Here is a 129907-nt window from a genome sequence, read left to right as displayed (position 1 = left end):
GGCAGACGAATACAACATAGAGACATAAGTCAGATCCATGTTCAGTAGAAGGATACACTAGAGATAGATCAGCCAAATGTAGATCAATCCAAAATCAGTTGAGAGCCTCATGCAAAGCAAGGATTATTGGCCGAAGGCTTAGGAGGGTTGCTGGTTGTTGGTGGTAGATGCGGTGGAGATCCATGGCGATTCGTGGACGACGGGGCTAGGTCAAGCGTGGATGGAGGGGCGTGCAGGGAGGAGGGCGGCGGCGGGGGTCGGTCGGTGGTAGAGCTGGGTTGAACCTGGTCGAAGCGGGTGAGGACGTTCATTGATACGACTTGTGGGAAGTTAGTCTGCGCACATCGCAACAAGAGACAAATGTAGTCACTTACCTTCATGATACTCATGTGTACATGTAGCGTGTAGAGAGGTTGGGGGTGCGGAGGACTGAGTAGCGTGGGCTGACCGGCGCTCATGAGTGTGAACGGTGAGTGTGGTGAAGACAGTGCACTGAGGTCGAAAGTGACAATGGTCGCGTAGGGTCTCGTGGGGTTCTGCCCGCTGGTTGAGTAGTTGACGAGGCCTGGGCGTCGAGTTGATACTTTTGCTTGCGTTGACTGGTGGGAGAGTGTATGGGAGATGGAGGTGGAGGGGGCGGGGGACTATATATACAGCTGCTGAGCTTGGGCCCCTCGTAGCTGCAAGACGCGTCGGTGAGAGGGAGTGGTGAAATGGGGTGGTGAGCGTTAGGACACGTCAGCTCCCGAAGGAGAACGCGGTTGCCTGATGGCGTGGTGACGTGAGCAGACTGTCACATGTCCAAGAAGGCAGCATGGGTACAATGGAGTCGTCGAAGACATGACCTGACAGAAGCGCGGGCGAAGACACTTGCTCGGGAAAACGTCTCTTCCTCTTTGTCTCGTGTTGGGTGGACTGCGTCGGTGGTCTTGATGGTGATGTTGCGTGAATGCCGTGTCGATGTAATGCTGACTGTACGTTCTGCTCGCTCTGCTGCGGAGTTCATGCTCTTTGCGCTCGAGGCGGACCAGAGCCCAGTGAGAAGTGCGTCGGTTTGGGTATCGGTCGTGGTAGTGCGGTTTGGAAAGCTGACGGTCGGGTCTCTGCGTGAAGAGACTGCTTCGTACCCTTCGATGGTGGGCACATGACAAGACGGCGGTTACCTCTTTCGATGATTTGGTCGTAGTACCCGGTCTCGCTATGTGACGGGAGGAGGGGAGGAAGTGAGGGTTGCGGGAGGATGGAGGGGCGACTGCGAAACGTGCGGGTGTTCAGGTGCGAGCTAGTGACAGGACGCGTCTTGGATAGATCGGTGTGGCACCGTCTAGCGGCTGGTGGCGATATGTCACGTCGTCTGTTCCGAGCAGGGTGGACGGATTCTGCGAGTGTGACTCACTGTTGGAGGCCGCCGCATGGGGACGTGTCGGTTTTATCAGCTGCATTGCGCGTTGTAGTGTGCAAGAGTCGTTCTGGAAAGCAGTGACTGTTGGCAGACATGCACATGGGTGGGGCGTAGTGTTGGACAGAAGCTCTAGCGACGATGTTGGTGGTGAGCTTTATTCGGGGTTCTGGTGACTTATGGTTGTTGAGGGCGGCATAAGCCGCATCAGAGACGTGAGTATGCTACGCTTCATGGTGTACCATCGCGACCGGGGTAACCACTTGACCGTGATGTTGAGGATATCGCGCGAGACGGGAGGGTTGCGATGGTGGGCGTCTCCGATACCATTGTGTTACGCTGGGCTAAGACAATGTCGAGGCGCGCCAGGACGATAGACGTATGTGGACTCTGTGGAACTGGTAGGGGTGTACTCTAATTCTTGTGTGTCTGGTGCTGTTCTCTCGATCGGAGATATGTGTTGTTCAATCTCATGTCGTGCGAATCGCCATGTGGGTACGGCATTACCGAGGTCTTATGCTCGAGGACAGGTGTTACAGGCGACCCACTTCGTAATGGCAGAAAAAGCTGGCTCTTCTTTAGTTAGGTCTGCTAAAATATGCGGGGATAGTAGTCACTGGGTAGAGGGTGGCTCACTTTTGGGCGTGAATTGAGTCGCATGCATGAGCGTTTGCGTGGCAGTAAGGATGCGACGCTGCGCTCTCATTGACACTCTTCACACTATCCTTCAGAGGTATAACATCTGGCGAAGAGGAACCATGTACAGGTGATCAGGTTTGTGGCCTTGGTCCAAATTATCATCTGATGGTGTCTGGTCGTGGAGCGCGTGGCTTGCCTCGGTCGAAACCTAACGCGCGAGGTTGCTGTTCGTGGATTGAACGATGTGTGGGTCGGCGTGATCGTGACGTATGCGGGGCGTTTGATGATGTCTACGCGGTATTCTGACTGGTATGGATGTCGCAGGCTCTTTGTATCGGTGTGGTTATCGGTCGGCGGGGTTGTAGGGCATGCGGGTACACCAGGGTATGTTCCATGTCGTTCTGTATTGCGGTGGCGCGGTGCCGTGACAAATGAAGTCTCGTTCGGTACTGGTGTGGGAATCGTGCGGACGGCGCGTCGACTGCAATTTGGCGTTGTCGCTGTGTTGCTGATGGTGTCGAGCGTTGCTGATGATGTCGAGCGTTGCACGTTGTGGGTTTTGTCTGATCTCGGGGGGCGAACTTCCTTGTGGTGCGCTACCTAGGTAGTGTTGTGTCACCGCTATCCATAGCAGGAGCGGCAGATCGGTGTTTGTGGGGAGTCTTTGTACGGTCCGCTTGTCGTTTCCAATATCAGCTGGAAATGCCTTGCTATATGGGTGCGTTGGGTGTGCATGGTTGTGTGTATGCAATGATTTAATGGTTGTATCGAAGTTTCGCGCTTGCAGGTACTTGCTTGGGCCGTTGTGGTGGTTTGGAATCTCGTTTCGTGTGTCTATACGTGTGGGGCGCATCCGTCGTCTGGATAATACTGGGTGGTCCCTCGGGACAGTTTTGGTCGGATTGGCTGTCTGTGTTGTGTTGTGTGGAGTAGCGGGTACAAGAGGCTAGGTCGTATTGGGGCTAGCTAGGGGTTCATTGGCATATAAAGACGGGTCGTTCTTCTGCCTTCTATGCGCTTCATCTTGAGCGTGCTCTCACTTCGTTTTCGTAACAACCCCTCTCGTTCGTCGTTGTCGGCCTTTGGGTACATCTGCACGTGTAGCTACCTGTCACCCTACTTTTGGTTATGGAACCCAATGCGCTTCTGGCTTACTATATGACAACATATATGACGAAGGAAGAGCGTCCCATGCCCTCGGACGGCAATGCAGTTCCACTAGAAGCACGAAGATCTGCCACGCTTCGTCGGAACGGTTCGTTCTGCCTTAAATCGAAACTTTAATGGTAAGATTCTTCCTGTCCCGCGCTGATTCCGACCTGACTTGTTATTCATATAGTGCCTAGGTGTACCTTTCGCGTCTTGGTACTTGGTCTATGGGACCCCGCGGTATCATCTTGTGTTCGTCTCGGTCTTCGTGTTGGTACGCTCGAGTCATGGTTTCTGGGCATGGTGTCCTTCTTTGGGTTGTGGCGCATGACATAGGAGGTCACGCGACTTGTTTCTTGGTTATGTCCGGTCGTACAAGGGCTACGTTTGGTGTTGACACGTTATCGATGTGGTACTAGCAGCGTCGCGGCTGTTGGGCTGCTACTTCTACATCGGTTCTTTTGCATCGAGTATGTGGCTTTTGTTGTGTTCTGTCGTTCAAGGCTCTGTCGCTCTTTATTGTAAACATGTATCTGGTCTGGGTGCAATCACGTGTGGCGGTCGTGCGTGCTATCGTCAGGTCGTGTGCTGGAGCGCTGTGTGCTGGGACGTAGTGTGGCGCGAGCGTCCGAGTGCGAGCTGCCAGTTGGTGTGGGGCTGTCTATCTTTTTTTTATTACAGTATGCGCGTCGCGAAATAATCCCGACTCTTCTTGTTGACATTCGTCATCTCGCCGCTGCGCCTACGGCGACCTTGTATCTATGGCTTCCCTCAGTGCTCATCTTGTTGATGGGTGTCTCCAGTCTTTACGATATGTCATTCCCATCGCTCGTTGCGGTTTGATGGGACTTCCTGATGGTATGAGGATCTGCGCGACGCGTGTTGCACATGGATATCTATACGTCGTTGTGCCGTGTTGGTGGGTCAGTCAGGCGCGCGATCCTACGGAGTAAATCGTTGGGTCGGATCTCGGTGATTGGTGTCATTGGCTACGGTACATTGCCTGAATCTGCGTCGCTTGCTCTCTGACCCATTGGGACCTGCCCTACCGGCATCTTCCCATCCTTTGGGGTTCGCTCATGGTTATGGCTGCTTGCGAACAGCGTATTCCACGACAAAAACGATAGAAAAGTGCATTGTGCAGCAAAAGATGTGGATTGTGGCGTCTCCAGTTGAGACTGTGGCCTTTTCGAACATACCGTTGGTACTTGTGAGTCAAACTGGTCGCTGCACATGTCAATATTCCGCTAATCTACGACAGCTTTGCTGGCACTTCTTGCTATAGTCAATAAGATTGAGTCCTGAAGTGCACGCTGATACCTGTGCACCCACCGAAGCCTTGTGGAACAGACTGTTGGGCCCCATGGTCTGCTTCTGTGTCGCCTACGGCGAAGTACCGCCGTGTGCCGGACGTACATAAGATAGCCTCTTCATTCCAGCAACCTCCATTGGGAACATTCGATCTCAAATTCATCAACAGACGATATTGATAACGCAAACGATTTCATTAGCTCGACCGTTTGAAAGGAGAGTGGTCGTCAACACAAGAGCTCCATTAGCTCGAGATTTTCAAACACCGTTTCTCTAACCCTCGATCCCGCTGGTCGTCAACAGTGAGATACAGCTCTGCTGTTCGACGTTCCTAGTCATTGTCTCATATGTTGGATACACCATGTTGCACTTCCGTGGTACTGCGATCCGCCTCCTCCTCTTTGGCAAACGCGCTCCATCTACGAGCGTTTTGTGGAAGCTGTGCGGTCGAAGACTGTTCCGGGAGTGGCGACATGGGAGGGCCGTGTTGGATGACGAGATGAGGTTGATGGATCAAGATGAGGCGTTTGTTGGAGGAGGGGCTGCATGCGAGGCGCTTGATGTCGGCGATACGGATGACGACGTCTGGTGATAACGTGCCTGATGGGCTAATGTGAGCTCCTGAATCCCCTCTACGAGCGCTTCTGTAGAGTTTTCGTCTTCCAATGTGCGACGCACTACTGTTGATACTCTTGCCCGAGTGTGCTGCAGTCGGCGGCGATGTCGACACGCGAACCTGCCTCGTTGCCTTGCTGCCAAGTTTGCTTTCTTGTGCGCTCCGTCTTCCATATTTGCGATTGTTAAGCAAACTTTAAAAGACTTTCTCTCGAGTCTTCTGATGGCTTGGACAACTCTCTTAATCATGGCGCGATCGTTTCCACTGACTTCGTCTTCCAAGCTTGCTGAAGAATACTGAATGTGGTGTTTGACAGTGTATATGACCGATGGGTGTTCGCAAAAGATCTGCATAGTCCGCAGTTGGACATCAGGCGGACATCGTTTCTTGATCGTGCTGGAGGCTAGACCGAGAGCGTGTAATAAAGCAAGTAGCTCGGCTCTCTCGCGTGTCTTAACGTTTTCGGTCGGGGAGTTTGCGCGCGTAATGCCGTATCTACGCTCTTCGGTAGGCAGTAGTCCTGTTATCAAGGCGCCCGTTTTTGCGCATCTGGCTTGCTGTCAGATGCAGATACCAACGCCCTGCGCTTTTGCGTGGTCCACGGCAGTATGTAGCAGCAACTCCAACTTGACCTTTTTCTGGGAATACGGAGTTCATCGTGTTGGGCTGATATCGGTGGATCCTGGTTAAATTGTTTCGTTGTGTGTGGAGTGCAGTGCGAAATTGAGCGAGACGACTTTTGCTCGGGCAAACAACACTGGACTAGCGAGACGACTGTACCGCGGTTCATATTTGCCTTATCCGCTCTCTCCGAACGAAGTGATCATCGTCATTGAACACATGCTGATTCGGCCACGTCGATTGGAAGAGTCTAACCAAAGATCGTGTGAAGCAAGAGATGTGCCTCAATCACCTTTCTTTCTCGACTCTTCATCATCCACCTTCTTCTCTCGTATCAGTCTTCTTAACAAAGGGATTCGGCGTGTTGATTGTGCCATTTCCATTGTCAGCCGCTCTATCGTGCTGAATCTCCTCCACACAACCAGCACCACCGGAGTAAGACCTATCGTAGACACAAAATATAAGTAGACCCAGTAGGATACCTTCGCGCCGCCATCGTCGGGAGAAAAGTCCCAAAATGTAGTACTGAAGATGGTTGCGACAAAGGTTCTGGAAAGGAAGATGAGAGTAATCGCCGTGATGAGTCGCATATCGGCGCCGTACCGGTGGTTAAGCTGGTTGTCTCTCTGCTGAAGATTTGCTTGAATCTGTAACCATAAGCATAGGCTTTCAACAGATGCCGCGTGAGACTTGCGTACCATTCATGCCATAGACTGGACGAGTGTATTGTCTCGTTTTGTTATGAAGCCAATATTTTCTAAGCACGCTCGTAAGTACATCCTTTGTTCATGTAGTTCGGCGGAGACACTAGTGCGATATCCACTAGGTAGGGTTTGGAGCTGAGCCTTTAAGCAGTCGAGTGCCTCGACACAAGAGGAGCAGTAGTATTGAGTGTTTGCTATACGAGCCGACAGTACGTTGAGTCGTTGAGGTATTCGTGTGAAATTTGCCGTTTGATCGAATGTAACCTCGTGATTTTCACCGTCAAAGCCCGTGGTTTCTTCTAGCTGCGAGCACTCCTCGACGACTTCGTTTTGCAGTTCCCGGATCTTATGTACGCCCGTAGATAGTAGAATGGTTGGTAATAGAAGTGGATTTGACCCAAAGCTCTGAGCGTGTTGGAGACGTCTAATGACACGAGCAACGTCGTCTTCATCCACGAGGCACAATCCGAATGTCCGTCGCATTGGGTTATTGTGCATGATCGTAGTTTTGCTGCCGGCGACATCATGCACAAACCCTGGAATTTTCGGTAAGCATAGATAAGCTACGAGCGAGACATTCGATCGGGAAGTTCGACACGTTGCGACTGGAAACCCGTCAGAACCAACTCACCTTTACAATGTTTATCATTCAGCAGAGGAGAGAAGGCCGTCGATATGTCTGGTCCACCTCCCAATGAAGGAACGTAGCTGTACGGGAGTTGCCAGTGTGCGCGCAGAGCTTGAATGGCATCCAGTGAATACGGGACCTCGCTTGGCCCAAAATCAACGTATGGACTGACAGTCATTAGGCTTCTAGTGGTTCAGTAAAACCCACAACATGGAAGTTTGTTTAGCTAACAGTTCCAGAGACCATTTCGTACCCGGAGTTGATCCAGTCGTCTCCGCACACAGCGCTGGTATAATACTGTCGCGCACCGGCGTTTCGCTGAATTTGACGCCTTCCTATGTACCCTCAGCTTCGTCAAAATAGTTCCTCTGTACATGCACTTACGCTGGTTTCACATATCGAGACGGCAACATGGTAGTCCTGCGGATTCAACTTTTCTGGGTGTCTCTTCCAGTGCTCAAACCGCCACGGGAGATGATCTACTGCCGCCATCGCAGTATAGTCAGCCGATGCGATGATGTATGTGGGCTGGGGACGCCTCGACCAACGGGCGGAAAGAGTGTGTTAAGTATGTGAGGTTAGCATGGATCAGGCTGAAGATACAAGCCCTCGGCTTCTGCGTAATATATGCGAGTGCAAGCCATCGCAGGGCGATCGGTAAAGTTTCGACGAATAAGAAGGCAGCCAACCCAGCTTCGCGTAGCGAGCACACAAGGCTGTGCGAGGCTATGATGGACACCAGTATTGGCCAGGATTGTGTCGCATATATACATTCAACTCTTGAAAAGTAAGCAGTTGCTGCAACAAGGTATACATCTACATTGATGGTATTTGGGATAATGCGACACGAATGCTGGCGCCCCTTGGTACGGGTCCAGCTATTGATTACATGAACCATGGAAGCCATGTGAATTGGAAGCCACCTATCGGCAACGCAAGATGTTGCAAAGAGCGAGGGATACGAGTTCTGCTCACTATTAATGGAATGTGGAACATGGCTGCGAAAGAGTGAGATGATTCCCGTGGCGCGCCGTGACTCCCCAAGGCTGACTGCGGCTAAAGGGTGGCAGTCGAAATGCAGTCATTAATATCATTCATGGGGCCGAACGACGCCAAGTGTCATCATAGCCATGCATGAGAGACCAGGCTAGATTGTCTGATCGAAGGATGGCTTTTCAATATCTTCTGATCGTCTTCCGAGACGCGTCGCGGTCGCGAAACCTGGCAGCGTAAGAACGAGAGAACGTCATTGCTACTTCCCTTGCACTCGCGGTATCATGTCGTGGAAGAGGGTTATGTCACGGTAGAAGATGGGTCAGGTCTACCAGAGAGGCTCGGTAACAGGGGTGATACGGTTTTGATTGCCATAGCTTGGAGCGCACCTGAACCTTGGAAGGCGAGCGCGTGCGTGCCTACGTCATTGATTACTAAGACGTCAAAAGCATCTGCCCGCGCAATGTCTCGGGACACGGCCAGTCACAAATACATCACACAACGTCAATCGCGAACTCTTGTCACGCAGCGGTGGGAAGAGGTAAGAAGGGACACATGTCACGTTTTCCTCGCTAGGAGTACGTTTGGGATAAGCCGCTGGGGAACACACTCAGGATCGGTGTGCTCCTAATTCATCATCCTCATCCACTTTCCATGCAGCATGATCGACTCCATGGCAGCCACGATCTTTCCGCGACATCTTTCTCTTCAGCTCTCGTCTGCGACAACAGGCCGATCCCGCACACTCTGGAACCACTTATCCAAGTCCTCGAAATGCTTCTCCAGCTTGCTATCAATGCTCTCCGCGACCGGCGATGGCGCTGCGATCGAGTCTGAAGTACCGGAACCCGATGATAGAGTCCGAACGTTCGACGCGTCCTGCGCACGCTCTAGATCCTCTTCTGCCTCATCCACTAGTCGATCGATCTCCTCCGGCAACAAGCCCTCGCGATCGAGTATGTCCTTGATCTTCTCCGCTACTGCAATCTGGAGCCTGGCCGTGGACTGCCGCTGTTTAAGCGCGACAGCGAAGTTCTCCAGAGACTCCGTAAGAGCGTTGTTATTGTTCTTGATGCGGTTGCCGCAGTTCCTCTTCGCGCCCTTGACTTTAGGCGGCGCAGGCATCGTCTTGGCCTGCTTGGTAATGAGCTCGACGTAATCGATGAGGATCTCATAGTGATCCAAGTAGGCTTGATAGTATCTTAGCCGCATCTCATTGAATTCTTGGTGAACCATGCGGAAATCCGCCGCTTCTTCATACTTGTGTGCCAGTTCGAGCGAAAGGCTTGCCAAGTCCTTGATTTGATCGATGTATTTGTCGTACATCTTTACCACCTCTTCCAGATAGGTTGTGGCGGTGAGCTTGATGAGGAGCATGAAGATGATGGGGACGAGGAACTGGCGACCCAGGATCAAAGATACGGGCTGGATGAATGCGATATGAACTACTGTGTAGAAGATAAGTAGAACAGCCGTGCCTGGTGAAAACTGGTGTCGAGCACGTGGCGGCTCGTCGACGGATTTACGCAAGATCCGGTTGAGCTCGTCCATGTCGACAGTGCTGGGTCCCTGGCGCGTTTCATCAGATTCCGCTTCAGAAGGGAGCTTGTCCTTGTCGATGTTGGGCTCCATGGTCGCCATGTTCGGAGTTGGACGTGGGGTAGTGACAGGCTCAGCGCCGGTTTCCATCGCTGCTTTGCTTGGGATGGCTCGTGTTCTGGTAGTCTTGTCCAGGAAGGTTCTGGTCACGACGAAAGAGCTTCTCATATAGACGATTGGGTGTGGTGGATTGTACTACGTCATTTGCTATTTGCTGTGGACGTTTCCACCTAGCAATCAGGCAACCACATTACCTTACCCCTCGTAGTTTGAACTTGCGGGAAAGATAATGTCATCGCATTTCGAAAAATTGCTACTGGGCGTTCACTGACAAAAGTGTATCGAGGGAAGTCTCTTCTTGCGGATACGCGACTTCACGGAGGGCAGGTGTTGAGACAAGTGAAGTGTACGAAACGCTCGCACACATGTAACATTTTACCGCTCTCCTACCTAGCTACGTATGCACCACATCTACTCTACTCCTCTCCTTTTACCTATTCCTGCTCCTCAGCCCTATCCACCTTCCTCAAACAATTCCTAACCCTCCAATCCCCCTCACAATACCTCTCCAGCCTCTCCCTATGCCCATTCAACCTCACTTCCAACCCAGCATCGACCCTAGCAGGAGCAGCAGGGTTCTTCGCCAGATCTTCCAGATGCATCAAATACCCATCTACCACCGCCGCTTTCTCCAGATCATTTTCTGCCTCGCGAATAGAGCCATTCACCCCATCATCTTTCAACGCGCGCAAGGTTTTCGAGTAGAAGATTTTCTCGATACTCTCCGCTATGTTCAGTCGCATTTGTGTTCTTGATCGCATCATGTAGACCTTATCGAACGGGATACTTAGTGCTGGAGAGTCGGGGGTCTTGGTGTGGGTTCTGGATAGATGTTCTAGGAAACTGATGGTGCTGCTTTGGTGCTTGTGGAGGGATGTGTAATGCCTGAGACGGGCTTCGTTGATGCGATGTCGATGCCTGCTATCTGCTTCTTCTCTTCCTTGGATGCACCCAGAGAGCTCTTCTGATAACGCCTTCTTCTCGTCTTGTAATCCCTTTACCGTATCCGCATTTTCCCTTAGAGTTCTCTTCTGTGCGTCGATGCTTTTTTGCAGGTACTCAATTGTGATGGCGAGGACACAGATGAACATGTTTGGCAGAAAGAATGCAGGAGCCAACTCAGCCAAGATGAAGACATCGCTCGTGAAAAGGCCGGCGCGGAAGTGGAGCAAGCCGTAGATGGTGGGTGCCCATATTGTGAACTGCACAAACATGCTTTGAAGATACTCAAGCGTAATGTAGCCAGCGAACCGGGACTTTGGAGGCACTTCCGTGGTGGTTGGGACGTCGGTATCCGTGGCGGAGGACTCGTGTCTTGTCGTTATATCATCACCGTTCGGCTGAGTCTGATCATCCGGATCCATAGTTGCAGTTGTAGACATCAAGAAGAACACCAAATGAGACCGTTCCGTATGATGAGTTACGAACAGTCGCGGAACGACGGAGACAATATACTAACGCAGTGTTTGTGTAGAAGTAACGCACAAAGCGCTCCCCGGTTTGCGCCTCGCAATCCCGCAGTCTATTATTTCGAGAGCCAAACAAAGCCTAGAAGGTTCGCGAAACCCGGTCGCCAAAACTTGCGTACAATTCATCATCCTCTACGACACGACTATTCAACAACCTCATCAAACCCCAGCCCATCCAAATTACCCAAAAACTCCATATTCCCCTCCCCAGCCATAAGCGCATCAACATCAATACCGCCACTAGTAAGATACCTCGCACTAACCCCCGTATTAATCCTCTGACTAAGCAAATGCTTCAATTCCGCTCTAAGAGCCTGCATCTCCCCCTTCGTCATCTCACTCGCCTCCTTCTCCTTCTTCTTACGTCCACTACCCCGACCCCGCTTACCAGGCGCTTCCTTCTCAAACTCCTCGCTGTCGTAGTCTACGCCTAGGTCTTCGGCTGCGCGGCGTAGTACGTCATCTTCGCTGTGTTTCTTTTCCTTCGCGATGACGGTGTCGGCGAGGCGTTTGGAGATGGTGGCGCGGGGCTTTAGGCGGGAGACGATGCGGCGGTCGATGTCTAGAGTGCGGATGAAGAAGGCGGTTTTCTTTGATTTGGGGGCGTCGCTGGCGCGGGCGTGCACTTTGGCGACGAGGCGGCGGACGCCGCCGACTTCTTCGGGGGCGCAGATGAGGATGCTGGCTCCGGATGCGTCGGCTCGAGCGGTACGACCGGAGCGGTGGACGTAGGTGTCGGCGGCGCGGGGGAGATGGTAGTGGATGACGAGGTCTATCTTGGGTATGTCGAGACCTCTGGCGGCGACGTCTGTGGCTACTAGGATTGATCCTGGTCGTTCTTTGAATCGTTCGATGGAGCGTAAGCGGGCTTTCTGGGGCATGTTGGAGTGTAGGGGTAGAGCGGGGAGAGCCAGATTCGTCAGGAATGGCGTTATGCGGCGTACTGCCGAGATGGAGTTGGTGAAGACTAGAGCGCGCTTCTTGGTGTAGAACATGAGTAGCGAGTAGAGATAGAGATCCTTCTCGGGTCCGGCGCATTCAATGAGACCTTCCTGCAGTCTACTGGCCATCTGCGAAGTAGGGTTGGCATCGATGAACATTGGCTTCTCCTCGCGGAACTTAAGTTTCTTGAGTAGATACTCCATCGACTGTTGCTGGTTCATGAGATCGCCACCTCCATACTTCTGCTTCCCAGCAAGCTTGTGCTGCAGTTCCTTTCCGAAAGTGGCAGAGAACACAAGAGTTTGGCGCTGAGATTCAGGTGCTTCCTCAATGTCGTCTTTCTCGTTAGGCTCATCATCGGGCTCTAAGACTTTGAGAATCTCTCCCATTTCCTTGAAGTGTCCTTGGCTCAACAGCCGATCAGCCTCGTCTACAACCAGGAACTTGATTTGCTTGAACTTGGGTAGCACTCCTGAACCGCTGCTCATAACTTCCCACAGTCGTCCTGGTGTTCCGACAACAATGTCAGCCTTTTCCAGTTGCCTGCGCTGCTTTTGTACGGACAGACCACCTGTGATAGATGCGATGTACGGGGAATCGAAGTCGCCCTTTGCGCAAAGGGCGATCAAATGATCATTGATTTGATGCGCAAGTTCACGCGTTGGCGCAATGATCAGCGCGATGGGCGCCTTGTCTTCGGGTTCTTTGGGCGTCGAGCGAGCAGCAAGGTACGTCTCGACAATCGGGATACCAAAAGCGAGTGTCTTTCCTGAACCTGTCGAAGCCTTGCCGATAACATCCCGGCCAGACATGATCTCGGGTATAGTAGACGCTTGGATACTGGTAGGTTTCGAGAACTTGAGCTTCGCCAACGCACCCAGCATCTCTTCGGAGAGGTCGAGCTTAGCCCATGCGCGCACATCTGTCTCGTCGTCGTCATCGGCGTGGTTCGCCAATATATCCCAAGCGCCAGGTCCGAACGTCTCGCCGTCTTCGCGGTCCTCGATATCGGAGGGTTCGTCGTCCTCGGCATCGTCCTCCTCTTCGACCTCATCTGGCGTCGGCAGCTCTGCCTTGGCCTTTTCCTCTGCCTCCCTCTTAAGCTTCGCTTCCTTCGCCCTCTTCTTCTTCTCAGTCTTTGTCATTTTCTTTACCTCCGGCTCGCCGTTGGTAGCACTTGCGTCAGCTGTATCCTTAGCATCTGCACCCGCAGTTTGCTTCAAAATTCCCGCCGGCGCATCGTCCTCGTCGCTAAAGCCCTCCCACGCGACCTCCTCATCTGCTTCCTGCAGTTTCTTTCCTACGCTCTCGTCCTGTCCAACCACCTTCTCCTCGTCAAAAGTAATCTGCTCCAAGCGTTTTTGCTCGTCCTCCTCCCGTTGCCACGCTTCCTCGACATCCTGTGCCACCTCATCCTCCGTCTTTGTAGTCTCGAACGTAAGATTGCCAGTAACCGGATCTTTGACAATCTCAACATCTTCAATCTCTTCTAGTCCGTAGAAACCCTCTGTATCCTCCAACCGATCGGGCATCTCCACGGTCTTCCATCCCAGCTCGTTGAGTTGGACTCGGCGCTTGGGTCTCGTAGACGGAGGAAGAGGTTTCGGGAAGTCGTCGAGTTTTTGACGTTTGGGCTTGTGACCCTTATGCGACGCTTGTTTCGGGGCGGGATTGGGGCGCTTCATGGTGGGCTGTGGGTGCGATTGAGGTTTGTCGTGGTTTGGATGCGCGCGCCGTGAACTTTTTGGAAAACTTGTCGGCCTTCGGGAGTCCGCTCGCCCCACTTTTGTTCTAGCCCACTTGCGCTTTCCCACACTTCACGTGCGAATGACTCGCACTCATTAATTGACGTTTTCTGGCTCGGCAACGATGAGAGATACGCATAAGGCGTAGAAAGAGCAGGAACACGTTGACCAAAAAAATCGATTTAGACGTGGTTGGCAAATCCCGATAGAAGCCTCTCACCCTCCCATCGCCCTACCCGCAGTGCAAGAACTACACACCCCACCAAACCTACATCTAGAGACCAGAAGTTCGGCGTCAATCGACGTCAACAAGACCCATCAAGATGGGCAAATCCTCAAAAGACAAACGAGACGCCTACTACCGCCTCGCCAAAGAAGAAGGCTGGCGCGCCCGCTCCGCCTACAAACTACTTCAACTAGACGAAGAATTCAACCTCTTCGAAGGCGTAACGCGCGTCGTAGACCTCTGCGCCGCACCAGGAAGTTGGAGCCAGGTTCTCTCGCGCGTGTTGATAAAGGGGGAGAAGTTTGGAAGAGCGGGATGGCAGGATAAGCAGAAGAATATGCGGGATCATGTTTTGGGCGGTGGTGTGGAGAAGAAGGAGGTGAAGGAGAAGGAAGAGGGAAAGCAAGAGCAGGGTGTAGAGGGAGAAGGGGAAAAGAAGGTAGAAGAGACACCAAAACCCACACCGCGGGAAGGCGTCCGCATCGTAGCCATCGACCTACAACCCATGTCCCCCCTCGAAGGCGTAACAACCATGCGCGCAGACATAACCCACCCCTCCACCATCCCCCTCATGCTCAAAGCCCTCGACCCAGACACCTACGACCCCACCCTCCCAACCTCCACGCGTTCCTCCCCAGTCGACCTCGTAATCTCCGACGGCGCCCCCGACGTAACCGGCCTCCACGACCTCGACATCTACGTACAATCGCAACTCCTCTGGGCAGCCCTCAACCTCGCCCTATGCGTGCTCAAACCAGGCGGCAAATTCGTAGCCAAGATCTTCAGAGGCAAAGACGTAGATCTGCTGTTTGCACAGCTCAAGATTGTGTTTGAGCGTGTGAGAGTGGCGAAGCCGAGGAGTAGTCGGGCGAGTAGTATAGAGGCGTTTGTGGTTTGTGAGGGGTTTTGTCCACCGGAGGGGTTTATGCCGAGTTTGGAGAGGCCGTTGGGGGCGGGGACGGTGTTGCCCGAGCCTGTGAGGGAGGAGCCAACGTCTGCAGATGCGAAGAAACCGGAAAAGAAGGTTACGAGCCGGGTCAGGGAGGATGGTGCGATTGAGATTGATTTGGGCGATGAGACGGACGATGAGGATGACGTTGAGGAGGGTGGGCGGCGGTGGATAGCTCCATTTTTGGCTTGTGGCGATCTGTCGGCGTATGATTCGGATGCGACGTATCATTTGCCAAAGGATAGGGTCAGTCTGGATCCTGTACAGCCGCCTACTGCGCCGCCGTATAAGAGGGCGCTGGAGATGCGGAAGTTGGCTGGTGGAGCGTATGGGAAGACGAAGGGAAGGGCAGAGAAAGCAGCGTCATAGTATAGACTAGATACCCTTTCGAGATTATCAAACATCAGGCGGATACTTCAGCTCATGGCCCAGTATAACAAAAGAAGACTTGTTCTACGAAGACAAGATCAAGCAGTAGTCACACGAACGAAAATGTCTGAACTTGAAGCTTTATTTCTGTATACAACAGCTAAGCATATCCCCTTTTAGGCAGTCCAAGATGAGTAGTAGATGCTTCTCCCATATTGAATGAACATCGCTCCCACAAGATCACCTTAACCCCGAAATATGCCCAAAGCTTTTGATAGTAAATGACATCGCATCCCCAACATGATCATAAAAATGCCTAAGCACGCTCCCTACGACCACCGTTGCCACCCTTGGAAACAATGTCGAGAATCATCTGGCGGGCCTCCTCGCAGCCATCCTTGGTACCGACAATCTCGATAGCCTCATCCTTGGCTTGGTCGCGGGGGACCTGAATCTTTGTGCCGGTCTTCTTGCGCAGATCGTTGATTGTGGCACCACCGGGTCCGACAACGAGCCTGTGAGGTGTTAGTATGACTGCAGCATTGAAAGTGTTGAACGCTTGAGCTTACCTGTAGCTTCTTGGGTCGGGCAGGATCAGGTACCCAGTGGCGGAAGGCTTGGAAGCAGCCTCGATAGCCTGCTCAAGCCTTTGACGGGCCTTGGGAAGGCTCTCAGTGGGTCCACGCAGGATCCAGGGGATAGTGGCGGAGGTATCAGTGCCCTCTGCCACAGCGTTGTTGTCAACGATCTCCCATGAGTGCTCGTTGGAACCGGCAGTCGCATCGTCGGTGATCAAAGGAAGAGCACCGTTAGCACCCTTCCTAGCGCGTCCAGCCTCAGCTTGGGCAGGCTTCGCGGGCACCTGTTCACCGCCGTGGTCGACGGTAACCTTATGCTGGTTGCGGAGTTGCCTGAAGAACTGACCGTTGTCTGAGATGGCGTGGTGGAGGTGACGGGGGACCTGGATAGTTTCGCCCTCTTGGCCCTTGACGAGCTCAAGGATATGCTCCTTGGCCTTCTCAACGGCAGCAGGCTCACCGGTGATCTTTACCTGACTACGGGCGGCACCAGTGGTAGTCTGCTTAGGAATGTCGAGCTGGATGCTGAGCTGCGACTCGAGTTGGCGGCGTGTCTCACCTCCACGGCCGATAAGCAGACGGTGCTTGTCAGGCGAGACTTCGATGGTCTCGGTGGTCTGGTTCTCCAGCGAGGAGGCCTGTGTCTTCAAAGCAGCAACGATTTTCTCGACCACACTCTTGGGACCCTCAACACGGATAGTCGTCTCATCAGACTCGGGGCGGGGGAAGCGCACCATACGAGCCAAGTCGCGCGAGTTGTCAGGTCCGCCAGCCGAGGTGACAATGGAGCGGATGTTGGCACCGCTGCCACCAATGAGGCTCCTGTGGTGCTTCCTGTCAATATCCAGAGTCTCGACGATGGTATCATCAAACTCGCGGGCACGCTGCTGCAAGATCTTCTTGGCCTCCTCAACAGCCTTCTTAGTACCCTTGAGCTTGATCTCCGCGCGGCCGGATGGATCAGCGGCATCACGCGCGCCGGGGACGTCAATCTGGCAACCAGTCTCGAGGCGGAGGTTCTCCATCTCGCGACCGCCTGATCCAATCAGGCGAGGAATGTTGCTCTGAGCGACCGAGACAGTGTCGTTGAAGGAGTTGTCCTTGATGTACTGGAGCAGACTAAGCACCTCGTCGCGGGCCTCATCGGCACCCTTCCTGGGTCCACGGATGATGACTTCATCCTGGTTCTGACCCGAACGAACGTTCTTCTGTGACGACGCATCTGCTGCCTCCTCGTCGTTCTGTGCTCGGCGGGGGAAATTGATGCGTACACCGTAGCGGTCCTGCAGACGCTCTACCTGCTTGCCACCAGCACCGATCAGGTCGCGGTGGAACTGAGGCGCAACCTTCAAGGTGTGTGTAGCCTCGTCTTCGAGCTTCTTGGCCATGTCAAGAATGTCCTTCTTGCATTGCTGTGCCTTGGCGGAAGGTCCCTTCAGCTCGACCTTACCGTCGTTGATCTGAACATCAACGTCGTACTTCTGGCGCAGACGCTGAATGTTCTCTCCACCCTTGCCAACAAGATGGCTGGCGTACTTCTGGGGGTAGTCGAATGTAGTAACGTGGTTGCGCTCAAGCTCGTCCTTCTCAGCTTGCTCGATGAAAGCGAGAATCTTCTTGTTGAGCTCATCAACGGCGCTCGACGGTCCACGGATCGCGAAGCTGTTGTTTGAGCGGCTGTGAGGCTCCGGTCGTCGCTGACCAAACAGCGCCTGAACGGGAACCTGGTCGGGTGTAAGACCTTCTTGCTGCTCATTGACGAACTGCTCGATCTTGCGATGGAACTTGGGGTTGGAATCAAGGCCACGAGTGTCGATTTGTGGTTGGTTTTTAGTCAGACCCATGATGAATCGCTGGGCGTCTTGCAGACCTTGCTGGTATGCCTTGACCTCAGCTGGGGAGGGTCGGCCACGAGGAATGGCGTACTCGTTGTAAGGAGCGTCACCCTCGTAGACGAGAATCAGCTCTGGCGATTGCTCGGTCTCGTCAGGGAAGACAATGTGAACGCCATGGTCCTGTCGGACCTTTGGTGCGTTCTGCTGGCGCAAGAACTGGTGGTAGAAAGGATCGACGTTCATGGTCGCGAAACGACTAGGTGGGTGCGACTGGAAGACGCTCATGATGTCGCCACGAGCCTTCATGCTGTTCTTTCCGTCGCGAGCGTAGATTTCCCATCCGGTTGGGGCATCACGGTCTGTGGGTACGACGATGCTGGCCTCGTGCATGCGCTCAAGGTCAGCAAGGGCCTTGCGTTGACGCAGGTAGCGAGTCAGGTTGTGTGCATGCGCCTGTGCGTTGGGACCCTTGTGCTCACGAGCAGCATCCGCAGTAGCCATGGTCATGCTAGCAGCAAGATCCTCAAGCTTGTTGATACCCTGCTCGATCTTGTTGGGCGGGCCGACAATGTAGACTGTCTCGCTGTCGTCGGAGCTCGGGGGCATGACAATGCTGCAGCCAGTCTCCTCCAAGAAGTCATGGAGAGAGTGGCCCCGGTCACCAACGATGAACTGATGCCTGCCGCGTTCGATGGATCGCTGCTCGATGGCCAACTGCTGGCGGAGTTGCTGAGCGCGGCGCTCGAGCTCAGCTTGGATCTGCTGTGCAGCGACGCGGTCACCAGAGACCTGGATGGGGAAGTTGGCCTGGGGAGCGAACTGGATGGGCTGGCCGCGAGTAGCCTGGGGAGGTGCCTGGGACTGCCAGGTGTGGTACTGCGGGATCTGGATGTTGACGTCGCGGCCCTGGACAAGCCTGTCGGCGTGGACGTTGTTGGGGCCAGCGAGGAAAGGATAGAACTCGGCAGGGATGTCCTTCAAACGCAAGTTGACGGTCGAGGTGCGTTCGTTGACAATGGCATCAATCTCGCGACGAGCCATCTCAGCAGTCAAGGCATTGCCCTCGATGTGAACGTTAACCACGGTATCTTCATCCTCGCCCGGCTCGGCCTTGGGAACCTGGATGCGGGCACCGGTGCGCTTGCTGATTTCCTGGATCTTGGAACCTTGACGGCCGATAATGTGGGCACGAACGGAGGCAGGGACGGGGACATCGACGGATTGCTGGCAGAAGTTAGTTTGGCCAGAGTAGAATAGATGGGTGACATACCTTGGAGCCGACCTCGTTGGCGACTTCCTTGAGAGCCTGCCTGACCGCTTCAACCGGACCGGTGGCCTCGAAGATGAGAGCTCCCTGGCCCTGCTTGTAGTCGAGCTTGGCCTTGGAGCGCCTGTTGATGTCGCGGACGATCTCGTTGATGGGCTTCTTCAGCTCACCGCGGGGGGCGACCTGGTGGGCAGCGAGGGAGATGCGCTCGGTGTGTTTGCCGGGGATGTTCATGGACGGAAGGGCGGGGCCACGGCTGGGGGCAGACGGGGCAGGCGCGCTGCCATTGACGCCGTTGGAGGTGACCGAGGCAGGCTTCTTGCCCCAGGTGGGCGCGACAGGAGCCTGAGTGCGCTTGGCGGGACCGAGAGCCGGGAAGGCCTCCTCAGACGACGTGTTGAGGGCAGGCTTCTTGGAGGCAGGTTGCTTGCCAGCTGCCTTCTCGCTGAGCTCAGCAGAAGGGTGGGCAAGCTCATCCTCGTCGGGGACGTCCTCGACAGTGACATGGTGATCTTCGACGCCATGATTCTGCATGAGCCTCTGCGCCGGGGTCAGACCGTCGTCAGAGGTAGCAACTTGCTCAGATGCCATGATTGAGTATAAACCGTTTCGAGTTGACCAAAGGGTGTTCGCGTGGACGGTGGGTGGGCAGCTTAGCAGCGTGGAGCCAGCTTGACGTTGACGTGGAGATTGAGATTTCGGTGGGCGGTGTACTTCTTGTTCTGGGGGTGGAGAGTTAGTGGGTGGTTGAGAAATAAGAGCCGAAGTGTAGAAGCCTTCGCTTTCTCGCTGCAACGCTTTACCGGTAGTGCGGGTACCAAGTAATGCAACCGTGGGATGGGCCTGTTGTCACTCGGAGCTTACCAGGAAATAGCTTACAGGGTCTTGATGCCGTTACTCAACAGGCCATAACGTGACTGGACGGGCGGTGCGGGTTCAATTGGTGTGGAGACGACTGCTACGGTTGCAGGTGTCGTAGGCGATAGTGCAATGGGAGAGAGAGCACAGGTGGCCAGAAAGCTACTCGAAGGTACTCGAACTTCCCTTTGGTCGGTGTTGGACCCCTGCGAAGCCGCCCCACCCGACTAATTCCAATGGATCCATCCCGTTGAGCCTAGCCCTGGAGAGCCGCTAGCCTCCACACCTGGGCACGCCTCGACAATTGCAATCCACTCCTCGCATTCGCTCATCTGTATTGCAACTGACTGGATACTATACGCCTGCGATATGATTTTTGGTAAAAGGATATCCCAGCGCGCACTGGATGCTATCGGAATAGATATTCACGGCCTCGGTATGGTCGCCAATATCCTCTTCTCAACCACGCATGTACAAACCATTGGCTTCTGAATATAAGTCGATGATTCTGTAAATCCTTTGAGCACTATCAAAGCAACAGGAACAAACGGCCGATGGACTATATCCACCGGAAGCTACCACGTGACTCTGGTAAGCTTCGCATCTCAAAAGAGCATAACCAAGAAGAAGAATTTCCATACCGCCGCCCATATAACCAGTCATGTCAAAGTAATAACAAGAACACCCTCTCCCTCAAATTCACCCCTCTCAAATCCCCTTCTGCCCCTTCCTCGCCCGACTCTCCCAAGTAATAAACCCATCCGGTTGATTCTCCTTGGGCAAATGCTGCGTCCACTTGCCACCCAAAAACCCCACACTATCATCCTGACTCGTCCTCGCCTTCCAATAACACCAACTCCTGCCCACGCCACCCCCCTCCCCCTTCGTCAGCGCCATAAACCCGTCCAGACACTCCTGCGTAAGCGGTATCCAGCTCCATAAATGGTGTGCGAATTCGTTGTCGATGTTCACTTTGAAGATCCAGTCGATGGGTTTGTTGTCGTGGCCGGTGATGGTGTAGGTGAAGACGGTGGCGCTGTCGGAGAAGATGGGGTTACTGCCGTGGATGGAACAGAATTGGCGCATTGCTTTTTCCCATTCGGGGACGTTGGGGTAGTGTTGTTGGGCGGTGTTGCATTGGTCGCCGCGGCGGACGAGGGTGGTTGTGTTGGTGGAGTGTGGAGGGGTGGGAGGGGTGGATGGTGAAGATAGGACTGTTGCTGCGAAGGCGGCGAGGAGGAATGCCATGGGTAGATGCATGGTGTGGGCTAATCTGACTCTACCCTCCGAGTGGGCGCGGGTGTGGACGCGGACGTGGGCAAGCAAAGGTGCATAACGTGAAAGACGTGAAGTTTGTCTTATTATATCCTTCAACACCCTGCTTGTGTATTCCAGCCAACCAATGGACAAAAAGTTCTAAGGAGGCGTTGCAAGGACAAAGAGACGACTCGGATGTCCTTCCGATTATCATAAAGGAATGATGCCGATGCCATGTCACATGGAAAGCCCTATGCCTGTATCCGGCATGATCGAGAGACAGTTTCACGATGCGGCGTCGCAAAGATAAAGAAACGACCCACTCGTCCATTCAACTGAACAAAGAGATGATCGTCGTGGTGCATCATGCGTCGACGAAGTGAACACTGCCATGACATCAAAATATTCAAGGCAGGCTATATCAATAGGATCCCTGCATGACTGTGTATTCACTCCATCGAGGTGTTGCAGCACCCGTCCGGCATTCAAACAAGATCGCGGTCTCCATCCGTCGTCGCAGCAGCGGCAACAAGGGAGCCAGTTTAACTCTTCGCAGCGAGAGTGGAACTTATACAAGATTGCAAATCCCTCACGTGTGCGACTACCCCAACTGCGGCAAGCAGTTCATTCAGCGCTCCGCCCTCACGGCTCACCAACGTGTCCACACTGGCGAGAAGCTTCACATGTGCGAGCGATGTGGAAAGGTACGAAAATTCTGGGATTTTTTCCTAATAATTCTCCAGCATTCTTTCACCATTCTTCTGTCATTCTTCCGCCATCCTTCCACTGCATTCTTAAGCAATCGTATTACTTACGACATTTTCTCATTTCGGATACCACTGGTCGTTCCAACGAAGTCATGGATCCCAACCGCCGAATATGCGTACTTCCTTTAAGTCGTTATGATAGTTTTTTCGCTTTTGTAATCACAGGAGGTATTACATACATTGTTCTCGTTGCTATTCATGGCTGTGTTGTGAGGGAACGTTGGCGAAAGAGGACATCCATGGGTACCGGCTCTGCGCATGTGACACAAACTGCGAACGGTTTGCCGCTTTGCAATGAAAACCAGCGGCGACACGATTCCATTAGCATGTAATACCACTCGAATGTCCACGATGTACAGATCAATCATGTAAAGGTCCATTTCTTCATCAACTCATACAGTACAAAACAAGGAAACACAATACTAAACAATCCAATCCCTCATAGAAACGTCCTCCACAACAACAAATGCCTCGCCTATCCCAGCCCCATCGCTAGGCTAACCGGATCCCCCCACAGGAGCCAGCCCTTGCGGGCGGCTACAACTGTGAGGTTCACCTTAAGCCCAAGGGAAAGGGGAGAGGGCGGATGCGGCCACAAGAAAACCAAAAAACCAACAAAGCAACAACAGAAACAATCTCGAAAGCCAACAAAACCAAACACCTGTCCATATGCCGGGGTATCATAAGCGACCGAACTCCGAAGTACTCCAACCCTCACCGAACGCGTGGGAAAATCAAATAGTGGGAATGGCTTCCAAGACCGTCATGGCGCGTTGGCCCTCAGCCTCGAATGCCATGATTTGCCTTTCGCAGGCCATGCGCAACTTCTCCTCGCCCCGCTTAGCGTTGTAAAGGACCCATTGCTCGATGGTCATGGACTTTTCGAGGTCTGTAAGGTTGGCCATGACAGCGTCGAAGATTTGCTCGGGTGTCGAGCCCGCAGCCTCGATGTTGTCAAGACCGGCGTCGATGAGAATGTCTTGCATCAAGCCCTGAGCCTCTCCCTGGGACGCGAAGAGCATGTCCACATTGGCGGGCTCCCAACCGTTATTGTCATCTGCCTCGCTCATAGGAGGTGGGGTCCTCTTAGGTGTTCCCACCATCAGGTCGCCTGGCAGGCTGGACATGTCGAAGTCTGATGCGACGTGGTCTTGGGTATGAGTCGGAGTCTTCTTAGGGGTTCCGCCCGGCAAGTCGCTGGGGAAGCTTTCAATGCTTGATGATCGAACGCGCTTGGGTGCTGGTTGTGCGACACCTGACATCTCTGTGATGTCCATGGCATCGCTCATGCGCTTCTTGCCGCGCTTGGGTGCGGGTACAGCCTCTGAGACTTCGGTCATGTCCATAGTGTCGCTCATGCGCTTCTTGCCGCGCTTTGGAGCGGGTTGTACGACCTCTGAGACTTGGGTAATGTCCATTGTGTCGCTTGTGCGTTTCTTGCCACGTTTAGGTGCTGGTTGTGGCATCTCCGACAGCTCGCTGTCCTCCATGGTAGTGTCATCGATATGCTTCTTGCCGCGTGTGGCCTTCTTGCTCGCGGTGGATGCAGTAGACGAGCGTGCTGAGCGGCCTTTGGCTTTTGAAGCGCGCTTGCCCTTCTTTGGCGCAGGGATGGGCGGGTTGTATATGTCCGACAATGTGAAGAAGAGACAGTCGGGAGAGCGTTTACGATGCTCTTGCATTGGGTCGTCGCCAATGTCCCAGGCATCGAGTGCGCGAGCACAGTATGCACAGGTGACACCATCGGGAGTTTCGTCTGTGGGGTCGTAGAACCATCCCGCGGCGACCATCTGGTCGACTGAGGGGTAGCCAGCGTTGGGGTCGAGAGGCCACATGTCGCCGAACGTGTCGCGACGCGCCGCGACCATCGCGTCGGAGGTCGGGTCTTCTTCAGTTCTGCCTGGATCGCCAGAACGCAGGCGAATGCACGCGATGACTGCGAAGCCGCAGCTCGGCGAATGTGTCGCGTGTTCATATGCTGGGACGTCTGATTCCTCCCAGCCATCGAGCTGGCACTCGCAGGAGAAGCATTGCACGTTGTCAGGGCTGGCGGTAGTCGGCCTCCATACGAAACCCGCATACGCGAGATCTTGTGCCGCTGGTGAAGCCAATGGCCAGCCGGCTTTGGACTTTGTGCCTGCCTTTTTCGATCTGCTGCTCGTGCGTCGCGTCTTTGTGGTCGTCGCTGCTCCGCCAAAGGTCGCGAGACGCGCCTGGAATGAAGCCAGCGCGGCGTCCATGGTGTTGGCTGTTGTGGGGGTGACCGAATTTCTTTTTGGGCGTTCTTCTGTGGTTTCTGTTCAATTGAGAAGAGTAGCGCCTAAGTTACACGCAGTATTGAGAGTTGCTGGTGTGGAGTGTGGTGGGATGGGTGGGATGAGAGGAAGTCGCGTCTTTACGCGGCAGGCGGGACCAGACAACATCAAATCCACCAAGCTGGTTACGGAAGCAACCGCTTACGTCATCCACCCTCTCACTTTGCGAAACCTCAGGCATCGACTTCTGTACAAGATGTATCGACGCCAACCAGCATTCCGGATAGCGTGGTGCAGGAGGCCTCTGGTTAATGTCAATCGCCGCTTCATCTCCTCCGAAAAGACTGTACCCGCCGACAAGCCACATGCATTCCAATCGCTGCCCCCAGACTGGGAAGATGAGCCTCCCTCGCTGGACGACTTCACGCAGCTGCCACGCGACTTCGGGAAGAACCAGCTGATACAAACGAATGAGGAGTTCAAGCGATCGTTAAGGGGTATACTCCGGCAATTTCCACCGGTTACCTATGCGTTTGCCTATGGCTCCGGCGTCTTCCCTCAGTCAGCTGCGACAGCTTCACGCCCGTCGGAATCACCGCATCCGAACGCGCCCGAGGCAATTCTCAAATGGCAGAAGGGCGGTGGAAAGATGATAGACTTCATCCTGACACCTCGGTTCTCGCAGCACTTCCACTCGCTCAATCTGCGCGAGCACCGAGACCACTATTCTTTCCTGGGCTCGCTCGGCTCAGGCGTCGTCAGCCATGTGCAGGAGAAGTATGGTGCAGGCGCCTACTTTAATCCATATGTCGTAGTGAACGGAACGATGATCAAGTACGCTGTTGTCAACTACGAAACGCTCCTCCGCGACCTCACCGATTGGGACACCTTGTACTTCGCCGGTCGCTTACACAAGCCCGTCAAGATCCTCCACGAAGAGCCCAACCTCCGCGTCGCGAACCAACGTAACCTCCTCTCAGCCGTACGATGCGCGCTTCTCCTACTACCCCAGACGTTCACCGAGAAGGAACTATACTCTACAATCACTGGCCTGAGCTATCAGGGCGATCCGCGGATGCAGTATGGCAGCGAGAACCCCAAGAAGATCGACAACATCGTCACGCACCAAATACGGAACTTCAGATACCTCTACCACGACCTCATACTGTCACTACCAAACATACTCTACGCCGACGATTCCGTGGTGCGCACAAGGGGCTGGATCGAGGACCAGACGCTCGATCAGAAGATGTCACAAGATATGGATCCCGAGAGGCGCGCTACCATGATCAGGCGGTTGCCCAAGAAGTTCCGTGAGAAGGTATACTTCCAATACCGCGGCAAATTCGGCATCTCGGGTCGCGAATACCAGGAGATGCTGGATGCAAACAAGGACGAGTCTTCTGGTGGTATCTTGAAGAAGCAGGTTGCTGGCGACTTTGACAAGCGGATAGCGGGCGAGAAGGACGTCCCGCAGATGGTTACCAAGGCGATCAATCAGACGGTCAAATGGCCTTCCACTGTGCAGACTCTGAAGGGACCTTTCACAGCAGGCTTCTCCAAGACAGTGCGGTATTTGCAGGAGAAGAGGCAGAAGGCGAAGATGAAGTAAGAGGGACGTTATTAGATGTTGATGCTCGCTTCTTCAGGCATATTTCCCTTTGTACTATCACCAAAAGCGAAAAGTAAACGAGCGAGCTCTCAATATCTCGAATCGTAATTGCGTATAGCCGCCGTCGCAGCTCACGGGTCAGGCTCTCTGTATAAGCGGAAAAGCGAACATAGACCTTCAATAAACTTCAAATCAACAGTATAACTTGATCTCTTTACATTTCAAGGGAAACTCTCACCCCCAAATAAGTTTATTCTATGCTATCAAGTGCACGATCATGATTAGTCTGCGGCTATCCACCTTGTTGAGCCACCACTGCATGTAAACGAGTTTCGTCCTGACCGCCCCTCTCCACCGTCTCCACCCACAACTAATTTTGAACCAACGCCCACACCATAATTCAAGATACTAAGTCCAGTCTAATGTAGTTCCTGGTACTTCAGAACTAACTTCAACATTATATACATTCCAAATCCTCGATTAGTCATCAAACCCACCCATCCAACGGCTCAATGGTGTAAGTCCCCAACTTCACCCATTCAAGTCGAACACCCCGACTAATATCTCTACTAGCTAGTCGCATGATTCCTGCTTTGGGAAAAGCTTTCACAAACTGCAGGAGGTCCCGGGTGTATGTTGCCAGTGTTCGAATTACCAAAGTATCAACCACTAACGCGTGTTAGTCAAATCCCGGTTGAGCCCTTTATGGATCTTTCTTTTTTGCCTTTTTTGCGCAGATTATATGAAGACAGGCCATGTAAGATCTTTGTCTGTTACATACTGTCACTTCATTTTTTTAGTTACGTAGTATGTGGTCTGCGAGATAACTTTGGGTAGCAAGTTACTTTAGTAAAACATGACCCTTCAAATCTTTTTAGATCTTACAGGCAACCTTACGCAATAACATGTAACCTCACTTCAAGTATTACATATTGCATACTGGAATAAGTCTCTAATCAAAACCATGCATCAGCAATTTCGTTTACCTCATAGCAGCAAGAAGTCAAGTGAAGTTCAATCACATTCAAAAATACAAAGTAGAGGTATCTTAACACCCCCCAAACTCCAACCCCACCCATCCAAAGAGTAAGAAATAGGTATCATAACTTCATATGGGCATCCAACCCAACCCAAAACGCCAATCCCAAGCGAATCAAAACATCACCGCCTCCCCACCGGCCACTCAACCTCCAACCCCAAACTCCTATCAATAGCTCTCCCCTCCCTCTCATCCCTCCTCACACTCTCCCCCATAACAACAGTCGCGCACCTTCTAAGCACCTCCTGTCCCGTAATCCTCTCGCCAACCCTCCCCGGCGCACAATCCCCCACCTGCAACCTCCTTCGCGTAACCTCGAAATACTGCTCTTCATTCTCCAACGTAAGCAGCTGCATAAACACACTGCACATAACAACCAACTCCTCCGTCATCTCCGTTTGATAGCCCCAAGCGTGGAATATCGCGCCGACGTACGGCAGGTTTCCGTTTTGGGCGAGGAATTGGCGGAGGAGGGTGTGGTTTGTGGCTGAGAGACGGGTTGGGGGGATGGTGGAGGGGGAGAAGAGGGCGGGGTGTTTGAGGTGGGTTGTGTAGAGTTTGTCGAGGGCTTTGTAGTGGGTGCGGGTCCAGGGTTCGATTTTGGGGAGGGGGTGGAGGTGGGACAGGATTGGGTGCGGGGATGGCGGTGGTGGTCGTGTGAGGGTCGACTTTACGCGGTCGAGGAGATGTGATTGCTGGGGTGGAGATGTGGCGGGCTGGCTGCTTGCTTCTGGGCTGGCTTGCGACTCCTCGCTGATGGAACTTTCGATTGACTCGTCGACGACCTGGGGACCTTTGTAACGCGCGGGCGATTGTTGCGGTGATGATGCGGGGTCCTCTTCGGGTTGATGCGAGGCCTGAGAGAGTGGCGAGGGCTTGCGGGCAGACAACAGGTTCTGCTGGAACCTTCGCTGCATCTTTGGCGGACTTGAGGGAAGTCGACTGCGGTCAATCCTACTGGGCTCCTCAGTGACCTCAGTAAGGTCGTTCAAAGTCCGCTCTTGCGGCTCGTAGGCATCCAGATATTCATTCGCTTCCTCGCGCACGCGGACTATCGTAGAGGCTGTGTTACCCTCCATCTCTACACGGAATTGTCGTTGATCGGATGCTGCAGAGATTTTGCTATCGCCATCCACAATAGTATGGAACGGTGAGCTTTGCGCAAGTGGTAGTGTAGACTCTTCAAATTGCACCGAGCTGGTTGAGATGTCGGCGCTTTGAAGTTCTCGCCTCAAAGGACTGCTCTTCTTTGGTGAACTCATGAGCGCAGGGAAGCGAGGTGGTGTGTCAATGAACGGGTTTGTCTTTGTTGTTGGAGACGGCTTCTTTGTTGCCATGGGCGGCGGCGAAGACTCGGGAACGAAGCTCTCACCCTGGTCTAAAAGTTCAGAAAGGCTGACTTTCTCCTTCTCTTGTCTTCGTTGCCGCCGTTGTTCGAAACGGGATGGTCGCTTTTGATTGAAGACGTTGGGCATGTTCGACTGGAAAAACATGCCGGTGTCATCACTGGCCTCGCTTGCCGGACTCGACTCATCGTCAATCTGGATCGGCTTGTCTTCCTCCAGTGGAGTTACGACATCCTCATCCTGCTCGTCTTGTTCTTCTTCGTCTTGGTCTTCGTCATCTTCGGGTTGTTCTGTGACTGCAGGTTCCGCCTGAACAGGGCTCGGTTCTCGCTGTAAGTCAACTTTCTTGTTGTAAAGAGCTTCATTCGCCTTCTTACGACGCCAGGTCCTTGCAGCCGATTTGGTGGGAATGTCCTCTGTGAAGACATCGCGGAACGATTTCTCTTCTTCAACAGGGGCTTCCTTCTGTGTAGGCGCTTGCTCTTCCTCAACTGAGACCACCGAGCGACTAGCCTCTTCTTGCCAGATGTCAGCGAAGTCATCCCGTTGCGCAGGTTTGTCTGCCTGTTCTGCAGCATGATCCTGTCGGGATTCTTCCATCTCAGCATCTCTCTGCGTCAAGCCAGTCCGCTTGGCAGGAGGTGTGTCGGCCCGCCAGCTCATCTCTCCCTCGCTCCTCGCAGGGCTCACCGGTACACTCTCCTCTTCGACATCCAGGACCGGGTATTGCACCTCCTCCGCTGCGACGGTTGGCTCCACTGGTGAGACGGCATGATCCTGGTCTTCGGGAGTAAGAAGACGTGACTGACGTTTTCGATGCGTTCGGAACACACCTTGTTTGGGAGCTATCGTAGGATTGCTTTTGATGGGACTTGAAGGAGCGGGTGCACTCTCTTCATATGGCTGGCCCGCAAGCTGCTCACCAAGACGTAAGCCCGCTTGGAGCTCTTTCCGCGTGCCCTCGCTGAATCCCCGGAAAAGATCATCAAGCTCGTCACGCTTCTTGTCGAGTGCCTGTTGAGGAGGTTCGGGCGTAGACGAAAGACGAGTGGGATCCAGCAAGCCTTGTAAAGCTACGCCAGCGGTAACTACACGGCCAAGCGTCGGTGTTTGAGCTTTGGGTGGACTAGGCTCTATAGCGGGCGGCGCTGATGGGACGTCGGCATCTATAACAGGTGTCACGAAACGCGATAGCTTTGGCCGTGTATGACCCGAGGGTGCTGTGAGGGTCTGGTATGGAGGTGATGGCTCTTCGCTAGTCGATGGTCCAGCATTGTGTGCTGTAGCTGTATTTGGCTCGGAATATTCGTTCCTCAGTGATGATCCCACGGCTGGCGCTGTGGTGTTCTGCGTATCTGCTGGCTTTCGCGTACTCCGCGGTCCGTTACTAAGCAACGTATCAAGTGAAATCATGGTGAAGCTCTCGTTGCCAACTGTGTCATCTCGCATCCTCATAGTCCCCTCATCAAAAGCGGCATCTGCGGTATCTCGATCGTCGGGTTCGTCGTCTTCGAAGGCTTGAGCTTGATTATCTTCGGCATCGCTCGCATGAGCGGAGCTTTCGCTGGGTGTTGGGAGGCTGGCATGGCCGTCTTCCGAGAAATCGAGATCCTCGGGCTGTATAGGTTCTGCGTCGTCTCCACTGGTCGGCGTAAGGACATCGCTTCCCTCCTCTTCGTGCTCGTCAGACTCCATGAGTATCACCTTGTTCGCGTGTGGTGTGCCCTTGCGCGTTCGCAAATCCTGCCTCATGCTCCTCTGTATCGGTGAGCTCAAGTTGGGCAATTCCTCAGCCTCCATCAGCGCATCGCTCATGGTCTCGGTAGTGGGGCCGGGGAGATCTGCAAAATGCGCGCTCTTTTTTGAGATGCCGGACTTTGAACTCGAAGGAAGTCCAGGCGTAGTATCTTGCACCGACCCTTCCCGGGTCTCTGAATCCTCGGCCACAGCCACGACCTTCCTGGGCCGGCCTCTCCGCTTCTTTGGTGGAACATCGGTGTCGACATCGGCTGCGCTTGACTCTCCACCCTTCATATTCAACTCGCGTGATCCGGATCGTGCGCGTCTCTTAACGGGTGTTCCCTTTCGCTTTGGTTTAGGAGTGGCTCCCACGTCAGACTTTCGGGGGCGTCCGCGGGGGCGTTTGACAGGCGAGGAGGTATCGTGGTCCTTCAATGGCACCGTCGTCGTCTTCGTTCTCGTGGTTACTCGCTTCACGGATGGGGATGGGTCGACGTTGTCGCTTCCGGGTTCAGCCTGGACGGTGACCTTGATGCGCCAGGGGCTCGCGCCGCCCCCTCGTGGTGTGCTCATGATCATGGATTTGGTTGGTGACGAGAACATCATCTCCGAGGCCTCGAGCCTGCGGTTCTGCTTGGTCGGCGAGCTGCCCGCCATGGAGTCACGCGGCCTGGGCTTGCGGGCGGATGTGATGGTGTTGTCGAAGGAGAGGGCCAGCGGATCCGGGCTCGAGTCGTAGCTGCGATCGCTGTGGGCATCGTCGCCTGCCGTTGCGCTTCGGCCGCGGGGCGCCATGTCTTAGAAGGGTCGGAGGGGTGTCTTGGTTGTTAGTGCGAGAGGAATGCATGTGGGTGGGGAACAAACGTGCGGCATCCGTCAGAATGCGGGACGGGCCACGCGCTGTCGCCCTAGCAACTATCTTATCACGCGCTGCTACGCGCGACACCACCAACACGGCAGCCGGCGAGACGACCGAGTGCAGACTATGGAGGCGCGATGGGTATTCATGGGTGAGTTGGGCAGTCTCTTCTTCCGCTTTCTATACTGATTCGCGCAGTATCTACAAGGAGATCGGCCCTGGAAAGCGCGTAGCCCTGTCAAAGCTCGCCGTCGAAAAGTTCGAAGAGACCGGACGGCCACTGCGCATTGCTATCGACACATCAATATGGCTCTTCCAGATACAAGCTAGCAAAGGTAGAACTCTGGCATCACTTACATGCTTGCGCTATGCTGACTGCGAATAGGCGGCACCAACCCGGCGTTGCGCACCTTCTATTATCGCCTCCTTCGCCTCATCTCGCTCGCAATCCACCCCGTCTTCGTCTTCGATGGACCAAACAAGCCGCCCTTCAAGCGCAACAAGCGCACCGGACCCAACGTCGCATCCATCCCCGAATTTCTCGCAAAGCAGCTGTTGAAGCAATTTGGATATCCGATACATCTTGCGCCGGGTGAAGCTGAGGCAGAATGCGCGCTACTTCAGCGAGAGGGAATAGTGGATGCGGTCTTGAGTGAGGATGTAGACACACTCATGTTTGGAAGTGGCATCACAATACGCAACTGGTCACCGGAGAAGACGGGAAAGACGCCAACACACGTCAACGTATATGATGCGGTTGAAACAAAGAACGGACCGTCAGGATTGGATCGCGAGGGCATGATACTGGTCGCGCTAATGAGTGGAGGAGATTACGTCCCTGAGGGTATACCTGGATGCGGCCCGAAGACAGCATGTGAAGCTGCAAAGGCAGGTTTTGGCGCGGATTTGTGCAAGATCTCGAAGAACGACGCCAGAGCCATGTCCCAGTGGCGAGAGCGACTGCAGCACGAGCTGAAGACGAACGAGAGCAAGCACTTCAAGCGCAAGCACGGTGCACTGAAGATTCCAGACGACTTCCCGCGTTTGGACATCCTTGGATATTACACACACCCAGCCATTTCGAATCAAGCTGGATTGGATAAACTGCGCCGATCGATCAAATGGGATCAAGAGCTGGATTTCTCGGGCTTGCGCGAGTTTACACACGATGCGTTCGACTGGGTCAAGCTTGAAGGCGCAAAGCACTTCGTCCGCAGTTTAGCGCCTTCGATGGTTGTGCGCCAGCTACGTATACGCGCTGGAAACCTCGATCGACTACCTACGAACAACATCCAGGCGGTACAAGAGGACGAAGCTCTCCTCATCAAAGGCCTGCATGGCAAGCGACAACATTCAGTCACGGACAACTGCACAGAACTGCGAGTAAGCTTCACGCCTATTGAGCTTGTCAAGATCGACCTTAGTCAGGAGGATCCGGACGATGATGTGGAAGTACCACCTAGTTCTCAGCAAGCCGGGGGTGATGCGGAACTCGATGATGAAGATCTGGAAGATGAAGGCCCTAAGAAGCGCGGGCCTACAAAGTTCGACCCAGAGAAGGCTGCGAGAATCTGGGTGATGGAGACCTTTGTCAAGGTTGGTGTGCCACTCACGGTTGAAGATTGGGAAGCCGAGCGACAGACGAAACTGAAACCCAAGCGAGCAGCAACTGTGCAAGAGCCTGGCAAAGCTGCACCAAAGGCCAAGGCTGCTCCCAGGCGGACGAAGACAGCCGGCGATCAACCGCAGGCTCGCATCGAAACCTTCGCCAAGGTAACGAAACCGGGCTCAAAGCTCTCGCGAGCTCTCGCAAAGACACAGGACAAGGTTGCTGGGGTTTCTGTACCTGTCCCGCAGTCTGCACCACAACAGGACGATGTGATTGATCTACTCTCTCCCTCACCAGTAAGGATTCGGGATACTGTACAGCCGCCTCCACCTGAACGCGAGAAGTCGGTGTCTCCCCCCATTGCAGATCTGCCTCCAAGTGTGAGCAAGCGGAGAAGACGAGCCCCGATTCAACGCTCCAAAACACTTCCCGCTGATATCAATGCGGTTCCTGAACGACCATCGACGCCTCCTCTTCTGAGCACAATCGAAACATTGGACTTGGTAGATTCGCCTGCCCATCCCTCTCCCTCACAACTACCCGCGAAGAAGGCGAGGACACGAAGGACCAAGGATGGGCCGGCTACAACAGCGTCCCGAGATACTTCTGTAGCCTTATCTCCTAGCAAGTCAAAGCAGTCGACGTTGGATGCCTGGCGAGCATCAGTGACGCCCACGAAGCGACGGGGTGTGGCACCAGCTCTCAATGCAGGGCCACCACCCCAACTTCGCTCCTTATCAGAAGAAGTCGACTCGCTGGACTTGACACTTTCCTCGCCGGTACGAGAAACGCGACATCAACAAAGTGCCAGTACCAGCGCACTACCAACTGCGAACATGTCCACCACGCGTCCACCATTGACTTCGATATCGTCGAATACGTCGCATACATCCACAAATTCGGCATCATCAACAGCTTCCACATCCAACAAGAAGAAGAGTATAAGAGACGTATTTGGCCCATCTCGACCGCGACGTACTTCACCTCGTCTCAGCAAAACCATGTCCGCGCCCCCTGAAGCCGACTGCCTCGATCTCACATCACCACAGCTTGTTGCAGCAAGACCAAGATCAGAATCACCAACGGCTGATACTCTCGATCTCACATCGCCAGAACCCATCTCAACAAGACCACGATCTGCATCACCAAATGTCGAGACACTCGATCTTACTGAACTCTCGTCCCCCGTAGTCGAGCGCTCCCCAACATCGACAGCACCTGCACCAGCATCCCCTCCACCAACCTCGACCTCACCTTCCTCTCTCCGCCGATCACCACGCGATCACAAATCTACCTCACCACAGCCACCATCTCGCACCTCCCCGCCAGCAGCCTGGAAAGCGCGAGAGAGAAAGAAACGCGCGATCGTTCTGAGGAAGAGCGTAATCGGCGCATGGACCTATGTAGATGTCGATAGTCCAGAGAAGACAGCAGATAGTCAAGCGGGGCTTGTGCTTAAGGGCAAGGAGAGACGGAAATGGCGCGAGAGTGCTGTTGAGATGTTGGATCTGACATAAACCTGGCTGGTTGTGCTTTAGAATGGAAGGTCGTCGTTCGGTCCTTTTCAATGCAGGTTTTGGGGTTCGCGACACGATGGATACGAAGCGCGGAGTTTATTGAATGTACCACGTTGAATGACTATCATTTCTTTTCCACAATCCTGGAGCTGCTACACCACCTGCGTCCATGCGACATATATTACAGATTGACAACAACGGGTGCGATATCATATCGCGCACATATCCTCCGTATCCTGAGAACGTTGAGCCCCTGCAGTTAATCCTAGACCCTGCGCGCGTTCGCACCAAAACCTGCTCCCCACCCCAGCCTCACTCCCAATCCAGCCCATGACGTCATACACCCGAACCGTCACCACCAAGGCACGCGGCCATGCATACAAAAGATGCATATGTACCACGATGTGTTCCGCGGAGTTTCTTCCGTTACCAACCTCTTTCATTCCTCTTCTTAGTAAGAATCGATAAACATCATACCCCGAATCACACGTTGCGATACCCGTTAAACCTACCATAATCTCGTTAACAACTCTGGAACCTGGAGACGTTGAACAGCAGAAGTTCAGATTTCTAAGATGACACAAGCCGTATCCAAACAAGACACCTCGTCCCAACAAGTCCAACAGCAGCGTCAAGGTGCGGGAAGTAGAGAGGTGCAGGAACATCATGCTAGTGCGAATGCTTCTGTACGTAATCCATATCCATATCCACATCCCTTCCCATCCCATTTCCCTAATTCCCTATGACACGAAATCATATACAGTACTGTTCATTGTACTGCCACTGGTAGATGAGTAGATGGGTATACGCGTAGTTAAGTAGCCGGGGTGGATGTGTGCTAACAGAGCGTAACAGGCGGGTCTAAACCTCAACCTCTTCGGCGCCCTCTCCGGCGCCTTCTCTTCCAAGCAAAAGAAAACTACGCATCAGAACGCTGATGGGTCGAGTACGACTACTGAAGACAAGCACGATAAAGGTAGTCAATTACCCATTTACCCCATCCCATCCCATCCCATCCATCCCCCAATATACCCAGCGGATCCCCCACTTACCCCTTCTTTGACCACATTGTGCTTTGACTACAGTCTTACTAACCGGTTTCTGTAGGCACTGCGAGTGCGGCGGCAGGAGGTAAGGGAAGTGCATACGCAGCGGGCAACGCACAGCAGAGTAGTTTGAAAGCGAAGGAGAGTGGGATGACGCAGGAACAGAAGCAGGGGAAGAAAGTGGAAAAGGTTGATCATTTGGGGATTGAGGGATAGAGATGTTGGTACCGTTGTGAGTTGAAGGATATAATGATACTGAATGTGAAGGATATGATGATACTGAAAGTGAGAAGACTATGAAATGACTATGACTACATTAAGCTATCCAAAACGCGTTGATACTAGGCGTGACAACGTTGCGAAGACTAATACAATGGTAGATCCGTGCCTTCATAAAGAATTTCCAAAAACCAAAAACGCCACATGTCAACCGAATATCTCGAAACCCAGCCTGAACACCTTTGAACAAAAACCACAAAAGGAAAACACCTCTCAAACCGCCCCACCAATCCGACTCAACCCCTCAACCCCCCTCTTAGCAGCAACAACATGCCAAGGCACCGTCCCATTCCTCGTCCCCCTCATCCCCCTCAACTTCGCCAAAACTCCCAACGCCCTAAACTGCCCCAGCACCTCCTTCAACAACCCCTCAGCCGTCGTCCTCGTCTGCGGCGTAGGCGTCCACATAAGACTCGTCGTACTTCGCTGCGCTGGATCCTGACCAGGCCCCGGACTCTGCGGCGTACCCGGATTACTAGCGTAAGGATTAGGCAGGGTAGCGGCACCTGGACTGGGGAGGTCAGAAGAGGCGGAACTACTACCACTGCTGGTGCTGGTGCTGGAAGAGGGTGGGAAGGGGGAGGAAGCAGCGCGGGTGGAGCCTACGGCGCCGATCCAGAGGAAGTTTACGGCTATGACGATGGGGCCGGGTTCTGGGTCGGGGATGGGGTGCGAGATGCTGTTGGTTGTTTGGTGGGTTTCGCCACGTTTGACGAGGAGGCCGGAGATGAGGGCGGGGCTGAATTGCGTTGTGGAGTGGGTGTTGTGGAGGCGGTGGGCGAGGATTACGCCCCAGGTTTCGTCTGTTACGTCGACTAATCGGGCTTCTGGGTCTGCTGTTGGGTCTGTGGCGGAGGGGTCGGCCGAGGGTGTTGCAGCGGGTGTTAGACCTGGTCCTGGGTCGGATGGGGAGACGCCAGCTTGGGACGTGGAGTCCGTAGGGCTTGCGCCACCGCCGGTTGTCGTGCTTGGGGCAGCCATGGTAGGTATAAATTTGTATGGTGGATCTGCATCTACTGCTGTGAGTAATGTAACGAACACATTGATCTGTGTCGGACACGAGATCAAGTAGACCCATGTCTCCAATTCCTCTCTTTCCAGAACTCCGGCTTTGGCAATGCAAACACGCCAGTTGACTCGTCGTGATTGTAAGATCTCGATAGTCGTCTGCCAAATCTCTTTTGCGACCTCTCTGAACACGCGCGTGCCTAAGTGATACGAGACGACGGCTTGAGATTTGCCACAGCTGTCGGTCCAAGCTGCTGTCACCCAAGTGCCATCGAGACTGATTGCGTAAGCAAGATGCATATAGGTATTCTCTCGAAGTAGGTCCTGCGCTGGTTCGGGGATGAGCTTGAAGGGTATATTTCGTGGAAGCGTCTCCTCGAGATGGAAAGCAGGTGCCGCATAAATGCTGAGAGATGTCTTGTCGCTATTAGGTGCACTCGGCGGGCACCGATCGTAGACCTCTCGTGCAAGGCTGAAGTAAGTAGCCGGATCCAGGATGACGGGGGCGTCGAACGAGGCGATGTACTTGATTGGTATCACCTGAAGCACAAGGTCCGGCTTCTGGGGCTGATCTGGACGTCCTGGTGTTCCTTGACCGTATGCTTGGAAGAGCGCCCAGAATGCCGAGCACAGTTCCCACAGCGCAGACGGACCACCGAAAGGATCTATCATGTAAATGACAAAGGCATCGATCTTTGAATCCTGTTGCTCCCGTATCTTACCATGCTGTATGGCTAGAAGCTTTCCGAGCTGGACGCAGATCTCTCTGAGGAGCTTGAATGTCTCCGACGGTGTGATGGACGAGCTGGCCCTCACAGGCACAAGACCCCCTTCAAACTCGACAACCGTCTCGACGCGAGAGTGTGAACCGAGCTTGCAGCTGTCGTAAGCAAGCTGAAGGTTGAGCAGGAAGTTCTCAAGGCATGGTCGTAGAGCATCGCTATGAGGGTATACGCAGAATGTAACGACATTCTTGGGAGGACTGATGGGTGATAATCCCAAAGGCTCCCAGAACGCTACTGCTGGTGGAAGCAAATCCCAATGCGTCTCCGCACGGCGTACTCTCAAGAATGGTGCGTTGATCTGGTACATGTGGCTCCCGGTAACTGCTGGACCGTCACTCTTTCGCGCAGGTGGTCTCTGCTGCGCTTTTGCCAGGGCGGCATAGTCCTGGAAGACCTCGTGTACGCCTGCAAGTGTAGGTAGGTCACAATCCTCGGCCGCTGGGAAGAGCTCTTTGATGACAGCCTGCCAGCGCGTCTCTGCCATCTCATCATTTCCGGATTCTTTTTCGAAAGGTACATCCTCTCCCAACAGATCCAGAGTTGTAGACACAATCTGGTCTGTTACAATCTGCGTAATTGAGATGCTGTCCTTGGCACTCAAAGGCTTCTCTTCTGATACTTCGTAACTCATCTCAGGCTGAGAGGTGGGAGTGTCGGGCATCTGCGCTGGGTTTGTTTGTAGGGTAGGTAGACTGTAGCGCGCACCAGCTAAGTGTCGTTCCACTGGAGACGGGAAATGGACCAAAGACCAATCCCATAAGCTTGGCTCGAAATTGTTCAGGTTTGACTCATCAAGTTGAAGGCCATGTAAATCTTGCCAATCGCCTCCCATTGAGTCCGCGAACGACGTTACTGAGAGCGGCGTGGCGTTGCCCTCGCTCTGTAACTTCCTCTTCGCAGGCATGACTAGTCCGCCTATAGTAGCTGTGGGCGTCGCTTCCACTTCCTCATCTTCTCCAGAGTCTTCATCGGATTCGTCTGACGTCTCACTAGAGTCCGAGTCTTCGCTAGCTGCTCGAGCCAGAGATGCTATTTCTGGTATTTGATGCGTAGACGCGGCCCCTACAGTGATACGAAGCTTCGAAAGTAGAGGTATATCTCTCAGACTTTTCGTCTGGGCGACGGTGGCCCCAGCACCAGGACTAGGGCTGGAGATACTGTTACGGCCATGTTCCACAGAATGATGTGTGCTGAATCGTCCATCCTGATACTTGGCGTCAGACATGCTCATTTTGCGACTGAAAGCCACCGGGCTGAAGTGGGTATCATGCGGGGTATCCGTGGGTTGAGTCGATCGAGCATGCGATGTCTTCTTATTCGGCGGAGATGGTTGTAGTGCCTTGGAAACAGCGCTCGGGCTTAGTGGTGGAGTTGGCTCCTTGGAGAATGACACTTTTGCTCTTGGTGTTGGGACAGCAGTTTTCTCCTCAAACAGGTCGACGCTTTCGTTTGGCGGTTCTTCCACGGCCATAGGCTGTTTGCCTTTGTCTTCTTTCTTCACGTCCACGGGAGGCTCAGAAGCCGTATCCAACGCACTTTCGAGTGCAGCGAAAGGGTCAGATGTGTCTTCTTCGGTCTTGGGTTCGACAGCGACTTGAGACTCGGACTTTCGTGATGTGTTGGCAGGCGCTACACTTGTATCTGGCAGCTGAGGTGCGTCCATCATGTCAATATCGTTATCGTCCGGTCCGTCAAAGAAGTCGAAATCCGTGTCGTTGATGCGATCCCCTCCGTACCCATCTTCGTCCATATCGTCACCGAATAGATCATCGTTTCCACCGGATGCATTGAAGTTGTCTGGCGCAGGTGCGACGGGTGACGTCAAAGGCATTTGTTGATCTTCCATCTTGGTGTCGTCTTGTGGAGCGGAGAGATTGATGGCGGGGTTGCTGCCTCCGGGTGCTAGGATAACGTTGGAGACCGTGCCGGATACGCTCGGTGTGTCGCTGTGGGAGACCGCAGTTCCAGGAATAACCCCATCCGGAGGTGTGGGGTAGACACCACCTGCAGGATGCAGGTCCCCGTAGGCACCACGAGCGTTTACAGGTGATGAGGCGATCATGTTCTGTTGTTCGTCCTTGAGACGGGCAGCGTCCTCTTCGGCCTTCTTCGCTTTTCGTCTCGCTTCAAGAATCTTGTCACGATCCGGCTTTCCTAGAAACCACTCCTGTGCGGCATCAAGTGGATCCTTGAAGCCCACTGATTCTGGCGTGTCGTACCATCTCAGCATACTGTGCCCTCCAGCTGCCGCCACACCAGTCGGCTCCGCAGACTTCATCTCGTGTTCTTCTGATCCGTGAAAGAAGCACAATGCTCTGGGCCAGAGGACGTCTCGATCCTGACCTGCTAAAGCCGGGCTCGAGACTAGAGGGTTGTTAACTGAAGTCATGCGTATTCTAACCCATGAGCTTTTCTTCTCAAGGTCAGGCAAAGTGAAGCCCTTCCAGCCCAGCCAACGCTTGACACTCGACTTCCAGTTCTCAATACTCTGCTCTAAGGTGGTGAGTCTAGTGCGTTTCCTATGACGGAGGCCTATCTCCTCTACGACGGAGTCAAGCGGATCTTCAAGGCTCGTTATTGTGGCAAGCAGGCCATTCGGAGCCACGCGGATACATCTACCAACAAGGGACTGCTCTGCAGCTTGCGTGGACGCGTCGGCGACGCAACGAATATCAGTCTTTTGGTCAGTGAAAGTCGATACGAGGAGGGTGCCCGAGCTGGCCCAATGTACATTGATGCTTGTCATGCGATGCACGCAGTCTGGTGGTTCAATCTCATCTTCGCCATCGTCTATCTGCTTGTAAGCCTTGGAAACAAACGTGCGGAAGTTCAAGGCAGTCACATTGCAATCTTTGACGATGTTGAACGAGATGAGAGCAATGACGGATGATGTGAAGAGCTCATAGACTGTGAAGCAATCGGGCGGCGCAGGGGCATCAGATGCCGAAGCCTGGCTGTTGCCCTGTGACGATCTCGCACTGCCAGCAGGCAGGCCCCTTTGTGGTGCTGTTGCCGATGGGGAATTGTTCGAAGCCGCGGTGGTGTTGGGGTTGCCCGGGCGCATGGGAGGGCGCGCTAGATCGATGGCCTTGGTGCATCCTGTCTGCTCGCCTAGCACGTGTCAGTCGTAATTTTGGGAAGGTGCGAGTGCGACCTACTGTGCAGGCGATAGCCGTCGAGCTCGGGGAGGTCGACGGTCGGCTCTATCTTATCGACGGTCGTGGGCTTGAACAGCCATAGCCACGGTCGTGATGCATCTTGCGCAACAAGGTGCAGGTCCTGTCGCAGCTCGGCTTCGACTGCGCGTATGTCGTCGGAAGCATTCCAGTCTCGCGTTCTCGAGGAGGTGGGGGTGGTGGTGCGGGTGATTGAGAAGGCGTGATATGCGACAGCCTCAAGGTCTCCCTGTACATTGTCAGCATGCCATCGCGTACAAAGAGGTTCCGACGTACTATAGCTTGCGCATTCGTAGTACAGGTTTTGAGAAATTCCATTAGAGAGATGGCTCCTTGTTAAGGGACATGCAGGTGGTATGCGCGGCGTATTTTCACTCCCAAGACTGCGCTGTACACTTTTTCCATCAACTCCGCTGCGGTCCGCCCAGCGCGTCACGCGCGACAGTGTCTATCAAAGCGATGGAGGTGTGGTGTGGGCGGGGCGTCGAGGGTCGAGGGTCAGTGTATCGGCATGATCTAGACGCGTAGGAGAAGTGATCATGGCTCCGAACACGGGGAGAGAGCCGGATGCAGCTTTCGGCGCCTCCCGATTGCAACGACGTGGTACAGGGTGGGCAGTACAAGCACTTGAGGGACAGAGCGACTGGACCCGGCAGCGAAAAAGCATGTGCATGCGATGTCAGCTACGCGGAAGAGGCAGACCAGTCGACGGCGGCTGGCTCGCGGTCGCTAGCCCACACATCCATGTCGCCCGGGTGCACGCCCGGAGTTGCGCTTAGTACTAACGGCTCCACTCTTTTTTCATCGCGAACTTCCAAACGTTCTCTGCCGCCGCTCTGTCGCATTACCTCACCACGCCACCATGAAGATTTCCTCAGGCGCCGTCCCGGTATACACCATCAGTGGCAGCGAAGCGCGGCCGCTGCCCGAATGGCTTATTCGGAAAAGAAAGCGCAGTCTGAAGAACGACCCCGAATTCGCCAACCGCGTCGACCTGCTGCAAGATTTCGAGTTTGAGGAAGCCAGCCAGTGTGTCCGTGTGAGCGAGGATGGCGACTGGGTCATGAGCACAGGCACTTACAAGCCTCAAATCCACGTCCACTACCTTCCCCATCTGTCGCTGTCGTTTGCAAGACACACCAACACTCTTGTACGCTCTTTCCATTCTTACTATCCACCCGCAAGATATACTGACTTTCGCAGAACCAAACCTTCCACCTCCTCTCCTCCGATGCCAAAAAGAGCGTACATCTCCAGCAAGATCGATGCATAGAATTCCACACCGGTGGAGGCCTCCACTATGCGAGTCGCATACCACGCTACGGTCGCGATCTTATCTACGACCGGAGATCAGCAGAGTGCCTGGTACCCGCTGTTGGTGTAAACGCGGACGGCATGGGCGAGGCTTTCAGACTGAACCTGGAAGTCGGGCGCTTCATGCGGAGTTACGAGATCGACGTGGGTGGTGACGATGTGACGACAGTCGGCGGCGGCGCTCTCCAGGGTGGCATTGGTGCGGGCGCAGTGAACACTGGTGCTATCGCCGAACATTCGCATGGCCTCCTCGCCTTCGGTACCTCCATCGGCACAGTTGAGTACTGGGACTCGCGATCAAGAAACAGAGTGGGCATTCTGTCAGCGCCTCCAGATGCGTTTGAAGGAAAGTCGGAAATCACAGCGTTGACCTTCCCGTCGTCAGGTCTGGAGGTTGCTGTGGGAGACTCTAACGGCATTGTACAACTCTACGATCTCCGATCGCCCAAGCCCCTTCTGCGAAAAGACCAAGGATACGGCTACCCGATAAAGAACATCATCTACCTCGACGGCGCGCAAACTGCCGAGCCCAAGATCTTGACCGCAGACAAGAGGGTCATCAAGATCTGGGATCCAAAGGACGGCACGCCATGGACCTCCGTGGAACCATCAGTAGACCTCAACCACGTCGAATGGGTGCCAAAGACTGGTATGCTCCTGACGGCAAATGAGGGCAGGCAACAACACTCTTTCTTCATTCCACAGCTCGGTCCAGCGCCAAGATGGTGCTCCTTCTTCGACAACATTGTCGAAGAAATGGCCGAAGACCCCAACGACCCCAATGCTTTCGGCAAGGGCGCATCTGGAGATGTATACGACAACTTCAAGTTCCTGACACACGAGCAGCTGAAGCAGCTATCATTGGACCACCTTGTCGGAACCACAAGCCTACTCCGACCCTACATGCACGGATTCTTCGTCGCCCAGAAGCTGTACGAAGAAGCGCGCCTCATCTCGAACCCAGACCTCTGGCAAGAACAACGCGCCAAGAGCATCGCCGAGAAGATCAGCAAAGAGCGCGAGTCACGAATCCGCGGCAACAAAAAGGTGGCCGTCAAAGTCAACCGAAAGCTGGCAGAAAAGATGCTGGAAAAGCAAGAAGAGCAAGCGCGCCGGCAAGCCAAGCGCGTCCTCAAGCAAGGCGGCGACGACGACATGCTCGACACCAGCACCACCGTCCCCGCCGTCTCCGAACCCACCAAACCCGCCGACGGCGTCCTCAACGACCCTCGTTTCGCCAAAATGTTCGAAGACCCCGAATTCGAAATCGACGAGCAAACCCGCGAGTTCCAGCAGCTCAACCCCAGCACCAAGATCCCCAAGGGCCTTACTGCCGCCGAGCAAGAAGACCTCGAATCAAGAAAAGGCTCCTCCGACTCCGACTCTTCAGACTCTGAACAGGACGCCGTGCGTCCTGCGAAGAAGCCTCAACAAAAACAAGATAATTCTCGCATCTCATCCAGCGCCTACCGTAAAGCGGGTCACCGCTCGCAACGCAGTGGGCCCGAAATGGTCGTCTCGTCGTCGAACCAACGGAAATCGGGGTCGTCTGCGATGGCGAAGGACAAGACGTTTGGTTCGCGCGTGTCTAAGCTGAAGGACAGGAAACCGGCCAAGTCGGCGAGTAACACGACGGTCGTGGGTGAGAGGGAGATTACGTTTGCGCCGGAGAAGAAGCAGAGGAAGAGGCCCGAGCAGGAGGGGCAGAGGCATGATCGGAGGAAGGAGGGCGGGAGGAGGAATGCTAGTAACAATGTTTTTAGGAATATGTAGGGTTTGGAAAAGTAAATGGACTGGGTGGGAGGGATGGAAGATGGAGGTGGAGATGGAGATGAATACTTGGGAGTTGAATGATACCCTTATCAAAGTGTAAAATATGTATTGGAGACGTGATAAGAACGGTAAAATTGTTCATGTGCTCTTTTGATTAACAAGAACACGCATGAAGTAATTGTATCCTACAAAAACTTCTAATTCAAACCTACAACTTAGACGGAGCAGGAAACGAGAGAAACAGAGCGAGGAGATAGAAAAGTGCTGAAAATGTTCTTTTGCACATCTGTCAGGACACGTACGAGGTTTCGACTGAAGAAAGTTAAACCGATCTATTCCAATAGCTCGTCCGCAGCATAATGAGAGCTCGAAACGCAGCCTACGCCATATATAAAATATACTCCTCCATGTGATCAATACCACACGGCACCGCCTCTGTATAAATATACCCAGTCCCAATGTCTTGTCCAAGCGGGACTTCCTCTCTCGCCCATTCAGGTCCGAAAACCGCATCGATGGTATTCGTTATGCTGTATTGCCCGCTCCGCGCGAAGAATCTTACTCAGAAGACTGCTTGTTCATCATGGTGTAGGCAGCGAATGCGAGCGCACCACCAAGCAGGATGATGGCGTAGAGACCGACACCGGTGGATGCGCCGTCGGTGGTGGTAGCGGTTGTACCAGGTTGCGCGTAGCTCTTGGGCTTTGGGTCGCCCTCCTGTTTTTCACTCGTCAGTATTGTTGTTCTGTTTTGTGGATACGGAGAACGGGTTGTTTCGTTTCCGTGCATGGTGGGCGGAATCGTTCCGAAGAAGTTCCTTGACCCTCGGACCGGCATCTAAGCGCGGCATCTGGGGGCGCGGGAAAGAGATGTCTGATGTGTTGGGGGGAATTCTTTTGTCTAAAGGAAGGGAGGAAGTGGGAGTCGGGTTATATGTGCGGGATTGATGAGTGGAGGGTGTCGTACCTGACGCTTCAAGTTTCCAACAAGCAGCCCATCGAGGATCTCACGGGCTTCATCTGAGTGACCGACATCCTCAAAGGCTTCTGTTGAGTCCTGGCCTCCGACATCGAGAAGGACCTCCTCACCACCTCTGTGCATGTGTTAGCAACCGTTGCTGTGACCATTGACCCGACACATGTGAAGGCGGGGCTTTTCGCCATAACAAGTATGAGTATGCGAATGCCGAGGTGGGCATTGCAAGGCGCGGCGTGCAAGGGCGGGCAACGTACGGGTGCTCGTCTACGAAGCTCGATGCGTTGTAGACTTTGTCGTGGACGACGATGTATAGGTCCTTCTTGGTGTTGTGCTCCGAGACGTCGGAGTAAGTGAATTCCTTGTCGGCAGACATTGTGGTGGTGTAGAGTAAATTCGGGGTACGTGGTCTTAAGGCGGGAAAACCGAGGTCGTGTGCTTGCGTGCGTCGAGGCGGGGAGAGAATTGGACGGGAGACGGTTGCGTTGACGTGGAGGTGGCAGATGGGAATGAACACGGCGGATAAGAAGTTGTGCACAGTTGTAGCGGGTTGATTAGCTAGCTTCTCCCGAGGTCGGTTTAGGCGTTGCAGAGACGCTCGCGCGCAAAGTCAAATTGCTGTTCAGCCATTGGCTCAGGCTCTCACCGACCCAAGGCTTCCGAGCTCCGGCCACAACGGGTAAGAAGACCCTGTCGGCGGGGCTTGCGGTCTTTTTGAGTAGTCAATTCCGCTGGCAATGGGAATAGCACATGCAAAGAAAGAACTGAACAGGTGCTCTGCCGTCTACATTAATATACGACTTGGAACGTACACATTCTCTAAATGTATACTCCTAAGAGGTATGTATTGATTTTTTTAATTGCATGAGATAGTGAGGATGGTTGTCAGAAAAATCGCTTGCTATGCTATAATGCTATATGATACTGTCTACACCTGCTCCGCCTCCGTGATTCACCATCACGACCCCAAGACCTTGATCTTCATCCACTCGCTCGTTCCTATCCCAAGATTTAATCCGTTCAACGCCCACCATCTTCGCACGGCATCTCCCCGCGCTCCCTCAACACCATCCTCTAATGCTTCTTCGATATCACACGTCTTGTACTCCACCTTCAGGCCGCTGCGCTTCCACCATTCTAGCACGCCGGCATGGCCCATTTTGGTCGGTCCTACGAGAACCTGGTTGTCAAAGAGAATTTTCTCGCCGCGAAGGGTACGCCAGTAGTCTAGAATATGTGTGTGGCCATGGGTCGAGGCGATTTTGGCTATTGTATCTTCATGCGAAAAGGGAATGCCGGATTCAACCCAAAAGTGAATCGCGGGTAGGCAGCCTGACTGTGTTGCGTAGGTGATGGACTTGCCCACCTTGAGAGGTAAGTCGTCTTGGCGGGGTCTGCTAGGAGCTTGCTCATCTATTGGTGATGAAGGTACCGAGGGGGCCGTCCTGTAACGGCTGTGCTCCTTCCACCACTTGAGTACGTGAATGTGGCCCTGCGAGCTAGCTTGCTCGAGCGCAGCTTCTGTGTACTTCAGTGAGAGGCCAGAGTTATACCACCAGTCAAGGGCCTGGACCGAGTTGGTGCGGCTCGCATTGTCAATGGCTTCCGCGGAGTACTCCTTGGTAAGGAAGGTAGGCGACGTCCGCCAGTACTCGAGAATCTCCGTTTTGCCAAACACAGAAGCCTTGTGGGGCAAGAAGGTGTGCCCGAATGTGCCCCAGAAGAGCTCCTTGTGGAACTTTTCCAGGTGTGCAAGAACGGGCACCATGGCAAAGCGCATGATGAGTTCGATGCATACGCGGGAGATGCGAGTTGGGTTCTCGGAGTCAAACACAGCCTTGATCTCCGAATAGGGATAGGTAAGAAGCGCCCATTCTATCTTCTGCATCTGCGTCTTGGGGCCTTCGTCGCTAGCCGATTGCCGCCACTCCTTCGGCACGGGTAGGTTCGTGTGAACATTCAACGTAGTCGCCAGCTCCCAGTCCTTGGTGAATTCCAGGATGATGGACCAGAGCTCTGGCGGCAGCCGAGACCCCTTGCTTCGCGTAGGTGTCAGTGTTGGGAGATGGGCAATAGGTAGTGCGATAGTGCGATCACCAACTGCCATCAAATCGATCTGGGTTTGTATAGATTCATTGAATGCCTTGTGCCCTTCTACCCATGGGTGGTACTTGCGCCCGGAATGGTCGAAAGACCACAAGAATGGAGGGAGCACGCGGATCCAGTTCCACTTCCGCCGTATCTTGCTGATCTGCTTCCTCGACATGGGGTTCTCCCACATCAGCGTGGACATGCCCGGTATGAGCATTATCTTCTTTGACACATTCCAGCTGCGCAAGATCTTCAGGTGCAGGTTTGTTGTGAATCCATGGAGCATGCGGGCGAGATTCTCGGCGTCAAGCGGTGCGAGGACGAGCAAGTCGGCCCATGAGCAGTACTCTGCCACGTTGGTCTCTTGATAGTCCACATGTTGCCACTCGGGCGTCGTGTCGCTCTCGGGGTCATACGTGTACCAGACAGGCTCGAGCTGGGGCGGGACAGTCGTGTGCGTCGTGGTCGGGAAGTCCTTGCATGCGATGATCTTCAGAGAAACATGCTGGAGGCGATGCAGGCGCGCAACGATGGAGCAGCCAAAGCGGAAGGCCGAGGGATCAGTGAGGGCAACGAGGACGTTTAGCGTTCGCGCGGGTGTTTGCGAGGACATTGAGGGGTGGCGTGTGGGAGTCTGTAGGTTGCGGTGAGTGCCTACACAGACATCGATTCACCGTTACGTTAGACCGCGATTGGCCGCTGCCCCACGTTGCTGTCAGTCGCTGCCGCCAAGCCCAGGCAGTGTCAGGCACGAAGGGTGCATGGACGTTTGGGGGCATAAGCCATTGATGCCATACTGTCGCGAACGGTGGTGACGGCCGCATTCAAAGGCCCGACCTCGTTACATGTACGCGTCAAACATGAAGGGATTCCATGGTGCATCGTTGGTCCATGAATTCGTCAGAGCTTGGCGCGTTGATCGTCGAAACACTTTTGCACGCCACGGGCCGGAATCACGTGAGATCGGCGCATCCTGCCCCCGGGGCCGTCTGCCGTGGGCAATCCCAAAATTCTGGGGACAGGATAATTCCGCGGGAGGCAGCGTACCACTCTTGCTACGAGAGTGTCTGGAGCCCTCGGAGCCCGCTGACACCTGTCATGGATATGTTTGTGAGACCCGGGTGTCATTAGCCGACGCCTCTTATGGTGTTGAGGACAATAAACAAGCAGGTGACTGTCGCAATGATGCCGCCGCGTCTCACCAAACACACTCCACGTTCGGCGTCGAGCCAGCCGGGGCGCATCTCAGCGATGACGTAGCGCTTGTCTGCCCTAATTCCCGCGCGCGAGTGGGTCCGAGGCCGCTGATGATGGAAAACTGTCGAATATCCATGCTCCGGTCGCTAAGAACTTTCATGGCCTAACCTGCATCTCGCCCCTAACCTACCTGCTCTGAGCTTAGATCGTCGATCGCAGAGATAGAGCGACTTAACCCAAGACGTTCGCGATCGACATCTGGAGGCGCATCAAGCCATTCAAGGCAACGCATGGCAGTCATCTATCTCATCAACTAGACGGTGACGCGCTGCCGTCGTTGTGTCTGCACAAGTGCAGCTTAGGGGCCAGCCTGGTCGTTGTGCATCGTCTGCTGGGTCTCGTCCTTCTGTCGCTTTCCATCCACTCCAACGGTTGCATGCCTCGCACTTGACTGCCCTGGACGGTCCAGATTTCGTTCGCCCCTCCGCCCGCCACTACATCTCCCAGCAGCAGCAACTCTGCCAACTTCATGAGGCTGCTAGGCCCGCCCACCATCCCCCTCTGGCAAAAGAAACGAGACTCCTATTAGGGATTGTCCGTCTTTCGCCACCCTCACGCGGTCCCTGCATAACGCCAAGTGACCTTGCCTGCGGTTGAGAGCATCCTCGCAACTATCCACACCACACGTTAGCGACCACCAGACGCCCATGGACGCCTGAAGGCACAATCCCACCGTGTGCGGGTGCCTCTATTCCTACCAACAGCCAGGCCGTCGGCGCACTCTTAACCCTGCCGCCGGCGTGCTCGCCTGATCGACGACACACAGCTCCATGTCTCAATCACCCCAGCAAACCCCCAACCTTGGTCCTAATACACCAAGCGATGGCCGCTTCAACTTCTCCACCGTGTCGCCCGTGCCCGAAGAGCCAGCTACGCCCGACGCTGCACCAAAGGCCGCCGACTTCGCTCTGCCACCGAACAGCACTGCGTCTGGGGGCCCTAGTAACGAAGGCGCCATGAGCCCCTCCGCTACCGACCGTGTCTTTCCCATACGGAGCGCCATCAGCGTCGACCCTACTCCCACACCAAAGGGCGGTCATTCCCAGGGCGATTACTTCCACCCATATTCGCGAACAAACGACTCGCGCTTCACAAGCGACTCTCGCCGAGCTTCTCAGGGATCGACTACGTCACAGGCTTCACATGGCTCGCAGCGCGCTTGGGGTTTGCGTCCTGGGGGTACCAAAGCAGACACAGGCTCCGATACACAGCGCTCGTCCTTCCAATCCACTCAAAGAGCTGATGGCTCGAGAAGGGCCGCCCCTCAAATACCCCAAAACTTGTTCAACGATCTGTCGTCAACAAAGTCAGGCGGAAGCGCACAGGAAGGCAGTCGGTCACCGGGGTCCAGAGCCGAACGGGCACCGTCAATTGGGGGTGCTTCCGCCAAAAGTGGTATCAGCAGCTTGGACATGGGCGGACTGGTGACACATCGGTTCAAGCACGTCACGACTGAGGGAGGACACATGGTCATAACAGGCCGTGAGGGCGATACCCTACAGCGCTGCGAGGATGAGCCCATCCATCTGCCGGGCGCCGTGCAAGGCTTCGGTCTGCTACTGGCACTGCAAGACGATCCTGAGGGGAGCCTGCTAGTGCGCGTCGTAAGTGAAAACTCTAAACGCATATTAGGACGCACCCCGAAGGAGCTATTCGCATTAGAAAGCTTTACCGATATTCTATCTGAAGAGCAAGCCGATAACCTCTTGGACCACATCGACTTCATCAAAGACGAGGACTCCGACGTCACGTCCAATGGACCCGAAGTCTTCACCATGTCGATCAAAGTGGCAGGCTACAATCGAACTCGCAAGCTGTGGTGCGCCATCCACATCAACGATACAAATCCTGGACTTGTTATTTGCGAGTTCGAGCTTGAAGAAGATCCTCTATACCCGCTGGTGCCGCCCAACGACCTTACTCCAGAGCTGCCGGAAGATACTTTGTCCAGTCAGCCCACGGCGGAGGAACTACTCGAAAGTACAGAAATCAAGAGCAAGCCCTTGCGCGTCCTGCGCAGCGCGCGGAAAAGGAAGGGTGAAGCTGCTGCGATGGAGGTCTTCAATATCATGTCCCAGGTGCAAGAACAGCTGGCTGCGGCACCATCATTGGAAAAGTTTCTCAAGGTTCTTGTGGGCGTTGTCAAGGAACTAACTGGTTTCCATCGCGTCATGATATATCAATTCGACCAAACTTTCAACGGCCGTGTCGTTACCGAACTTGTTGACCCGCGAGCGACAAAGGATCTGTACAAGGGGCTGAACTTCCCTGCTTCCGATATTCCAAAGCAAGCTCGAGAACTATACAAGCTAAACAAGGTACGCATGCTCTACGATCGAGACCTAACAACCGCAAGGCTCGTTTGCCGTACCGCTGAGGATTTGGAAAGCCCTCTCGATCTCACGCACTCGTATCTTCGCGCCATGTCCCCAATCCATCTCAAATATCTCGCGAACATGGCCGTAAGATCGTCAATGTCCATCTCCATCAACGCATTCAATGAGCTGTGGGGTCTCATTGCCTGCCATTCGTACGGGCCTCGCGGCATGCGCGTATCTTTTCCTATTCGAAAGATGTGTCGCATGGTCGGCGATGCAGCATCGAGAAACATCGAAAGATTATCGTATGCGTCCAGACTACAGGCCAGGAAACTCATCAATACTGTACCAACACAACATAACCCCTCCGGGTACATCATCGCCTCCTCTGATGATCTCTTGAAATTGTTTGATGCCGACTTTGGTTTACTCTCGATCCGTGACGAGACAAAGATCCTTGGCGTTCTAGAAAACTCGCAAGAGGCACTTGCCATGTTGGAGTATCTCAGGATGAGGAAAATCCAATCGGTCATGACTTCTATAGATATCATCTCGGACTTCCCCGATTTGCGATACCCGCCCGGTTTCCATGTCATAGCAGGCATGCTAATCGTCCCCTTGTCGGTAGATGGCGAGGACTTTATCGTTTTCTTCAGGAAGGGACAACTGAAGGAGGTGAAATGGGCTGGCAACCCATACGAAAAGTTCATCAAAGAGGGCACCGAGGGTTACCTGGAGCCAAGAAAGAGTTTCAAAACGTGGTCCGAGACCGTCGTTGGAAAGTGCCGCGAATGGACGGAAGAAGAGATTGAGACCGCCTCAGTGCTATGTTTGGTATATGGAAAGTTCATCGAAGTTTGGAGGCAGAAAGAAGCTGCGCTGCAGAGTAGTCAGCTGACCCGGTTATTGCTGGCAAACTCGGCGCACGAAGTTCGCACGCCACTGAATGCAATTATCAACTACCTCGAAATAGCACTGGAAGGAGCCCTGGACACGGAAACCCGGGAAAACCTTTCGAGATCGCACTCGGCGTCGAAATCACTCATCTACGTAATCAACGACCTACTTGACCTGACCAAGACGGAGGAAGGCGGACCACTCATTAAGGGCGAGTCGTTCGACTTCCGGGAAACCATAAAGGATGCCACCGACATGTTCAAGAACGACGCCAAACGGAAGAACATATCTTACGAAGTTATCGAACACCCGGGGTTGCCTACTTTGTGTATTGGAGATCAACGGCGAGTCCGTCAGGCCATCTCCAATATCACTGCGAACGCCATACAGAATACCACGCAAGGAAGCGTCACCGTGGAGGTTTATGTTGCAGCAAGGCCCAGCAGAGATCACGTCGAGGTTGAGGTGGCGGTAGCCGACACGGGTAGAGGTATGAGCCAGAAGAAGCTTGATCAGCTCTTCTATGACTTGGAGCAAGTTCAGTCTGAGCCTGCATCCATGTTGGAAGATGCGCTGGTGCCTGACAAGAAGCAAATCGCCGAGCAAGGTGAGAAGTCAACGTTGGGTCTCGGTCTGGCCGTCGTTGGCCGCATCATCAGGAATATGAACGGACAATTGAGGCTTCGATCCGAAGAGGGCAAAGGCACGAGGTTCGTCGTACAATTCCCGTTCGACCTTCCAGACGCCGAGGTAGAAGCTGTGACAACTGCGGAGGCTTCGCCAGCTGGTAGTATCACACCCCAACCGGACAGCACCTTATCGAGCATCCTGCCTGGTCCTGATGAAGGCGAGCGGACTCTCATTGCCCCAAGCCTATCGCGCCACACCTCCGACAGCGAGAGGAAGAGTAGCTCGAGTGGTAGCGGTGGGGCGAGTGGTGTGGTCATTCGAAGATCTAGTGCGGAGAGTCTGACGAGCAAGACTAGTCTACGCAGCTTCAAGAGCGGGTCGAGTCAGAGGAGTGATGTGGACCGACTTATCGACGCGATACAAGAGCCGCACATGATCGGCAGAGGCGATGCAAGCCCAAGCGCACACTCTCTGAGACCGACCTTAACGAAACGCAATAGTCTCGATCCCGGCGCCGCACGCATGAGGTCTAGGAGCCTCGAATACATCAGCAGCCAGCCTATTGTACCTCCACACCAGAGAAGCATGCAGTCCGATCACGCAGGTGAAGTTACCGTACCTGGCTCGGGTGCCCCTATCACGGCCTTGAAGATGCCTGATGAAGGCGGCGATAGTCCGGTAGATCCTCGGCCCAAGCCTGGGAGTGTCCTCGGAGAGGTACAGGGCGACACACCAATTCAACCGTCTGCGGAACCCGAGAAGCTGACTTCGGATCACATGCGCGTACTTGTTGCAGAGGACGACCCGGTGAACAGTCGGATTGTCAAAAAGCGATTAGAAAAGCTCGGGCACGAGGTCCACCTCACCGTCAATGGCGAGGAATGTTCGTCGGCATACTGCGACAATTCACGAGACATTGATGTTGTCTTGATGGATATGCAGGTTAGTAGTATATTCTTCAAGACCTGCCCTGTTTACTGACATTGTTGAAGATGCCAATCGTCGACGGACTCACCTCGACCAAGATGATAAGATCGTTCGAAAAGCTACACACCGACATCTACTCAGCCCGAGCTGCCCTCTGCGGCCGCGTCCCCATCATCGCAGTCTCAGCCTCTCTGATCGAGCGCGACCGCCAACGCTACATCGACGCTGGATTCGATGCATGGATCCTAAAGCCTATCTCTTTCGATCGGCTCAACAAACTCATGGCTGCTATCGTCGACACGGATATTCGCCATGACTGCCTCTACCAACCCGGAGAATGGGAGAAGGGTGGCTGGTTCCACGGGGGCAAGCACAGTGCCGACGAGGCCAACACCAAGCCATCAGGCGAAGCGCCAATGCCCAACCCTTCGGAAGGGGTCGACGAAGCGATCATGCGATCAGAAGAACCAATGGCTGGAGAGGAGAACGAACAGGGCGATATTCCCGACGAACAAGCACGGCTCTTGCAAAATCAGGAGGAGGGAAAGACGGAGCCACCACCGGACGACGCCTCCAAAGATCCAGCATGAAGCAATTGAGACGTGTATTCTTGATCATGTGGTCTGCCATTACCCTAGTCGACTTACCTTGTCCGCGGTACCGCTGATGATGCCGCCTGTCGCGGCTGATCAGCTGTCCGTGCCCACACCGAACACCACCACAGCCTTGCTTTCTTTCAGCGCCTCATGACCTCAACCCTAGTTCACTGGTCAGCGCATACCCTTTAACCGTATACATATAAATTTTTCTCCAAGTTTCACCTCTCGATTCAGGCGGCATAGTTGGTTGTTGGCAACAGGGCCCTTGCAAGCATTGGAAAGGGGTTTTGGGTTTTTTGTTCTTTCTTATCCCAGGTCGTTGGTCCAATATTAGACGTTAGAACGTCTGCGTCGAGTTTCTTGGATGTCACGCACGTATTGATGATGAGAAGAGGAGTTGTTGTTTTTTTGGCTGGCTGTACGACAGCTGTTCATGATACGGGATTTTTGTCGTGTCCGGGGAACGGAATGAGGAAAAGGGAAAGAGGGAAAGGGGCTAGAGTAGGATAGGTGCGAAGTTCAATTGATTGACACAAAAACATGAGATGTTGCTGTGTCTGTATACGTGTGTTTGTATCTTGCGTGCGATGTGTCTTGTTCGATCAGAAGCAGATGACGCGATGGGGGTATTGGAAAGTCTCATCTCTCAATTCTTGCTGTTCTTATGTCTAGGTCATCCTTGCGAGTAAAGCCGTCTTACAGCAATATCTCATGAATGTTAAAACAGTTTTTACGAACTAAAGCTTTACTAACATTATTGCCGCAGCGAAGAGCAGAGCTATATTAGGTGTGGGAGCAACAGTCGGCTATTATCTTTAATAGAACACACAGGATCAAGTATTATCACGACACTTTCTTTTAGCTTTGAAGACTTTCTTACACGATTAGAGGCTATTATAATTCGTACATATTAACGTAAAAAACGAAAATTATGCAATTCTCTACACACAAATCTTCTCTCAAACCCGATAAATTACAGCCAACAATACGTCTTCTCAAATTAGTCCCGCTGTTAGTAGATATTAGATCTTCTCGCAATTATTTCTTTAGACGGAGCTAATGTGCATATATATCCTCGAAGCGCCCGTTGTTATCGTAAACATGAGACTGCTTGCAATAAGTAGTTATGTAATCTTAAAGCAGTATTGAAGAAGTAGGATCGAGAAGTAGGATCGAGAAGTAGAATCGAGAAGCAGGATCGAGAAGTAGTATCGATGAGTAGGATCGATGAGTAGGATTGATGAGTAGGATCGAGAAGTAATATTGGAAAGCGTTCTGAAGAAGTAGTATTAACAGGTATAATTAAGATAGGTGATAAAGATGTGTACTTAAGAAGTCTGTTTTTTTAGCCTTGTCTCCAACCCAGAACTTCCAGTTAGTAGCCTTGAGGCTTCGATGACGATAGAGAGTGAGAGTGAGACGAGTAAGTTCTTGCTCTTTCCATTTTCGTCTCGCTCTTCGAGCTTTGTCGGGTTTGTAATGCTTGGCATTTGAGTAAAGGACGCTACGGTGTTTACTGCATTCCAGGGCTCCTGCCTTACACTTACTCCTTCTACTTTCAAATCTCGTTTACCCCACTAACAAGTACAAGCATGACACACCCGAAAGTGCCGGACTGGCAGGCGCACTGGCCGAGGAACCAGCCTTACATCAGGACCTTGAGGGCCTTTGAGGATGCAGAAGCGCTCTTTCACAACGGTGACAGAGACGGTTGTGTGGAAGCAATTGGAAAAATCTTGTGGTAAGTGTTATTAGTCATATATCTGAGAATCGCAATACTAACCGCCTCAGCGACCCAACGATTCCATCATACTTCCACCTCAGGTCTTGCATACTTTTCATCACCATCGAGGATAACTGGGAGGACGCGGATTTCTGGAGACGCGAAGCCGAAAACGTTTACAAGGTCATCTTACGACGTGAATTTCAGCTCAAGGGCAAATATGCGCCCCGTTGGCTCATGGATATACGTGACGAGCTTGACCAGTGGGCTGAGCAGAGACGTCAAGATCTTATGAAGTCGGTATTTGGTGGAGGAGAGGAAGAGGACGACTTTGACTACGAGATCAAGGATGAGGATGGTGATGAAGACGACTTCGACTACGAGATCAAGGATGAGGATGGTGATGTAGACGAGGACATGAAAGACGACAGCGAAGAGATCCACGTGAAGATCGAGGGCTTCGAGCAGGGCGATCGTACCGAGGACATGGAAGAAGATGCCCGCAACACTCAGCCGCCGACCACACATCGTTCTCCGACCCGCGGCCCTAGAACTTCTACGGCAGCAGGTACACCCCTCACATTCCCCTCACGGTTCTTAGGATTCGGAGTACGTTCCACTGCGACGTCGCCTGCGCCGAGCAAAGTAGTCAACACACCCACAGGCTCTGTTCCACGAAGCAACCCGTTCGCAGTTTGCGGAAGGGGTGAGCGCAAGCTTTGGTGGTGCTCCAAGTGTCAATGCCTACACCGGGTCGTTGAGTGAGAGCAGTGCAAGATTGCTGTGCCACAGTTGCATTGACCGGGGCGATGAGGGCGGCACGGATAAGGAGTGCACGGCAAACACGAAAACTGATGAGATAAGGAATGCGCGTTGTACATGCATCCCAGGCATACAAATGAACGACTAGTCTAATAATGCCTAAGGTTGATTATTGATGATGTTCTTGACAGGTTTGTGTATAGTGTAGATTCTAACCTGATTACTATACCTCATGCTTGCGAAGTCCGTAACCCCCACGAATCCATCTATTTCGAAAAGACAGCAAGGAGTCGAGCAAGCCTCATTTCTGTCGACATGCAAGATCATGATGCTTATTCAAGAAGCAAAGTCTTCGCAGAATGCCAAGCCTGAGCGCGATGCGGGTTGAATGTGTAGAAGGCTTGTGTTTACGGTGTTGCTGCAATGCGTCTTGAACAGACGCGCCGTAAGACCGCGTCGACTACAAATACGTGTGGTGATGATGCAAAAGCGTGCCGACAACCGAACGTTGAAGCCATGACGTCGAAGAAGCAAAAATAGCACGACCAACTGCATGTTTGACGGTGATCGTCACAGCTCACGATGTGGCTGTTTCGGGCTCCTTCACAGATGAATCCAGACTCGAAGAGCGTTAGAGAGCGGACATAGATCGACAGACTCGTATCATTTCACGTGGCGTGTGTTAGCCTTGCGCAGTTTTGTGGCGGGCTGATCAAACCCCTAGATGCTCAGAGGAGCGTTGTTGTGCACGGGGGAAAGTGCCGTGGCCGGGTGCGTTAGAAGAACGGGAGATGAGCCGTTGCCGCGGCGCTCGGGGTATGCTGGCTCTTGTTGCATGACCATTACTCGTAGACTCGTAAAGCGGGAGTGAGTTGTTCGTGCAACGTTGGTTTTGGAGCGTCTAGGCGAGCCTGGTCGGAGTTGTTGAGCGATGCCGTGCTCCTTGCCTTGACATTTCATGTTCTTGCCCAGGTGGATTAGTATTTGTTGGCGCATGACTTACTGCTGTCTCGCGTGCTTTGGGCTGGCAGGTTGGATGCTGTATCACGGCGACCTGCATGTGGGAGAGGAGACGTGCGTGGCGTGTTTCATGAGGGTGAAGGTTGAGGCTATCGTGACGCTGTGCTCTGCGGCCGGAGTCGTAGCGACAGATAGCGCGATGTGGGGGGTAAGAGGCTGTCTCGGAGCTCGGGCGCTGCCTTGCATGGCATTACCAGTCGATTTACAAAACGCGTCTGCCCTGCAGTGAAGCTTCCATGGTGAGGTAATGATCGCGCGTATTGCCCGGGAGACGCGATAGGATGGGTGGTGTTTTTGGGCATCGGTGTTGGTAGCAGGTACCGAGCATGTGAAAGATGCGACGCCGGGAAGAGCCGCACGTCGACCAAGAGTGAGAGCGTCTACCAGGGAAGGCGCGATGGGATGGCAGGTATAAGAATAGACTTTACGGCGTGGCTATGGTGTTGGGTTAGTCGCGAATGGCCCTGTCGATGGGGTCTCTCAGTCCTCGATGACGGATGGGAAAATGCGCAAAGATGAATGCGAAGAGAATGGACAAGCAAATCGACTTGATATGTACTATGTAAACGTCGACGTGACATGAGCTACTGCATATCGCCACACCTTCTTTGGGCGTCAAATGCGGGCGCGCATGAGTCGGGGGGCTGCGTCGCAACGGGCAGAGGGCGGGCTTCAGTCAGCGGCGGCAGGCCGTTGAGAAATTAGAGGAAACACGTCCTGAAACAGACGTATTCGGAGTCTAGTGGAGGTATAGCTGGCCTGGTGGAGATTAGGTGGTAGAGTCGCTAGCTAGGACTTGAGCACGGCAAAACCAGCCCTGGAGAGTCGGCCAGATCCATCTGTGCTTCTGCTGCGATCACTTCTGTCTGTACCTGTTTCTGCCGTGCATCCCCTCTCCACGTATCCAGCGACGGCGAGCTTCCCACGGCGCCGCCCATCCTCTCTCTTCTCCCCTTCCGGCCTGGCCCCCCTCGGCTGCGCAGGCTCGAGGTGTGACGTTGACTAGGACACTCTGCAGGCCCGCAATGGACGACAAGTCATCGACGCGGCCCACGAGGCTGACCAAGAGAGGGCCGTCGAAAGAGCGAGGCCCGCCAATAGCCTATTTGAACAAGGGCCCGACGACGCTGAAGCGTGCGCCCAGTGCGTGGTGTTCCTGTGTTCCTACCGTGCCTGCGATACTGACCTTACTCCATAGGCGCCGCCTCTTACTTCCAGCCGAATCTTGGCGTAGCACCTGCAGCATCCTCGTCGCAGTCGCCAGCGCGAGGCCTCTCCCGCTCGCCCTCGCACACCCTGCGGCCCGTCTACGAGCCCCCCAACCCGCATGCCTATGACCTGCAACCCGTCCACGTCGGCCAGCCCTTCGACCGCATCGTCGAGGAAGCTCTGAACGCCTCGAGCCAGCCGCGGCCCGCCCTCCAGCACTCGTACACCGACCAGCCTGCCCAGAACCGCTACCTGCGCCAGTCGCGCTCCTTCACCTCCAAGATGGACACCACGACGACCCCGCCCTCGACCACGTCGAGCAAGACGAACCGCTACAGCGACGGCAGCGGCGATGCAGCCAAGAAGCGCCTCTCGGGCGGCGCAAAGAAGAAGGGCACCTTTTCCAACTTCATGAGCAGCATGCTGGGCTCGCCGCGCCGCCCGACCATCTCGACGCCCACGAACCCCATGCACGTCACCCACGTCAGCATCGACAACCACACGGGCGAGTACACGGTGGGTAGCCCCTCATTGCTGATATATGTGTGCTAACAGATCAGGGCCTCCCCAAGGAGTGGCAGCGCATGCTCCAGCAGAATGGCATCTCGCAGGAGGAGCAGAAGCAGCACCCCCAGGCCGTCATGGACGTGGTCAACTTCTACAAGGACAATGCCGAGAAGAACGAAGAAGATGCCATCTGGGACAAGATGGGCCCCACGCAGCCTCAGGGATACGCGTACCAGGCCAACATTGTGCCCCAGACTGCAAACTACGGCTCCAACCAGCCCCCGCTCAGTCCCCCGCAGAGCCCGCGATTCCCACGGAACGACCAGTCTAGCTTCGAAAACCCGCGTGCGCCTCCTCCCGTTCCGCGCAGCCTGACCTCCCCCGTCGTTAACTCTCCTCCAGTCAATGTTGCAGCTCTTGTGCCGAGCCGGCCAGCGCCCAAGCCTCCAGGTCCTCCTGCTGGTTCCGCCGCGCCCATGCCAAACAGGCCTGCCCCCGCGGCCCCAAGTCCGATCATCACCCAGCACCAGACCCCTCGCTACGAGAACGACTACCCCCAGGCTGCCTATGCCCACCCCACTCCTTCAGAGAGCCCCAATGGCTCTTCTGCAATGTCCCGCACCCGATCCAACACCACGGGAGGAACGCCGCCGCGATTTGATTCCCCAGCCAGTTCGACCCCGATCTCTCCCGCCCAGCAATACCAGCAGCAGCAGCAGCAAGCCATGGCCATGGCAACCACGCAGCAGCCAAAGGCACCTCTAGGGAGGAGCATGAGCCAAAGAGCCCCGCAACCAAACTACGCACCACCTGTAGTCCCTGCGCCGCAGCCGCAGCCGCAGATGCAGATGTCCCAGCCGACGCCCCAGCAGGTCTTTGCCCAGCAATCGGATCCCCAAAACATTCCATTACCATCGCAACAGGCTCGTGTTGGTCCAGCGCCCCGGCCACGTCAAAGGCCGAGGCAGAGTCAGGGACCGGATATCGTGGCCAAGCTCAATGCCATCTGTACCAATGCCGATCCCCGGGAGAGATACCGCAACCTCAGCAAGATCGGTCAGGGTGCTTCTGGTGGTGTCTTCATGGCCTACGAAAACAGCACCAACAAGTGTGTAGCCATCAAGCAGATGAACCTCGAGCAGCAGCCCAAGAAAGACCTGATTATCAACGAGATTTTGGTCATGAAAGACAGCAAGCACAAGAATATTGTAAATTTCATGGACAGTTTCCTGCTCAGAGGCGATCTGTGGGTGGTTATGGAGTACATGGAGGGTGGAAGTTTGACGGATGTCGTTACTTTCAACATCATGTCCGAAGGCCAAATAGCTGCTGTGTGCAGAGAGGTGAGTCTTTAGTTCCCGCTCGGAGAACCCCGCTAATTTCCCAGACCCTCCACGGCTTGCAACATCTTCACTCCAAGGGCGTCATTCATCGAGACATCAAGTCGGACAATATCCTGCTTTCCCAAGAAGGCAACATCAAGCTCAGTATGTTGAATTCGAACCCGCCACCTCCTATCAAGTCTAATACACTTCACAGCCGACTTCGGTTTCTGCGCGCAAATCAACGAAAGCCACAACAAGCGCACGACCATGGTAGGTACCCCCTACTGGATGGCTCCCGAGGTTGTCACTCGCAAGGAGTACGGCCGAAAGGTTGACATCTGGTCGTTGGGTATCATGTCCATCGAGATGATCGAGGGAGAGCCGCCGTACCTGAATGAAAGTCCACTACGTGCACTGTGGCTCATTGCGACCAACGGCACACCGACGATCAAGGAGGAACATGCCTTGTCGCCAGTGTTCCGTGACTTCTTGGGCTTCTCGCTCAAGGTCGACCCCGACAAGCGAGCTAGTGCTCACGATCTTCTGGTGGTAAGTACATTGTAATTGCTTGTCGTCGATAGTCGCTAACAAGTTGCAGCACCCCTTCATCCAGACCGCTGAACCGCTAGGCACATTAGCGCCACTGGTACAATCGGCGAGGAAAGCAAGGGCAGAAGAGAGGCGGAAGAAGGGTGGTCTGTGAAGTTTCTTATTTCATTATGAATGTCTCTTAACACCGGAACTTAGGTACGGGCAATGCGCAGACCAACGGCCGCGATTCGTCAAACACGAGCACGAATTCGTTCGCCGATTGGTATGGCAAGACGATGGAATTATAGGTGACGAAATGGCGCACAACGATGAACAGACGCACGTGGTGGAGGCTCACAAGTTCGCATATCCAGCCCTAGTGGCAGCTCGAAGCCACCCGCCCCTCATGGTCGTGTCGCGGTACCACCCCCTGCTCGGCAGTCAGTATGCAAAGGTCGAAGCCTCATACTGCTGTTCTACACAACGAGCATTGTCGAGCGAATTAGCAAGCGCGTCATATCCTGTTCAACTGCTCATATTCGCGAGCGCATTATTTATGTTGTTTCAAATACTCCGAGTGCCGATGTAGGCATACATCCCATCTCACGATCTGGCAGATTTCTTGGGTTACAGAAGGAAGCGCATCTCTTACGACTATTTCATACAATGTGTGCAATTTTAGTGTCTATACGATTCGGGGTTACAAACTTGGCCGGAGGTGGCAATCTCGGCATATAGAAAAGTCGAATATGAATATTCTTCCTGTGTACCTGCAATCGATATCGATATTCAGGGGCGTATATTGTGATGGGCGTTGACATGTCTTGCTTGGTGAATTTGCGACCCGAGCATTGTGGCTGAGTAAGGGCCGCCACATCGTCGTCATTGGGCGGGGAGCTCTAAGCCCGGTTGCATACGACTGACTGCGACACGAACGACTTTCACTCTCCCCATAACACATAACACGGCCTTTCCCCGAAACTGCCCTTAGTATCTCGCGCGCATTTACGACCTACTCGCTCGCCCTCCGCCCTTCTCAACTTACCACCTTCACCTCAACTCGCGTATCGACTCCAGGCACCCGCGCCCCCGGAGAGCTTCCCCATACCGAGTCCCAAGACACTTGGAAGCAGGCAGACGTCATGTTTCGCGCGCAATCCAACATCTTCGACGATGTCGTCGTAAAAGCCACGGACGAAAATCTTACGAGCGAAAACTGGGAATACATTCTGGTATGGTCAGCACTCGCGATGCCTTGGGCGGCGAGTTGGGCAGATGTCGCAACATCCGTCCAGCCACGACCATGCGCCTTTACGTTCCAGCATATACAACAGATGCTAACTTACCACGCAGGATGTATGCGACAAGGTTGGATCGTCCGACACGGGCGCCAAAGATGCGGTTGCCGCCATGATCAGGCGGTTAGCACACCGAAATGCGAACGTACAACTATACACCCTCGAGCTGGCCAATGCCCTGAGCCAGAACTGTGGGATTCAGATGCACAAGGAGCTTGCTTCACGAAGCTTCACAGAAGCGCTGCTGAGGCTTGCCAACGACCGCAACACACATCAGCAGGTCAAGGCCAAGATACTCGAGCGCATGCAAGAGTGGAGCGACATGTTCGCCCGCGACCCTGACCTAGGAATCATGTCTAATGCCTATATGAAGCTGAAGTCACAAAGTGAGTTAGTGATGTAGCGGTGAAATGTACAATCCTGACAGGTCTTAGACCCCAACCTCCGAGCGCCTTCCAAGCCACAGAAGACGCAGATCTCCGACGTCGAACGCCAGAAAGAGGAAGAAGAGCTACAAATGGCACTTGCCATGTCGATACGAGAGTCCAAGGGCGCAGCGCCGACGGCTGCCAAGTCCAACACGCCTCAGCAGGGCGGATCGACTCCCAGTGCTCAGCCCGAACAGCCTTCGCAACCCCTACCATCAGGCACAACCGCGGCGACCGTTTCACGTGTACGAGCCCTCTTCGATTTCCAACCATCCGAACCCGGTGAGCTGCAGTTCCGTAAGGGTGACATTATCGCCGTACTCGAATCGGTATACAAGGACTGGTGGAAGGGATCGCTGCGCGGGCAGACAGGTATCTTCCCGCTTAACTACGTGGAGAAGCTGCAAGATCCGACGCGTGAGGAGCTCGAGAGGGAGGCACAGAACGAGGCTGAGGTCTTTGCACAAATAAGGAATGTGGAGAAGCTGCTTGCGCTGCTGAGCACGAGCTCCCAGCCAGGCGCAGGCGACGCGCGAGACAATGAAGAGATCACCGAGCTCTACCACTCAACACTGGCTATTCGGCCGAAGTTGATCGAGCTCATTGGGAAGTACTCGCAGAAGAAGGGTAGGCCAATCGTAAGAAGCGTTACGACCAGCGCTAACTCTCCCAGATGACTTTACACAGCTGAACGAGAAGTTCATCAAGGCTCGTCGAGACTACGAGTCCATGCTGGAGGCATCCATGTCACAGCCCCAACAACCTGCATACGGCGGCCGTCCTGGATATGGCGGCTACAATGCACCGCCCCCCTCAAACTACCAAGGATACCCACCTGTATCATCTACCCCACACCAAGATCCGGGCCGCTACGCTTATGGTGGAGGACCCCAGCAACATGGACCTCCCTCCCAAGTACCACCCGTAGGCTCAAGCCCTGCTTTCTTCATGGTCCCCCCGAATGAACGGACACAGCAAACGCCGAAGCCAGGACCGCCATCAGACCCCTACACACTACCTCCAAACAGAGTACCAGTAGGAGGCCGACCGCAGAGCTACGCACCCCAGGAGCTAGCGACCAGTCAATACGACTCGCCAGTAGACAACCGCCATTCCTTCCACGCTCCCAGCCAGCCACCACAAGGCTATGAGGCAGGCGGCTACCCGCCACAGCAAGCCGCTCCCCAAGGCCCACCACAGGGACAGCAAAACCCATACGAGCAGCTTTCATCACCTCCACCACAGCAAGCCCCACAAGAACAGCAGCCTCTATCTGACCCTTACTCACAACAGCCTCCTCAGCAGGGCTATGGATATCCGCCGCAACAGCCTGGATACGCACCACCTGCGCCGCCTGGTAACACCTCTAGCCCGGCACCGCCTGCTCAGGGTTACCTTCCATATCGACCTGGGGGACAACAAGCACCCAGCGCGCCGCCTGTCGGTGGAGATGACGCAGCGGGCTTTTACCGTTAGAATCGGTTGTGGGGATCGATTGGCGGGTAATGGGGTGTGTAGTCGTAGTCGTGTAGTATAACAGCAGGTTTACAAATACGAGATACTACCAAGTTGCACACTGGTCCTTCACATGGTTTGCAGATGACAACGGGCCTTTTAAACACACATTTCCCCAGTCCCCCCCCACCCCCCCCCCGGGTTTCAGAATACGATGATATGGCGGCGGTCGGTTGCTGCGCCACGTTTGACCGTCTTTTTTGATACGTAAGCTGTTTTTTGGACGTGGGAAGGGGATACGGAAGGCAGATCTCCGGTCATGGCAAAATGCGTTGTGTGATCGGGGGATTTGGTGGCACTTGTGAGAAGTTGGGAAAGCGCGGACTTGGTAGAGATGGCAAGAGAGGGTGTCATGGGTCTTTGCTACTATTGAGTATATTGAGATGGTGTGGGTGTATTGAAAGACTGGTTACCTAGGTACTCTTTCTCTCCCATCGGTCTTGCGTCTTCGCGACTTTCCGTACTTTATCTCTGCATCTCTGTATCTCGATATATTAGAACGAGAAGTGGGGGACGGAGTGCCTGGGGTGGTGGTAGTTGTGCAAGAGGACGGTGGTAGTCAAGCTGGTTGTCGCGCGGTCGGGGAAGATAGGCTTGTGTTCCGCTTGACCAACACCCGAAATCCCATCTTGGGTATCCTCGGCCTCATCAGGTGCAGGTGTGGAAGTAGATGACGGAGGTGGTGGTGGTGGCGGTAGCGGGAAAAAGATGGAGCGTGGCGCTGTTCAAGAGGATAGCGAAGAGGAGGACCGGAAGGATAAGTTAAAGCTGGCTGGAAGGATAGGCGAAAAGATAGTCGAAAGAATGCGGAAAGATGCTAGGAACCTTTTGCATCATATATCAGCCAGCTGCATACAGGGGTTTGATGGTACCAACTTACAGGAGTACGATATCGATGATCGAGTTGCTGCTGCGGTTGTTGCGACGAGTAGCGTGACGAGTCTGGTGGGTGCGGCGACACGCCACGCTCCGCGCAAAGTGGTCTCGCTGGCAATGACAGAAAGAATAGAGTGCGCCTTTGACTCAGACTGCGGTCTGGTCCTAGGTTGGGCTTGGTCTTTGAGATATTGTGCTTTGGTATACGGTATGATTGCGATAGCTTTGATGTTGTTCGCTGGAGTGTCTGGTGCCGCGACGAGTCTGACGGGTGCGACGACACGCCACGCTCCGCGCAAAGTGGTCTCGCTGGCAATGACAACCTTGCAAGCCTCTTTGAAGCGCAACAGGTCGATGTCGGCCGTATACGTGTATCGGAAGAGCTCTTGCTCGCCAGCTCAACCTCAGTTCCGGCTCATACGAGTGACAGGGCGATTGGTGTTGAGGTCGTTTTCGAGGGCACGACCAAGGACTGGGGTGGTAAGACCAGTGTATGAGAGAAAGAGGTCTCGGGTCCACTGTGCGCTGTGCCTGCTTCTCTCGTCTTTCCATCATTACTGCTTCTCTTCTTACTCAGATCACCCCTCGCGACTACTAAGTCCTGGTTGCCTCCTACTTACTTCCTGGGAACACCCCTACTACATTAGCAAGAACGTCTTGCTAGAGGAAAGTTTGTTCACATACTTCAGCCAAAGCTTTCATCCGTGCACCTCCACACGCGATCCAACCCCTTCAAGTCTTCCCGGACGACGTTCAGATACCCAGTCGCCACTCAATGGTCACGCGCCTTCGCTCATCTTTATCTTACTTCTCTCATCACCTTGCTGTCATCTTCGTCGTCGACGCACTCCTGCACGGCTTCAGTGTCTTACCTTATTCATACCCAGATATTCTTCGCAGGCGGATCTTCGCTACACAGTGAGCTACCAGTCCCACGCAGCAAGAGACCTCTTCCTCTCATACCTAGGTAGAATGGAGAAAGAAGCGTAGTGCGCACTCGAATCGAGGGAAGATGTTAAAACGTAATGAGAAAGAGCAAGTCTGTCTCGCGAGCTATAAAGTGCGCAGTGCAGCTACAACGCAAGCTCCCAACATTGTAATAGATAGCAACCGTAATTACATTTAGACGTCCCCTTTCTTCTCAGTGATTGTGACCAGCGCCATGGGTATCATGCGTCCCAGTGGGTCGGACAGCGAAGGCTTTGTCGATCGAATAGTCGAACGGGTAATCGAGAGGTTGTTTGCAAGAGTGATTGAGAGAACGGGTGAATGGATTATCACACGGATCATTGAAAGGATGATTGAGAGGATAGTGGATAAGGTAACTGAGAAGATGGCTGAGAAAATGGTTGAGAGGATGCGGAAAGAAGATTGAACGGAGATCATAATGGTGGCTTGACAAGCTGATGGCAGTAAGGGTATTTCTTCGCATCAGAGATATCCAAATATAGTCAACGGCAGCTTACAATCGATAGGAGAGGATGTATTGATCGGCGCGACATGACGCGTAGTCACGTGACGACAACTTCCAGGAAACGATATGCAGTGGACGAGTGCATGATCTTCATTCCACAAACCTCCTCTGCAGGTTCTCCAGGAAGCCGCCTCTTTGCTGCTGTGGCTGCTGCTGCGGCTTCGGCACGCTGCCACTGCGAGCGTGTTTCTGCTGACCACGCTCCTTGTTCCTCTCCTTCTCCCTATCGAGCTCTCTTTGCTTATCTTCTGCCAACTTGACCAGACCCTCCACGAACTTGGTCCTCGCCTTCTCCTCTGCTGTGCCCTTCCAGACCTGCGCTAGGTCTCTCAAAGCTTGTATGCGCACCTCTGCCTTTTCCATACCGCCGTCTGGGTCGCCGGTGATGAGGTCGGCGAACTCAGTGCGCAGGGAGGCAGCGAATTCTTTGCCTTTTTGTTCACGCGAAGCGCTGTCTGTGCCGGGTTCGGGGGCGGAGACGCTGATAAGGGAGGCTCCTAGGGAGACCTCCGAGGGTGGTATGGACCAGTGCATGGCTTCCCCAAAGACTTTGATGACGGTCTCGAGGCGCGAGCGGACTGTGGTGAGGGTGCGGAGGTCGGAGATGTACTCTGGGGTGGTCTCATCGGGCACCTCCAGCGCTGGCTGTGACGGTTGCTCATCTGGCGCATCTGCGCTCTTAGCTTCGTCATCGGACGACTCCGTCTTTATCGCTATTCCGCCTGGTAGGAACTTCTGAACATCGCCCTTCAACCCATCTGTCAAGGTCTCCGTAAGCCCAATGGCCTCTCCCCGCAGCACCTCGACCTCGTACGCCAAGCGCCCGCCGCTTCGTAGTATGTCATCGGTCAACTGTGTCAGTATCGCCGATAACCGCGTCGTATGCGCATTGAGCTGTGAGAGGAGGTCTTGGGCCTGGGAGGAGAGGTCGGCTAGCGAGGCGGCATTGTTCGATTTCGGCCTGGCAGCTAGCGAGAGCGAGGGGAGCGTGGCGTTGAGGTATTCGGCGGCATCGAAGCGCGACCCCAGAAACGGGGCAAGCGCAGGGTCGGAGACGTGGGCAGACTTGGGCGTCGTCTTTTGTTCCGACACAGCCATTTGGAGGGCGAGAGCAGGGCTGAGGAAGACTGGAGCGGCGGCGGCCGTTCCTGAATCAGTTAAGCCGAACGCTCGGGACCTTTAGATGCGGGAGAGGGAAACTAGGTAATTGTGGGGGAGGGGCCGGCATCTTCCACGTCCTGGGTGCGCCGCGTACGTCGTTGTGTTTGCTATTCACCTTCTCTTTGTTTGAGATGGAATCTATGATATCAGTGGTGATTGCTGAAATGGATGGCATAGCTATCATCCCTGCGGTTGCCCGCCTGCAAGATGCGGGCTGGAGCTTGGACTGAGCCACACTACTCCGTCCCTACCCACTCTTCCCAGGCAACAGGGCCCATCCACCACCACCACCATGGACTGACTGCGTTTCACGGATTCTAGTCTGCCAAGAGCCTGTAAGGTACGGTCGCCAGTCGCTGTTCTTCCTCTCGCTCTTCTGTTTCGTCTCTTTTTCCTCGTCGTCCGTCGTTAGCTGTTCGTGGGCGCGATTACCTAGTTCCCAAGGTTAAGCCGTCCAGCGTTTGCTACCTCACGCCGAATACGGCGGTTCGACGTCACCCGTGGACCCTTACCTAGGCAGTTTCCGCCTAATCCACGATCTGGAGTGCTCAAAAGATTAAGGCCTCTCCACCAGACTTGCACTACGCCGCAGCCCACTCGCTCAACCACCGATCGCAATCCGCGCCAGCTTTCCACCTGCAAACAGCAACCTCCACTACAGTACGCAAACACTTCGCGACACCAGCAACACTTGTCAAACACGCGCACCAAAATGCCGCGGCGGCAATTCCAAGCCGACCTGCAAAAGGCAGCAGAAGGGCTGTCAATTGCGGGCATCTCCAATGTGCGCCCTGGCGGTGATGATGGCGAATTCACCTTCATGTGTCTCGCAGACGGCCAGCAGCTAGAGATCTCAGCGCTTGTTCCAGGTAAGCTACTTCCGGTATATGCACAGCTCGCGACACTAGGGATGGCTACAATTCGTGTCGCATTTTATCAAATTATCTTGAGGTAGAAGCACGCATTGGCTTAGGACGTGTCTGCTTATCAGGATTTACTATTGTGTATGCAGACACAGGCGCCTCGAATGCTAGTCGCCCTGATGGCGAGACCCCTACCGCCTGGAACTCCCAGCCTGTCTGCATTACCTCGACGAAACATAGCTAACAGACTGTACAGAAGTATCCGATTACCCTACTGGCCATACATGCATGATCTTCGGCGCCGATAACCTTTCTGCTGGCGTCGCTACTGCCCTTGACACCATCGCTGACGCTACCTACGCAAAGACCGTTTCCCAGATTCTAGAGCTCGTCTCTACCCGACTGGAGTCCACCGACCGGGATGGGGACCAGCAGATGCTCGACTCTCAGGAGTTTGAAGACTTCGACGATGAAGAGGATGAAGAAGAGGAGTACTTTCCCGGTGACGACGACATGATGCCGAAGCCGCGACTTGCCACCGACGGTGGTGCTATGTCGGGTGGAGGTTACACAGAAGCTACATCTGCTTTCCGACAGCGTGTCCGACATGACCTCTTGATTGCCAAGAGCGAAGGGTTCAAGGTTGGACATCTCGGAGGTTTGATGGATGGTCTTGGATGCTATGTTTCCCTGTCCATCCGCATTTCGAAACTCGGTATCTCAGAAGAGGCTATGCAAGCATGGCAGGTCGAGCCATCGGAATATCTTGTCGCGATCTTTCATTACCCGTCAGGCTACAAGAACATGGACGATCTGAGGTCCTACGATGCCCACCAAGCTCGACGGAACTTCGGTATCCGCATCGGTGTCTGTACGACATACAAGCCAACCATGCAAGAAGCTATATCTGCCTTCACGATCTTGAGCAAAGAGGACGAGAAGCGACGGGAAGCGTCACAACAAGGCGATTCTCAAAACGTCTCTTCAGATTTACCTAAGGGGTTCCGGAATTCGTTCATCTCAAGGCCTTTGAACGAGCTGTTGGAACAGCGCTTTCACATGCTTCTAAAGTACCGCTACGGGGGTATGCCATGGCACGGCGCTGAATCATTCTACAACGATCAAGTGCTTCATGCGTCACACTCGGATCACGATGCCTCGCACGACAAGTACTACGACGACGAGCGTGCCGGCAATACATGGCCGAAGATTGTGACCGATGATCACATTACATCTTCAAATGGTCAAGAACACTCTCTTCCTCTTGTGGGAATGCAGTTCGTGCTACGGCACTTTGTTCGATGTACCGAATTCTGTCTGATCTGTTTCAGTAGAATGCCCGACGACCTGCAAGCTATCAAGCCCTATGTCTGTGACAATCCGCTGTGTTTGTACCAGTACATGTCACTAGGCTTCGGTCCGAGTATCGAGCATGAGATCGTCTCACAACCTAAAGTCGTTGACCTCCTAATCAGCTTCTGCTACGCTAGTGCGCGCGCCAGTAGACTGAGGGACTTTCCAACCGGTCTCAGTTTGGCAGTTCCACCTCCGATAACGAATGAGAAGGATTACATACCTATCAGTACCCGCTATCATTATGCCACACAAGACCCCGCACAACAGCCTCCGCAAGCCGACAGTACACCTCCAGTAGCTGCATTGAGTGTGCGATACAACGCGGCCAATCTCGAAATGCTGTTTGAGAACGCGAGGGAAGCTTGTCCTATATCAAAAGGCCAATGGCTCGTTATGCGAACAGATGATGAGCCGACCAAAGCTCTGCATTGCCGCGTGGTAGATGCATCTCTGTATCCATCAGTCAAGGTCTCAAATCCAGTCATCCCGTCCATCGAGGGACCGACGGATGCATACGGCATGGCACAGCCAACTCCATCAAAACCGAAGGTGTCAGCCCCACGGCCAGTCCCAGAGAACGAGTTCAAGTCCGCAAGCTTCTACATCTACAACACCAACTTCGACGACTTGGCCGACGTGGAGAAGCCGCGAGTCATTGCATCACTTCTCGATCTCCTACCGCCTGTCCAAGAAATGAGGAAGTACCTTTTGCGGAAATCACAGTCTTCTCTGAGCGCTTGGGTTGACCGTCTTTCCCCTGCCGTCCTTGGAATACTGCGTTGGGTCATCGCTTCGAATCGAGCTTGCATCCTGCAGGTCGATAACGAAGAGGATGCTTCTAACGGCCGCAAATCGGAGGAGCGTCTATATGGCATGGCGGGCTGGGCGCAGTTTCGGTTCGCAATGGGTGCTCCTGATAAAGAGCGAATGTTCATCCAGGCAGTACGTGACACTACTAACCGCCTCAGCCTCAAATTCCCAACTTTGTTCGCGTGGCATGGCAGCCCTATCCACAACTGGCACACCATCATCCGAGAGGGTCTTCATTTTAAGGAGACCGCTCACGGACGCGCTTTCGGAAATGGCGTTTACCACGCTCCTGATGTCAATACTAGCTTGGGCTATTCTTCGATGTCCTACGGCGCGGCTTGGTCAATGAGCGAGCTGAAGGTTCAACAGACCTTGGCTCTAAACGAGATTGTCAACGCTCCGCAGGAATATGTGAGCCAGACTCCGCATCTGGTCGTCGCTCAGCTTGATTGGATCCAGACCCGCTACCTCTTTATCAAGACACGCGCGGATAACGTAACAGCCATAGATCCGGGTAGCAAGCCACTTCTTTGCGTTGATCAGGATCCGATCCGCACGCCTCGTGGTGTGACAGGCGACCTCGTTATTCCGATCCACGCTATTGCTGCTTCTCGGCGTCCCAAGGCGAAGTCTACTGGAGTGAGTTGTGCCCCACATGCTACTGCGCACTTGCTGACAGACACACAGGGTCACAAGCGGCAGAAGGCTTCTGGGAAGACACAGTACGATCCCATCGAGATTGACGACGATGACGACGCCGCCAGTGTCGCAACCCTTGAAGAAGATCGCATCATCTTTGACGGTGAAGATGAGCACAAGTCTTTCCAAGAGACTGACCCTCTTCCCACGCCAAACTCAATCAGCGACAAGGGTAAGTCAAAGGTGGCGGCCTCGATTGCGTCGTTTTCGTCCAAGATCTTTGGCAAGTCATCATCCAGTGAACCTCTGACCGACTACGAGCCTGGAAAGCTTGACTACGATAAGCTTCCTAAACTCCAGGAGCCTGCATGGGCGACAACCGCGGCTACCAGGCGTCTGATGAGGGATTTCAACGACCTCGTCAAGATCCAGAACAAGGAACCGATGCATGAACTAGGTTGGCACATTGATGAGGAGAAGACCGAGAACATCTACCAGTGGATCGTAGAATTGCACTCATTCGACTCCACTCTGCCACTTGCAAAAGACATGAAGTCAAAGAAAGTCAAGAGCGTCGTACTAGAGCTACGCTTTGGCAGGGACTATCCCATGAGCCCACCATTCGTCCGCGTCATCCGACCTCGCTTCCTACCCTTCACCATGGGTGGAGGAGGTCACGTCACCGGTGGTGGTGCTATGTGCATGGAGCTTCTCACCAACGATGGCTGGAGCGCTGTTTCTTCCATCGAATCTATTCTTCTCCAAGTACGCATGGCCATCTCCAGTCTAGATCCCAAACCTGCTCGTCTACAACAGGGCCCACCTGGAGACTACGGTGTCATGGAGGCGGTCGACGCGTATATACGTGCGTGCCAGGTACATGGATGGACTGTTCCCGCTGGCTTCAAGGAGACGGCTTATGGTGGTGCGGAGAACGCGTCTGCCATGTACTAGGAGATGGGGCTGAGCGCATCTCTCCGTTGACCACCTTATGCTAGGGAGAACGGGACACCGACTTACAGCGGGTAACGGATGCAAACAACCCAAAAGTCTGCATTGCGTCAAGGACCCGCCAACGTTCGTTTTTGTTGCGAATGCAGACTGCAGGGATTTGGGCTTATTCCTTTCAATGGGGCTTGATCGTCGAGCAATACATGTGGATTTCACGCGACACGGAGCGATACATGATGCTATGAGATCGCAGTGAATGGAGATTGGTTTCAGGTTCTTTAGAGGAGTTTCGGTGCATAGCATGGATCACGGAGAACGGCATACGATACCTCATGGGGTTTCCTTTTCGCGGGTTCTACGCATAGTGGAAAAGTAGCAATCGAACACTTCATCACGGTTTCTTACAGGTTGTGATGTGATGTGATATCGTGAGATGATCGGAATGACATATCTTCCAGGCTCGTCTTTGCCACGTATTGTGGAATTATTCACTGAAGTTCATGCCAACATAAACATGAGCCCGAACCGAACAATCCCATCCAGAACAAACCCTAGCGCCCAGTAGTGTGGTTCAGACCAGAAAGCTTTTGTAATGTTGGGTATCATTGACGTCAAAAAGAAAATACGGAAGACAATAAGTCTCTGCGACACTACATAGACTCGATCCAACTCCCCACAAGCCAAACACTCGCACAACCCACCAAAGCCGCAGCCCCATACGCCTGCTTCGTCCACCCTTGCTCTTCATCCACCTTCCAAGCACCCTCTGTACGCGCTCTATGCGGTACCTCTTCCACACTCACATTCCCCACACTCTGATCCTGACTCTTCACCAGCTTAACCTCCCTCCCCTTCTCCCCAACCCACCCCGTCTCATTCCTCCCCTCAACCTCCACATTCTGCACATTCCCAAAGAAATCCATAACCCTCCTCTCCCTCGCCGCCCTCTCGCCTCCCTCGAAAAGATCATACCGTATACCCGGATGACTATGTATCTTCTCCTCGTCATAAGAATCAAACAAATCGCCCATGGTAAGTTTGGACGTGGGGTCTTTGACCTGGTTTTCCAGAAACTCCAAGTTGTAGTATGTGTAGCGGTCGATGACGGCGACGCCGACGTCGTTGTCGGCGTGGTGGGAGTAGGAGGATTGGTCGATTTCGGAAGAGCCGGTGGCGAGGATGTTGGGGGTGTAGAATTTGGAGTACATGGTGTTGGCTTGGCAGGTGTCTATCATGAAGAGGATTTCGTGGTAGCTGGAGGGGGCTGTTAGTGGGGTGTTTTGTAGCAGGGAGAGCGCTGCGGTGGTGACGGTGATGGTGGAGGGGATGGGACGTACCGTTTCTTCTCCCACATCTGTCCGAACGCATCTGCGAGATCAAAAGCGCTGATTTCCTCCGCGTCTTGGAATTTGAGGAATTCGTTTCCGCCATGCCCGGTCATGTACACGAGGATGTTACTCCGCTCGTCCGTCATCAACCTCTTGCTTCGCGGCATGTCCTCGCCCACTCTGTCTGTCATCAACCTAATGAAGTTCTCGACTGTGACTTCGTAGCCCCGGTAGTCTACCTCAATGTTGTCGCCGTATAGATCTAGGGCTCGGTCTGCGTTGTTGTAGACGGTTCCGGGGAAAGCGTTGCGCGGGTTGCACGCCATGTCGTCGGGCAGCATGAGGATGATTTGCGAATCGGGGATCCCGAGACGCTTGACGGTGCGGTAGAGCGAGAGGACATTGGCGAGGTGGCGGTAGTTGAACCAGAAGCGTGATGTTGAGACGAGGACCGCCCAGTTGGATGTGTGTTCGCTGGCGACGAAGGGCGCTGCCAGTAGAGGCAGGAGGGCGGCGGAGAACTTCATCGCGAAGACTGTTTCGATTGTAGATCGGCGGGCTGTTCAGAGCGTTCTTGACGTCGTATTGCGGACCCGCGACGCGCCCCTGTCTAGCAGTTCGCGATGCCCGTTGTCGAGGCTGGCGCAATCTGACAAATCGGAGATAAGCACTTCACTCCGCCAATAACAGCCGGCTGTCACGTGTGGATCCGCGCACGCTAGCAGATCGCCTTGCATCATCGCGTGCACATGCCCAAGCACGCCATACCCTGTCAAGACTCCGTTATCTTTCCCATCAGCGTCCTTCTGACCTCTTTCCTTTCCTTCTCGCATGCGCCTTCCTCCTCTTCACGCTGGCTGAGTCGATTCAGCTCCAGGATATCGCGAGGATGGCTCCAGACCGGGGCTCATCCGCATCGCTGGAAAACGAAAGAGCAGGGCATGGTGAAGAGGTGGATGGTCATGCGCTCGGCCGCAGTACCACGGGTGCGCGCAGGTACCTGGCTGAGCAAGCAGATCAGCCGCAGAATTTCACGCTGAGGGGTGTTTTGGTGGGCTTGGCGATTGGTGTTGTGATATGTTTTTCCAACATGTACTTTGGGCTGCAGACGGGTTGGGTTTCTGGCATGGCTATGCCGTCTGCTCTGATCGGATTCGCATACTTCAAGGTCGTTGCCAGGACGCTCAAGTTGCCGTTCACGCCCGTGGAGAATGTTTTGGTTCAATCGGTCGCTGGATCGGTCGGCACCATGCCTCTCGGATGCGGATTTGTTGGCGTGATTCCTGCGCTGAACTATCTGTTGACGCCTGAAGAGAACGGACCGCTGGATATCAGTCTGTGGAAACTGATCGTGTGGTCTGTTGGTATTTGCTTCTTTGGAGTGGTGTTTGCAGTGCCTCTGCGGAAAGAGATGATCATCAGAGAGAAGCTCAAGTTCCCTAGTGGTACTGCGACTGCTCTTTTAATCAGAGTGCTACACGGGGATGAGAAATCGAAGACGATGATGGCCCGTGAAGGAGTTCAGGACGGGGACGATCGGTCCGGCGATGGAGAGACACAGGGCCTGTTGCAAGGTTCAGGCGCACAGCGAGAAGAGCATGACCTCAGGCCATCCATGGACGACAGCATGAAGGATCCAGATCAAGAGCTCGGAGAAGACGGGGACTGGAGATCGAAGATCAGATTACTGCTCATCTCTTTCGGCGGATCTGCGCTATATACTGTCGTATCGTATTTTCTCCCGCAGCTCCACGACATACCCGTCTTCGGCCTTTCTTTGGCGCAGAACTGGCTCTGGACCTTAAACCCCTCACCTGCGTACGTTGGCCAAGGTATTATCATGGGCCCTGCTACGACACTACACATGCTTTTCGGTGCGATCATAGGCTGGGGCATCCTCTCGCCTCTCGCAAAGCACAAAGAGTGGGCACCAGGGCCAGTGTCGGACTGGACCAACGGCTCAAAAGGCTGGATCGTCTGGATTTCTCTCGCCATCATGTTAGCAGACTCTCTCGTCAGCTTAGGATGGCTCCTTCTGCGCCCAGTCGTCACGATTGCCAGAGCTTACTACCCAACCGCGAAAGAGAACTTCCAGTCGCATACCTGGAAGGAAATCTTCACGCTCAACATCACGTCCAAGCCACAATATACCCAGCTCAGCGACGGCACATCCGTCAATCCCTTGGAAGCAATCAAGCAGCACCTGGCTGAAGGCAACGAGCCTGACGCGCCGCCCGAGCACCTTGTCTCAAACCGCACCACCATCATCGGCCTCATCGCATCCCTAGTCCTTTGCGTCATCGCAGTCCACGTCTCATTCCCCAACCTAATCCCCCTCCGCCTTACCCTACTATCACTCGTCCTCGCGCTCGTCCTATCCATCATGGGCGTCCGCGCCCTCGGCGAAACAGATCTCAACCCCGTCTCCGGCATCTCAAAGCTCACCCAACTCGTCTTCGCACTCGTCACCCCTACCACCGGCCCCGGCGCCAAAAACGCAGTCATCATCAACCTTGTCGCAGGCGCCATCTCCGAGTCCGCGGCACTACAAGCTGGCGATCTGTTGCAGGACCTTAAATGCGGTCATCTCCTTGGCGCGGCGCCGAATGCGCAGTTCTGGGGTCAGATGATTGGGTCTGCGGTTGGCGCGGTGTTATCTGCTGTTGTGTATAAGCTCTACACGAATGTTTACACGATCCCTGGTGGCCTGTTCGAGGTGCCGACGGGATACGTGTGGGTCTTTACTGCGCGGTTAGTGACTGGGAAGGGTCTACCACCCATGGTCAAGGAATGGGCTAGTGGGGCGGCTATCATCTTCGCCGTGGGTACGATGGTAAGGGTTTGGGGTAACAGCAGAAAGCAGAGGGGTCTAAGTGGGTGGTGGATTGACTTTGTGCCTGGTGGTATTGCTGTTGCTGTTGGTATGTTCCTCGCTCTTTTACTGGACACGTTGTGTGAACTAACTCTTCGTTTAGGCATGTACAACACGCCTTCTTTCACGTTGGCGCGCACGATTGGCGGCCTGCTCAGTCTGTGGTGGCGACGCTGGAAGGGCCGGAGTGAGACGCCTATCATTGTGCTTGCGAGTGGGTTGATTCTCGGGGAAGGTCTGTTCAGTATTGTGAACTTGTTACTGGCAAGTCTCAAGGTACCTCATTTGTAAGGCGTGTCTCGTTCAAATCGAAGCAGCTGGCGACGTTAGTGTGTACTAGAATCTTGACCTCTTAAGCTTTACATTTCCTTGGGTTCAAGTACTAGGATGCACATGATGGAGCCTGATATACTTCACCACGTTCTGCTTGGCGAAGCGAGGATGTTTTATGACCATGTCGTCGTCAATGCCCTTATGTACTACTTCTTTCTTGCTATAGCTGGCGCTAACACCCTCCTCATTCTGTTGTCCACTCACCAACACCGCCTAAGAAACTCATTTGCAGCAGCCAGAGAGGGTGGTGAAGATGAAAGCAAAGATTGGAAGCGTGTATCGCCGGATTAGAGCGCACGGTAGTTTTGAGATGGATCAGAGGGCGATTCCTTACATTAGTCCTAAACCGGACAGTAAGGCGATTGATTGTGGTCATCATCTGAAAAACTCTCTAAATCGGAATGATATAGATCCTGCACCAAATTCCTGCTGTACAGGCGTAGCGGTCGTGGCAAAGTTATTCGCACTGTTTTCATTCAAGAACTTGGTATTTACATAAGCCAGATAAATTGATACAACAAGTGATTAAGATAGCAAGACATGCCATGTGCTTGTCGTTGTATTACCCCAAAATCGCATGCAGCCTCATCACGCGAGAACTCTTTTTATCATTTTCTACGCACCTTCAATTGACCTATATGGCCTAAAGCGGGCAGTACTTTGTATCCCATGACTTACAGTAACCGCCTTGTACTACATAGTTAGTGCCTCCTTGTCCGTGAGCCTTTGTGTCCTTGGGTGGCCCTGATGGGGCGCACCAGACATTATGCCCCCGGCAATCGCCTTGTGGATCGCCAGATGTGGGGGTGCAAGCTGGCAGACAAGCCCCGACTTTGACAGGGTAAATTTGGCCGGGGCACGACAACTCCATGGAGCGACAGCGACAAGCGTTATCCGTAGGACAGGGCGATATGATTCTACCTGCTGATCTTGTATGGGCAGGGTCGCCGTCGAAAATCTCAAACGTTGCGTTGTCAGCGGATGGCGGCGGCGAGAAGTCATAGACTGCCAGTGAGGCGGCGGGTGTGGCTGATGGGGGCAGTTTGGCCGAAGTCTTATTGCGGGCCGTTGGATACCCTGTGGAATCTTGGACACAAAGCGTCGAGTCGTCCCATGCTGCACGGGCAGTGTGGCTCCAAAGTTGCGTCATATTATAGATCGTCTCAAGCGTGTAGTAGATACGACAATCGGCAGCCTGGTATTGGAACTGGAGGGGTGTGAGCTCCGTGCCGCGCACTTGGTTCCTGATTGTGAAACCGGCGTAATTGATCCACATTCCTGTGTCCGTTCGGTTGGGCAGTTGTAAAGCTACTTCGGGTTTGTCCACAGGCAAATACTGCAGTCCTTCGTCAAAATCGTAGTCGAGGGCGTCAGCAGAGTATGCGGCGGCGCCACGAGTGCCGCCGACTGCTTGCATGGGGCCGGGCTTGGGCTGACCACCAACGACGATGGTTTTGACTCCAGCTTCATAGGTCATGAACTCGACAAAGACAGCGCATGCAGAGGCGCACAAGCCATCAGTAAGAATGACTATTTGTTCAGGAGCCCAAGGTGGTGAAGTGTTGGTTATGGGGTCGCTGGGATCGTAGCCATATGGGTAGTCGCCAAATGCGGAATAGTCGAAACTCTCATCGGACAAATTGTATCGTTGACTCCCCGAGAATGTGTCACCGTTGCTAATCTCTGGACCGTAAAACTCGTCCCAAGACGTGAAAGTTTTCCCAGTAGCGGCGTTGATGCGATTAGTGACGATCCACTCGCTTGACGCCCAATTGTAGTTTTCAGCCTGGTCTTGGCCTGAGTGGTCCCACCACTCTGAATAAGCCTCACCAAGATGATCGCTCAATTCATGACTGCGTTGGCGGCTTGCTCCGTTGGGCTCAAGATTCGGAAAGAATTGCTTGAATGTATCGTACGCGAGGAACACAAGACCTCCAGAGTTTTGTTGCAGATCGATAATGACACGGGAAGCCTGACTTTGTGATCCGTTGCCGATGAAGTCGCGAATCGCCTGCCGAAAATTGGAGGTATCGATACCGTTCTGATAGAATGAGGGTATGCTAAGAATGGCGGTAGATGTCCCATCTAACATATAGCTGGACACGATACCTCCTCCTGTGACGGAAAGATCGGCTTGGATGGTCATAGGGTTATTCGGGTATGCGCCAAAGCTGTTCATGCACCAGTTTTGGCTCGACGAGGCTCCTTCATTGCAATAAGTTTCCAATGCCGCTGTGAAGTTGAAATCACCATCGCTTTGGTCGGCTGGAGGGGGAACCTCGTCTTCGATGGCTGGCCACCACTGCTCGCCTTCACTATAACTGTCTGGCAAGAAGCCAAGAACAAAATAGTTGTAGAAGTCGCCGCCAGTGGTAAGGGGTCCTGTATCCTCACAACCGATGCAGATTGCCCACCAGACGGTTTCGACGACAGTGGTATTCTGGAGTGTAAAGTTTAGCGCATCAGAGAAGACTCCATTCCCGGGGTAAAGCCTTGCCGACTGGAATGTACTCGGAATACCCTGGATATTGAGCGCAGGACTATTCATTATCGCATTCCAATCGGCATGTGGTTCCAAGAAGCCTTGCGAATTTTGGTTGGCAAAACTTTCCAGGTATTCGATCACGTCGACCCCGTTGATATGGGTCACAGGTGACGCTTCGTATTCATCAATCGCCCAAGCTTCGTATAGGTCCTGATCAAGGTAGATGTCTGGCGCTTGTTTGCCGTCAATTGACGCACTTACAAGCCCATATGAGCCGACGAAGGAGAATGCCGACAGAGCCCCGGCATTGAGGATAACGTGTGTGTCATGAAGCTGATTGACCAGGAGCTGAATCTGTGCCTCAAACTCGTATTGGTTGTTGTAGGCAGCCGCAGTCACGTTCTGCTTGATCTGCTCCAAGGCTTGGTCGACGTCGAATGGTGCTCGTTGGTAGCCTGCGGGTGGCGCTTTGAGATATCCCAGTGTGGACTGGAACTGCAAGGTCATATTGTAGTAGTCGAGGAAGCGCATTGCGACGGCTGGATTGAAAGGAATGCTCTGCAAGCACTCGTACACCCATGATGCCTGGAATAGTGTATAATCTTGGCCATTGATTAGTCAAGGCGTTCTCCCCAATCATATGACATGGTACTGACTGTTGTTTACAGCGACAATAATATCTCCACACGCAGTAGAGAAAGCTTCCGAAGAAACTGTAGGAGGCTCAACTTGTCGAGGGGCGAAAGAGCCTTTCAGAGGGTTTGCCCATCCGTATGCCAACAGGCACGATATCGCCAGGCGCTTAACGAGAGACATGACGCGCGACCAAGTCTCAGCAATCAAAGCGAGTTATCTTTTCGGTAGACAGAGTGGATCTTCTCAACTTTTGAACTTCGGTGACCACATCTTGTGTAGCTCTGTGAAGCTCACTAGTAGGGATCTGAATCGGTGGCGATGGCTTGCGCAGCCTCAACAGGAACTCCATGAAATTGAAATATTACAGGAACGGTAGGCCGCCAACGTTTGCTATCGAATGAATGAACGCTTGCTCCTACCAATGCACGAAGCCACCAATCTTCGCAGGCGCAGTGATAGGAAAGCTGCAGGGGGTAATTAGATCATGAGATAATTTAAGCCTTTCCCGGAATTGCGCTAGATGCTTGTCAGTCGATCTGTGGGTTCATGCGCGGAGTACAAAGCAGTCATCTTGCATTTCAGCCGCACTTGGCCCCTACATGGCCTTTTGGCCTATCCCACGCGGTTAAAGGAGTCGGTAGGCTGAAGAGATACACGTATCCCTGATTCGATATATCCAAGGTCGACGGGAAGCTGGCTACGAGTTTGCATAGCCCAGTCGCGAGCTGAAGGTCCAAACGGTAGATGAAAGCTGGGTGATAGAAGCCCCTCGTCCGTGCTGAAGTTCAATGAGCAAACAAAGCCCTGATTCGCACCTATAAAAATAATCGTGAGCGCAGCAGAGGCGCACGCTTAGTGTGGCGAAGGTTCGTCCAGTTGTGAGCGGAACTGTCTAGGGCAGGAGAAGGTTGAAGAAGGTAAAAGTTGGCAGTAGAGGAGAGGCAGCGAGTTCGCGAACTAGGCGGATGTTTACCTCGAACAAGAAAGTGCTATATACAGTCGACCAATGCAGCGTTACATTGTGCGACGTGCCGGCTGACATACAGGTTGTGTGGAGGTGGAGGACGCTGTGTATTTGTGGATTACGCGCCAGGCTAATTGACCGGTTGCATGACATAAGCCAAATGCACGGACATAGATGAAGTGGGGGCCGACCCACTGGAACCCGTCGTTCGTCCTAACTCCCAAAAGCAACAGCTGCAGCCTTCAAACAACAGTACCAATGGATGGCAATTTCCTTGCGAATGCACCTGCAATTACGTGGCGCCTACGACGATGTCGGACGCCGCAGCTGGAGACATTCCAGATCCTTTTGCGCCACAAACTCACGTACCACACTCAGCCTTGAGCCGAAACACGCTACATGGCAGCGGATATGATCCCACCTTATTCGACGAGTTTTTCGCGTCCCCAGCCTTCGGTGCATGGTCTTCAGGTAGTAGGTCATGGCAACTTCACTGCTATGGAGAGCCTGGGTGTGGCAAAGTAAGCTCTCAGAGATCTGACAGAGGACTTTGCTTACCGTGACAGACGACTGTAGCTGCTTTTGCTGCCAATCGTCTGCCATCTGGCATAAACGGGACCAAAACTGCTGTCGCATCTGTATCCATCACTCAATATGTGTGGTCGACATCATTGGCGTTCATCGAGGATCTTTTTCAGTTCATATACTCAGAATTCGGCAATGAACCCAACGCGGAGTACGGAGCATATCAGCGCGCGTGTCGCTCCGGTGATCCTGTAACCGAGCGCATTGGGAAACTCGTCGGAGCTTTAAAGAGCTTCGCCTCCGGTGCTTGCAAGTTCCTCATTCTCGACGGATACGATCGCATCAACGAAGCATTACAGTCGATTGTCGATACACACTTATCCGCTCTGGAACCCAGCGGCTTCAAGGTGATGATCACACGAAGGGTTCCAGCGTTCTCTATGTCCATCAATACATATTGCGACGAATGCGAGCAGGAATACCTTGAGCTCTGGTGGAAATGTTCGCATTGCAATGAGTTCGATCTGTGTTATGACTGTGAAAAGAAGAAGAGTCTGAAAGAACCTCACATATGCCCGGTAAATGGTCTCAAGGAACCCTATCAGCATGTCAGCATCAAGTTGGGTCACTTCAACATGGAGCGCTTGCTCGAAGAAAGACTTAGCGTGCACTATCGCGATATTCACTCCGAGAACACGATTCGCATTGTTGATTATATTGAGTCAAAAGCTGGTGGCAACATAACACTTGCGTTGTTATATCTGGAGGATATCTTTATCCGCGACCAGATCGCTACCTTCAGCAAAGATCGAGTTGACGACAGGCTGCCCAGGGACGTCATTGCTTATTTTGACACCGAGATGAGCTTCATCGAACGCAAAATGGAACCCGAGCGCCTGCCTCCGCTCTATGCAATTGGTGCCGCTGCAGATCATGCGCATGGGATTTCTCTGGAAGAACTTGAACAGTGTATACGCCTTGCCCAGATCACTTGTTCGAGTTTAGATTATCCCAGGTCTGTTGAAGACGTCTTTACCGCAGCCAATGGGTGGCTTACGGATCTACGCACTGGAGATCGAAAGGTGGATATATGCTGCAAACCCGCCTTCTCTCTATACGTGAAAGAGAAGTACAATGATTCGCTAGAACGGGCGAGGCACCATGTCAAATCTACGGCAGGAGAAAGGTCTGGTGCTACTCCATTACATCAGTTCCAAGAGACATCCTCATCGGACAAGACACCTGATCTCTTAGGAAGCACATTCGACACATTGGCAAGCGACAGGCCTCCCCCGACACCGCTCATGAGCCTCGAAGATGGCCTTCGTATCCGTGAGCTGGAAGGCACCTTTGGCCAGGCATCATTCCTCGACAAGGGCGAAGGGCTAGTCCAATCGCCGCCTAGGATCAACAGCGCTGAATATGTACCGCAAGCGTTTCAGGGCATATCTCCGCGCCATAAGCCTGAAGGAAAAGCCACGCAACCAAAGCCAGATCTAGCACAGTCGCCAGTGAGACTGTGCGACTTTTGCGTCAGCAATGTATTAGATTGCGATGCTTCATCCGGACAACATCGTCTCTCAATTGATGGTACAAAAAGTGCTACGTATCAATGCACAATTTGCAGCTCGCTCTACGCCAACATGGAAGACTTCATATTGAATGCCGAAAACTGGCCATTGTATCACTGGACCCTTCGAGCGCTACCGCGCGGCAGAGAGCTAAGAGAATCGATGATGTTACGGTTTTGGTCTTCTCATTCGAAACTTCCAACGAAGTCTTTCCGAATCCTACCAGAAGCCGATCTCCATGTGTCTAGAATGGAGGATTTACAAGAAACGACAGATCCAGAACTCAGTGGCGGGGTTCAAATAAAAAGATGGATGAACACTTGTATGCACGATCACCAAGACTGCAGCAAATCCTTGCACGACCAGCGATCCAAGCTTTCCTTCCTACCGACACGACTTCTGGATGTCGACACTGGAGATGACAATATCATCCGCTTAGTAGATACGAAAACAACGAAAGTCAAGGGCCCTTATTGCACGTTGAGTCACGCTTGGGGACCACGAGAGAAGCCGTTCCTCACTACCACCGTGTGGAACATGGCGAAGCATCTACTCACAGGCATTACAATGAACGAGCTTCCACGTAACTTCCAACACGCAATACATGTGACCCGCTTCTTGAAGGTGCGGTATATCTGGATCGATAGTCTTGCGATCGTTCAGGCTCCTTTCGGCGACTTTGCAAAAGAAGCCGACCTCATGCACAAGGTGTATCGGTACTCGCATTGCAATATAGTTGCAGCGGACTCAAAGGATGCACACGGCGGCCTTTTCAAGACGCGAAATCCTCACGAAATCCTTCCGGTCACATACCAGGGGACTAACGCGCGTCATCATTTGGGGAAGAAGAGTTGGACGATTGTTCCAGCGGATCTCTGGGAGCAAGAACTTCTAAGCTCCGCCATATATAGTCGTGCCTGGGTCTTCCAAGGTAAGCACAACCGACTGCCCCTTCCTACCTACCCCACCACCAGGCGATTACAACTCACCAGAAGCTAACTCCGGGTAATCAACAGAACGCATCCTCTCTCCCCGCATCCTCCACTTCACAAAGCAACAGATCTTTTGGGACTGTGGTACACTCTCAGCCTGTGAGGTATTCCCAAAAGGCCTTCCCTTCCCTCTCGACCACAAAGCGAGCACGGATCGACACTGGAGAGGACGGCTAGCCAAAAGCACCGTCTCATCCAACGCACTCATCGGCGTCAACGACAATGAAAGCTCCTACACTTTCTGGATGTCAGCGGTACAAAACTACACGGAATGCGATCTGACTAATCAATGTGACAAGACAATAGCAATCTGGAGTATCGCGAAGCTGTTACGCGATTTCATGAACGAGCAATACGCTGTGGGTATGTGGTCTGACGCGCTCGAGGAGCAACTAGCTTGGAGAGTGCGGGATACTAAGTCATGTAAGAGGATACCGGAGCTCGATGTCAATATCCCCAGCTGGTCATGGGCAAGTCTCCAAGGTGCTGTTGTGCCTCAACACCGACTGGCTATACGAGCGTACAAAGTCACGGATCATGCTGGCGCTATCATCAATTTTGCGGTCAAGGAAGAGACTAGGCAAGGCGACAAGGAGCCTGTACTAGAAAGCAAAACATTGGCTTTGAAGACACACATCAACATCGGGCGACTGGTTGAAGTGCAAGAAGATCAATACCGTCTCCAGTTCTCGAGCGAAACCTCTTGCGACATCATTGAACTAGATGTCTTCCTCGACACCCCATTAGCGACTACACGCATCGATCGAGATCACTGCGCATTCATCATCCTCGCCGCATCCGCCCCTCCAAACACGACCGACACTCCCCACTCCCCCCAATCTTCTTCCCTCCAAGCGCGCCAGACGTACTCCGGTGTAGGCCTCCTCCTCATCCCACGCCGTACCTGGTTCGCCGACCAAGAACGGCTGTATCGGGACTACAAAAGCGCACTAGCAGGCGCAGAACCGTCCCGAGAACAACAATGGCGGCTGGATGCATTTGAGAAACTCGTGTTGCAGCCGCCAGAGCGAGTCATGAAGATGGAAGGAAATATTGGAAGCGTGTATCGGCGGATGGGAGCGCTGCAGTTTCGCGATATGGATGAGCGGGCTTTCAATGAGATGACGGATGCCAGGCATCGGGAGGATATATGGTTGGAGTGAAGCGAAAATCTCGATACGAGTATGCACAAGTTTCCATTGCTTTCCACGAATTGCAAAAGAAGTGGGTATATAATACACGTATGCGCGCCTCTCCCAGCGCAGACAGTCCTCACTTTTGAGGGTGATGTAACCCAACCACGCTACCTGTACATGTCTAAGCCAAAGCCTAGATCCCATCTCCTCATCCCCTCATCCATCACAAGAGACAAGCCCCTCCACATAACCAGAGAAATCATTCCACCAAGTCATTCCAACCAAATCCTCCGGGTAAACGCGTAAAATCAAAGAGCGAAAGGACGTCCGAGGCCAGCCATGCGGGTGGGGGTATCTCGAAACCAAGCTAAAGAGCGAAAGTAGAAAACAGAACAAAGGTCGTTAAACATTTCCCTCACTCACACACGTTGAAGTGGAGGAGAGAACGTCGTGCGTATGAATGTAAGAGTTGTAAGGAAAGAATAGGGTTTGGGCGGCCTCAGGCACAAAGATGACAGATGGAGAGTAGAAGTGAACGCCGTGAGATGCATGAATGTGGAGATTCCAAACGTTGTATGAGATAAAATGAAATGAGGGAGATCAGTAGTTGTAGCTGTTGTCGTAGCCACGAGGCGCAGTGGGGGTGTAACTGCGTTGTTGCTGTTGTTGTTGGGGTCCAGAGACGGGTGTGTAGCTACGTTGGGGGCCGGGACCCTGAGGTGTGTAGCTACGGGCAGGAGGTCCCTGAGCCCAACCTGGTTGTTGAATCGGTGCTGTTGCACTTCGTTGTTGTTGTTGAGGTGGCGCTGAGCCGTTCATGCCGCGGTTGGGGAAAGGTTGCGAGGCTTCGCGACGCTGGATTGCTGATTGCAGTGATGCTGGGACACCAGCTCGGGGTGGTGCAGTGCCAGATCGTGGAGGCGCGGTACCTGAACGTGGTTGCGATGGTAGACCCATGGGTTGTGATGGGGCGGGTGAGCCAGCTCTTAACAAGCTGGGCATTTGAGGTGGCTGGTAGTCGGGCTGTCCATTTGAGTCCGAGAAGTAGTGCTGCGAGATATCTTCTGTGGGGTTGACATCGACAGGTGACAGCTCATACTCAGGGCCCATCTGAGGACCCCGGCTGTCGTAGGGGCTGAACTCTTGGTACGGTCGGTTGGGGTGAGCTTGTTGTGGTGTATTCCGCGCATCGAGGGGAGTGATGAGTTGAGGATCGTTCTCGTATCGCCCGTTGTTGTAGCTTGTATCCACAGGGGGCATGGGCCCACGTGGTGGGAGTGGGGACGCTCTGCCCTGTGACATTGGTGTGAAAGGTCGGTCGGACTGGTAAGGCAGGTTGTCTTGCTGGCCAAAGTACCCAGTGCCGTTACGGTCTAGAGGTGGCATTTGTGGTGCAGGCGACGACCTGCCCATACCTCCTGCCTGGTTCAGCATTGGCGCGTTTGAAGCGAAGCTGGCAGTCGAGAAGTTTGTGAATTGTGCGTCCCTCTCTGGCATGCCAGGTCGCTCGTCTAGCGTGGGCAAAGACGGCTTGTTCATCAAGTTTCGGCCTGAGTTCATGGTGTTGAAGGTGTTCGAGGTGTTCGATCGCTCCGGGTTTGTTCTGTATGAAGGTGTGTTTGCGAGGGTATACGGGGGTAGTGTCGCGGTGGTCTGCATCGTATCGGATCGTTGCAGCGAGAAGACAGTCGATGTATCGTCATCGTCGCCTTCGAGCTTGGGTAGCGTAGGACGGGACTTGGAAGCGTCAAATTCGCCCTTCTTGATGGCCCTCTCCTCCTCCCTCTTCAGCTGCTGGTTCTGCTTCTCGATGGCCTTCTTAATCTTCTTGCCCACAATACGCTCCAGACGGGTCTCGACCTTGCGTCGGCAGTAGTTGGTAAGACTGCCATCGGCCTTGGGGATGTAGTGCCAGAGGAAGAAGAGGTACAAGATACCGGCGATGATGAGACCCAGCGCAGCGATGACCCAGATGACGAGAGAGAACAACATGGTGAAGTAGATGACTGTTTCCTGCTTGTTGCCGGTCTCGACCATGAGCTTGATGTTCATGAAGAACTGCTCGAAGTTGGAGCGATCTTCTGACGCGTGCTCGCCGACGGGTATGAGCTGTGCTTGCATGACGGCGTATAAAGTCATGGCATTGAGGGCAATGCGAGGTCCCTGGGCGACAATGATGAGAAGAGCGCTCTTGAACTGGAAGTATACGAAGAGAGCGATGTAGTTGGCACCCTTCTTACTCTTGGTCAACTCTGCGAAGACCAAGAAGCGGCGCCAGCCCTGGCCAGTCTTTGTGATGCGCATACTCTGCAGTATAGCAGCCAATGGCTCGAGGTAGCATTCGGTTACACTTCCTGTCCGCATGACGCGCAGAGCCCGGATCCATCGGTATGCGAGAAAGACGTAGGAGACGATGATGGTGATGGCGAAGATCCATTTGGCAATGTCGAAAGGCACGGTAGGCTTAACCTGGCTCGTCCATTTGTCGAAAGCGAGGAGGTTGACGGCGGTGAAGGCATCGGCGGCGTAGACGGCGCATGAGATGACGACGAGAATCCACAGCCAGGCGTAAGAGAAAGGCGCGAGGCAAGATGTAGACTTGAAGTCGGACAAGTTCTAAGGCAGTTAGCGATGCACTTCCATATTCGCGCTCAAGTGCTTACAATGTAAGTCCACTTCTGCTCCTCCGTCACCGTAGTTCCCTTTTCGCGGTCTCCGCAGCACCCCATGTTGGCGATTCGGTATTAGTCGGTATGTACGTATGTGTGTATGTAAGTATCCGCTCAGCGGTACGGTGGCCTGCAGTCCAGCTGTTCGTCTAAGGAGTGACTTGGTCGCTAGGACATGGGTTGGTTGTTGTAGCCAAAAGGAGGAGGCAATTTCGGTTGTAAAGTGAGTATTCGCGATATGGTGGTGACAGGCCGGCTGCTCACCACTAGCGAGCGAGGGAAAGAGCGACAGGGGCGGTAGTTTTGTTAAGCAGGCGGAGGATTGCGGCGGGTGGCCGGGGACGGAGGGCTTTCCAAAAAGGTGGGTGTTCGGAATGCTACCAGAGTGCCGTGCGCATGACAAGAGACGTGTGCGCGTGGGTGGAGCGTTGCGTGTTTGAGATGCGCAAGGCTTGAACAGCGGTGACAGCGGAAGAGGCGTGTCCGATGGCCGCGTACGTATATGTATAGCAACAACAGTGGTATTGTTGTTGCTCGGGCTATTGTTGCTGGCTTTGCGCCGTGGTGAATGCGACGGCTATAGTTGTGGTGAACGAGTGGGTACGGGCGTCAGGGAGCGGCAGGCGCGAGGGGGTATCCAGCGGCAGTCGCAAGATGAACACAACACGAATGGAGTACAAGATGCTATGGCGCGAGCAAGTGAGTGAATCGCAGCGCAGGCGTCTACGTTTGTCGATGGAGCACAAAACGGCCACGAGTGGTGTCGAGGGAGCGTCAACAGGTGATACTCGGTCGCGTTCGAGGGCAGCGGCTGGCGGAGGGTTGAGGCTTGCCTGCCATTGGCCGGCGCCACATCCGTCCTTGTTTGGCCCCATGCTTCACCTTGCCCAAGATAGCAGCCCGCTAGCCTGTTCCTCTCATCATGCGCCGCAATCGCCGTGGGGTAAATTGCGATTCCATCTAACAAAGACCCTATCACCGCTTTGGCCGCCTCTACTTCGCCATATAGACAACCGCCCCACTGCGAACTTGACCTCCAGCGAGGCTTCTTGCACGATCTGTGGCTGTGGCACAGGCGGTTGCAACAAAAGCGTATCATCCTGCTCTTCGGCGTGTTATGCCACACTCCCTGTCCGAGGCATGCATGCAAAGCTTCCAAAAGGGCGTTCGGCCTTGCCGGCAAGTTCACAATATAATCTTAATTATCTTAACATTACTGTCTTAATAGATTATCTTATTTTTATCTTAGTAATTTCTATTTAATATTTATTAAGAAGTAAAAAGTTATAATAACTTAGTATAGTTATAATTCTAATATTAAAGTCTATATATACTATAGTATATATACTAAATTTAAAAAATTTAGTATTTTATAAGTAAAACGCTACTTAGTAATAAATATTATAAAATTAGAGCTTTTACTTAGCTAGAGACCTTTATTAATATATAAAAATAAATATATTTTTTTATAATCTATACCTATTTCTATAAAATAAAAATATAGCTTCTTTTTAAATATATTTATATTATAACTACTTAGTTATAGACTACTCTAGATTCTTCTAGACTTCTCTAGACTACGCTAGCTTACGTAAGTATAGGCTCTACTAGCGTAGAAACCTAGAAAAACCTCTTATAAGTAATAGCTCTACTTAGATTACTTAGTAAAGATTTACGTTTATATAATTTTATATTAATCTATTCTACTTTTATAATATAAACTTCTATCTATAACTATTAGTAATACTATAAATATAGTTTTATTATAATTACGTAGCGTAGTAGAAAACGTAGCTTTTTAGGCCTAGCTTAAGCTAGCTAATACTTTATTAGCTCTAACTACTACTAAAAAGAAATTATAAGCCTTAATACTTACTATAAAAATACTACTAGTTAAGAAGAGAATACTTATTAATAAACTAACGCTATTAACTCTTTAGTAAGAACTTAAATAAAAAAAATAGCTTTTATTAGAAGCTAAATAGTATATAAAGATTACTACTTTATATATTTAACGTAAAGCTCTTAAAGCTATACTTACTAGTAGTAACCTTTAGACTCTATTACTACTTATACTAATACTAGCCTTAGCTGCGTCTACTAAGAGTACTTTATACTAGACTAGACCTTTTAAAATTCTACTTCTAAAATCTAACTTTTTAATACGTTTTAAAAGTAAAAATAAAGTATAACTTAATAGCTAGGCTAGAGCTTATAAACGCTTCTTTAAAAGTAACTCTACTTTAACTAACTTAACTATGTAAGTTAACTTTATAATTAGATAGCTTAGAAACTACTAACTAGACTATTAGAAAAGAATAGCTAGAGCTATTATAACTAATCTAGAAGCGCTAGTTCTAACTTAGACTACTCTAAAGTTAGTTATACTAGAGTTACTTAGCTTTTTCTTTAAACGTAAGTAGATAGCTAAAAAAAAGATTAAAAATGTAAAATAGTATTATTATACCTCTACTAAGCTTTTTAACTACTTTAAGATATAATAAAAGAAGCTTAATACTTAAGCTACTTTTAATAATACTAATAAGAATTATATCTATAACTTCTACTTTACTCTTAACTTAAAGATATATAAATAACTAGATAATATTAAGTAAAAGTAGTATAGCCTTATAGTACTAAAGACTAAGGCTAACTAGTAGTATAAAGCTCTAGAATCTACACTTTAGGTTAGATAGGCTTAGATAGGTATAGATAATACTAGAAAAAACTAGTTACTCTTTAAGTAGATATAGTATAATACTAACTAGTGTAGTCTACTTAGCTAAGAGATAAGACTATACGTACTACTTAAGAGAGAATCTATAACTACTTTAGTAGCTTAAATAAGTATAAAAAATATTAGTTAAGTTAAATACTATAACTACTACTATAAAGAGTACTATAAGAGAGAGTATTCTAACTCTACTAGTACCTAAAAGAAAAAAGTATACTTTTAAGCTACCTAACTTTATAGTTTAAGAGACTTATTATATACTTTAAAAGTCTTATTACTACTATAAGTAGTAAGTGTAAGACTAGGTTAAAGATAGTAGACTTATCTCTAATTACTATAGAAAGTACTATTCTAGCTAAGTCTAAACTTATTTATATCTAGGCGCTTTTTAATAGTAGCGCTAAAACTAACTTTATTAGTTAAGCTATAGCTAGTAAAGCTAGATACGTATTATACTAAGATAGTATAACTTAGTTCTATAGTCTTAATAGCTAAGAGCTAGCTATATTAGGCTAAGTAGATATAAAGTATACTATAACTAATAGCTATAATACTACTTAAAGAGAGTAGAAAGAGTTCTATTTAGAAGACTTTAAAGAATTTAATATAATTCTAGGTATACTATAGCTAGAGTAATAGTAACCTACTCTAAACTTTGTCTTAAAATCTATAAGATTTATAAAGTAGACTAGATACTATAAGATTACTCTAGAGACCTCTAAATAATTTATAGCTATACTTCTTAATAAGAATAATAATAGCTTTTTACTAGTAGTAGGCTAGATAGGCCTAAATAATAGTACTCTACTCTATTAGTACTATAGCTTCTAGGTAAAAGTCTTTTCTAAAGAAGACGCTACTATTTTAGCTAAATATAGGCTATATAAGATAGTAATTAATCTAGAGAAGAGAAAGAATCTACTTTATAGACTACTTTATAGCCTATTAGTAATAGAAGCTAAGATACTATATAAATATATTAATAAGAACCTAGCTAAAGAATAGATTAGGTGCTCTATTTTTAAGATAAAGGTACTAATTCTATTTATTAAGAAAAAGAATAGCTTTCTCTAGTTATATATAGATTACTATAGCTTTAATATAATTACTATAAAAAACTACTACTTACTACTACTTATAGAAGAGTTTCTTAATTAACTTAGATCTATATTAATCTACACTAAACTAGACTTATAGAATACTTACTATTATATCTATATTAAGAAGAGAAATAAGTAGAAGATAGCTTTCTATACTAGGTATAGCTATTTTAAATATATAGTAATACTATTTAGTCTTACTAATGCCTTTATAGTATTCTAGAATTATATTAACTTAATTTTATTAGACCTACTAGATATCTACTATATTATATACTTTAATAACATTCTTATCTACTTCTAAAATAAAAAGAAATACGTTAGCTAGGTCTAAGAGGTATTATCTAGACTTATTTAGTATAGACTATATACTAAACTCTTTAAGTATAACTTCTATACCTAAAGAGTAAGCTACTTAGGTTTTATAGTTACTTTATAAGAAGTAGAGATAAAGACTAATTACATTAACACTATTTAATTTTAGCCTATACCTACCTTAGTTAGAAATATCTAGATCTTTCTAAACTTTACTAACTACTACTAGCGCTTTATAGAAGAGTTCTCTAAAATAGCTACTTCTCTCTACTAGATTACTTAAAGGCTACCTAAAGTAAGTAAAAGTAGCTACTAGTAATAATAAGAAGAATTACGTCTAATTAAGCTAGAACCTAATACTATTAAAGCCTTTAAGATTTTTAAAAAAAGATTTACTATAAGCTCTATTTTAGTCTACTTTAACTCTAATCTACTTTATAGAGTAGAAACTAACGCCTTAGGCTTTATAATTTCTAGAATTCTAAACTAGTCTAGACTAAGACTTAATAGTAAGAACCTATAGTATCTAATTATATACTATTTATGTAAGATAACTTTTGCTAAGCGTAATTATAATATATATAATAAAGAACTTCTTATAGTAGTAGAGGCCTTTAAACACTAGAAGTATTATCTTAAGAGTATAGTCTATAATATTACTCTTTATATAAACTACTATAATTTATAAGAGTTTATATCTACTAAGATACTATTATATAGATAGGCTAAATAGGTAGAATAGCTAGTAGCTTTCTACTTTACTATAGTCTACTACTTTAGATAAACTAACTTTACTAATAGACTATCTAGACGCCTAGATTATAAGTTAAGTAAAAACGTAGTAAGTTTAGCTAGTAGTAATAAAAAGTTACTAGTAGAGCTTTAGTGTAAGCTATAGTTAACTAATATAAATAGCTCTAAAGAGCGCGTAGTTACTTTAGAAAAAGTAAAAGAACTCTAGATTAGAGTAGTTATAGGTATAACTAGAGCTATTACTCTAGGCTAACTAATATTATCTACTAACTAGACTAGGCTACTATACTTTATATATAATACTATTAGAGAAGATATACTTAGTAATAAGTACGTAGACTTTACTAAAGAAGCACTATTAATACTAGATAATACTTAACTATATTAAGTAGACTAATAAAGTATAAAATTAGATAATATACTTTTTTATAAAAGAAAACTTTATATTTTAAAAGTAGTCTACGTTAAAGTCTTATAAGCTTACTATAATAACCTCTTAGTAAGTTACTTTAGGTTTATCTAAACTCTAGATCTTATATTAAAAGAATTCTAGTAGCTAGAAGTTTAATAGATAGTTAAGAACTACTATTAGTTTTATATAACCTACGTAAAAATAAAACTTACTAAATATACTAAGTATAGAGAACTATAGTTACTACCTATACTAGCTAATATCTAAAAGAATATTATAATAGACTTTATTACTAAGTTACCTCTAAGTACTTTAGAAGAGTAAGAGTATAATAGTATACTTATAGTTATATACTACTTCTCTAAAATAGTATACTTTATACTATCTAGAAGTAATCTAAATATACTAAAACTAGCTAAAACCTTTTATTAGAAGATTATACGCCTTTATAGTCTACTAAAGTTAGTAGTTACTAATAAAAGAGTGCTGTTTACGTTAGTGTACTAAAGTACTTTTACTTAATACTTAAAGACTAGATAACTACTATTAATAGCTTTTTACTTCTAGACTAATAGCTAGATAAAGCGCATAAATTAGATTCTAAAGTAATACCTTAGAGCCTATATAAACTATAAGTAAGATAACTAGATAACTTTACTAGCTAACACTAAGTTTGCGTATAATAACTTTAAATATAACTTAACTAGTATTACTCTATTTAAGCTAGTGTATAGCTATATAATTTTATCTACACTAAAGTTAACTAGCCTAGATCTAACTAGACTATCTAAGTACGCGCTCTAAGACTAGAAACTATATAAGAAAGTATATAAAATAGTATAATAGAATCTAGTAAGAGCTTAAGAGTACTAATAGAAGGCGTATAATAAAAGCTATAAGTCTAAAGAGTTTAAGATTAGTAATTAAGTTATACTAGATACGCGTAATATTTGTATAACTAGGCCTAAAAAGAAACTAAACTATAAGTACTAAAGCCTACTTAAAGTAATAGAATAAATTAGTAAGTAAGCCTACTAACTAGACTTTCTAGAAGATAGTAGAATTTACTTAGTCTTTTATATTAGCCTACTAAAGAATGCTTTTAATACTAGTTTAGTCTAAAGAGACTAAGATCTACTTTATTATATTACTTTATAAGTAGGTAATAATATATATAAGGTAGATAAAATACTTAAGAAGTAAAGAGTAAGAAACTCTTAGATATACTTAGTTAAGTAAATAGACTACCTAGACTTTAATAATTAATAGCTATCTTTAGAGAAGATTTCTCTTAGCGCTATAAGAGCGTTTAAAAAGTTCTAAGAGCACTTTAACTAGAGATAATTACGCTAGAGTAGGTCTAGAAAGAGCTAGATAGGTCTAGATTAGCTTAGTTTAATATTTTAATAGAGTAGGCTAGAGAATATATTAGATTAAATAAATTAATAAATTTTCTAAGTATAATAGACTCTAAAATTACTTAAATTTTAATTATAAGTATAAAAAAATTAATAATTATATTTCTAGAGCTAAAGCTAATCTATACTAATCTAGACCTATCTAGATTAAATAGTAACTAATTACTATGTAAAGAATAATAATAGGTAAATTAGAACTAGAAAGAACTCTAGAGAGCCTAACCTAGACTAATCTATACTAGAGTATCTTAGACGCTAAACTCTATAACTAGAAAACGCTAACTAAAATAAGACTACTTAAATTAACCTAGAAATAGCTCTAGATAGACCTAGGCTACGCTAAGTTAACCTAGAGTAAAGTAAAGTAATTAGCTTAAAAGCTATCTTTAGTAGCCTTAGATAGCTTACTTTTAATTAAGAATAGTAAGTTAATAAAACTCTTAACTTTAGCTTTTAGAGCTAGAATCTTCTTCTTAAAAGAATTTACGTTTTTCTTCTTCTAGACTAGGTTAGATAGGTCTAGATTAGAATAAAAAGAGATATACTTACGTACTTACTAGAAGTCTTAGAAGCTCTATTAGTGTTACTATAAGACTTAGTCTTTTAAGTAACTCTAAGAATCTTAGTATTAAACTAAACATGCTTACTAGAGTATAAGAGCGTATTTTTATTATTAATATATTAGATAGTATTTCTACCTAGATTAGTATAGATTAGTATAGATAACTCTAGATTACTTATATAGTAAAAGTAGTAGCTTAGGCCTTAATATTCTATTTTAGAAATAACTTGTCTATAGTAGAGGTGTTTAAGATATTATAGACTAGAGCGTTTAAAAGCGCCTAAGAGTATATTTTATAAATCTTTACTTATATTATAATAATACTAGAGATAGTGTACTTAAGTAGCTAGATTAGTTTAGATTAGCTTAGATTATACTAGAATAGTATTACTTACTTAAAAATAATTTTAACTAAATAAGTTATAAAGAATATAGTAAAAAAGAGTTAGAGCTTTCTTCTTACTAATAGTATAAGACGCTATTATAGTAGTTCTACTTTATAAGATCTAAGTTAGTATAAATTAGTATAAATAGCTCTAGAAAGAAGTACTAACTTATATCTTATAGTTCTTGTCTAGTAAATAGTAGTAAAGCACTAGATTAGTCTACTAGTTATTCTTAATAGTAGTATATAAAATATTACTATAGCGTATATAACTATTTAGGTTATATTTAGTTTTAGTAGTTATGTCTCTTAGTTACTAGGCTCTAAGCGCTTATATTATAACTAGATTAGTATAGATAGAACTAGATTAGAATTAAAGATAGCTAGTTATTACTAAAATACTCTAAGTAGTAGAAGATAAAGATAAATAGTATAAGATTGCGCTAGATTATAGTTAATAGTGTTAGTTAATAGGCTTCTACACTTATTAGTAAAAGAAGAGAAAAGGTAAGACTAAACTACGCTAGGCTAGCCTAGATCTACTCTAATCTAGAGTAGTCTAGACTAATCTTAATATATAGAGATTTTAGAAATACTTACTAAATAATAGATAGAAGTAAGAAGTCTAGATAAATAGCCTAAAAAGAGATTCTCTAATATTAATATATAGACTATATTTTAGCCTAGGCTTAGCGCTTATATAATCTTCTAAATTTTTTTAATTCTTTATCTTATATAGAATATACTTTTAGAGAAAAAAAAAACTTTATTATAACTACTTAGTTATAGACTACTCTAGATTTTCTTAGATCTCTCTAGACTACGCTAGCTTATATAAGTATAGGCTCTACTAGCATAAAAACTTAAAGAAACTTTTTATAAGTAATAGCTTTATCTAAATTACTTAGTAGAAGTTTATGTTTATATAATTCTGTATTAACCTATTCTACTTTTATAATTTAATACTTACTTAAGCTACTTATACTAATAAAATAGTTAATATAAAGTATACTATAATAATAAATAAAGTAGATATAGCTTTATATAACTTTTAGAAAGTTAAACTATTTATACTAAATAAAAAATAGCTAAAAAAGTAGCTTAAAAAAAACTATAAGTACTTTTTACTTTTTAACTTTATAGATAAAATTTTAATAAAAGTATAAACTATATTAATACTATTCTATAAATAAAAAAAGAATATAAAGCTTTTACTAAGCTTATTTATAAGTTTAATAATAGTAAGAAGCTTAATAAGAATAAGTAGTATTTTATAAACTAGTTAGAAGTATAAAATAGCTAAGTATTTTAAGCTATACTTAAATTTAAAGATAAGATATTATATTCTTAGATTAGCTCTACTATATATAACTAGGGTAGACATTATAGAGAGATAACAACGTTAGTTCTATTATATTATTTATTATTATTCTAGCAAGTTCCCACATAACGTCACGCGCAGAAGGACCGGTTACGTGGGAAGCATCGGGAACATCGGCTGCCTCAGCCTTGAAGCCTCAGCCATCTCGAAACGAAACACGCGTGATGCGCATCATTGGGCTTCCTGACCAGGCAGGCGCCTTCGTCATGTCTGCATTGACGTCGCCTTGCTGGGTACAGATCGACGGGCGATGGAGAGTGCCGATGCATCCGACTCCACTCGGCAGTCCAACTCTCCTTCAACGTGTATGCGAGCCCAAAACAGGAAGTCGAAGGTTCATGCACAGACAACCAGTCAGCATTGATGTAATTGCTTACTCCCCTAGCTGTCGGGAATAATATCCCAGAGTATTGCCGGTTCAAACTCCCCTACGATCCTCCTTGTATCATCTTCGGGTTTTAGTACCACATACACCAGAGCCTTTGCCCCCTCTGCTTGATCATAAGATCCTAGCCGTAGCTTCTCAGCCCTCCAAGTAAAGTTTTCGACTGATGTGTCATCAACTTTGACCCTACGCGGAAGTCCAGTGTGACATGCCGGACGCCTGGTACCCTTCAATAATGGAATGCATGAGAAAGAGGTCAGTATCTTGATATGTACCGCGTGGGAATGGGGATGCATAAAACGATCGTGGAATAAATAATCTTCGCTCACTCCCAACGCATTCATCTTGATGGAAATTCGGTCTCGATAGACGTTGTGCAGATGCTCTAGCATATTGGTGTAGTCCTCGACATTACGGGTGGGGCCGTAGAGGAATATTGAGAGTTGTTCAAGGTTTGGTAGACATTTATGGAAGACCTTGCTTGCACTCTCCAATCTCTCAGTGTGGGTAGGAGACGGAATCATAGCGAGCTCTGGTAATGACGTTCCATACCAGGAGAACTTCTGGGTGCCGACGAAGTAATGTAAAGAGCGAATGAGAGCCATGTTGAACCGGGATCGCTCCCTACAAAGTTCGACTAGCACGGTGGTATCGAGGAAGACAAACGTGTTTTCCTGATAAAGCATCGTCATCGTTTCCAGATATCTGATACGTCAGTCAGTGGGCTTCCGCGAGGCCGCTATGCCTAATGACTTACGTGGTCGTGCAAGTCAGGGGCAAGGACATGGCGCCTGATTCCGCTTTAGACATGGCTATGCTGGTCATGATCGAAACAGTTGCGTTGGTGACACTCGTGGTGCCATGGCTGTCGAAGACACTAGACGCGACTTTGCCCCGCTTTCGATAGAGTACGATGAACTGTCCAGTCATGGCATACTCCCAGATCATGATCCGGATCTCAGCTGGTAAACTGAGAAGACGGCTCCTCTCCTGTGTGGAACGTTTGCGAGCGCGCAGCTCAAAAGGCTTGTACTTTCGCACCTTCTCAGCCTCCCTTTTTTGCCGTCTTTCTTCCATCATTTCGCCCAGCTCTTGCCGGATTCTATTTGCGAGTCGAATTTTCTTGTCTAGAAACTCCCTCATGCCGTGTGTCCAGCGCGCAGCCTGCGATTGCGCGCGATGTTCTTGTTCTTCTCCCAGGCTTGGTTCGATGGCCACGTCCGGCGCGTGGTGGGACTGCAAGTTAACTTAGTAGGCGCAGGCAGTGGTATCTGGATTTGACGTCGGAATGAAAGTATTGTCCCGCTCCAGTATCTTAGAGTGGGTAAGAATCAGAAGCGACGATGTTGCAGAGTTCACACGTCCGCATGCGGCACGGTTAAGCCCTAAAGTCCTGCAGGCAGCAACATGCAACTCGCTGTAACTAGACAGCCCGCTAGCTAACTGCACTTGCTACGTTTTAGACGGCAGCTTCCTAATCGTTGCATGCACAACTGTTCTATTGCATCTTTATTATGCAGATTGTTAACATTAACAATTAGCTAAGGAGGACGAGTAAGGCAGCTTAATAGCGCAGAGGCGCTAAATTCTTTATCTGTCTTCCGTGGAATCTTACGGCTTGCCTTTGCAATCGCCTTTGGCCGAGCACCCCTCACAGTGTCACTCCAGAGAAAGTGACCCCAGAACCTCCATATATCCCGCTATCGCTGCGCGACGACTCAGCAAGCGCTCAGTCGCAGAGCAAGTTCTTGAGTCTGCCCGCTGAGCTACGTTCTATCATCTGGAAACATCTGTTAGGCGAAAAGCACATCGCATTGTATTACAAGAACGGTAGAATCGCCCACGAGTTCCTGGAGGATGAGGGCCCTGATGAAGTGTCGAACATCACACCAGCGGTCATCCAGGCAGTCCACACAAACTACGCTGCAAACCTGCACGGCAAGCGTGAGAGAACCAACGTGTTGGCGGTGCTCCAGTCATGCCAGCTAGTGTAAGAGAGACACGCGCGTGCGACAATCCAGCTTTGCAACTAACAAAGCCCCATCTAGTTATCGAGAAACCATCGATATGCTCTATGAATCGAACACCTTCGCGATGCTTCACAACACGGTTCTGATTGACTTCTGTCGGGCCGCCCTTTCATCACACCTATCCCATATTCGCTCATTGCACATTCACTTCCAGTTCCGCGAGCTTGGCCAGCATACTCTCTTGTATGACGCGGAAGACGGCTTACCATCTCCATGGAGCATTGAGACTTTCACAACATCAGGGCCAAGCCCCAGTATCGCTAGAGCCATCCAAAGTCTTCCGAACCTCGAACGCCTTTCCGTGTTCATCCAAGGTCCCTTGACGACAGAAATCACATACCAACGCATCCGTTGGTCATTGAGGTCCATCCGACATGATATGAAAAGTTTGAACTTTATGATGGTCAGGTTCCCAAGGCCGTTTCCTGATCACGGGTACCAAATGCGAACTCAGCGCCGCAATCAAGATCCCCGTGATTTGGTGGAGCAAGTCCTGCGGAGAGAAGAAGAGCTGGAGGGGTTTCGCATCGTTCAGCCGCCGGTAGAACTCGCACAAGACGTGTATGATATGGCGGACTCGGATATCGAAAGCGAATGGCGCGTAGGGAACATATATATGAAGTGCAACGGTGTTGAGAATGGATTCGCGACACGAAGCTACGCTGTTTTTCGACCAGAGAAAGAGATCGAGACGTATAGGCCTGATCTTGAAGCTCAACCCGATTGCTATCTCATGTATCCGAAGGTTCCTGTCATCGAGCATGAGGATCCGGAGGACCTGTATGGATCTGGGTATCGAGCGCTCAATTGGCCTCCTCGACTGGACGGGCAGGCTTGATGGTGCGCGACGCATGCGTTGGTTGGGTAGGGCTCAAAGCTGAAAAGGCTATGTCACACATCGTGCTTACACGCACGAGAGAAAGCTTAACAAGACGCCATGATTGACGAAGCTTTACGCTCTACGCTTGTCGCATATTAAGCAGGGTCAATACCAGCGTAAAAGACTTGGTATACTGAGTTGGGAAGTCGGTGAGACAGAATCGATTCTAGCACTAATGGCTTGGAGCGGTAGAGTTCGGCGGCGTGGCTTGGGCCGAGTTTGAGCCGCGCCGCAATGGCCAAGTAGCCGCCGGGTATATCATCATGCTTAGTAAGGCAATGCGAGAATGCGTTTCAAGCTCTTAAAGTATGCTGCGTGAAGCTCAGTAAGTAACGAACAGGTATAAACGCTTAGGTACCTAGGTATTCCGAAGTAGAGACGAACAAGCTCCAGGCTATATAGCGTACAGCATGACGGATGCATGCAGATCATGAGAAGGATTGCTTATGTTACTCGGCTATCTCTGTCAGCACATGTCTAAGCTTGATAGCAGACTCCTGACTGGCTCAACCATAGCACGGTACACCATCGCTCAGGTACGCGCGCCCTCAACAACACACTCGACTACCCGACGCCTATCGGTGAATGCGACGACGTGCGTCTTACAAATCAGGACGCAGCGAAATGACGGACTGCTAGTGACGAGCCATGCCGAACGAGGAAGGCGGGGCGCCAAAGATGCCCCGCCGCTGGGGTTCTATGGTAACAATGTCCAAACATGCACGTCATGCCGGTACTTTCGAGAAGATTGGCATGAGCGTATAAAGATGCCATTGTCGACCCACCCTCCACTTTCCATATCCATTGAGCTTCCGACTCTCGTCACAATACCCCTCACACTTCACCCATCCAACTCTACACACCGACAACCGCCATAATGGGAATCGAGGCTGATACCGACAAGCCGCACTCGCATCATGCGATCGCAAAGGATATCCCCGAGGATAAGAACAGCGAACAGGTTCCCAAGCAGGATGAGCTGAGGAACAAGGCCGCTCCTGGTGTATGCATACATCCAAACCCCATGCGTTCACCTTGCTGACCCATCCAGATCCCCTACTTCACTCCCGCACAAGAGCCCGTCGCCGGAACCGCCCTTGGCATGCTAGACGGCAGCTCCAAGATCCCCAAGCTCTTCCAGCCCCTCAAGCTCCGAGGCATGACGATCCAGAACCGCCTCGCCCTCTCCCCTCTCTGCCAATACTCCGCCGAAGACGGTCACCAGACGAACTGGCACCTCACACACTTGGGCGGCATCATCCAGCGCGGTCCCGGTCTGACATTCGTCGAGGCCACCGCCGTACAAGCTGAAGGAAGGATCACACCCGAAGACTGCGGTCTCTGGAAAGACTCGCAAAAGGAGCCGCTGCGCAAAATCGTAGAGTTCGCGCACTCTCAAGGCCAGCACATCGGCATTCAACTCGCACACGCTGGCCGCAAAGCCAGCACCGTCGCCCCGTGGCTCAGCAAAGGCGACATCGCAACGAAGGAGCTGAATGGCTGGCCCGACAACGTCTACGCGCCCTCCGCCATCGCCTTCAACGACAAGCACTGCACGCCTAAGGAGATGACAAAACAAGACATCGAAGCCTTCAAGCAAGCCTTCGTCGATGCCGTCAAACGCGCAGTAGACATCGGTTTCGACACTATTGAAATCCACAACGCACACGGCTACCTCCTGCACACCTTCCTGTCACCCGCCTCCAACCACCGCACCGATGAATACGGCGGCTCCTTCGAGAACCGCACGCGCCTCACCCTTGAGCTCGTCGATCTCACCCGCAAGACAATTCCCAAAGACATGCCGCTCGTCCTGCGCATCAGCGCAACAGACTGGCTCGACGAAGCCGGTATCGAAGGCTGGACCGTCGACCAGACTGTTAAACTCGCTGAGATACTCGCCGATCGCGGCGTAGACCTCCTCGACGTTTCTTCCGGTGGCCTTCACGAGAAACAGCATATCCACGGCGGACCCGGGTACCAAGAGCCGTTCGCCAAGGCAGTCAAGGACAAGGTGGGAGACAAGATGGCGGTCGGCACCGTGGGCAGCATCACCGATGGCAAGCAAGCAAACGGGTATCTGGAGAACGATAACCTCGACGTCGCCTTCATCGGTCGCATGTTCCAGAAGAACCCTGGTTTCGTCTGGCAGTGTGCTGATGATCTTGGTGTTGAGGGACGCTGGGCGAATCAGATTCGATGGGGTTTCGGAGGCCGTGGCAAGAAGTAAGTCTTGCCTCTATTGTGTACTATCGGGGATGAAATACGTTTGTGGAAGATGATGGCTTTCTTCACGTTGATGATGGATATGTTCAGAATGTAGAAGAGAATCTAATAGATGTTTTACTAGGGATCAAGTTGTCGATAAGAAGGCGTTTGCGAATGAAGCTGCTTTCCAAATGAACAAGAGCAAGTAAAGGCAAGCTATATTGAAGCCAACTAAGAAACAATGTATACCCTTACCACCACCTCAATATCTACAGAAAAACCAAAAACACCCTCATTACCACTACTCTCTTATCCATCACTCATTCTCCTCCCTCCCAAAAACCCTCTTCCACAACAAAAACGCCTCAAGAGTCTGACTCGGATACCTCAACACCCCCCTCTCATTCTTCTCGTTCAGTCTAGCCAACTCCTCCACCTTAAACCTAACCTCTCTCCCCCCTTCAACCAACACACTCTCCTCCTCCATATACGGATAAACATCTGCCTGCGTCCCCGGTATCCGGCGATCGGCCGTCGCAGTGAGAATCCCCACCAGCGTCTTGATACCCAGTAACCCCTGCAGGTTATCACCGAGTTGAGGAAACACGTTGTTCAGAGCACTGGTAATGGAGCGGGACGTCCGTTGAATAGCACTGAACAGCACGCCGCCGGGGGCGTAGGCGAGGACGTCGCCGTAGATGTCGCCGCTTCCTGTGCGTGCACTCGGTGCTGCAGGCTCTTTTGGCAATGCTAACGAAGATTCGCCAAGCCGCGTGCTGAGAGACGAGATGTGTGCGTCGGTATTAGGCATTAACGGCGTTGCAGAGTCGTTGTCTACATCCCGGACTCCCTGTACTAACCACCGTAACACCGCATCGCTGAGCACTTCATTCGGATAGATAGTCCGCGAAAGAAGATTCGGCAACCAGCCCAGTGCATCTTCGATCCAATTCGCGGGGCTTTGCCGCACGAAGCGGAAAGTCATGCGACCGACGTCGTAGTGGGTACCCGGGAACCAGCGTTGGTTTACTACGGCTCTGTCCTTCTCCTCTTCATCGTCTTCGTTGGGGTACACAAGACAAGGTTGAAAGATCCAAAGGCGGTCGTGCAGACACGGCGCGTGATATACATGTTGCACGACGCTTGAAACGGTTTGATCGAAGAATTCGAACGGGGACCAGTCAAATCCTATTCCGGCATTCAGGCGCGGGATACCGAGTGCGCCGACTGTGTCTATGATACCCAGGAAGCGGATTGGCCGTTTGACCTGCCAGACTCTGTCGCCGAGGCCTTTCCATCGTTGGCATTCCTCGCTTTTGGGGGCGTCGACGGGGAGGTTGCTGCGGTATGTGCGGAAGACTTCGTAGCAGAGGCGTTGGACTTCTGCGTCGGAGTATGACGGGAGTCGTTTTATGATACCGCAGTTGTTGATCATGCCCGCTACACAACGCACGGTGAAGGCGCCGCGACTAAATCCAAACAACCAGATCTCATGGTCGGGCGTGTAGTTTTCGACGATGAAACGGTATACGGCTATGCACTCGTCGCTGATGGTGGAGGCGGTTGCGCCGTCCCAGATATATTGCAGAAAGGTCTTGTTAAGACCTACGCCTTCCTGGTAGCCGGCGATGATGTCGGGGGTCGAGCTGCTGGTTGTTGTTTTGTGGGGTCTGATGTGGTGGACTTTTGCGGCTGTCTTGTCGTCGGTGGAGTATTGTACTTCGCCGACCATGTTGGCGAGTTGGCGGATGTTGCTTGGAGGCGCGTCTTCGACTTGGGTTTCGCGACCTACCCATGTTCCGTCGCAGAAGATGGCTAGGCGTTTGCTTGGCCTTAATGAAGTCGTGGAAGGCATGGCGAAGAGTTGGTAAGGAAAAGTTGCGCGCAGCGCAGACCAGAAGGTTAACGAAAGGTGAGTTGATAAACCAAAGAAGCGCGTAGAGAGTTGATGAAAACGACGCGGTCGCGTGTGGATAAATAGCAGTCCTCCCCGTCTTACTTGCTTATCTCTAGGCGTTTGTAGGCTGAAGGACAGTCGGTCAGGGGCTGAATTTGCCAAAAAGCTCAGCTGTGGTTGCCTTCTTTATCGAGTATTCGGCGGTCTGCGCACCAGGGCTGAGCGCGTGCCAACCTTGGGATCCGTTCAGCCTTACGTCGGTGTCACAAGCACAACATTAACCGGCGCATGCGACAGCGGGAAGTTCCGAAACAATGAGATGAACGACGGAGGAACAGCTGATCAGTAAAAAAATGTGGCTTTGGACGTGGCTGAGAACGATCGTAGGCCAGCCCTGGGGAGGTTCTGGATTGGTGTTCCTGGAAGGCTGCAGGACGGCAAGTGCCATGACGTCATGGCCAGAGTAGCAAAAAGATGGTGCAACTGGCAAAAAAGATCAGATACATACAACAGCGGGGATTCGCTAGTGGTCACCCACCTAACTACTAATCCGCCGGTATCATGCTTGTATATGGCTGAGCGGACGGGAAGCCTAATTTTCATGATCCTATGGTCGTATGTGGAAGAAAGGACCATGGTGGGTGTAAATATTCTCGATATGGCTGAGAGCAATCCATGACTAGACGTCCAGCACTATGCCAGACCCCAGCAGTGTGGCTGCTTGCTTGCAATGTATACTAGGCGCAGTCGGTCTGAGCTCATACATCTTTGGCGTCCATCAAAGATACTCTGATGCTTCTTTGCGCTGATGCGGCAGACGCATCATGTGCCGGCTTCACAGGTACGGGCAGATCTCGTGTGGGGATCGCGAGCCGACAGCAGACACCAGCTTCCGCTGCCTTGTGTAATATTAACATTCGTCGTGATGATTGCCTGATATGACGCGTCTTATCCCACAACCTCACCAATAGCCTCCCACATGCCCCTTTGCACGCGTCTTCTGTCCTCCTCCCTCGCCCTCATACCATCCTCAATAGTCTCTTCACCCCCATCACCCGACTTGTCTTCTCCATCAACCCCACCGAATCCAGCAAGCACCTCCTTGACCTTCTCCCCCATCCTCCTCACACCCTCGACCTCCTCCCTCTTTTTGCGCACCTGCTCCTCCATCTTCGCAATGAGCGTCTGCCTCGCCTGATGGGGCCGATACTCATTGATAAGCGCATGCATATTCGCAACTAGCGTCATGATATCCTTGAGTTTCTGGTCTTTCTGCTCCGACGTCGGGTTCGCGGCCACAATGCCCAATAGCGATATGTAACTCATGAGTATGCTTCGCAGGAACCTGAAGAGGTAGTTTTGCCGGTCGAGAGACGCGGAGTTGTTCGCCGTAGGTGGTTGCGCGGAGGGGTCGTCGGTCGTGGGCTCGGTATAGGAGGAAGGGTAGAGTTGTTCGTACGTCCAGTCTGAAAAGACGTCTTGCCATTTCAGCTGCTCGGCTATGAAGTCCATGTTCTGCTGGAAGACATCCTTGCCCTTGGCCTTTTCTTTTGTGCCGAAGACGTGGAATTCGGCATCGTCGGCGGGCGGTTCGGGTGGGATCAGGTAGCGAAGTTCGGTCGGTAGGGCGAGGATTTGCTCTGCGGTGAGTTCTGTCGCTGGATACGAGGGCGAGGGTTTCGTTTCGTCATCTTCTGGCGCGGCTTCTTTCTCGAGTTCTTTGAGTCGCGTGAGGTTTTCGGTTGTGAAGTGCTTGTAGAAAGGCGGGGGGTCGGGGAAGAAGTTCAGCTTGATGTCTTCGTCATCAGGCGTTGGCGGTCGCTGAGGTTCGTCCATGATCGCAATCGGAGTCTAAGCACTTGACAAGCTTCAGGACAATTGCATATGCTGGGGTCGAAGTAGGAAAGCTACGCGTGGAGCTGTCGCGATGCTGGACCCTTGCGCCAAAGTTAGCGCAGAGTCCGAGCTTGGACCATCAAACTGCTGTCAGCGACTGCTACAACGGCACTCACCACACACATGTTATGTCAAATGCCATGCCATACCGGGCCCTAGCATGCCATGTCACGATACACTACAAGTAATCGACATTCACTGGCCTATCAGTATACTCAGCATGCTCCACAGAATTCGCCGAACATACTCCGCTCCGCCCGTCCACGGGTAGTCCTAAAGAAGGCTGCATGACGCGGTAGTCCCCTCCCATTACAAATCCACTAGTACATCTTGCATCATAGCAGAAATGGATCTCAATCAGTCTAGTTTCATAAACCATGAGAACAATCTTCACCCATTTTACCAAATTCCGAAATTTACATACCAGACTCCCAAGTTCTTTTCACACACGCAACATGTCTACCCAAAGAGCAGTAGTTCACGTCTCTCCAGGCGTATCTGAACTGCGCAATGACGTTCCGATCCCTAAGCTCCCGGCTGAGAATTGGCTCCTGGTAAAGACGAAAGCTGTAGCGTTAAACCCGACGGATTGGAAGAACATCGATAGGGCCGCGGCGCCGGGTGCTATTGCTGGATGCGATTATGCTGGTGAAGTTGAGGAAGTTGGCAAGGATGTAACACACTACAAGGTTGGAGACCGCATTGCTGGATTTGTTCGCGGAGGTACGACGACCATTGAACAACAATGCAGCTGGTTATTAACACATCCCAGGAGACCCAGCAGACCACTCCAACGGCGCATTCGCCGAGCACATCAAAGCCAAGACCGGAATCAATCTCAAGATTCCCTCCAACATGGCTTTCGAAGATGCTGCTACTCTAGGCGTCGGCATCACAACCGTAGCCCAAGGCCTCTACCAAGAACTCGGCCTACCCTTCCCGCCTGCAAAGGTCCAATCACCAACTCCCGTCCTCATCTATGGCGGCTCCACCGCAACAGGCACCCTCGCCATTCAATACGCAAAGCACACAGGCTGCGAGGTCATTGCGACATCCTCACCGCACAACTTCGATCTCCTCCGCAAACTAGGCGCCGACCAGGTCTTCAACTACAAAGACGCTGATGTAGGCGCTAAGATCCGCGAAGCTACCAACGACAAACTCAAACTGGCTTTTGACTGCATCGCCGAAGGAAACTCATTCGACATCACCGCTGCGGCTATCAGTTCCACCGGCGGTCACATGTCTGCCCTTCTGCCCGTGAACAACTACCCGAGGAGCGATGTGAAGACCAAGTTCACGTTCGCTTACACGGCGCTGGGCGAGGCGTACAGCGAGAAGGTTGGCGCCAGTCAAGAGGACTACGAGTTTGGCGCTAGGTTCTGGAAGCAGGCTGAGGAGTGGTTTGGCGAGGGTAAGCTGAAGACGCATCCGATTGAGGTGAGGAGTGGGTTGGAGGGTGTGCCGCAGGGGTTGCAGGATTTGAAGGATGGGAAGGTTTCGGGTGTTAAGCTTGTTTATAAGGTTGATTAGATGGGATGTGTTATCTTTGTGGAGATCATATAAATTCTTGTCTAATATTTGTGCCTGTTGCAGCCATTAGTCACGAATAAGTCAGCTGTACTGTCATGAACATACCCAGGAACCCAGAGACCTCGATCGTTCTTGCCCAACAACCACTTGCGAAACACATCCTCTTGCAGCTGTTGTTTGGGTTAGCAATGTCCACTTCGCTGTATTGAAGAGCGGCGACAGTAAAAGGATGATGGCTTACATGCTCGAGGTTTTTGCCCGTGACGAGACCTCGTTCGGAGTGGGACTCACGCCTGGTGAAGACACCATTAGTATCGCGGCCAAAACTGTGCGGGTAAGAGACTCACCCTTCACTCCGACTGGATTCCCAGGGCATATCTTTTAGAAAGCGCTTCGGCACCCTGTTAGATGCACACTTGATTCGATTACCGCTCGGTAACGTATACGTGCTGTACGTCGTTCGAGCAATCTCTGCTTGCTCAGCATCAACGAAATTGAGAACTATAAACCATTCCCCCGATGTCAGCTTGTTCATCTCAAAGCACTCCACATCAAAAGAATGAAACAGATTATAAACTTCCACTTGCAAGTCCCTGGCTTTTACGCCGCGAAAGTACCCCTGACAACTTTTCACAACTACTTGGCGGGCTGAACCAAATTAGTCAACGCTTATTTGCTTTCACAACGGAGGCAGAACGCACCCTCCTTAATCGGCCTAAATATATCGACCGGTGGGGACAGTAAAGGTGCACGCAACCGTATATTCTCGATGCCTGGCCCACTCGTAGCATACCAGCCCCACTCGAACTGATAGACTTTGGAGTCCAAGAATCCTTCATCAGGATAGGGCCAAACAAGGACTTTGGTGTCAAAAAGGAGTGCACCTTCGACCTTTGCGACGGCTCGGGCCGCATCCTCCACAGTAGGCATGACTGCGTAAACCCCTCTAGTCAACCCCTTCCAGGTATAGGTCGACAGAGTCATCCCCGGGTTCAAGCCATGATCCTCTAACAATCGCCGATAATCCTGCTCAATGGCAAACTTGGGTCCGCAGAGGTAGATCGTTCTAGTCTTCATTTCTTTCGTAATGTAATAGTCCCGGAGCTCACGCCGGTTGGAAAAGGGTAAAGGCTGATACACCTCCCTGGAGAAGATGGTGTGCTTCATACGAACTCCAGGAAGAAGACAGGGACTGGTACTTTTATGAAGCGGTACCGCATTGCATAGCGTGAAGGGTCTAGGCAAGCCGGGGGGCTTCCCACGCAGCAGTAATGTTCCGTGTTTAAACATTCCGTGGTCGGTATAGGTACAACGACATCAGCGATGCCGTGATAGCTCTTGCGCGAATGGCAGTTCCGACGATGCAACGTGGATAACACGGGAACGTGTACAGCGGGGTGTGAACGATGCAATGATTGGTTGAATCAAGATAGAGAAGCAAGCAAGCGCTTTAGAAGCGGAAAATTGGGCATCGAAAGAAAGGCAAAATCTGCACTGCAACTCGTACGTACAGCAAGTGTAGGTCAGGAAGGAGAGAGAGTTCCAGGAGTTCTCCGGAAAGCTAGACGGGGTGGGTGTCGAAGGAATGGACGATGGAGTTCTCCAGGGCTAGCATGCGGCACGGTTGGCGCTAAACCCTTCTAATCTTAGCGCCATCTCTTTCCGCGGACTGGGCCCCGGGGAGCTGGAAAGCCAAGTAACCCTCCACCCCTCTTCTCCTGTCACCCCAAAGACTGCACCTTACAGTTCCGCATCGTCGCGTTGACTCCTCACGCACTGTATGTCATGCCAGGATCAACGACGTTCGACGTGCTGCATATCCCCACAACGGGCTAGCCTGTCCAGCGGGATGAAGTCGCGCTCGGCCAATCTCAGCTCATCCTCCCGGCACATGCGCATCGTGCATATGTCGCGGTTGACGATCAACAGGCACTCTTTTACACACTTACAATGCACTCTATGCGATTGGCCACAGCTGCTGTCAGAACTGTACTGAATGCACGATGCGGTAATGTTGGCGGCCGGAGTACTACGAAGGCGATGAAATTGCACGCGAAGCACGGCACGTTGAAGTGCGATGGAAGTACTTAAGCTTTCTGAAGTCTCGGGACTTTGAAAACTAAGAAGAGAGTCACCGAAGCTTCTTCGATCCTCGCAATGCTTTCGATTCTTCTTGCAGCGGCGCCTCTAGCCTCGCTCGTGTGTGCATCTTTCGATGGCAACCTGAACTACCACTCGCCTTCTCGCCGGCACGAAGGCCTTGGCATCGATGTGCCGAAGGTCGCGAAGAGAAGCCTCATCAAGCGGGCGACTCCGTGGGATCCGGCTCAGCTAAGCTTCACGCACGGCGTCGCCTCTGGAGATCCTTATCCCGACTCTGTCATTCTCTGGACACGCATTGCGCCATCTCTCGAGAACGACAGATCGAACGTGACCGTTACGGGTAATGTAGCCTTCTACAACCACGAGACGGAGAAGTACATCAAGGCCTCACCAAACCCCATTTGCGTGGACTACCGCGTTGGTACCGACGGCAACTTCTCCAGCATCGTCGATCAAGGCCAAGCATACACCACTTCCGACATCGACTTCACCGTCAAGGTAAGATCTAAGCCACGGGTATGTCGAGTGATAAGCTAACTCTGAGAAGATCGAAGCAAAGAACCTGTCCCCATTCACACAGTACTACTACCAGTTCAACGTTTGTGGTAGCTCCAACAAGAGCCCACTCGGCAGGACCAAGACCAGCCCCAACGAAGACGACGATGTTTCCAAAGTTGGTCTTGCTATCTTCTCCTGTTCCAACTGGCAGAACGGTTACTTCAACGCGTACGGCAATGCTGCCAGGAAAGATCAAGTTGACTTCTTTGTAAGCATGATGATTACGCGCATTTGTGACTCTGCTAATCTGGAGATGAAGGTCCATCTTGGTGATTACATCTATGAGTCCACCAAGGGCAAGCTCGGCCAAGACCCGCGCGCCACGAACCCGTCCCGGGAGATCGTCACACTTTACGGTTCGTAAGCAACTGAACATTGGATCTGACAGCTACTAATTCATCTCAAAGACTACCGAACGAGGATTGGACAGTATCGCACTGATGACGACCTTCGCCTTGCTCACCAGAACTTTGCTTGGATTCCAACATGGGACGATCATGGTATGTTGCTTGGCATCGCACCCCTCTACTCAACTAACGGATGGGCAGAGGTTGCAAACAACGGTTATCGCGATGGCTTTAGCGGCATGAACAACACTGAACAAAGCTTCAAGAAGTTCGGAGGAGTGAGCGTTGACTCTAGGAAGATGAACGCTGTTCGCGCCTACTTCGAGTGGATGCCGTACGTGTTTCGCTTTGACCGTTCCTGATGTCGCTAATAACGACCGCAGCATTCGCCAGGTCGACATGGATGACAACCTCCGCATCTGGCGCAACTTCAAGATGGGCAAACTCTTCGATTTAATCATGCTCGACACTCGCAACTACGATCGATCCATCACGACTCTGAATTGGAACGACGACTACATCGAGGATCTCAAGGACGACGCTGGCCGCTCGCTCATGGGTAGCCGCCAAGAACACTGGTTCTACAACCAGCTTTCCGAGTCGCATGAACGCGGTGCTACCTGGAGGATCATTGGCAACCAGATCATCTTCTCCCGGATGAACAACAGCGCAGTGTACAGCAACGAGCTGAATGCCGATCAGTGGGACGGATACACCGCCAACCGCAACCGCACTCTTCATCACCTTTACAGCAACGAGATCCCGAACACTGCCTTCTTGGCTGGCGACTCTCATGCCAACTGGGTGTCTGATCTCGTTTGGCTCGATGAGACTCCATACGACCAGGCCACTGGTGCCGGCGCGATTGGTGTCGAGTTTGCTGGCACGGCCGTCTCTTCCAGCGGTTATGGCGCTGGTAGGTCTATTGCGAATTCGAGTGACCGCTCCGCAGCTCTTGTGCGCGATAACAGGGAGCTTCAGTGGACAGAAGGCTACTACAGAGGGTACTACGAGCTGTTCATCTCTCCTGAGGAGCTCAATGCGCAGTACTACGGTAAGTTGATACATGATGACCTTTACCATGCTTCACATGCTGACGGTGTCTAGGCTCTCCATCCGTCGCATCTCGCAACCCCTTCGATATCAGCCTCGCGAACTTCACCGTCAAGGCTGGTGCCAACCATCTAGAGAGGACGAACGGAACTGTAGTCGCTGCAGGCGGTCATGTCGAGAGTGGGGCGCTTCAACGTGGTCCCACAACCCCAACTAACCTGACGCTCAACACCGTTACTGGGGTCTGGAACGTAACTAGCTTTGAGCAGATGTTTGTCACATACGCGTAAGAGGCTTCATGCAGGGCGAAAGGGCGGCCTGAGCTGTGGCTGTTAGGCCTCCAGTTCCACATCGATGTGCAGGCCAGATCAATTGAAAACCCATCGTGACACAAACAATGATCTCGCTCATATCCCATATCTTGATATTGATCTCTTTCCAGAACTCATGATGAGACTGCTGTCGCTGCGCAGAATGCGCCCGATCGGGCTAGGTGATAATGTGGGCATGCCCCTTGATCGACCGAGCGCAAGTAAGCCAACGCATTGGGCAAGGAGGCATACCCACCTCAATGGATTCCACAATGTAGGTGTCCTACCCAGGCTCAATCTGCGCGATCTCTCCGGTCGCCTGAATGGAGCTCCGATAGATGGGTGTCTACTCACAAAGCTCGTGCTGACAGGCGGTGGTGGCGCTTGCCCCGCTCAACGCAAATCGTCATGACGCATGCCTGTTTCCACCCTATAAGATAACAAGCACAGCGCGCATCGGCGGCATCAAATCCATCGGAAATTTATCGCGACAAGCTCCGTTCAGATCAAACAGCAACATGGCGTCCACGATGAGGGCCTGGCAGTACAACAGCACCAAAGGCGGCATCGAGAAGAACCTCCAGATCAATGAGGCCGCGCCACAACCAGTGCTTCATGATGAGCAGATTCTGGTCCAAGTTCACGCCATGGCGATCAACCCCGTCGACCACAAAGTCACTGAAGGCCCAATGCCTCTGCGGCTTGTAGGCTCCGACATCACCCCCGGTGCCGACTTTTGCGGCAAGGTCGCCAAAGTAGGCAAGAAAGTCGACGAGTACCAGATTGGCGAATTTGTCTTTGGCGCAAAGGTCGGTGCGCTGACAGGAGGAAGCATGGCGCAATACGTAGCTGTGGATAAACAAATGCTGGCAAGGTTACCAGAAGGCGTGAAGGTCGAAGACGCAGCAGGCGTTGGCATCGTGGGGCTGACCGAGTAAGGCCGCGCAGCCTGAGAACACAGCGAAAGCCATACTAACCCCATCTCCAGATACCAAGCCATCGCGCCAAACGTCAAAAGCGGCGACAAAGTCTTCATCAACGGCGGCTCAGGCGGAACGGGTGTGTACGGCATCCAGATTGCGAAAGCGCTGGGTTGCCACGTGACGACCACCTGCTCAACCCCCAACGTCGACCTCTGCAAGAGCCTAGGCGCCGACGAAGTCATCGACTACAAAACCAGCGATGTCATCGAAACAATCTCCTCCAAAGGCCAGACCTACACCCTCGTCGTCGACAACATCGGCACGCCACCCAACCTCTACAAAGCCGCATCCGCTTTCCTAACTCCAGCCGGCAAGTTCGTGCAGATCGGTGCAACGATGAATGTTGCCAGTATCAAGAATGTGGGATCCAATATGCTGTTACCTGGGTTTCTGGGTGGCGGCAAGAACAACTATCAGTTGTTGATGGCGAAGCCGTCGTCGGATGCGCTGAGCCAGATTGGTGGGTGGATGAAGGAGGGGAAGGTCAAGGCTGTGGTTGATGAGGTGTTTGAGTGGGAGGATGCGCCGAAGGCGTTTGAGAAGTTGAAGACGGGGAGGGCGAGGGGTAAGATTGTTGTTAGGGTGCCGTTGGATTTGGATAAGGCGAAGGAGAAGGCTGAGGGTGGGGAGGCTTGAAGAGATCTGGAGCTGTACTTTTCTCGACGCTATCCGAAGATTGATGGGTTAGCATTTCCTTCTCCAGCCTAGTAACTTTCGGGATAGGAATTGTGACTACCCCGAACTGATCATTCACGACGCGAGCACGTACGTCAAGCCAAGTGTTTGCCTAGATTGCGGTACGCGTGCGCCTACTTAATTGCCGACTCCGTCACGTTACCCACTAAGCACATCGTGATATTCTTATATAGGTCAACCCAAAGCGCTTGAACTATTTCCTTTACTTCAATCGCTGCTGCCATTCTCTAAACAACGCGAGACCGTCAGAATGGCTCCTCGAAATCCACTCAAGACCAAGGCTAAGGCAATCTCATTGTAAGTCGGCGTAGACGTGCGCAAAAGCAGATTTCCAGTCACTAATGACTGCGCAGCATTATACAGAGACGAAGGGATAATCAAGAGCTGTAAGTGGCTTATTCGTTCACAACATTGAGATGCTCACGAAGCTATTGCAGGAATAGTGCGAATGACAAAGAGATCGAAGAGCTTGAGACTAAGCTGAGTGCACTTCAAAGCACGCGAAGCAAACTTCAGCGCCAGAAGCGAAGCTTGAATACGTAAGTGTGACACTCCAGCACAACACAGATTGATCACTGACGTCACATTGCCTTCAAGCAACTTCGGCAAGTCAACTGATGACTACACCTGCACGTTGAACCGCCAGTTCGCCGCTGAGATGTTCGAACGTCTCTCTGCCCGCGAAGTGCGAGACATGGTTTACTTCCATCTCATGGGTGGCGCTCCAGATGTCAGCATCATGCAACGCGAGAAAGAGCTGCCCGATAACGAAGAGAACAAGTACTACTTCCACGTTGATCACAGTGACCGTCGCGGCCAGGCTCGCGGCCTTGACAACAAATTCGAGCACTTCTTCAGGGAAAAGTATATGGGAAAGGAGTTTGTGGTCGAACTCGCGGAGGAGTTCAATAGGCATGCTTCCTACAATGTCTGGAACGTCGATGACGTTCGATATCTACTTGATGCTTGCCCTCTCAGAGGTGCGCCCTGCCGACCCCTCGACTTCCTCCGAACGCTTTCGGTCGACATATGCATCTCAAAACATGAATTCCAGCCGACACGGGACTATTATGTGAAAGCTCGCCACGCGACAACAGAGTCTGCGTTAAAGAAAGAAGGCTTCCAGAACCAGCTGACTTGGCTTGGCGATCTCGCGGCCACATCACAAGTCGCCAAAATGAGCATCACGCTTGATATTAATGTGCGGACGCGTGCTGCACTCGAGAGGTACAAAGCTGTGCTGCTACCATACATCCAAGAGCTTGTCGAAAAGGACTGCAAGGTCGTTGCGTCGTACGAGAATTGGGGCAGGAACGACTACTCGCAGCCGCGCAATCGGGAAACAATCACCTACGATCGTACCATGTTGATATCGGAAAGCCAGATGGAAGCTGCCATCGCCGCTGTCTTCATGGGTCATTGGCGGGATTTACATTGGAAACGTCCTATTGGCTGAGCAGCCACATTAGATCAAGATGGCAAGAGGTAGACGCTACATGCGCATAAGTTTGGGCTTGCAGTGTGATACGACCTAGAAGAGTCGTCGAGACTAGAGCAATGTAGCATCATCGTATACCACATGGTGGTGGGCTCGCGCACAGCTTTCACATCTTTCCAGACTTGTGTGAGATCAATCTATCTTTGAACTTGACGTTTCGGGTTCTCAACAGTTTCGCAAATGGCCGTCGAACAATACAATGTAATGCGTGACGGAATCATGCGTCACAGCAAATGCGATAGCGGTGAAGAAACTTTTCGTTCGATAGGTCAAAGGTGCCCTATATAGCCAGTCATGTGTGTGAGAACATCTCTTGTACGAGAGCATATATCCACGAGCGCGTTTACCCCATACGGTGGCATAGCATGACGACACTCCTTAAGCCGTCTCACGATACATTTTTGCGTGGAGACTACGTTGTTGTGCCGAGAAGCCGGAGCGATAGGAATAAAAACTCTAGAGAACACGAGACATCACGAGATCATCGAGCTTCGACTTCATCGACAGATTCAACGTATACAAAAACCGGTCCTGTCTGATGGTAAGCATATGCAAGACATCTGGAGGCTAGTTACTTACGAAGGCACTAGTCATGAGTCGGTGGCTTTTCTAGCGCGACCCCGGACGGGTAAAGTCACATTTCCAACCAGTGTACATCTCAGTGTTACGACGGGAATCACGTCGATATGACTGAACTTCCCCGTCAACCTTCACTCCGCGGTCTTGCAGATCGTGCACAAAAGGAACCAGAGCTCGCTCAAAGCCTCTCGCTCCTGTAGAGGTCCAGGTGCGAATCAAAATATGCAGTTCGAGCTTGTTCAGTTGCTTGATCTTGGCGATGACAGCAAGCGCTTTGACCTTTTCGTTGAAGTCACGCTCGGTAGCGACAGATTCCAAGTGTTGAGGATTTCCTTCAAGGTGTTGTCTAAGCTCAAACTGTCCCGTTCTGCGCCAAGTGAGTTTGTTGACATCCTGATGGGCTTGGAAGCATAGCAGAACAGTGAGTGAGCGAACGAAGTCGAAAGCCCGGACCGGAAGTGATGCTAGCGGCAGGCCATGTTCCAGAAACTCTTCCACATCGTTTGAGTGGTAGATACGGAATTGTGCGTGTCTGTGAAGTTCCTCCATGATCTCTTTCTGGAACGAAGTGCCCATAAACTCACTCGTTAGATAATGAGAGATGGGATCGAGTTCGCTGTCGTTCCACGAGCCGAACGTCTGACTAGAGCAGAAGGAAACGCGCCAATCCTGTCCCAGGAGTGATACTTCTGCTGAATGAGGGAGAAGGTGATCGTAGATCATATCTCGTAACTCGCGAGGGAGCTTATCAAGAAGGCTTTGAGAGACGCTTTGGCACCAAGATTGGCCGTATTCTCGAGCAGCAGTAGCCTCTTCACGACGCAGGGCCCTTTGGCGGCGCTTCAGCGAATGAAATCTAGACTCGGCCTTCATCATCTCAAGTCGAGCGGCAGATGTGTTCGAATGGTTGGCGTCAGTTTTCTTAAGGGCTAACGCTAGCGCTCGTCGGTTTGCGTCCAATAGTTCGACAGCCATGTTGGGAGTCGAGGGTGGGATGTTATCGATACCTACTTCCATCGAGAGGTAGTTGAGTTTTGCGTAGGTTGATCGTGGATATCGAGAGTGATGGTCTAAGGGTGGACAAATCACTGGGTTGAGGGTGGCTAAGTATGGTCGACAGGAGATAACCGAGACATAAATCGCTCAGCGAACAGACCAGTGCATAGGCAGCAGCGAGTGATCAGGAGATTAGTACTCAGTCGTCTGTGTATACATGTCAAAACCAGAAGAATCGTCATGAGCTTAGACCAATGGCCGTCACTCCAGTGAATCTCTTGCTCTGTTGTAGAGTAGAATACGGCCGTTGCCGTTTTCATTGGAGCGCCAAGGCCAAATTGTAAGTGCAGCTTTCGCTACATGGCAACGATAGCCCATAAAAGCTGGTACCGAGCTGTATAAGGGTCAGGGGATGGATTGTGACTGAACTCCAGATGTCGGTCTAAGCCGCTGCTCTATCGAGATTGCACACTCGCGCAAAATCATACATCCAAATGTAGTAAAGAATCTTGTACAACTGTCAAGGAAGTATGTAAAGTTGCCTGCATGCCTGCGACGATGTCTGGAGAAGACGTGGGGATGAAACGCGTAGTGTAGCAACCCCCGACGCTTCCAAGGTTCCTTGGCGTCGCCCACGAACTTCGACGTTGTCGCATACCCCTTCAACCTCCCAAATCTCCAAAAGTAATGTAATACCACCGCGATGTCGTCCATACCGCGGCGCATCATCCTCATCGCATCGTCCGTCTCCCTCCTCCTCTTCATCGCAATCTCGCTAGCGACCGCCATCGAAGTACGCGCACCAACCACACCAGTCATACAAATCAACCTCGCGCAGGCTGCAAGAGTCGGAGATGGCGATGATATCGTCGCAGCGAAGGCGCTGTTGAACGGCACGGACTTCGACCGCGGCGATGTGTACAACGGCAGCAGCATCGTGTCCGGCGCAACGCTCGTACCCACCACGATGACCGAAACCCAGGACGGAATGATTGGCTTCACACCCGAACCACAAACGAGCGCGAGCTGGAGTGCTGAAGGTGTCTTGGGGCCTATTGCTACGCCAAAACCGTCCGTCGCGCCTAAGCCTCGACCGCCGACCACTCCACAGATACCGATCCTCGCCCTCACATACTCCGGCGCGGGCGGCCCTAAACACTGCCGCGGCGAGCTCTTGCAGAAGACGTATTTTCCACCGCCCCTCGAAACGTGGAAGAACGGCACATGTATCACTCTTCCAAGCGAAGCGCGATGCGGCGTGTTCTATTCAAACAAAGGCGACAACTGCGAGGCGCAGCTGTTCAACATGCCAGATTGCTATAACACGACACGGTCGTACGTAAACACGGTCGTTTTCATGCCCGAAGAAAGAGCAGTCGGTGCGCTTTGGAGCAGCATGTGGGTGCGTTGTGGTGTCGACGTCCCTGAAGCCAAGATGCTTGACCCGAGTATTCTTGGTGGAGCGCTGAAGAAGCCTGGCGGAGGTTGAAGCTGTCACCAAACGTAAAGCTGCGCCAACACTATGCACATGGACCCCTTGTATCAAATCGAAAACAGTGGCTATGTATAACCATCATGGCCTATGCCTCGTCCATTGCGTCATTGTCATCGTCGTCATCTTCGTCTTCATCTTCCTCTTCGTCTTCGTCGTCATCTTCGTCTTCGTCTGTGGACCGGTCTGAATCATCGAATCCGTCTTCGGTGGTGCTGCGATCTGTCTCGGTATCATGATCCGTGCTATTGCCATCAATATGCAAATCTTCATATGGTCTTTCGAGAAAGCTTTCTTCAATGAGCTCCGACTCGTCACACACGCGTACACGTACGACATCTGACGCGTCACAAATTTGAGGAAACAGTTCCCAACCCGTCTTGCACCAGCCACGGCGCTCTGAACTGTCACGATGGATTACATGTCGGTACCACGTCACGTTTGCAATCTTGAACTCTGCGATGCGAAAGTCCTCCGAGAACTTCCAAGTATCTGCTGGCATCGGTCGTTCGTCCCGATGGTAATCCAATTCGACATCCATGTCTCGCAATTCCAAGCACGGTAGTGGCCCTTGCCTGTGGCTGAATGCGCGGACAATAGCAAGAATTTTCTCTCGAGGCTCGTGTACCCACGAAATGAAGTACCTATAGCTGGTGAGTACGAGCCGTCGAGGTTGAGTCTTTGCCAAAAGGTCCAAGTTTCCCTCCGGCCACGGCCCGACATTCCGTTCGCTGTTATTGTGGAACGTTGTGTATACGATCGTCAAAGACTCGAGGACTGGCATATGGGTCGAACTGGAAATGCCGGTGCCGTATCGTAGACACCCCAAGTCGAGGACGAGATGTTGGAGATGAGGTAATGGCATTGCAAGGAACGGGGAGAGTCTTATTTGACCGCGGTACAATGTCTCACTGGGCGCTCCAAGTCTACGCGTTCCCCTGGAGTCGGATCCTAACAAAAGCGACCGAAGAGAATCCGCGTGTCCGCTTTCGTGTATCGATGTGTAAAGTTTCTATGTTCATGCGTTAGCCTCTATTTTAGGACTATCTATGGAAACGATGGGTGCTTTAACATACTCCAAAGATGTCTATAGAGCGAAAGGGACCCTGCCTCCGTTCTTGAATAGTCTCGTCGGCGGTGGCTTCGTCATAGATATCACGGGGGTCGTTTGGCTTGAAAGACTCAAAGATTGGGACACATCTAATGCTTTCCAAACGAGGCGCAATGCTGAGAATTGTCTTGAAAGCGTCCGCCAAATGGTCCTGTATCCAGACCGCTCGGGATCGTTGTATGGGTGTTTTGGCTATCTTGGCACCGCCGATAGTGAGCTGTTTGAACGACTGCGACACCCAGGGAAGCTGCAACAACCGCGTCAAATGGCCCAGATGCTCCTCAGTGCATTGGAAGGGTACATCATGTAGGACCTCTAGGAACGCTTTTTTTAAAGCGTTATTGAGACTCCGACATGCTAGACGGGTGTTGTACACTGCCTGGCAACTCCCCACCAGTAATCGCGGTATGACTGGTGCGACGGAATCGTTGTATGGAGCATACTCAATGAGATTCATTCCGATCATCTCGATGAGTTCGCTCGGAAGATCAATTATGGTTCTAGGTGGCGCTGACGACATAATGAAAGTTGAGTGGGCGGCCTATCTCGACAATGGACAATTATGAGGCTGGAGGGATCAGATTCTGAGGGTGAATGGAGCTATGGCGGGGATGCGCTGGGATTAACAAGGGTATCCAGAGCTAGGCCATTCATGGATTAGCGGCTGCGCTACCATCCAGCCGACCTCGGGAAATCCTCTCTCCTCATTCCCCCGCGAGGGAGAGCACCAAGGTCGCGTCTACGGGCACACCCATCGTAGCGGTTGAATCTTATTCAGATCGATGGATTTTCGTCAGCCGATAACCGCAATCTAATATCACAGCTCCCTTTGAGTCACCAAAACGTGCGGATGATGAAGCCAAAAACACCTGGACAAGTAAAGCCACAAACTATGATGGCGTACACGCTCATTTCGCAGCGAGATGCAAACTCAATACACTATGCTTCGGCATCAGAAAAGTCTAGAAGACTCAGGCTTGACAGGATTACGGTTATGATGGCTACACAAGGCCATAACTGTAACGAGAAAGATGTGCTGCGCTGAGCAGTAGCAGACCGCGAAAACCGGAACCTAAGTCAATCTCATCTTCACATCTACTTTCACCTTCACCTTCCTTTTCAATGGCACTAGACTCGTCCCAAAGCGCCGCGTCAAACGGACGACAGCTTCACCTACGCAAATTTCCTAACCCTCATTTCCTGCTACCCGTCGACATCGCGCAGCTCAAAAGCCATGTCAAAATCCACGTCAACAAAGCTAGCGACCCTCCGCGGCGTCTTGGCCCAGCTTCCAGATAAAGACGTGCTGCACAAATACCTCGGAAGGTCGACAACTGCTCCAAACCTACTTTGCGACGCTGTCCTCGTCGTCCTCCACCGCAAATGGGCAGCTCACCCACCGTATCGCCTCACCGAGCTAGGAATTACCACCTACGACCGATCTAGCATCAATCAAGGGCAGCCTCTTATGGCTGGCCCACACGCAGAAGACCTGCTACGCCAAGTGTGGTGTCTACACCTTGTCATCCGCTCCACTGCGCACCTGGACTCTACAGACACCGGTCTCGACCCCTTCCACTTCGGCACCACGGTCTACGTCTCCCAAGAAGAAGCTCTTTTCCTACTCCAGCAGATCTGGCACCAGCCCATGGATGAGCAGAACGAGGACTCTGGCTACCGACCCATCATATACATGTCCTTTGGCTCCAACAATAGCATCAGCAAGGTACGCAAGACGGCTTTCGACTTCGATCCGTTCCGTCTGGACACCACGGTAGCGAGCCTCGATGCGCAAGTCATACCCCAGCAGTCTAAGATTACTCGCCATGCAGACGCGGACTTCGCATACCTCCTCAGACAGTTCAGCGTCCCGGTATACCACTCCGATAACAGCGGTAACGCAGCCATGTACGCCACCATCGTCGCTATCCTCTCAACCCTCCGCTTCGAGCTCTATGGGTCTCTACAGAATGCAAAGGCAAAGCCGGGGCAAGTGGGCCAGTCAAGTTCCAAGTCTGCAATGTTCGTGGTGCAGAGCTTGATGAACTGGCCCACGCCGGCGCCGCCTGTTGGCGTGGAAGTGTTTTGTTGGAGGTGCGGGAGTTATGAGCATGGGTTTATCGAGTGTCACAATACGGATCTAAAGTGTGGGAGATGCGAGGTTGCAGTGCAGGAGTGGAGGAGGAAGAATGCGGGGACGCATATGGAGGGGTTGTGTGCGTTTGGGCCCCGTTGAGAAGATGGGGCGGGCTGATATACGAGCAGCTATGTGGCACCAAGGAAGAACTGAACAGGTCTACAGCCTACATCAAGATGAACACATGCAAAGTAGGTAGCCCACGGTCAGTTTAGGCTAGGGTGGGGTCTGACTTGTACGCCAGTGTGATGGTTTCATTCGTAGCTGCGTAGCTACCTGGGTGTTCTACCGGTAGTCCTTTCAAACGTTTCCTTGGTCTCATCTCTCGCCTCTGTTCCCTTCAATCTACTGCCCTCCAAATCCATAATCCCTTGGCGGTATCGGTAAGTACTGGTACATACACCTCGTAGTCTTATGTGTGTTTCGCGCACCAAACAGCCTCTTGACGCCCGAATTGCTGCAAATCTGACAGGTCAGAGCAGTGTAGCAGGATTTGGCGAGATGACTCTTGTGATCGCATCGGATGCAGTAAACAAGCTCACCCCACGGAGGCGGCGACAACGACTGTCCGATTTCCATGACTCCAGCCACCACTTCTGACATACTGCGACCCTGGACGATGGCGGGTGGCGAGCCAGGGACATCGGGGTACATCCACGGCTTGAGGGTGAGTAAGACGGCGGCCATGAGCGTGGCGGCTGCGTCGTTGCCAGCGGTGTGAAGGTTGGGTACAACCATGTTGAAGTGTGCGAGAAGGTCCTTCAGGCCGATGAACGGTCCTCGTGGCGCCTTGATGCCCAGTTCTTGCGCCATGAGCTGCGTGTCGATGACCTTGACGATAGTACCGTAGCTGAGTAGATCAACGCCGAACGCGCGCTGCATGTGTTCGAATTCGTTCTCTACCGCGTGACCAACCAAGATAATGGGCTGCAGATCAGAGGAGTCTCCGTATTCCCGCGGTCGCACAAATGTGTTGATCAGAACCTGCTTCACCTCGTCCATAGTGACGAACTTGGTCTTGCCGAAGAGGAAGTTCTCGGGGTCTCCAGCACCGGGGAATCTGTTGATGAGATGGGCGTTCTCGATGATGCGGGCGTGCGCGACTTGGATGCTAGACAGGATGTTCTCAGCGTGAATGGTTGGGGTTAGTCCTTTTTGCATGAGCTCAGCGATTCCGAGCTCGGTGGTGGGTTTGGGCTCTTTCTGCCACCACTCTGCGTCGATACAGACGACGGCGGCCTCGTTGAGTCGTTGGGGAGAGCCCACAGCGGGTATACCGCAGAAGTGGCCCAGGACTTCAAATGCGGAGGTGTTCTGGAGGGACTGCTGGAGATGGTCGTTTGGCGTCATGTAGTCCTGATTGGCGCTCATCTTTTCGGCTGACCGAAAGTCTCTCGGTTATGTGAGGTAAAGCCCTGGGATGTGTTAGCCTGAAGATGTAGGTGCGCTGGAAGAACAGCCGCAAGTTCTTAGAGAGGTGCTTGGAGAGGTTATGGAAGGGGTGGTTGAAACCAGAGCACGTTAGGTTGTATCGCAAACGCGAATCAAGAGAAGTTGGCTATTGTAGAGAAGTCGGCGTCACTTGCAGTTCGCGGAGTGCGCTAGAACCCGTGATATACCAAACAAGCTAAGTGTGGACCCCAGAAACGAAGTGAATGTGGCTCGCTAGCGCCAGACTGGCTTCTGTCTTTAACGTCGTGAAGAAGACGGAGGGCTGAGTCGCAACGATTTGTAGTGCGGCAGTAGAGTATGAAACATGACATAGAGGTCATGCATAGTCGTTACATGTACCTTCACGCGAGTTCGACACGTTGTATACTCCATGGGCCATGCTACGTCCACGTGATACCCCGCGCCTGTTCAGGTGTGCTAGCTGCTGCTAGCTCGAACTTCCATTATTCCCATGATCTTGTCCGCACTCATCTAGCCATGCCCGGACCTTCTTCATCTTGGTCGGCTGTCGTAGTGACAGATGCACCATCTTGTTTTCCTGCTAGCTCTTCCTGGCTACCGTGTATGTTCGTCCAAAAAGTATCCAATCCATTAGGCGTCTTGTGCTTATGGCGTGTTGAATCACTGCCGACGGTACGCAGGTTGTAGCTCCATCCATGGACTTTCTGAGTTGTTCTGCTATTCGAGTTGAGAAGGACGGCGAAAGAGGGGCAAAGCCCGATCAAAATGGCTAACTCGTGTCAGTATTGAGCGACTGGATCAACGGAGCAGATCAAGCTAAAAGACACATAGGCGACTTACCGACAGCTGTCTCAGCCATACTCCATACTGCAAGCCATGTACCGTCCATCGTCTTGCCAGTCCTGATAGTATGCGCAGTGACATTGGCAGCGCGTAGAGTGGCGATCAAGATGCAAAATACTGCGCTGGCAAATAAGACGATGATAGCATTTTTCTGCGTGCGCGGCATCTGAAGGTTCCACGTAAGACGCAAAGGAAATGCGATGACTAGGGATCGTCAGCAGCGATTTCGAAGCGTGCGATTTGATGCCGAGAGTGCTTACGCATGATATTGGTGATCGTATCCGCACCGAAAGAGTACCAAATGCTGACGAACTGCCTAACTCTGTTGTTGCAACCTCCAGATCCATCGAAGAAGCTGTGCAGTGATACGCAAGATGTGAGAAAAGCGACATAGTTTCCAATGAGTGACTGTTTGTCATGTCAGCATACAGTGGTTTTCTTGTCAAGATGTAGGGGGAAACTCACAATGACCCAGAAAACGACAAGGAACCACCACATCCGATTGTACACCCTCGGCAGCCCGACAGTTAGTTTCCTGTAAAGAAGAAGCAGGCCCAACTTGACAGTCCATAGGATGGCCCAGAAGAACATCAAGGCAGGAAAAATGAGTCTGCCGGTGAGATAGACATGATAAGGAAGCTCAGGGTAGCGTGGCATCTTGCCTTCCATTACCTCCTGCACTTTACCCCGTATGGGCGACAGGACAATGTAGAGTATGCATTGCGCAAGAAAAAGAACGTACGCAAAAGCCATGCAGCAGTCTTGTGCAGTAATTCTTCTCGGTCGCAGATACTGCAGCAAGCATCGGGCTATTATAGCCACTGACACTATGGAGATGGATACATAGCCAACTACCCGCACCGTTGTCTGTGGAAACGATGCGCTCGAGCCTCCGTCATTGGATTCGTGAGTAGAGACAGTCATAACAGTGACTCTGAAGAATGAAAGAGTAGTGCCAACTGGAGGGGCAACGTACTGGCAAGGAAAGGACGCCCAGGGTAGACAATGGGGTCTATTGCTACAAACAGTGCACCCAGCATCAGGTATAAGAGTCGTCCGTCATCCTTCTTGACCGCGTCAGCGGTACAGTGGATCTCAACGTGCCAGAATCCTGGTGCATGGATTGCAGTCTCATGTCGCGGCAACTTTGATTGCAATAACAGGAAGGAAGAGGCACAGCTGACCGAACTTTCAGTGCGTGTCGCCGCGCCATGTTTGGTGGATCCATGCTCTTAGTGTAGCAAAAGCTTGATGCGAGCTGCTCGTCCAAGATGCTCTCCGGGCGACGTGTCGCACACAGTGCTTATTCAATTTCCGAATCGATAAGCGACAGTCAGAGTGCATGTGTTCGTCGGTGGATGTGTGGAAGCCTACCCTAACCCAACTCCAGATGTCAGGGGGTAACTTGTCGGCGTTGACAGGGCCGGGGCTATCGAATGGCTAGTGAGGCTTGCCACGAGCTTACCGCCCGGGACAAGAGCTTAAAGCTGCACCTGCCTGATACACGCTAGTTGTAATCATATGGGTGCGAGTGTAGCGAAAGAATCGAACCCAGAGTACAAGAAACTTGGTGGTGATGGATGATGGATTGAAAGAGTCGTGGAGAACCGATGGCTGGGTTCAGCCGCAGACCGTGCCGCAATGCCAAGCGGCGCTAGTGGCGGAGCACGGAACCGAGCCGTCCCAACCCGATTTCCGTCTCTCTTTGCATCAACATTTGCATTTCGATTCCTTGCCTGCATTACAGAATGCGTCAACTAACTGTCTTGGATCCGACAATGTCCGGAAGAGATGCACTTTGGATGCGTATCTTTCCTAGCGCTCGACAAGACATCTCTCGAAGAAGAGGGGCAGTGCCCAAGATCAAAAGTGCAATCCCTTCAAAGTTAGCCAGGCATACAAGTCGCACCATCTAGGTACAGGATCCTGCAGGGACTGTGCTTGCTCCTTACTTCCGCGAGGCAATATGTGCGACTTGCATACTGTGGGCATCTCGGTTCGCGGCCTGTCGCCTGTCACCTGCAGAAGTAACGATCTGAACCTTCGCGATTGGACAGCTTATATGATCTCACTAACACGCGCTGTACATCGCATAGAAAACGCGCAACGGCGTTTCTAGACCCGTAAGAGCCCGTCTCATTACTCGCCCTGGGGGCTCCGCGGGTTTGGATACGACTACAAAAGGCTTGTCTTCTGCGATCGATGGCCTGTCCCTTCACATATAGGCCGCACAAGTTCCGATCTTGATCCCTTGGGTGCGCGGCTATTCCCTTCAGTGGCCATGAAGCTTTTCCATCATCTATGCGTTTGCACCCTTGCGGTGGCAGCTGGAGCATCAACTCAGGATGTGTTCGAGCCGGCTGACTTCAGTGTGACGGAGGCTCTTACTGACAACGGCATCAACGTGTCTAGCATCCCCGACTTGGTTGGTCTGGCGGCCAGATCCTCCTTGAAGGGCTGCTCCATTGCCGTAGGTCTCATTTACCCAACCTTTTCCATCTTCCGCTAATCAGCTTCGGAAAGTGCAACTCCCTCAAGCTCGTTTTTGGAGCGGCCAAGGTATCCAGCGTTGCGCCAACAACGTATTGGTCTATACAGCAGCTCGAAGTCGAACCCCATTGCACGTTCAAGCCTAGTACCGCCCTAGATGTCTCGAGCCTAGTACTGATCGCGCGTCTCACAAGATGTCCCTTCGCAGTCAAGAGCGGAGGCCATGCGGCCTTTCCCGGCGCATCTAGCATTGAAGGTGGCATCACTGTCGACATGGTCAACCTGAATCAAAAGAAACTCTCTACTGATAAGAAGACTTTTACCGTTGGCCCTGGGAACCGATGGAAGGAGGTTTATGACTACCTGACGCCCTACGATCTTGCCATTGTGGGTGGACGAGTAAGTTGAATGATCAAATTCAATACCTTGAGTTCGTTACTGATGCCAAATAGGCGGCATATGTCGGAGTCGGCGGACTCACGCTCGGCGGAGGTATCAGTCACCACACCAACGAGTACGGCTTAGCTTGTGACAACATTGCCTCATATGAGCTCGTTACCGCTTCGGGTATCATTGTTACTGTGAGCCAAAAGATTTTCCCAGACCTTTATTGGGCCCTTCGCGGCGGAGGCAACAACTTCGGCGTGATCACGGCGTTCACCTACGAAACCCTACCTCAAGGTCTCATGTTTGCGAGCAAACGCCAATACAACGCAACTTATGCTCCTGCCCTGTTCGACGCGTTTGGAAACGCAGTTGAGGCAGCTGAGACCGATACCAAGGCCGCCCACTTCGTTGCCGTCGCTTACTCCCGTGGCGTCAAGATTGCATCGACTGAGTACGAGTATTTCGAATCGGTCGACCCAGCAAACCCACCCGCTATACTAAAGGAATACCTCGCGGTGCCTCCACTCACTGACAACACTCGTAATTGCAGTCTGGCTGACACAACCCCTGGTCTCAGCCAGAGCATGCCAGACGGCTTCCGCACGACTATGTGGTCCCAGTCCTTCAAGTTGAACACAGAGTTGATGAAGCGCATGACGGATTATCTTTTCAAGATCGCGCCCGGCATCCCCGTCGGCTCGCCCAGTGTCACGTTCCAAGCCTTCAGCAAACCCGCCATCAAGGCCATGCAGAAAAAGGGCGGCAATGCGCTGGGTCTTCGGCAGGAAGACGGTCCTCTATTTCACGCCCTCTTCTACCTGTCTTGGACGGACGAGAAGGATGATAAAGTGGTCTTGAGAGCGGCGCAAGACTTCCTGAGCGCATCGGTTGCCATGGCGAAGGAGCTGGGTGCGTATAATGACTACATGTACATGCCGTATAGTAGTCCTTACCAGCCCGTCATCTCAGGCTACGGCGCGGAAAACGTGGCTAGGCTGAACAAGGTCTCGAAAAAGTACGATCCCACAGGTGTGTTCCAGAACTTGCAGCCCGGTTACTTCAAGCTTGATGGTGGGGCACCGTACGGCCAAGTTGTGTAAGAGCCTCATAGCATGGTGCCAATGTACAATGAGTAATATTGCGTGTCCCGTCTTTCCAGTCGCGCAGCCCCAAGTGTTGGAGTGAAAGATCATCTACGGTCCATGCTAATGAGATACAACTGCAACTGCTTTCAGCATCTTGCAGTGTCGCTGATCTGTGATGGACTAGATATCCCTATCAAGATCGTCACGGGAAAAAAACTGGCCTTGCGCAGTGTTGCTGACGCTGCAATCTCACTTGCTCATACGCAACTGCTACGTACGCCACTTTCCCTTTTCGTACATCTCACGTGGACGGTTCCCGAACTTCAAAGCTTCGCCATCCCGAGTTCAGCGTTCTTATGACCCCGCATCACTTCCTCCATTCCGACTCACACAACGACAGCAAGCCAACGAAAGTGCCACTGTGCGCAAGTCGCATTGCGCTATTAGCTGCCAAAATGGCGCGTGAACCGGAACCGCTCGAGCGTGTGCGCGCGTTGGTTTGCGAGCCTTGCTGGGTGAATTGCTTCGATACGGAGGGGTTTGAGAAGCTGGGGCGTGGTGATATTGATGAGTTCAAATACAACGTGAGTATTACACGCGGTTACCATCCTATGATTTGCATGTTACAAAGCGTTTGTGGGTCTCGATTGCCACAATTACCCAGGATACCCAATGAATACAACGTAGGCTGACCCAGAGTCTGGATTAGATCACCGGAGAGAACGTTCAAGCGGGTACCAAAACTGGATGCACGTGGTGTTTGTTCATCGACCGGGTCGTACATAAACACGAAATTCCTTCGGAGACCTGTGAAATCAGTTTGATCCATAATTCCGAAGATGTTATCACGCCAACAGGCCGCAACCTTTACCAGTTCCGATTTACGCGCAAGCTCGAGTGGTTTCATTGCTTCGAAGAACTTCAATTCTTCACTGAATGCGAGAATTTTGCTGCCCAACAAGTCACCGCTCGCGAAGTAGATGGAGATATGACGCCATCAAGAACATCTCCCCAGATTGCGAGGTGGCTTATGGAATGTGGTCAACACACATGCTGTCCTGAGCAAATCGATTTTCCTCTCCCCACACGTGTCATTGAAGTAGAGACAGCAAAGATCTGTCACACGAACGGAGCCTTCGGGAGGTTTGTAGCATTGTCATATTGTTGGGGGTCTGGTTCGCAAATCCAGCTGCGGTCGAATAGTATCAAGACACTGATGCAGCACATGGACTTCAACAATCTGCCTCAAACTATCAGGGATGCTATCCTTGTCACACGGTCACTATCGATCCCTTATCTCTGGGTATGTTGGAAACTTCCATCGGATTAAGAGCCATAGTCAGTATGTCTAACGAGCGTGCCCTAGGTCGATGCACTATGCATAGTTCAGGATGATGCGGAAGACAAAGCCCGCGAGATTGGGTCCATGGCCCGGATATACAGCAATGCTTATATCACAATTTTAGCTTCCAATGCAAGCGACGCGGCTCACGGATTCCTTGCAAATCGTATCGAAGACAAATCGCCCAAGGCGCGATTACCGTTCCGAGTGGCGCTGAATAGATTTGGAAGCATCACCGCTCGGAAGTATGTACCTCACCCGTCACATGAAAGTTCAAACAACCCACTGAGCACACGAGCATGGGCATTGCAAGAAGAGATGATGGCTAGCCGAATACTAAATTACACTGAGCATACTCTACAGTGGCGATGTGCATCAAATACGATGAATTTGAACGACTCATTAAATGTAATCAAAAGGTATAACTCAAAGCCAAAGTTCATCTCTCAACTTAGCAGAAATCCAGAAGAAGCTCTTCATGAGTGGGGACGAGTTGTTGAACGTTATTCGCATCGAAACATGTCCCTACAAAGTGACAAGTTGCCTGCCATCGCGGCTTTGGCGGAAAGGTTTGCCACAGTCCTGGGGCATTACTATGCGGGTCTCTGGCAATACGGTCTTATCAAACAGTTGTGTTGGGAACCCTCATCTTCTTCACGAGAACGCCGTGGCGACTTGTACAAAGCACCATCGTGGTCTTGGGCTTCAGCTGGCCATTTGTCCATGGCGATGGCAAGTACAGTTGCAGCAGAGGACTGCTGCAAATTGTCATCGGTGAAGGTCCTCCGTAAGAACGTAGAAGTTCCTTATGGAGAAGTGGTCCACGCATCAATCAAAATCTGTGGAAAGATAATCATTGCAAGCGTTGAAACGTCAGCCCGGAGGAGGTTCCTGATGTGTACGCTTATCCATTCCGACACTGGGGTGACAGAACCACCATTAAAAATGTTCTACAAGACCTATTTTCACCACGACACCATTGGTGCAGTGCTGAGCCGGGGTACAGCATTTGAAGTAGACTTTTTCTGGGACTACGAAGAATTCCGCAGTGACCCTTTGATTGTTCGTGAGTTTTCCCCAACCCTAACAGCTTCTGGCGAGCAACTCTAATGATCGATGTTTTTCGGTTTAGTACTTCTGCCGCTACGACACTATTGGCGTTCAGTGGATAATGATCGCGTGCAAATCTGCCGAGGTCTCGTTCTTATCCCCGCTGGACCAGGGATCGTACGAAGAATTGGCACATTTAAAGACCTTAAGGAACGCAGGATAGGAGACGTCGTTGAACAGGAGATCACGATCGTGTAACAACATGACCTGTAAATTCCACAGACCCTAGCGAGTGTCAAGAACCCGTGTTCCAGACGGTCAGGTGACCTGACCTAGTGCGAGTATAAGTAGATCCGGAGAATTGTAGCTAAGCAGGCAATAATTTGTCTATCCTTACTAGACAGTATACTATTACTTAGCTATCTCTTGCATCCTGTATTAATTAGTAGTTACTTGTCTGACAGCGAGCAGCATAAAAAACCTGTCGGCAAAGGCGCGCATGGCGTTAGCAGACTGTGTAGTCTGCTACATAGCAGATTAGAACATGAATGT

At 51.5% G+C, this 129907-nt stretch overlaps 36 protein-coding genes across 36 annotated transcripts; 20 read left to right on the top strand and 16 right to left on the bottom strand.

Annotated features, from left to right (window-relative positions):
* Positions 1-8768: 8768 nt before the first annotated feature.
* On the bottom strand, positions 8769-9863 carry J4E83_009811 (uncharacterized protein; the record flags this gene model as incomplete). The annotated part of the gene is made up of 2 exons (XM_049336696.1): positions 8769-9801; positions 9859-9863. The coding sequence occupies 2 exons, from the start codon at positions 9861-9863 to the stop codon at positions 8769-8771; spliced, it is 1038 nt and encodes a 345-aa protein (XP_049184278.1).
* A 290-nt stretch (positions 9864-10153) lies between these two features.
* On the bottom strand, positions 10154-11083 carry J4E83_009810 (uncharacterized protein; the record flags this gene model as incomplete). Its single annotated transcript, XM_049336695.1, has 1 exon — positions 10154-11083. The coding sequence occupies one exon, from the start codon at positions 11081-11083 to the stop codon at positions 10154-10156; it is 930 nt and encodes a 309-aa protein (XP_049184277.1).
* Positions 11084-11331: 248 nt separating this feature from the next.
* On the bottom strand, positions 11332-13815 carry MAK5 (ATP-dependent RNA helicase; the record flags this gene model as incomplete). The annotated part of the gene is made up of 1 exon (XM_049336694.1): positions 11332-13815. One exon carries the CDS (start codon positions 13813-13815, stop codon positions 11332-11334), a length of 2484 nt encoding a protein of 827 aa, XP_049184276.1.
* Positions 13816-14198: 383 nt separating this feature from the next.
* J4E83_009808 (uncharacterized protein) lies at positions 14199-15419 on the top strand (the record flags this gene model as incomplete). The annotated part of the gene is made up of 1 exon (XM_049336693.1): positions 14199-15419. One exon carries the CDS (start codon positions 14199-14201, stop codon positions 15417-15419), a length of 1221 nt encoding a protein of 406 aa, XP_049184275.1.
* Positions 15420-15735: 316 nt separating this feature from the next.
* J4E83_009807 (uncharacterized protein) lies at positions 15736-19690 on the bottom strand (the record flags this gene model as incomplete). Its single annotated transcript, XM_049336692.1, has 3 exons — positions 15736-15934; positions 15989-19056; positions 19103-19690. The coding sequence occupies 3 exons, from the start codon at positions 19688-19690 to the stop codon at positions 15736-15738; spliced, it is 3855 nt and encodes a 1284-aa protein (XP_049184274.1).
* Positions 19691-22715: 3025 nt separating this feature from the next.
* On the bottom strand, positions 22716-24221 carry J4E83_009806 (uncharacterized protein; the record flags this gene model as incomplete). Its single annotated transcript, XM_049336691.1, has 1 exon — positions 22716-24221. One exon carries the CDS (start codon positions 24219-24221, stop codon positions 22716-22718), a length of 1506 nt encoding a protein of 501 aa, XP_049184273.1.
* A 271-nt stretch (positions 24222-24492) lies between these two features.
* J4E83_009805 (uncharacterized protein) lies at positions 24493-25848 on the top strand (the record flags this gene model as incomplete). Its single annotated transcript, XM_049336690.1, has 1 exon — positions 24493-25848. One exon carries the CDS (start codon positions 24493-24495, stop codon positions 25846-25848), a length of 1356 nt encoding a protein of 451 aa, XP_049184272.1.
* A 1161-nt stretch (positions 25849-27009) lies between these two features.
* Positions 27010-30768, bottom strand: J4E83_009804 (uncharacterized protein; the record flags this gene model as incomplete). Its single annotated transcript, XM_049336689.1, has 1 exon — positions 27010-30768. The coding sequence occupies one exon, from the start codon at positions 30766-30768 to the stop codon at positions 27010-27012; it is 3759 nt and encodes a 1252-aa protein (XP_049184271.1).
* Positions 30769-30969: 201 nt separating this feature from the next.
* Positions 30970-33958, top strand: J4E83_009803 (uncharacterized protein; the record flags this gene model as incomplete). The annotated part of the gene is made up of 3 exons (XM_049336688.1): positions 30970-30983; positions 31031-31167; positions 31218-33958. 3 exons carry the CDS (start codon positions 30970-30972, stop codon positions 33956-33958), a joined length of 2892 nt encoding a protein of 963 aa, XP_049184270.1.
* Positions 33959-34533: 575 nt separating this feature from the next.
* On the top strand, positions 34534-35220 carry J4E83_009802 (uncharacterized protein; the record flags this gene model as incomplete). Its single annotated transcript, XM_049336687.1, has 3 exons — positions 34534-34644; positions 34814-34934; positions 35066-35220. 3 exons carry the CDS (start codon positions 34534-34536, stop codon positions 35218-35220), a joined length of 387 nt encoding a protein of 128 aa, XP_049184269.1.
* Positions 35221-35496: 276 nt separating this feature from the next.
* J4E83_009801 (uncharacterized protein) lies at positions 35497-40570 on the bottom strand (the record flags this gene model as incomplete). Its single annotated transcript, XM_049336686.1, has 3 exons — positions 35497-40187; positions 40235-40481; positions 40529-40570. The coding sequence occupies 3 exons, from the start codon at positions 40568-40570 to the stop codon at positions 35497-35499; spliced, it is 4980 nt and encodes a 1659-aa protein (XP_049184268.1).
* Positions 40571-41114: 544 nt separating this feature from the next.
* J4E83_009800 (uncharacterized protein) lies at positions 41115-43339 on the top strand (the record flags this gene model as incomplete). The annotated part of the gene is made up of 2 exons (XM_049336685.1): positions 41115-41402; positions 41456-43339. The coding sequence occupies 2 exons, from the start codon at positions 41115-41117 to the stop codon at positions 43337-43339; spliced, it is 2172 nt and encodes a 723-aa protein (XP_049184267.1).
* Positions 43340-43897: 558 nt separating this feature from the next.
* Positions 43898-44690, bottom strand: J4E83_009799 (uncharacterized protein; the record flags this gene model as incomplete). Its single annotated transcript, XM_049336684.1, has 3 exons — positions 43898-44056; positions 44306-44432; positions 44572-44690. 3 exons carry the CDS (start codon positions 44688-44690, stop codon positions 43898-43900), a joined length of 405 nt encoding a protein of 134 aa, XP_049184266.1.
* Positions 44691-45272: 582 nt separating this feature from the next.
* Positions 45273-47018, bottom strand: J4E83_009798 (uncharacterized protein; the record flags this gene model as incomplete). Its single annotated transcript, XM_049336683.1, has 1 exon — positions 45273-47018. The coding sequence occupies one exon, from the start codon at positions 47016-47018 to the stop codon at positions 45273-45275; it is 1746 nt and encodes a 581-aa protein (XP_049184265.1).
* Positions 47019-48432: 1414 nt separating this feature from the next.
* Positions 48433-53024, top strand: J4E83_009797 (uncharacterized protein; the record flags this gene model as incomplete). Its single annotated transcript, XM_049336682.1, has 2 exons — positions 48433-52449; positions 52500-53024. The coding sequence occupies 2 exons, from the start codon at positions 48433-48435 to the stop codon at positions 53022-53024; spliced, it is 4542 nt and encodes a 1513-aa protein (XP_049184264.1).
* A 1601-nt stretch (positions 53025-54625) lies between these two features.
* Positions 54626-55521, top strand: J4E83_009796 (uncharacterized protein; the record flags this gene model as incomplete). Its single annotated transcript, XM_049336681.1, has 2 exons — positions 54626-54774; positions 54825-55521. 2 exons carry the CDS (start codon positions 54626-54628, stop codon positions 55519-55521), a joined length of 846 nt encoding a protein of 281 aa, XP_049184263.1.
* Positions 55522-57563: 2042 nt separating this feature from the next.
* On the top strand, positions 57564-60282 carry J4E83_009795 (uncharacterized protein; the record flags this gene model as incomplete). The annotated part of the gene is made up of 6 exons (XM_049336680.1): positions 57564-57681; positions 57737-58267; positions 58303-59597; positions 59642-59741; positions 59794-60128; positions 60178-60282. 6 exons carry the CDS (start codon positions 57564-57566, stop codon positions 60280-60282), a joined length of 2484 nt encoding a protein of 827 aa, XP_049184262.1.
* Positions 60283-61252: 970 nt separating this feature from the next.
* Positions 61253-63312, top strand: HSE1 (ESCRT-0 subunit protein hse1; the record flags this gene model as incomplete). Its single annotated transcript, XM_049336679.1, has 4 exons — positions 61253-61342; positions 61464-61794; positions 61843-62463; positions 62510-63312. 4 exons carry the CDS (start codon positions 61253-61255, stop codon positions 63310-63312), a joined length of 1845 nt encoding a protein of 614 aa, XP_049184261.1.
* Positions 63313-65791: 2479 nt separating this feature from the next.
* On the bottom strand, positions 65792-66799 carry J4E83_009793 (uncharacterized protein; the record flags this gene model as incomplete). The annotated part of the gene is made up of 1 exon (XM_049336678.1): positions 65792-66799. One exon carries the CDS (start codon positions 66797-66799, stop codon positions 65792-65794), a length of 1008 nt encoding a protein of 335 aa, XP_049184260.1.
* A 775-nt stretch (positions 66800-67574) lies between these two features.
* Positions 67575-71484, top strand: J4E83_009792 (uncharacterized protein; the record flags this gene model as incomplete). Its single annotated transcript, XM_049336677.1, has 2 exons — positions 67575-67731; positions 67982-71484. The coding sequence occupies 2 exons, from the start codon at positions 67575-67577 to the stop codon at positions 71482-71484; spliced, it is 3660 nt and encodes a 1219-aa protein (XP_049184259.1).
* Positions 71485-72131: 647 nt separating this feature from the next.
* Positions 72132-73336, bottom strand: GPI8 (glycosylphosphatidylinositol anchor biosynthesis; the record flags this gene model as incomplete). The annotated part of the gene is made up of 2 exons (XM_049336676.1): positions 72132-72735; positions 72819-73336. 2 exons carry the CDS (start codon positions 73334-73336, stop codon positions 72132-72134), a joined length of 1122 nt encoding a protein of 373 aa, XP_049184258.1.
* A 362-nt stretch (positions 73337-73698) lies between these two features.
* On the top strand, positions 73699-75972 carry J4E83_009790 (uncharacterized protein; the record flags this gene model as incomplete). The annotated part of the gene is made up of 2 exons (XM_049336675.1): positions 73699-75730; positions 75785-75972. 2 exons carry the CDS (start codon positions 73699-73701, stop codon positions 75970-75972), a joined length of 2220 nt encoding a protein of 739 aa, XP_049184257.1.
* A 685-nt stretch (positions 75973-76657) lies between these two features.
* On the bottom strand, positions 76658-79030 carry J4E83_009789 (uncharacterized protein; the record flags this gene model as incomplete). The annotated part of the gene is made up of 1 exon (XM_049336674.1): positions 76658-79030. The coding sequence occupies one exon, from the start codon at positions 79028-79030 to the stop codon at positions 76658-76660; it is 2373 nt and encodes a 790-aa protein (XP_049184256.1).
* A 1380-nt stretch (positions 79031-80410) lies between these two features.
* Positions 80411-84350, top strand: J4E83_009788 (uncharacterized protein; the record flags this gene model as incomplete). The annotated part of the gene is made up of 4 exons (XM_049336673.1): positions 80411-80620; positions 80666-82143; positions 82543-83126; positions 83212-84350. The coding sequence occupies 4 exons, from the start codon at positions 80411-80413 to the stop codon at positions 84348-84350; spliced, it is 3411 nt and encodes a 1136-aa protein (XP_049184255.1).
* Positions 84351-84923: 573 nt separating this feature from the next.
* J4E83_009787 (uncharacterized protein) lies at positions 84924-86966 on the bottom strand (the record flags this gene model as incomplete). The annotated part of the gene is made up of 2 exons (XM_049336672.1): positions 84924-86939; positions 86961-86966. 2 exons carry the CDS (start codon positions 86964-86966, stop codon positions 84924-84926), a joined length of 2022 nt encoding a protein of 673 aa, XP_049184254.1.
* A 13258-nt stretch (positions 86967-100224) lies between these two features.
* J4E83_009786 (uncharacterized protein) lies at positions 100225-101577 on the top strand (the record flags this gene model as incomplete). The annotated part of the gene is made up of 2 exons (XM_049336671.1): positions 100225-100350; positions 100399-101577. The coding sequence occupies 2 exons, from the start codon at positions 100225-100227 to the stop codon at positions 101575-101577; spliced, it is 1305 nt and encodes a 434-aa protein (XP_049184253.1).
* A 294-nt stretch (positions 101578-101871) lies between these two features.
* J4E83_009785 (uncharacterized protein) lies at positions 101872-103410 on the bottom strand (the record flags this gene model as incomplete). Its single annotated transcript, XM_049336670.1, has 1 exon — positions 101872-103410. The coding sequence occupies one exon, from the start codon at positions 103408-103410 to the stop codon at positions 101872-101874; it is 1539 nt and encodes a 512-aa protein (XP_049184252.1).
* A 990-nt stretch (positions 103411-104400) lies between these two features.
* On the bottom strand, positions 104401-105288 carry J4E83_009784 (uncharacterized protein; the record flags this gene model as incomplete). The annotated part of the gene is made up of 1 exon (XM_049336669.1): positions 104401-105288. One exon carries the CDS (start codon positions 105286-105288, stop codon positions 104401-104403), a length of 888 nt encoding a protein of 295 aa, XP_049184251.1.
* Positions 105289-105803: 515 nt separating this feature from the next.
* On the top strand, positions 105804-106881 carry J4E83_009783 (uncharacterized protein; the record flags this gene model as incomplete). The annotated part of the gene is made up of 2 exons (XM_049336668.1): positions 105804-106071; positions 106121-106881. The coding sequence occupies 2 exons, from the start codon at positions 105804-105806 to the stop codon at positions 106879-106881; spliced, it is 1029 nt and encodes a 342-aa protein (XP_049184250.1).
* A 2157-nt stretch (positions 106882-109038) lies between these two features.
* On the top strand, positions 109039-111232 carry J4E83_009782 (uncharacterized protein; the record flags this gene model as incomplete). The annotated part of the gene is made up of 5 exons (XM_049336667.1): positions 109039-109482; positions 109532-109898; positions 109950-110223; positions 110273-110943; positions 110997-111232. The coding sequence occupies 5 exons, from the start codon at positions 109039-109041 to the stop codon at positions 111230-111232; spliced, it is 1992 nt and encodes a 663-aa protein (XP_049184249.1).
* Positions 111233-111771: 539 nt separating this feature from the next.
* J4E83_009781 (uncharacterized protein) lies at positions 111772-112872 on the top strand (the record flags this gene model as incomplete). Its single annotated transcript, XM_049336666.1, has 2 exons — positions 111772-112187; positions 112242-112872. 2 exons carry the CDS (start codon positions 111772-111774, stop codon positions 112870-112872), a joined length of 1047 nt encoding a protein of 348 aa, XP_049184248.1.
* A 310-nt stretch (positions 112873-113182) lies between these two features.
* Positions 113183-114388, top strand: J4E83_009780 (uncharacterized protein; the record flags this gene model as incomplete). The annotated part of the gene is made up of 4 exons (XM_049336665.1): positions 113183-113229; positions 113286-113318; positions 113370-113471; positions 113530-114388. The coding sequence occupies 4 exons, from the start codon at positions 113183-113185 to the stop codon at positions 114386-114388; spliced, it is 1041 nt and encodes a 346-aa protein (XP_049184247.1).
* Positions 114389-116708: 2320 nt separating this feature from the next.
* On the top strand, positions 116709-117494 carry J4E83_009779 (uncharacterized protein; the record flags this gene model as incomplete). Its single annotated transcript, XM_049336664.1, has 1 exon — positions 116709-117494. The coding sequence occupies one exon, from the start codon at positions 116709-116711 to the stop codon at positions 117492-117494; it is 786 nt and encodes a 261-aa protein (XP_049184246.1).
* A 2348-nt stretch (positions 117495-119842) lies between these two features.
* J4E83_009778 (uncharacterized protein) lies at positions 119843-120844 on the top strand (the record flags this gene model as incomplete). The annotated part of the gene is made up of 1 exon (XM_049336663.1): positions 119843-120844. The coding sequence occupies one exon, from the start codon at positions 119843-119845 to the stop codon at positions 120842-120844; it is 1002 nt and encodes a 333-aa protein (XP_049184245.1).
* Positions 120845-121090: 246 nt separating this feature from the next.
* J4E83_009777 (uncharacterized protein) lies at positions 121091-122116 on the bottom strand (the record flags this gene model as incomplete). The annotated part of the gene is made up of 1 exon (XM_049336662.1): positions 121091-122116. The coding sequence occupies one exon, from the start codon at positions 122114-122116 to the stop codon at positions 121091-121093; it is 1026 nt and encodes a 341-aa protein (XP_049184244.1).
* Positions 122117-125282: 3166 nt separating this feature from the next.
* J4E83_009776 (uncharacterized protein) lies at positions 125283-126978 on the top strand (the record flags this gene model as incomplete). The annotated part of the gene is made up of 3 exons (XM_049336661.1): positions 125283-125471; positions 125525-125890; positions 125944-126978. 3 exons carry the CDS (start codon positions 125283-125285, stop codon positions 126976-126978), a joined length of 1590 nt encoding a protein of 529 aa, XP_049184243.1.
* Positions 126979-129907: the final 2929 nt, after the last annotated feature.

This window comes from Alternaria metachromatica (assembly GCF_023757995.1).
Source record: "Alternaria metachromatica strain BMP 0045 chromosome Unknown scaffold_36, whole genome shotgun sequence".
Taxonomy (NCBI): domain Eukaryota; kingdom Fungi; phylum Ascomycota; class Dothideomycetes; order Pleosporales; family Pleosporaceae; genus Alternaria; species Alternaria metachromatica.
Note: the sequence above shows the minus strand (reverse complement) of the source record. Positions and strands in the feature narration are given on the sequence as shown.